The following is a 144,179-nucleotide window of genomic DNA, read 5'->3' on the forward strand; positions in this document are numbered from 1 at the left end:
TCTAATAGTGACCCCCCAATAAGGATCATAGGAAATATTCCTTAATGTTAATAAAGTAACGCCATCTGTTGTATCAAAAGAGAATGTAGTAGAGTTATGCAACCGCTACAATTTTAGATTATTTAAGCAGTACATTTTTCAGTCAGATAGTTTTCCTTTTTAAATTATATTTAAAAGGAAAAGAATCCAATTCATTTTTATTTTTGGCCAATGTCTTGAGAAAAAAATAACTTTTTTAAAAAAATACATATTTAAGCCTTTCTGAGCCTTAGTATATTTACAATATCGTTCATTTAGTACAATTTCAATTTGTTACAGGAGATGTTTGTTAAGAAGAAATAGGCACGTGCTTCTTCTTTTTGAATCATTTAAAAATTTCCTTTTATTTTGAACTACATATTGCGTAATTCATAATTGTCTTTGGTGCTTCTATGCTTAGACATCAAGAGTAGGATAAGACTAAGAAATAAAATTATCTTGAAGCTAAGATTAGATAAAATGGGAATCTAGCGAAATTTGAACAATTAGGGATATTTTAGCAATACTATTTTATACACAAAGGATAAAAAAATATCTAGTAATGCAATTACACTGCCCTGAAGGAAAAGGCATCTCTAATATATGTATATCATTTTATATATAAGGCCCATATAATTATTAACCTTATATATATCTATTAATAATAAAGATGAATGCACGTGTGTCTGTAATTCTGTTTATGTGTTGACGATATACAGGTTGGACTGATCGCCCCAGAACGATTAAAGTTGGCATATATATACCTTTTTGGATCGGAATATGCACCTAAAAACGATTTTCTTTTGAAATTTTAATTAAAAAATTTATTTATTGAAAATTGAGCTGAGTACTGATGTTTTTCCACTGCAATTTGCAAAGATATTATTGCTAAAAACTAAACTGCTTTTAAAACTAATTATATTTTCAATAATTCCAGTTTAGTTGTCGCCAGTTTTTCCTGAATTTTGGCAGTATTTTTAGAGATATTGTTTCCCTAATTTTTATATATAGATTACATTGTTGCCCTGAAATTTTACCCGTTTACATTGTTTTATTAAATATTTTATCAACCGGTTTTCCTCTATCGTTGAAAGTTTTTTTAAAAAACGTTACGAATAAAAGATGAAATTACAATATTGCGAAATTTAAAAGATCGATGATCGTTTTATGTTTTCTATAGCACTATGATATTATGGGACAGCTCTTCATTAGAAAGGTTTTCATATAAAATAAAAGGGCTTTAATACTTGGCAATTTGAGGGAATGATGGGCATGCAGTTATATATAAAACTGTAACTGAAATTAAGAATATCTATTGAATCAGTTGTATATAAATATCTCTCTATATATATATATATCCATATAAAGTCAATATTTAAGAAATAAAATTATGAATTCACATTAAGAAACAATGTTTGATAATTATTGATTAAGTGTACTTTCTATTAAAGTGTTGTAAAAAGAAAAAAAAACTTTTTTTGGAAGTGTACTTTTGTTGAATTTGCTTTTGGTATTTGGTAAATCCAAAAATGTCTAATTTGAATTAAATCTCTCATGTATATCTTGCTATTCTCGATTTTTCAATAAGTTTTAGGAATAAAATCAATAAAGTATTTTCAGGACTAATATTAGGAATTAGGTATTTGGATAAATATAATCCAGCACAAGTAATTTACAGTAATAACTAGCACGAATGTAACATTGCAGCTCCTGTTTTTTTCGAGAACACAAAAAATGTAATTATCAAATGAATGAATTATAAGAATGCAAACGATTTGACTAAAAATACAAAATTTTTTGAAGGATTCAACGAAATTTTATACTGACTAAACTTGTCAATATCTTGTAAATAATGATGGTTAGAAAATAATGAAAAAAACATTACAAAAGAAAGCTAAATGTTTTGTTAAATTCTATGTGAATTCACTTGGTCACAAAGGAAACCTCCTTCCTGCGATACATTTCGCCATTATAGCTTGAATGAAGCTTCGTATATGACGTATTACAACAAATTTTAGAATATTTATATTAAATGGGCATCAATGATTGCGAAAATCCTTCACATTGAGAGGAACAAGTGCTGCTCGTGTGACCAAGGTAAATCACATAATGAAAAAACATTACAAAAGAAAGCTAAATGTTTTGTTAAATTCTATGTGAATTCACTTGGTCACAAAGGAAACCTCCTTCCTGCGATACATTTCGCCATTATAGCTTGAATGAAGCTTCGTATATGACGTATTACAACAAATTTTAGAATATTTATATTAAATGGGCATCAATGATTGCGAAAATCCTTCACATTGAGAGGAACAAGTGCTGCTCGTGTGACCAAGGTAAATCACATAATGAAAAAACATTACAAAAGAAAGCTAAATGTTTTGTTAAATTCTATGTGAATTCACTTGGTCACAAAGGAAACCTCCTTCCTGCGATACATTTCGCCATTATAGCTTGAATGAAGCTTCGTATATGACGTATTACAACAAATTTTAGAATATTTATATTAAATGGGCATCAATGATTGCGAAAATCCTTCACATTGAGAGGAACAAGTGCTGCTCGTGTGACCAAGGTAAATCACATAATGAAAAAACATTACAAAAGAAAGCTAAATGTTTTGTTAAATTCTATGTGAATTCACTTGGTCACAAAGGAAACCTCCTTCCTGCGATACATTTCGCCATTATAGCTTGAATGAAGCTTCGTATATGACGTATTACAACAAATTTTAGAATATTTATATTAAATGGGCATCAATGATTGCGAAAATCCTTCACATTGAGAGGAACAAGTGCTGCTCGTGTGACCAAGGTAAATCACATAATGAAAAAACATTACAAAAGAAAGCTAAATGTTTTGTTAAATTCTATGTGAATTCACTTGGTCACAAAGGAAACCTCCTTCCTGCGATACATTTCGCCATTATAGCTTGAATGAAGCTTCGTATATGACGTATTACAACAAATTTTAGAATATTTATATTAAATGGGCATCAATGATTGCGAAAATCCTTCACATTGAGAGGAACAAGTGCTGCTCGTGTGACCAAGGTAAATCACATAATGAAAAAACATTACAAAAGAAAGCTAAATGTTTTGTTAAATTCTATGTGAATTCACTTGGTCACAAAGGAAACCTCCTTCCTGCGATACATTTCGCCATTATAGCTTGAATGAAGCTTCGTATATGACGTATTACAACAAATTTTAGAATATTTATATTAAATGGGCATCAATGATTGCGAAAATCCTTCACATTGAGAGGAACAAGTGCTGCTCGTGTGACCAAGGTAAATCACATAATGAAAAAACATTACAAAAGAAAGCTAAATGTTTTGTTAAATTCTATGTGAATTCACTTGGTCACAAAGGAAACCTCCTTCCTGCGATACATTTCGCCATTATAGCTTGAATGAAGCTTCGTATATGACGTATTACAACAAATTTTAGAATATTTATATTAAATGGGCATCAATGATTGCGAAAATCCTTCACATTGAGAGGAACAAGTGCTGCTCGTGTGACCAAGGTAAATCACATAATGAAAAAACATTACAAAAGAAAGCTAAATGTTTTGTTAAATTCTATGTGAATTCACTTGGTCACAAAGGAAACCTCCTTCCTGCGATACATTTCGCCATTATAGCTTGAATGAAGCTTCGTATATGACGTATTACAACAAATTTTAGAATATTTATATTAAATGGGCATCAATGATTGCGAAAATCCTTCACATTGAGAGGAACAAGTGCTGCTCGTGTGACCAAGGTAAATCACATAATGAAAAAACATTACAAAAGAAAGCTAAATGTTTTGTTAAATTCTATGTGAATTCACTTGGTCACAAAGGAAACCTCCTTCCTGCGATACATTTCGCCATTATAGCTTGAATGAAGCTTCGTATATGACGTATTACAACAAATTTTAGAATATTTATATTAAATGGGCATCAATGATTGCGAAAATCCTTCACATTGAGAGGAACAAGTGCTGCTCGTGTGACCAAGGTAAGTCACATAATGAAAAAACATTACAAAAGAAAGCTAAATGTTTTGTTAAATTCTATGTGAATTCACTTGGTCACAAAGGAAACCTCCTTCCTGCGATACATTTCGCCATTATAGCTTGAATGAAGCTTCGTATATGACGTATTACAACAAATTTTAGAATATTTATATTAAATGGGCATCAATGATTGCGAAAATCCTTCACATTGAGAGGAACAAGTGCTGCTCGTGTGACCAAGGTAAATCACATAATGAAAAAACATTACAAAAGAAAGCTAAATGTTTTGTTAAATTCTATGTGAATTCACTTGGTCACAAAGGAAACCTCCTTCCTGCGATACATTTCGCCATTATAGCTTGAATGAAGCTTCGTATATGACGTATTACAACAAATTTTAGAATATTTATATTAAATGGGCATCAATGATTGCGAAAATCCTTCACATTGAGAGGAACAAGTGCTGCTCGTGTGACCAAGGTAAGTCACATAATGAAAAAACATTACAAAAGAAAGCTAAATGTTTTGTTAAATTCTATGTGAATTCACTTGGTCACAAAGGAAACCTCCTTCCTGCGATACATTTCGCCATTATAGCTTGAATGAAGCTTCGTATATGACGTATTACAACAAATTTTAGAATATTTATATTAAATGCGCATCAATGATTGCGAAAATCCTTCACATTGAGAGGAACAAGTGCTGCTCGTGTGACCAAGGTAAGTCACATAAATAATGAAAAAACATTACAAAAGAAAGCTAAATGTTTTGTTAAATTCTATGTGAATTCACTTGGTCACAAAGGAAACCTCCTTCCTGCGATACATTTCGCCATTATAGCTTGAATGAAGCTTCGTATATGACGTATTACAACAAATTTTAGAATATTTATATTAAATGCGCATCAATGATTGCGAAAATCCTTCACATTGAGAGGAACAAGTGCTGCTCGTGTGACCAAGGTAAGTCACATAAATAATGAAAAAACATTACAAAAGAAAGCTAAATGTTTTGTTAAATTCTATGTGAATTCACTTGGTCACAAAGGAAACCTCCTTCCTGCGATACATTTCGCCATTATAGCTTGAATGAAGCTTCGTATATGACGTATTACAACAAATTTTAGAATATTTATATTAAATGCGCATCAATGATTGCGAAAATCCTTCACATTGAGAGGAACAAGTGCTGCTCGTGTGACCAAGGTAAGTCACATAAAGAGATTATTCCATATGTAAGTAAAGCCACAAATATTTTTATCTTCACATAAAGAGATTATTCCATATGTAAGTAAAGCCACAAATATTCTTATGTATTGTGTTGAAACGTTTACCTGATATTACTGTTTACAAGAAATTTATAAGTTAAAAGGTTTTAATTAAAAGGTTTTAAATTTCTCATTTCAAAAAATGTTTGCATCAAGAATTTTCAGTATCGAATTTAGTCTTTATAAAAGTCATAAAAAATAACTATTTAAAAATTACAAAAACATTTTTTTTCTCACGATAATAATATTATTATTTTTATTAAAAAACTTAATTTGCAAAAACTAAAGCACAAGATAATGTTTCTTGAAAACTTTGTTTTCATATTAATAGTGCATTAAAATGCATTATTCTCTTTTAAACTGTATTTTCTTGTTCATGAATAATTCATTAAAGGTTTCGGAAAATGTTTTCACAATTTTTTTTCTCACATTGATTGCCATGAGCTATTTTTCTTTGTTAAAATTCTCATTACTATGCAATTTCATTTTAAAAAAGATTAACATGTGTCGAATAGCAAATTCTTTTATATTTATAAGATAATACTGACCTCTATAAATAAGAATTAAAAATTATGTTAAAATTAAATTATCCTTTTTATCTAATTATTGGCTTGTCATTCAAACCACATACTCAAAGTTAAATGAATATTCACCTTTTCAGTTTTTCATTCGTTTCTTTATGTTTGTTTTTTCCTTTTATATTTTGATTTTTTAGCTGAACAAAGTTTTCCTTTTTATTTGATTAATTGTGTTACCTTAATCATCATCATATTTCGTAAATTTGTCATTTTAATTTTTATAGAATAAGATAAGAAGTCATTGCTTTATATTTGAATTTTGAATAGAGTAATTTGTAGTAGGAAATTAAGGAAAAAATATATTTTTCATGTTTAACTAATTTTTATTTTACACTTTGTATAACCCCCGTTTGGGCACCTAGAAAAGAGGATGAGATGCTTCCGGTATGGTTGTTGGATCTGACCACCCTGGAGGTGGGGGATCTGGCTCCACCCATCGATGACGGAACGTACTTCCTTCGGGAAGGGTGTATCGTGGCTGGTAATGGCCCTTAGGACTTAACCACAGTTCCCGCCGGTGTTGCTGTTACGGCGGTCCGGTCATTCAGTTTTCTTTATCCGTGTGCCTTCGGACGGGTTGGAGAATCAGTGATATGACTTACACTTTGTATAAAAGAAAGAAATCATGATATCAATATATTTGCGTTCCCCAAAAGTATTCCTTCCTTCCATAATAAACTATGTTATATTTTTCTAAATAATTCAGAAATAATTTTTTTACTGAAAATAAGCAAAATCTTACATAATAAAATATTTAAAAATTATATGCATTTAAAGAAAATAAATAAATCTTACATACTTTATGAAATTTGAGGATTTTGTGATGTTAAAAAACAAAAATCTCCTGTCAGTAATAAAAATAATAATAATAGAGCAAATATTTCTTAACTGCAGTTTGAAAACTCACTAAATTTGGATAAATTTAGTTAAGTGTCTTAATTTATGAGCGTAACTAACGCACACTTTTTCATTACATTTCATGTTGAGGTATTCTGTGTCTTTATTGCATAGTTTATGTATAAGAGCTAGTGAACTAATGCTTTGATACGCAGTTCAAATGATCTGACATATTTATAATCCATACAAACATTAAATCTGTAGATTATCAATGTTCCTTCGTTATCACATGATTGTGGGGTGTGAAGTATTGGAGAAAGTAAAGTGTCTTTTACTGTCGTCATAGATATGTAAGGAAAGTCTTTTAAATGTAAAATTAGTTCTTTTATTTTATCTTTTAACAAAGATACTCGAACTATAGCAGAATGTGAATTCGTACATGTCATCACGTCAGAATTTTACACTAATATTAGAATACTGAAAATGGCTAATAAAGGGTATCCTAAAATTAACGCGAGATTTGAATTTGCCACCATTCGAGAAAGAAAGGGTTGGCAACCCTATTAAAAACCCGATTTGCCAGCTGTTAGCTCAGGGTGAGTAAAAATGTAGTGTTACAAGATAGAACAATTTGTTTTCTTTGCTGAACAATTTTTCAAAAATAATGAAAGTCTGGCGGCCACAGTTCGAAAATTTGAAAATTGGCTCCCTAGTTCATATGATTTAACGCCATTGGATTTTTTATGGGGTTATTTGAAATCATATGTCTATCCCAACAAGCCAACAAGCAAGCGTGCATTGAAAGGGGAAATTCAACGCTGTATCAAGGAAATTCAACCACATTAATGCAAAATGGGCATGGGAATTTCAACAAAAGAGTGGGTGCCATTTGCCCTATGTGTTATTCCATACATAACTCTATCCTGTGTACTTTACGATTTAATAAAAGAATATAACGATTTAAAGAAAAAATCTGTGTTTTTTTATTTAATTCAATCCTGTTTTAACACGTTGTTCTATTATATAGCTCTCCGTTTTTACTAACCCTAAACTATCAACTGCTAAATGGGGTTTTTAATGAGGTTACCAACATTTACTGCATGATTGGTGGCAAATTCAAATCTTGCATTAATTCTGGGACAGCTTTTATTACTCCAAATGAATATGGAATGTTTCATGATATATTTGGCACAGCATTAGCTCTTGAGCATTCATTCCAAAGCAAAATTGTGTCGCTCTATTTCAACATCACTCTCTCAAAGTTGAAATTTCTGCATCAGGAAGAAAATGTTACAATTTTCTCAACTAATTACGAAAATTTTAACTATTTTTTTTGTTCTTATGGCAAGGAAGAAAGTCAGATGTATTCGCTATTTGTTATTAAAAATCAGTTTTTTTTCTCTGGAAATTTGAGATAGTTGGCAATGTCTGTTAAAGCATGTTTTTCAATATCGTTTTTATATAAGTATGATATCGTTTTTATATGAGTCGGAATCATTGCAGAAAAATATGATAATGTTTTAATTTGGTACAATTTTGGCAAAGTGATTGATATGAGCAGGTAGCCTAAAATATGACCATGCAAAGATGCTTTGAACCAATTATCTAACTTTTTATTGTTTCTTTCAGTTCAGGCACAACAATCCAATAAAGCAAATTTCTTTTTGAAAAGATACCAGCGAATTTTAAATATATTTCCAGAGTTCATCCTCAGTATCACTTCATCAATCCCGATCGTATTGTGAGAGGGAATTTAATTTGCTTCCTGACAGTAGTGACAAATGATCGTATTATTTATTTCCGGTGGCTTGGCGAAGGAGGAAGTCGTGAAAAATGGTGGCGAAATGTTGTCACCGACGACACATTGCTTATTCTCGACGGCTTTTTTCATGATGACGTGATGTTTCAAAACGTGATGGATGCCACTTGTTTGATTAGGATTCAAATGGAAGGGGCGGAGAATCATTGCATATCTTTAAGCTCTTGCAGTTACATCGGCATTTTCAAAAAGTTTTTAATTTCGAGACAAATGCACATTCACGTGTATATAGACTTACATATTGTTACGAATCTGTGATGCGGCTTCCCAGCGTAGTTGGTTCCATAGGAGGTCCCAGAGCTTGGCGACGAATTTGGCGACTTTGGCGCCAAAATAGATTATACCCGAAACATAGAGAATTTTCCTGTAATGCTGCTTCCCAGCATAGTTGGTTCCATCATCGGAAAGAATGTTTTACAGTCATCGGTATTGGACGGAGTCCGGTGTCGCGTCGGAGGGTCCCGGAGCTTGGCGACAAACTTGGCGACCATTTGGCGACTTTGGCGCCAAAATAGATTATACCCGAAACATCGATAATTTTCCCAATCCGTCCAGTAGGAACCGAGTTACGCTTCGAACGTTCCTGATTGTTTGAGAGGCTTCTAGCCCCGCCTCCGAAGACCTATAAAAGAAAGCAGCTGCAGCTGCCGCAGTCAGTCGTAGTTGGAAGCAACAGTAGAGTAGTCGGAATCGACGGTGAAGAACTGGTCTTCCAGGGATTAGCGGAGCAGCGACTGAGTCAAGCTAGTGCTGAACTAAGCTGTGCGCTACTGTCTGCAGTAGAGAGTCTTGTGTGCTGCTGTGTATGCTGCTGTTGTATGTTGCTGTGTATGCTGCACGTCTCGGCTGAAGATAATCGTCTTCTGTGCTGTATATAGTTGTCGTCTTTGTGCTATCCTGTGTGTCTTCGTGTAAATAAACGTCGTTGTTTTATTTTCTACTGCTGATTGAGCGTTCTCCACACCATATAACTTCCAATATCCAAGCGAACCCCGGGAAATTTCGAAACAATATATACATATATATACACACATAGTTTGTATATTATGTTATGATATACTTACTGAACTTTGAAATTATCCAAATAATTTTATTTAGTAAGTCATTGAAGTAAGTCTTTATATATTTAGAAAACAAAATGATTTTTATATTGATTGTTGTTTTAAAATATAAATAAGCATAATGATTACTATGGATGGCTTCTCTGAAAATGAAGTTCTCCGTTTATGGCATTAATGTCGATTTCCATATTTAATATATATAACCATAAATAAAATTAAAAAAAAAATAGGAAACAAAACTAAATAATTTCGGAATCGCAACTAAAAATTATTTCTTATTCAAACTAAAACCAAAAAATAAACAGAAAAAGCACCATAGTATTTAGAGAGCGCAAATGCAGCTACTACTAAAACACAGATGAATTTAGACAGCAGTAATAAAAACTAAGTTAAAAGAAAAAAAAAATCAAAATTAAATCAAATAAAAAAGAATCCGGCCTGAAGACTTTCTCAAGGATCACCAAACAGTCCAAAAGTATTTTGAATGTTTAGTCTGCATTCCTTCACAGAAAAAATCCCTCTTTTTGAATCCCTGCCTGAGTGTGACCCTTGAAAAAGTCTTCAGGCCAGATTCTTTTTTATTTGGTTTAATTTTTTGATTTTTTTCTCTTAACTTGGTTTTTATTACTATATATATATATATATATATATATATATATATATATATATATATATATATATATATATATATATATATATATATATACATTACAATACTCCATACTAGGGATTGCAATACCGGACCAAAATTTCAATACCGGTATTCGGTATTTTTTAGACATTAATACCGGGATACCGGTTTTAATACCGGTATTAGAAATTTTAGAAAAAGAAAGAAAACGCAGGTGTTTCTTTGTTTTATTTGAAAGTTTTATTAGAGAGGGTAAATATCAAAAAAAAATTTGTAACTTATAAATTATAACAGCATATAAAGAATCACAAAAAAGTAAAGGAACAACTTATTTATTTAAATCACAAAAAAAGTGTAAATATCACTATTCAGTCTGTGGTACTATTACAAATTTTTGAAATGCGATCTTAAAAAACATAATGTATCAATTGTACTGCCTTTAAGCCTGAAAAGTAATTTTGTGCGAAAATGACCAGCTGTCGAAAACGCTCTTTCGGCATCTACGCTAGTTGGTGATACTGTTAGCAATGCGCGATATACTTTTTCCAAGTATTTACCTCTAAATTCCTCATTTTCAAATAAATCAATTTCTTGTCGGATGGTTTTGGATATAGCTGATTTCTGTATTGTATTTTTTAGTTCGTTGATTTTTTTAAATTTATTTATCGCTAATTCTAATTTTTGTTCTAGAGACAATTCCTTTTCATTATCCACATTAGTGTCATCATAATCTTCGATAACTACCGAATTCTTCCGAATGTGGATAGATTTGTGAGTAAAAAATTTTAAGAAAATTTACTATAAAAATCAAATTTAAATTATTTTCTTTTCTTCTTTCTCATTTTTATTTTAAAAATCATTATAATTATGTAAATACCATAAGACATTTTCTATTTCGGTATGCCTTTCTTCTGTGCGATTTTTCAATGTAATACATAATTCTTCTGATAATGATGTGTGCTGTTATTTCATGACTGCAACATGAAATTTATTGTTGCATTAGCTGTTAATGAATTAAAATCTCTCCGACATAATGCCTCTATAGTCAGTTTTATTGGAAGTAGAGCTGATATAGTTCTGGATATTAAGTCGAATTCACTATCTGAAATTTAATTTACAGGTTTAAGTCGATTATTGCTTTTTGGATTGGGTTTCTAAATTTCAAAAATCGGGAATTCTAAATTTCAAAAATCATTAGGAGTAAACTGTTCCAACGTGTCTTAGAATCTATTATTAACATATATTCCGTTTTATTTTCAGTTAGTATATATTTTTGTAATATGTCATTTTTTGTAGGGGAAAGTTTAAATATCTTAACAATTTTTCGAACTTTATAAATTATAGGAAGCAATTTTTGATGGGTTAATATTTCATCCTCATTAGCAATATCGTCTTCAACAGTTATATTGTCATTATCTTCATTGTCAATATCACTCTCATTCTCTTCAAAGTCGGAATCCGAAGTTTCTATATCCACAGTATTTGGATTCTTCTGTTCTTTATTTTTTTTTGGACATCTATTACTCCTATTTGAATTCCATGAGAAAAGCACAATTGCTAATTTGCACCAATCAACTTTCCAACTTTTTTCATAACTGTTGCTCCATTAGTCGTTACGGATACAATATCTTCTTTCAGGGATAATCCATGTTTCGCTAATTTAGATTTAAGCAATTCATTAAGCCATTAATTAGCTAATTAATTTCGCCCTTTAGAGAGACATAAAAACAAAACGTATACTATTTTGCTATGTTGGCGATCCCTGAACATATAGTGGAGACAATTTAAAAAATTTCTAGTAAGTACCGAAAAACCGGTATTTCAACTTGTGAATACCGGTATTACGAAATTGTAAAATGGCTCAAAATACCGGTATTCGGTATCCCGGTATACCGGTATTGCAATCCCTACTCCATACATTCACTAATTTCAGTTTTTAGGTAACACTCTTACAGATGTATATCATAATTCTTCTAATTAATTCACCATAATTATTAATGTCTTTTTATTTTAATGCAATATTTGCTGCTTTTTAATTTACCTAGGATTTCACAACCATGTTTTGCATGCGTATTTCACTGTGAAATCAAGATCTTTTTTGTAGTATTTGCTGCCTGACAAGCAATAGATATGTGATAAAATTTCAATTTTTTGTTGTTGTTGACAACGCCATGTGATTTGCGAGGTTTCATTAAGTCTAGATATTGCCCCATCAAACCACATCACATCATAATCTGGATAGATTCAGTATATGACAAACGGTACAATTATGTTTTCTTACCTTTACAGTATTAACTTTAATCAATTTTGGTAAAGTGTTATGCACATAGAATTCAAATTTCTTATTAATTGAATTAGAGTTGCTCATTGAAAATTTGAATCTTCCAAAAGCAGTGAAAATTCAAAAAGAGCTTCTTATTAAAAAAAACAAAACACATTAATATTGCATCAGCTAATTTTCTTCTAAAGACAAAGATAAAAATTTTACGCCTTGCTTTGAAATAGACTGATATATTAAGATATTTTTAAAAATAAATTCGTATATTGAATTTTAAATAGAATAAATTAAAAGTTTTTTTAAAAAGAAAAGTCAAAGTCGTTGCTACATGTTGATTAAAAATAAAAATAATATAAAACTATAAATTAAAAATAGGAAATAAATTAAAACTTAGAATTATACTAATTTACGTTTGAGGCTGGAATAATATTTGGGAAATCAAAAAACCATGTTAGTAAAATTATAAAGATATTATGTTTGCAAATTTTTTCAAAATTTAGTGTCAAGCTCGCGTGTTTAATATGTAATTTTTAATTCTGATTTAAATAAAAGACAAAACCAAAAGATTTCATTTAAATTCATGTGAAGTTTAATCCTTCCGATAAGAAAGTGATATTTGTCCAATAATAAAATATTCTCTTGTATAATAAAATATTTATACAGATAGAAATTAGTTCTAAATGCAGAATTTAATTTTTACACATTATGAAATATTCTTGTATGATTTATTTTAGACGGATACTTTTGTTTGGATTTAAGTGACAAATACAGTTCTCAATAATAACAATAAAAGGAAAATCGTACCTGTAGTCCATTCATTGAAATACATTATTTTATTATTGATATGATCATTTTGATTTTGCACTGTTTGATTGCATCTGTAGTTATGTTCTTTTAGTCATTATGTTCTAATGTTAAACATTTTAAATCGGACAATTTACAGAAATTAATTATATAACAGAAAATGGCAGAGGAGTTAAAATTGCATTAATTCTTAAAAAAATATCTCTTATAGCATTATTTCGGTTACTTTTATTTTTTAGGATTATAAAAATCGAAGGTACAATGTGAATGAAAAATCTGATAAAAGCATAAATTAAGATACATTTTATTATAAGGATTAAAGAATTGTTAAAAATTATCTTTAAAATTAATTTCGGAAATGAAAATCTCTTCAATTTTGTAAATTAAACAAAATTCCGAATAGAAAATATTGATATTGATGAGAAGATAATTTATTTTGAATTTTAAAAATGGAACAACAATATTTTTGTACTAGTAAATTTTGCAAATTATCGTGGGAAAATACTATTATTTTTAACTAATTTTTAATTAATTCGAATTTCAAAAATTCCAAGCTTTGCATTGTCATTTTCAAAAATATATTTGGGACAGATTCCTAGCAGAAAGTCAAACATCTGCTCTGTTGGGTTGCAAAATGTGTTTACACTTTTTATATAAAGTGATTTACAAAAAAGCATGCCAATCTAAAAACATTCCCATTTTAAAATATTTAATCTTGAATAACACCTTCCAGATATAAAACATAAATTATTTTTGAATGAAATAATTAATAACATGTTTGTAGTAATTTACCATAAAAGTAAGGAAATGGATACATTTTCCCTTCAATTGAAATTTGGATTTTTTTTTATTACGCTGAAAGATTATTCGTAGTAGAAAATATATTCCGAAATAAATATTTACTCGTGTTCTTTTCTTCGAATCCAGTTCTAATAATCTATCAGTTTTCTAATAATTCAATGGATCTTCTGTGAAAGGGAAAGGTTCCTTGTATAAGAATCATATTTTTCTAGTCCACAAAAAGTCTGGTACTAGTCTAATTTTTTAGTTTATACGTCAGTCATGTAATGTTTTGATAAGTGAGGAGAAAGCATGCAATCTCCTTAGACTCTATGCGCATATGATATTCTAAAGATGTTCTAGACTTTAAACTAATTAAATTTTTCTTGCGCTAGGTTTCTGGAAATCCATTCATGAATGAATGGATTTCCAGAATGGAAATGAATTCATGTTCCATATTTTCAGTCTGCTCAGAACGAATTTTGGATTTCTTTAGGATTTCACTCTGAATTTCAATGATACGGAAAGAATTGAAAGGAAGTTTCATTTCGTATAACCCTCTGATTTAAAAAAACTTCAAAAAGTATTGGCAAAAATATAACTATTTTTTTTTTTGCTTTCCTGTATATAAAGAAAAAATATTATAATAATAATAAAAATACAAATTTAAGATTTTGATGATTCTTCAGGTTTCAGATCTCCCTGAAAATTGAAAAATGCGAACTTTTGTATTTATGTTCGTTTGTCTGTGAATACAATAATTTTTGATGTACATGTAATTTTTAAAATCAAAATTTGAACGAAATTAATTCAGAGAAGATCTGGCTGTCTGAGTACAAGGAAACACGATAATTACAAAACGTAAAGGTCTAGACAAATAAATTTTGGAGTGCATTTTTAACAAACGTTGAACCAAATCTGCCGAAGGGTTCTGTATCATTTATTAATTCTTTATTTAGTTAAAATTGTTACCAAAAAGACAAATTACAAGAATTATGGTAATAACTTTATTAATAATCTAGTATCGAAGATCATTAATTTATTTTCAACTTTCTGGTATACAAAGGGAAAATATTATAATAATCAAAAATATGAAATTAAGATTTTGATGACTCGCCAAGTTTCAGATTTCCCTGAATCTGAAAAACACAAACTTTTATATATATGTCTGTGAATACAATGATATTTATGTACATGTATTTATTTTAAAATCGAAATTTGAACGAAATTCATTTAAAGGTTTGTCTGTCTTTGTGCCTGAATGCTAGTAAACATGAAAATTACAAAACTTAAAGGTATAGATAAAAGAATTTTAGATCACATTTTTTTAACAATCTTTGTACCTAATCTGCCAAAGGGTTTTATAATTTGTACGCCGGCGTCCTGGCATAGGGGTAGCGCGTCTTCCCCGTGATCTGGGCGTCCCGGGCTCGAGTCCCGGTTTGGGCATGGTTGTTCTTCTGTTGTTCTATCTGTGAGATGTGTGAATGTGCCCTCCTGTAAAAAGGGGTTGCGCAAGCGAATGAATGATGCGTGAGTGGCAAAGTCGTACTCTTGGCCCTAGTTGGCGCTGCTATAAAAAATAAGAGACGTTCCCCCTCAGGCTTAAATCGCTGTCTTCGTAACAGCGGGCTTGTCAGTGGCAAGTGCCATAAGAAACAAACAAACAATAATTTGTATTCTTTTTTTATGTAGTTAAAATATTACAAAACCATCTGTCAATATATTTTTTCGCCAATATTTCACATCTTTAATGTTTTTCTATTTTTTTATCTTGTTCAATTTCAAATTTATGCCGATTGTGTATGATTATATCTGATTCATAGTGTATTTCCACTAATTTAAGTACTAATGGTTCTTTTTCAATGAAATAGTTTTATTAATCTGTAATTTTGTTTCCTTGAATGTGTTATTGACCTCCATTCTTGGCGACAGACTCTGGCAACTTATTGGAGAATTTTCACCCAAATAAATGTTCACCAAAATATAAGAATTATGGTGATATCTCTATTAGGAATCGAATTTCGAAAGATTCTTTTAGGAAATTCAAAATCTTACCAGAAAGCCTATATAAGAACGAGAACCTAAAGCTAGCATGTCAATGACCTACGTTCTTTACGACAAACATTGAAACGAATCTGGAGATCTGTCGACGGATTTTATACCAAGTTGAAGGTTCTACAAATTATAAGAATTACAGAAATAGCTTTATTAGTAATGGAGTATCGAAGATACAGAATTTATTTTTAACTATCTGGTATACGAAGGGAAAATATTATAATAATCAAAAATATGAATTTAAGATTTTGATGATTCTCCAAGTTTCAAATCTTCCTAAATCTGAAAAATACATACTTTTGTATATATACCTGTGAATATAATAATATTGGATGCACATGTATTTTTTTAAAAAAAATCAAAATTTGAAAAAAATTTATTCAGAGGAGGTCTAGATGTTTGAGTATAAACAAACACGATAGTTGCAAAACTTAAAGTTCTAGATAAATCAATTTTAGAGCACATTTTCTAACAAATTTTGAACCAAATCTGCCAAAGGCTTGACATTCTGTCTGTAAGTATATTACAGGTTTTAAAACGTTTCGAAGAACAGAAACTTATAATAATGTATAATTAACAAATCTGTTTTTAAATTTTAAGAGATAATTTCTATTGTAAGAAAAGAAAATTCAGTTTTCTTCTTTGCATTATATTCTTTCTTATGAACGATATGATAAATTTTTTAATTCTTGGTATACAGGGTTTTTAACTGAAAATTTTTGCTCGCTATATAACAATTTTATTCGACATGCAGAAACTGTTTTTATATTACATATCAAAAATTTATGGAAAAGTTCAATATAAAAAGATTTTTTTTGTATGGAAGTTTTATTTATGATTTTTGTTCCATGATAGCTTGATATAAGTTGATCCTCTATACTGATAGAGAAAAATTAGTTTTATATCTCTTTGTTGAGATGATAATGACTGGGTTATTTTATTTTTCATTTTGTGGGATTTTTATGCTAGAGTGTTGCCTTTTTTCTTCATTAATGTTGTTATCTCAAATAGAGGAAGTAAATGAATGTAACGAGAAAAATACTCTTAGAATAATAAATCACTAATTGAGGCCAAAATTCTGAAAAGACTCCCAGTTTCTAAAATGTATCAGGTAACGAATGTTGTAGGTTTATATTTTTAATATGGGACTAATATAAAATAAAATTAATATATTCATTGATATTTTAAGCTCATCATTGAGATGATCATTTCGAATTACACGAAGTAAAGAATAAATTAGTAACTACTTATGAATTATAGGACAAAATATTTGCTTACAGCTTAGCTGTTTGTTTGTTTGTTTGTTTACAGCATAGTTGTTTATTTGTTTGTTTACAGCATAGTTGTTTATTTGTTTGTTTACAGCATAATTGTTTATTTGTTTGTTTACAGCATAGTTGTTACAGCAATAGCAGTTTGTTAAGAGCATAGCCTACAATGATTTTCTTAGTCAGAACATCGTTGCCACAATTTTTAATTTGAATAACACGTTATTTGGGATAGCAAATCGGTTTAGAATGAAACTATTGTCATTTTTTAAAAACTATTTATCTAATTAATACCCACATGAGGATAAATTATGATAATAAAATTTTCCCTTTAGCTAATAAAATACTCAAATATTTTTTTACTAAACTTATATAACAGATACTTGCGTAACCATGCAATCTGTAACAAGAGGCCTTAATATGATGTTTGGTATTATATAAAACATAATAAATTATTCACCATGATATAAAAAAGTATATAATGAAAATTTAAACTTTTCGACCGAAACACCATTTATGATAATGATTTGGGTTTTATTCATTTGGCATTTTTAATAATTTTAAGAATTTACTTTTAATTATAGCAAGAATAATGCATAAAAGAAGGACATTTAATATCGCATTAATATACATTTTTATAAATAGAAAATGCAGTATTTTATTAATTAAAATTTCAAAAAAACATCGTTTCAAGTTGCACATTCCCACCTGCCAAAATCTGTATGTGCCATGTTTTGTAGATCCGAGTAAAAGAACCAAAGGCAGTAAAGCACCAACACATATACACACATATTCAACCTTATTGTTAATAGAGATTTTTTAATGATATCTGATTGTAAGCACTTGTTCCTTAATTGCAGCCACGTTGTGCATTAGCTAAAAAGTTATTTCATATACCACATGCAAATTATAATGTTCCTGGTCCATCCTGTGTGATATCGAAAATTCAACAATTTTAAATTATATAACACAATGGACGTAAAAAGTATTCTATATAAAAATAAGCTTTTTTTTCTGTCAGAAGATGTTTCCTTTTTATAAAAAATATCGTTTTTTATGAACTTTATTTATATTTAAAGTTTTCACCAACAAAGAACAACCAAAGAACTAATATGTTAACGGGCGCAGCAAAATTGCCCTGTCTGAAATACAAACTAATTCTTCTTCTTAGAGAGTTCTTGTTCTTGTTATGTAAAAAAATTTGTCTTGTTTGGAAAAAAGCAATTATCATGCATACCATTAAGAAAAACTTTTGTTGTACTTGAAATATTTAAATTTGTTTAATTACTTTTCGTTTGCAGTTTAGAATATAAAAACTGTTTAATTTTTTGTTAGATCTATTGTACAAAATTGAATGTAGTTAATATATGGAAGAAAGAGTTTTTAAACTAATAAAAGTGTAGATGAGCTCACAAAAAAAATAAGGAATATTAACACCCGCCTTTACAAAAAAAAAATATCATGAAATGAACTTTAGAAAAATACTCTCTAAATTTAGTCAAGAAAAAGGTGGTTTCCATACAACGATGTGTAATTTATGTTATTCTGAAATGGTTAACTGGTCAATAAAGTGAACAAATGAAGTGTCCTTGATTCTTGTGTTGATGGGAAGGCGAAGTCAAATGGAAAAGCTAAGAAGAGAGGTACAAAATAGAGAATTGCAATTCGTGAGCCTTTAATGTGAAGAGATATAATCATATTGCTATTGAATGAAATAGAATGGATGAAAAAATTCACATAAGAGTTTGGTCTGGATATCTTTTGAAATTAAAAAAATAGAATGAAAAATTCTTTGAATAAGTACAGAAAAATGGGTGGCATTTTTGATGACCCTCAAATGAGAAAAATAGTCCTCATTTCATCGTGGATTCCATGAATGAATTTGAGAGAAAAGGATTGGTATGATTCGTAGTTGTTGTCATGAAATATCCAAACAACTAAAAAGTTTACAATTATAAGCTAATTTATTTATCAGTATAATTACAGTTTCAAAGCTACAAGTTGTAATATTATCACAAAGATTCATTATTTGCACAGGTATTCCGAAAAACCGTCCTGAAAATTTTGGTAATGCAAATGAAGAATTAGGTGAAAAATTTCACATAGTTTCACACATCGTTTTGTGTTTTTTCCAATTAATGTTTTATAATATTTATATAAAAGAATGATTTTTTAAAATTAATGTTGGCATTTGGAAAAGATCCATACAGAAATTTATTGCGGATCCGAATTTTTATGATGTCCTTGGGTTTTTCCAATTCCGCGCCATGATCTCAAGTAAACAAACCGATTCGAATCCGACTTTTTTTTTGTTGCAAGTTTCCTGATTTGGGTTGGCAGCAACTACAATACAAATTTGGCTATTATTTAAACTCGCCTCGTGTAATCATTTTATCAGACGGAATGTGAGAAGTGGTATAAGCTCTTTGGTAGAGGCGGAAGGGAAGTTAGCTGTGTGCAACTGGTTTGGTGCTTCACCATTTTAAGATAGTTTCTTTCAGTTCTTTTAAATGTTAGACAGAAAGAATGAATGGTTCGAATCTGTTAACCAAGGTCTTGTAATGTTAATTTGAACTTTGATTTTAATATTTTGTGTATTATTTTGATCGCTCGGCCATAGTCCAAGGCAGCTCGTGATGCTTTTAAGAAGTCAAAACCCAAAATGATGTCATGGCTGCAATTCTGCATAACAATAAACTGGTAGGGCTATGTTCGGTCATTTATGGTAAGTTGAAAGACACAAGTTCCTAACGGCCTCGCATAATTGCCGTCGGAGACCTTCAGAATAATGTTTTCCGAGTCGCCGAATATGACTTTCCGCCGTTTCCACCTGTATGCTTCGGAGATGACAGAAAAAGATGCACTCGAGTCTACCAGCGCTTTGCCAGGATGGTCGTCAAGAAGAACGTCGATGCGATTCCCGTGCAATTTAGCGGCAAATGGACGATTTTGAGAAATCGCGGCCTCACCTCCAACACAGGTCGCGGAACTTAGTTTTCCTCATTTCGGCGATTCGGCGATCTTCGGTAGGGAGACAGCGATCTATAAAGGTGGGTAGGCGATCATCCTCGACTCGGACCTGGTGAAGGATTTCTGCCCGTTTCCCGATTGAGGTCATTGCATGTCCAGTAAGATGTAGCGTCACATCTGTCGTTTCTGAATTGGTCAACAAATGAAGATCTTTTATCTCTGCAATAGCGCACTACGTGACCTGGGCGGCCGCAATGGAAACAGACTGGCCGATTGTCGGTGATACGCCATACGTCGGTTTTCCTCGGCATCTGGTTCTGTTGAGGCCATGAAGTCTGGGCAGGCCTACTAGATATTGGTTGCATGCGGTGTTTAGGTACCTGAGCGACTCTTCCCAAGTTTTCACGAGATATAGGAGCTAACGATTGTTCCCTTTCCTCTCGTACGATCTTTCGATGGATTGTAGTTCGGAATATTGGCTTTCGACTTGTGGTGCAGTCATTCGTTGTATTTCTTCCCGAACAATTTTGCGTATCAGCGATGTTAACGGTTGCTCCTCGTCCACGGAAGCTATGGGAATAACATTGGGTAAACGAGAAAACTTCTGATGTCTAATTCTTTTTTGTTGCATTTTCTGGATGTACTGGCAACATTTAATGAAATCGACTGTCGTCTTTACCTCTTTAGATAACAGTGCCTGGTACACATCTTCTGCGACTCCCTTCATTAGGTGGGGCACCTATTCTTCGTCGGATCTGTTTGGTTGCAAAGTCCTAGTACGTCCTGAATGCAAGATTGTGTAGCTTCACCAGTATTTTGCGCTCGGCCTTTCAGACAATCTTTTGCTCGTCTTGTATACAGTTGGGTGTCACCAAAGGGTTTTATCAGTCCTTCTTGAAATTTGGCCCACGAGTTCAGTTTATCTTCGTTATTATCAAACAAAGTCGGGCGGTCCCATCCAGGGAAAAAATATAAATTAGCTAAGCAAAGTGTGTTATCCCATTGATTAAATTTCGATACTCTAAGGTATTCTTTCATCCATTTGATCGGATCTTGTCCAGGATCCCCTGTAAAAATTATTTGCATTTTAGGCTCCCTTATTAAGGCAGGATAAATCAGAATAGGTTGAGGGCGTCTTCTCCTTCCGGCATTTCCGTGCGATTGGGAAGTTTTCGTGGGGCAACAAAGAAAGGTCCAAATTCCGGAGGAAGATTTAAGAGTCTGCGGCTTCGCCGTATTTCTTCCGCTTCCAGACTGAGAAGTTACCCAGTGCCTTCACCAAACTTGTCACACTTATAGGCTTAAGGAAGAGAACACCCGTAGAAAAATATTAGTTTATTCAAAGTAAACCAAAGACCTCGGTTACTATAAAGCAAACTCTTATATACAGATATAGAATGTTCTAGAATATTCCTAGAACTAACTGAAGAGGCAATGACGTAAAAAGATTCTGAGGAAATTATAATAATGGAATATTCCAGAAACTTCTGGAAGAGCTGAAAGGAAAAGAAATAAATAACAAATTTACTTGGTGAGGATTGAACCAGCAATCTCTTTGCCCGCAGTCCCATGTCTTATCAACGAGCCACGGAGACATGTGGCTAGCTTCGTTGCAATATGCAGAGAAATGTGTAAGATTTACTCAAGAATATATCAAACAAAGGAAATTTTCGAACAAAAAGGCTTTTTTTTTGTCAGTATTTGGATCTTCCAATTTTAGATTTAAGTATTATAGATTTTGAGGGGGCAATTTTTATTGATTTTTTTTTCAATTCATTAAAATAACATTCATTACGGGAAAATATTCTTAATATAACATCTTAAATTTATGATAATGACAATGTTTAAGGCAAATATCAGTAGTGTTTAGTGTTTCTATCGTATCTTAGAAGCAAAGAATCGAGGTCAAAACTATCATATTTGTTTTTAGCATATCATATACATAAAATAGTTTTAAAAAAAGTTCGTATGTGTTATTACTCTTTCAAACAAAACGAATATATTGAAAATTTATAGCATCGTAAAATCTGAATCACGTGTAGCACAATATTGTACGATATTATATAATATTATACAATATTGCGAATATTGTTTTATATAATATTGTTCAATATATGCATGCTACTAGGGATATTAAGAAATTCTGAGAATGAAATATGTGTTCAAAGCTTTACACTTGTCAACACTGAAATTCATGATAGTTAATAAACTTATTACTGTTATTTTTCCAAAGAAATGAAGAAGCAGTTTGTTATATCGATTAAACGAGTCTGACGCATTAATCAATTCGTTTCGAAGACATAAACTGATGTTCTGTGTAACAAGACAAACTAAAATAAGTCTCATTACATGATGAAATGAAATTAAGAGATTGAAATGAATCATTCTATTTTTATCGATTTTGTAACTGCAATAAAATGTGAATAAGTTCTTGTACTTTCTTCTGCTAATCTATTTCATTTAAAGTTGACTTTCAACATTTCTCTAATTTAAATTTTTGCACAATTTTTCAACGAGTAGACGACAATTAATTTTGTAACATTTTTCATTTCTTTAAAAGAATTTTAAATGAACATTGGAATGAAATATTTTTTTTCAGAATTTCTTTTGATAGCATCGTTTTTAAATGTCACTCTTAGTAATGCAGTTTAAAATGTTTCAAACTATAATCGCCATTGAAAAGTATTAAACCCAATAGATAATATAAAATTAAACTATAATTCAGATTATTATCAAACACTGTGATTATGAGGACATATAACCGAATTATTGAATTAATTGCCATATTGTTCTTACTCATTGTGTCCTCCCACTTTTGTGACGTGGTGTGCAGGGGGGGGGGTGCCTGCTCAGGTGTCGTCCTCGCCATCTGACCGCGGTTCAAAATTACGATGTCCGTCCCAAAATATCCTTAGTGTTGCTTAAAACTGGACGTTAATATAACCAACTAACTTACTCACTCATCGGATCAATAAAAAAAGCAAAATTATATGAATTTTCTATTAATTGATGACACACTGAACCTCATATTACTGATCATCTTTATAATCGAATTTCGGCTCGGGATAGCCTGGTTGGTAGGACGTTGGATTCCCATTCCTTTGGTTGCGAGGGTGAACCCCGCCAGTCGAAGACTCTCTATGTGTGTGGTAGCTGGCGCATGTATAAATCGGTCGTGGTCGCAAAGTCCACTATGTCGAGAGAATATCGTCATATGCGGAATAAATCTGCCGACGATGTTTACTTATCAGGTGCTTATCACTACCTTCAGTTGTTGATGAGTATTTCGTGAGTGTTTTTAAATTTGAAATTGTAAATGGATCACATATACACATCAAAATATTTTATTCAAACAATTAAAAAAGGAAAATGTTGAAAAATTTTGGAGATAAAATTATGAAGCTATTTAATTTTCAAAAATTCTATTCAACTTCTAATTTATAATTTAACATATTAGTATTCTATACTTATATGAAGCTCAATGTGTGTGTGTGTTGGCGCTCTACAGGTCAGACCGTTTGACCTATAGCTACCAAATTTGACCATGCATACGTTGGAGGTCGGGAATGTGCACCAGGGGTCCCTTTGTTTGAATTTTTAATTAGCATTTTAATTATTAATTAAAAACTAACTTTCCCGCCTGAAAGATCTTTTCATTTTCCTCGCCGTCAAATGAGTAGTGCTTCAGTTTTTTCCCGCTAATGAGGCTAGGCTTAACATTTTTCAGCCGATTATTTCAAACGATTCTGTTTATTTTCTTAATGTTTGATGCATTTAAAATTAAACATTGCGAATTAATTGATCTTTCAGATTCATTCTGAAGTACTTTTGAATTAAAATAAAACAGAATAAAGGAAATTAAAATTTCTAATCTGCATAGCGTTACCCAATTGTAGTAGAAAAATTCACGCATTTGCGTTACCGTAACTGGCGATGAAAATTCACGCATGCGCATTTTGTTCTGCTTGTTGACAACTACTATCAACGGATGCGGAGTTAAATTATTTTTAGGTTAGTTATATGCTTTTGTAATTAAATTGTATTTATGTTAGTTATATATTTTTTGTATATGTTTATAGTTTTAAGTACATCGTTTTCAAGTATTTTTTTTAACCTGCTTTCAACCGATTATTTTAAACGATTCGTTTTATTTTCTTAGTGTTTTATGCCTTTAAAATTTAACATTGTTAATGAATCGATCTGCTCATGATGAATCTGAGAAAATTTTGTTGACAAATTCTTGAGATATTAAATAAATTAAGAAGGATATTCTTTAGTGCCCATAAAGTTGAAACGCCGAGTGACTCTGTTTTCAGTAATCATATTATAAAAAAATGTTTTGTTTCAGTAAAAGTATTATTATATTAATTGCAGATTCATCCTTTCCACTTTCATTTAAAGTATAAATTCTACGGGAGCTAACAGAAAATTAGAGATACATATGACGTTATGACTGAAGGCCTTTATAATATTATGAGTGAATTATATGACTATCAAAATTTGAAGTTTTAAAATATTTTGATGAAGAAGCTATTAAAGTAGGAATTGCATAAAATATTTAATTATTAAAATTTTAACGAATATTAAGATTGGCGAACTGGCTGGTCGCCAAAGGCGTCTAGTATTAAATTAAATGTTAAATTATTTTAAAAATTGAATTAAAATTGCCATTTATCTTCTGATCTTCATTGAAAAAGTTCATCTCGTGATTAAAAATATCGCAGATACTTTTTTGTGTTCCAGCTTTTATGTATGCTATATCGCTCTTACTCATTGGATTATTATTTAAAAGTGTCCATCTATTTTTAAAAAAAACATTATGTCGGTTGGAATACAATAATTTAAGTTGCGTTTTTTGAATATTTACCATTGTAATCAGCAATATGCGCAAATTTTTGAAATTTTCTGTTTTTTAGAATTTATAGGTTTCTTTTATTGCTCAATGTTTCCTCTTTTCTTTCTTAAAATTACTAATATGAATTTAAATATTGCGATTAAAAAATACTGGATTATACCTTTATGTTACTGAAGTTATTCGTAATATTTGAATAATTACAGCTAAATTATTAAAATAATAATCTAAAATGAACCAAAATTATCCATTTACAACAGGATACGAAATAATATTGACAAAACGGAGGAGCATATTGAGTAAAATATAGGAGATTAAATCAACCTTCTGTGTCTCTTGAGTATACAGAGTATCTAAATGCCAAGTTTTTTGCGAATGGTACCACGGTTACTACGGTCAGTTAGAAAATAATAAATTCTGACCTCTTAACAATCTTTACAATGATTTGTATGGATAATCCTAGAAAATGAGTATATAAACATTTCTGTGCTTCACCTAGAAACAATAATTTTCATTCTGAAGGTTTTCCATCCGTGTTGTTCTTTCTGGAGGGATGAAGAAATTAGAAATAGAAAGAAAATCGCGAAGAAGCACAATGTATCCGATTAAAAAAAAAAGTAACAATTAGTACAAAGACAATGAGCAAAAATGAATAAACACTAATTTACATTTACTTGAATTCCATAAAAATGACTCTTTTAAAATGCTAAGACGACTAAAAGGAACTCGCACCTGTTTCTAGAAAAATCGATATTCTTTTAATATCCATGTTTCATCGAAGAACGTACGGTATCAAATTTCATTGTATAGCTAAGATTAATTTGCCACTATGAGTCTTTCTATGGTAAACTTTAAATAAGATACATGTCACAAAATTTGCAGTATATGAAACTGTCGTAATTAGGGTTGTATATTTTATTGTGACTCCAATTATTGCAACTTTTTAGAAAAAATAATTTTATTTACGATTTAACTGAAGAAATTAAACATTTGACTTTTAGTAGGAGCTTCATCGAGGCAGTACGCGCTAGAGTTCCGAAGAGAAAAAGATAATAGCTTTTTAGCAATACCCGGATGAAGAGCGGCACAACAATTATGTCGCACACAACCTCGATGGAGCCTGTTGTTTATAGATATCTGATATGATTTATGCTAGATATATATGATTTATAATAGGTATACATGATAGGCATTCACTACAAAATATTACATTTTCGTTTTACCAAAAATCTATAGATTTGATTCAGAGGGCTGCTTTGTGTCCTTATGCTTTCATAAGAATTCTCTTTAACTTATGATGATGATGTCGTGTCCGCGTTATCACGGAAAGGGGGTGCAGTAGCTTCTGAGGGTAAAGACCCCTGAGCACCCGAGGGCAGAAGTCTGACTTCTAGCTCATGAAACTCACACACATTCGCTTGCACAACCCCTTTTTACAGGGGGGCACATTGGCACACCTCAAAGATAGAACACAGATGAAGAACATTCATGCCCGAACCGGGATTCGAACCCAGGACGCCCAGATGACGAGGAAGACGCGCTACCCCTACCCCAGGACGCCTCTTTAACTTATATTCATAGCATTTGCTTCTCTAAATGCTTGCACAATTTTTAATTTTTGCTTGCATCTTTACACTTGATATATTACTTCAATTTTTCGTTGTTAATTTGAATCATACTGACGAATTGATCGCTAAGCATAAGAAGTTTCTCAATATATACAGTACATATGATTTGTACAAATACATTTCTTTAAATATTTTAATATGTATGTTTTTATGAATTAGTGCTTATTCAGTTGTGTAATCTATCTAATAAATGCTTCATATCTTTCCAGGTCTAAACAATTCCCCGAAGAAATCTTCAGAAAAGATTTTCGAGTTAATACTTGAAAATGGCCGTGATGGCAGAAGACACAACTGTTTATCCCGTGTCCGAAGAAATAACATTTGATGAAATTTACTGCAACTTTTCTCACTTAAATTCAGCAAACATATTTAATGGTGAGTAACGTCAGTGACTGATGACTATAAAAAATTAAAATAAAGCTCCTAACTGATCCTTTCTTTTAAGTTTTGAAATATGTGCATTCCCAATGCAAAGTCCACATTTTTCGTTCATCTTGCAGTAGGAGTGTGCATTAAATTTAAAGATTTTTTTTCTGATAAAAAGGCAGCTTTATTGCGAAAAAAAGATTAACAATTCAGTATTGGAATAATGTCGTTACTATTCCCCCTTCCATTTTTCAGGTAATTAAAGCATTTAATGTTGGAATGTCCCGACATTTTAAAGATTATCCACAAATAGACATAATTTTGATTTACTCATAAGAATGGAAGACATTTTGAGATAAAGCAGGAGTCGCATATTGAAATAAGTGATAATCGAAAGGAGTAATAACTGGAGAATGCTGCTGGTATGGTATGAAAAATCAGTTATTCGCTTCTAAAGCTTATTTGATCCATTTGGAATGTGAGGTTTAACTTTTTCATGTTGTAAAAACCATTTTGTCGTGTCTTATCGGATAATTTAGTCGTTTTTGCTACAATATTGGCTCAGTTGCATTAACTATTAATGACAGAACTACTCATTTACGGTCCTTTTTTTGGCAGGCTAAAATATTCTTTATTTTCTGAATTATTATGTTTCATGTAAAAAAAAAAATCAATATTCACATCATGAAATCAATACAGTTTATTCACCGTAAGATTTCGACATCAGTCATTGACTTTCATCGGTACTTTTTATTGAATTTAGCTGTACTTTCAGTATTGGCTTCAGCAGTATTTTTATGATGGAAACAATAAAGTAAACCTTCAAGAAAATTATGTTTAATTGCGGGCCGGAATGGCTTAGCTGGTAAGGCGTTGGATTCACGTCCCTTGGGTTGCGACCTTGAACCCACCGGCCGAAGACTCCCCGCGTGTGTGGTGGCTGACGGGCGTATAAATCTGTCGTGGTCAAAAAGTCCTCCATGTCGAGAGTAATACCAGGAGTACTGGATCAGGGGCGATCGTTCTCTGATTCAGGTCAAAATTACTATCTGCTGTTGAATGAAGGAAATGCATGATTGAAGTCCGCCCAGTAAAAAGGGTTGTGACGTGTGTAGTGGTAAAGTCGTACTCTTGGCCCTAGTTGGCGCCACTAAAACAAGAGACGCACCATATCGGCTTAAATAGCTGTCTACGTAACAGCGGGTTGTCCATGACATGTGTCATAAGAAACAACAACCACACGTTTGATTGCCACAAAATTTACTTTATTCAATGTGGAAAAAAAAGTAATGTTCTTTTAAACTTCTTCAAAATAAAGTTTACTAGAAACTAAAGTCACGTAATAACACTTATAGCGTTAGCAATAATACGGTATAGTGCTAGTTGCGCCCTCTGTTGAAATCTCTTAAAATTAATGTGCACGACTAGTACAAAATGTAACTAACTTGCATTTCTTTCAGATTCTTTCTGCAATGCTACGTGGGATGGACTGTCCTGCTGGCCAGTAACTGTCGCTGGAAGCACAGCCACTATCTCCTGCTTCCCGGAGTTCAACGGTGTCAAGTATGATGTAAGTGGTAAGTCGCAACTTCAAGCACTCTGCATGCAACCTCGCACATTTCTTCTTCCTTTGGCCATTATCTCAATATCCTCTTCTTCACGATTAGTTCATATATATAGAATAGAAAAAGTAGTGTAATTGTCTAGAAATTCAAACTCGAGGTTTTGACGAATTTCCACGTTTTGGATAACAAACACAGTTTTAGAAAATGTCTATATTGGACAGTCTATATTGGTTTGTGTGATATATAATGTCTATATATATCACACAAAGATAATTCAAAAAGGCTTTCAGCTAGAGGTATGAAATTAGGTATACAGTCTTTACACCAAATTTGCAGATTTCTATCGAATTTTGAGTAACATCTGAGGAAGTCCATCTGTCTGGATGTTCGAATATAAGTTAACACGATAATAACAAAACGAAGATAGCCAGATAAATCAAATACTGTACACAGATTTATTATCCATGGTATGGACACCTGTCAAATTTTGAGCCATATGAACTACGGGTTGATTGTCTGTCGGTTTATATTTTTATAAATATCTAAATGCGTTAATTCAAAGACGCAATGACTTAAATATATCAAATTTGGTAGGGGATTTTGTGACTACAAGTGCATTTTGTGATAAATTTTTGTATAATCGGTTCAGAAAAACGTGTCTAAAACACAAATTCGATTTTCGGATATTATTAAGGAATGTCTCGGATTAATCGCCAAATAACTCGCCAAGGATGACTCGATAGATTCAGTAAAAATGCTTAATTCACGCCAAAAGTTAATATTTTGTGACTATTTCCTGTGCCATGCAAGGGTTCTCTGGCATGACAAGTTTATTAGAGAGTATAAGTGAAAGTTTTGAGGAAATTAAGCCTGCTATTTTGCCATCTTATTACGTCCTCCATTATTAAACCCTTAGCCCACTCGAACACTCAAACCTGTTAGATATTCATTTGAGTATTTTTTCTGAGGTTTAGCGTCAAATTTTGACTCGAAGTATAACGGGGATTATTGCAACTTTTTTTTAATATGCTTTTTAAAATTTTGGGGGTTTAATGCTTCAAATTTTAAATTTCTGGTGCTTATTTCTCTAATGTTTTATGATTCATTTTTTTCGACTTTTGAATTTCTGGAATTTTATTGCTTTTAAAAATGATTATGTTGTTTGTTGTTTTGTTGATTATGTATTAAGTGCGTTTTTCAACTTTTTGTTAAAAACTGTTTTTATTGAGCATTTGAATTTCTTTTTGGGGGTGTGATTATTTTTGAAACTAATTATATATATATATATATATATATATATATATATATATATATATATATATATATATATATATATATGTATTTGAATTCCCAATTAATTTTTGAAATTTCGAAATTAGATGATTTTACTTTTGAAGGTCTTAAAAATTTATAAATATTTTTTGGTATCAGACGATTTTGTAGTTCTTAATGTGAAGCTTTTAACTCCAAATGCATTTTAATGCATTTGAATTCCTTTTAAATTACTATTGCGTTGATCGTTATTGTTTTGATTATTATTGTTTTTTTTAGATGGCTTTGTTTTTTAAATTCATTCATTCATTTTTATGTTTCTGAGATTGAGCATATTTAGTTTTTCAACTTTTAGAATCATAAAGGGCGTCTCAAAATTAACGTAAGATTTCAATTTGCTACCATTCGTGCAGTAAAATGTTGGAAAAACTATTAAAAAACATCTGACAGCTGATAATTTAGAGTTAGTAAAAACGAAGCATTACAGGATAGTGTTCAATAAGGAAATCACGTTATTCTATTTCAAAAGTAATAAAAATCTGGTGGTCGCAGTTCGAAAATTTGGGAATTAGCCCCCTAGATCGCGTGCTTTAACACCATTTTTCTTTTTATGTATTATTTGAAGTCAAAAATCTACGTCAACGAGCTGATAAGCCAGCATGCATTGAAGGAGGAAATTCAACGGTGCATCAGCGAAATTCAGCCACATTTTTGCAAAATATTTATGGAAAATTTCGAAAAAAGTGGGCGTATATACCAGCAAAGCTGTTAAGGCCATTTGTCCTATGTGCTATTCCATACATAATCATATCCTGTGCATTTTATGATTTAATAAAAAGAATACAATAATTTAAAGGTAAATTGTTTTTTATTTCATTCAAATCTTGCGTTAACTTGTTGTTCTATCATGTAACGCTGCGTTTTTACTAACCCTAAACTACCAGCTGTTAAATGGTTTTTTTAAAGGGTTGTCAACACTTAATTGTATGAATGATGCCAAATTCAAATCTTGAGTTAATTTTGAGACATCTTTTATTTCATGACTTTTCAATTCTTACTGCGTTTTTAAAGTTCTTTGTGTTGATTGTATAATACATTAAATACCAAATATATTTTATAACATTCTTATTATGCACTATATATAGCTTTCATGTTTTGTGTGTTTGATGTTCATTTTGTAATTCGTTCAACAACTGGAGTATTTTCTGAAAATTCTTGGTTTTAATAAAATAAATCCTGTCTTTCCTTTTGTCGCCGTCTGAGAATCGCGTTATTTAATAAGTTTGCGTGCAAGGAATATGTTAGTGTTGTTAGTAGCCTAAAATACTTGACAGGTCCATTACGACTTCCGATATAAATAATAGGCGTGGTGATAATTTTCTATTACATTACAACTGATGTACTGAAAGTAAAAAATAAAAATATTATTCTTAAAAACGTGACTCTTATTAATAATAGATTTTTTTTGCTGTTGTTTTGACAACTTTTTTTCTTAATGAATCTCTGGTTGGATCTGTTTTATTATTGCGTGCCTTGGAATGATTTTTTGATGGATCATTTTGAAAAGTTAACTGACGTTACCATACATCATACGTCTATCGAATTATCGTTTTTCGAAATTTGTACTACTTACATGTGTTGTCTATCTTTTTCTTAATTTTGCGTGAGACAAGAAACGGGATCAATACTATGCAGACAGACAGGCGAACAGATGTGGAATTTTAAAGCCCATGAATTTTTTCTAATATATGGTTTTCATAATCAACCTAAACTCCAAGAAGGAAATCAAGTAATTTTTAGCAAAAATATTGATAATAATAAACCTGATAAAATAGATGATAAAAATGACAGTTCTTTGTTGATAACTAATGAATGAGATGAATTCCTATGATATGTTTTGTTCGGGATATTTGGATCGAACTGTTAAATAATTACAGTTCATGCTGCATTGCGACTGAGTTTTGAAATTCGACTGACATTTGAGATTTTGTCAGTAAATAAAATTATGGGAATCCAAGGAGTCTGCACCATTATGTGTACTTCCTTTTTTATGAAGGTAAATGGTGATTGCACCTGCATGGTGAAGGTGAGATGCATCAACTGAACAAGAAATAGAACAAAAATATTAAATCGTCATTGATTAATAAGGATTTTAAATACATTAATCAAACATTAAGGCATTCATTTGGGATATTTTCAGCATTTGCATGTTAATCTCCCTTTTTCTTATTTTTTTTCTGCTTATAACATAAATTCTTCTTTACATATAAAAAATATTGTTTATGAGTAAACAATTTCAAGGAAACAATTTCAGTTGGTTCCTTTCAGGCGGTTAAGTAATAATAATATTAATAATAATTACAGTAATGAAATGGAAAAAATTAAAATAATATCGCAAATTTAAATGGCATAAAAATCTCCCCATTTTAAACAGAAAATGAATTAGTAGCATGATTTTTCTCTCCAATTAGGGGAGACAAATTTTCAATGCCATGAAGCATTTTAAAAACAAACTATATTAAAAAAGTAGGAAAAATCAATCAAAACATGATTTATGGTCAGATAAATATACTATGGATTTGTGTGGAGTCAACAGAAAGCATGTTCTATTCTACATGAGTGCCAGTGCGTTTTAAAGAAAAGATAATTTGAGTACTAATAAAATTATATAAAGAAAATTTAATGTTAGTAAATATTATTTCATTAATGGAACAGCATTTCATTTTAGTAAAAATAAGATTAAAAAGAACTTTCAATAATTTTGAATTCATATAATAAAATCATATCCTTCTTTTATTGTTAACCCCTCATTTGACCATGCTCATTTTCAGGAATTCTAGACATAAAAACATCATAATTTATATCTTTTTATGCGGTTTTCAATCTCAGGAACGAACTCGGATCTTTCACCATATCGGCCAATTTAAGTTAAATAAAGAAAAAAGCATGTAATGTTTCTTTAAAAATATTCTTCCAAGTCGTCAGAATAGTTACCATCACAATTCTTTGATTAGAAAAAATTAATCCTGCTAGCGGGCTTAGAAATTGAAATGAATTATCATAACATTCGATCACTTTGTAATAATATACAAGCCACGCACTGCTCTTTCTACTCAAAGAAAGAGGTATTTAGTGAAACCATAATCCTAAAGTCTTATTAAGAAGGAGTTAACTCAATTATATTTTTAGTTTGATAAGTTAAGATATTGAGTTAAATTTTATGCCAATAGACCCATTAGTGTTCATTTAAACATCTCGCTTAGAAAGGACGATTTGAGAAAGATTAACCGAAAAAATTATCTTTAATCGAATTTAAAATTTTTTTTGAAATTATCCGAGCATTATAAAACTGAAGCTGGAACAAATATACATACACACGTTGAATTTTTATAAATAACAGCTAATTGATCTATTTTATGATTTCAATGCAAAAATTGAATGAGATACATAAACACCTGAAGGGGTGATGTACTTTTACCTAAATTAATTCAACAGTAGAAATTCAAAACAGGTAGTAAATAAAACAACACATTTAAGGAGTTAAGATAATTGGTTTGAGACAGAATTATAGCAGGTGTTTCCTTCGTGTAATCAATGGGTTTCAAAGATATTTTAATGTGATCAGGAAATAATACACTCTTTTAAAGCAATGGCAATTGAGCTTCAACTTTTTTTTAGACCTTGAGGATATTTCTTTATTATTTCTTCTTTATCTTGGTAAGACTATTAATGCGAGGCATGCAAAATAGTTCAAAAATAATAATTTATTTAGTTTTCATGTTTGATAGAACTCGGTTCTTACTTTTTTTTTTTGAAAATCTGGTAATTTTAGAAACGAAAAAAATAAAAAAATAAAATAAACTATAAAAACATGACGAGGGCACAGAAAATGAATCAATAAACAAGAAGTACGTAGGTCGGAGATCATGGTTCGACAGACCATGAATGCGCTCACTACTGATTGATTGATTTGATGTCAAAAAGTAACCATCCACCCCATTGTATTCAGAGATACTAGAGTAATACTTTGAATTTTAAAGTGGATTTAGAGTACACTAATGGATTTAAGAACAACTAATAGTCTAGAAGTAGCTACATGGCAGATTTGTTAGCTATAAGTTTAACGGTCCGACTATAGAGTCTTTTGAAAGACTTTTTCACCTGGTTCAATTTATAGTTTGTATATCAGAATATCAATATAATAGACAAAAAATTAATGGAATTAGCCTGTGTCTTTCCCTCTTTTGCATATAATGTAATCTCGAAATATTTACTTTAAAAATATTGGATGATTTGCAGCTTTATTTCTCATTTCTTGTTCTTCTAGGAAATATAAACAATAATATTCATTTTATTAATGAGAGAAATATTCTAGTTATACAAAACAAATGAGATTAAAAATATTATTTTTAAAGCCAAAATCTTTATGTATCTAAGGAATCACGCGAAGTTTAATTTTCTTGACTGTAAATACATAATTTAAAATCATTTATTTTAAATTAATCGGGTAATACATTTGATAACCTATATAGCAATGTAATAATTTTTCTCTTACTTTTTTGAATGCATTTTAGAATACATTAAAGATGGAATAAGCATCTTAAATACATATTTACCCTGTGTCAAAATCAAATAAATTGTGAGAAATTGTCTTGCAGATTTCCGGAAACTGAATTTAAATTCAATTCAACCGTGCTTAATGAGAAATTGTTCATATGCCAATTTGTTTTCTCACATATATTTATATTTTATTAAATTTTTGGATTCTTTCATTCATATTTCCTTTTTTTTATTCTTCTTCAAATTTTTATATTTTCTCTTTTTTCCCCCCTCGCTTTTCTAGAAGAAACAAGATATCCTTTCAATGGAAGTTGCTAACGTTTTTTTGTCAGGGACAAAATAACTATTTGATATATTTTTATTTCCCTAAAATTACAACCTGGCATTCTATTCTTAAATCTTATATATGTCTGAATGGATACAGTAAATAAAGGCAAGCAAGTAAATGAAATTATTAAAATAGCTACGAAGCGTAATGAAATTGAAAATACGTAATACTTTAGAGCTCTCGGAATCTTTCTGTTAGAGCTCCATTCTGATTCTGAATGTCAGTGTATTCGAAATTCAATTACTGTCACTGTCAACGGAACTATTACCTTTTCCTAGAGGCCTGGAGGGTAAAATCCAACAGTCGCATTTTGAAGATTCATTCTACCTAAAGATAGATACCCACAGATACTTTAATCACATCAAAAAGAAAATAGCTTTCTGACTTTGTTTATTTTCCGTGTATTTTGTTTATGAGTTTCCAGCGCATCATTTATTTGTTTAGTTGCTTAAAGAAGAGACTTATTCTAAAAATTGAAGTAAACAATGTAGATATACAATAAAAGTAGAACGAATATATTTTGAGGAAGAAGATATACAATTTTTGCTGAAATTAAACGTTATACGATTTTATTTATTATAGTCAATATAATTTTGATTCATTTAACTACTCTTTTAATCGAATTTTATTTATTTACAAAGAAGGAATTATTTCTATTTTATACCAAGTTAATCCTACAATAAAGAAAACATTTTTTTTAAATTCTGCAATGGGAGAATTAGATGCTGTTTTCTTTTAAAAGACAATCCTTCTATAGTTCAGGGATGAAACAATGAATAAATCATATTCCATGCACATCTCGATATATTTTATCAGTTTATCTTAATATGTTAAATATCTAGACAAAATATTTAGCAGTTTTTTTTCATATAAAATCCTCTTATTTCGGGGAAAATATTTAAATACAAAGCTTATACTGGAACTGGATCATATTAAAGTCAGTTTTGGATATCATTCTATTTAAACAGCATATTTCTTTCATAGATATATAGGTTAGAAATATCAAAAAAGTGATTAATTAAATTTAAAAAAAAACTTTTTCACTTATTGTAATATGATTTAATTATTAGATGGTTGCATGTATTTTAATCAGCGACATCTATTGGTAAATATGGGAAGTATCTATATAAACGACAATGGTTTTGGGTTTTACCAATCTGCAGTTACTTTATTGTTATCATTTTGAAAGTTTTCCATTTAGTATTGTTACGGATTTACTACTTCGGTTGGGATTCTTTTTAAGATTTGTTGGTCGATGTAGAAATAAACTCAGTCCTTTAGTAGAAAAGACGACGACTTTTATTATACAAAAAGAGACGAATACACAAAGACGATAAATATACATAGCCGAGGTGAACACAGGACAGCACACCACAGCAAACAGTAGCCCACAAGTAGTAATCTACCACAGCTTACAAAGCGGTCAGACTAAATTCATCAGGAGAGGGGATCTTCGGAGTTTCGCTCTACAATCTCTCCAAATGACCGAAACTCTCCACTGTCTCCTCGCTTTAGTTGTATCCAACTGCCGACGCATTTCTACATGACTGGCTACTCATCACAGGACTCGATGCTGCTTCCACAATAAACACAAAGACTTGGCACACAATTCAGTTTAGTACTCGCTTGAGCTCCACACAACGCTAAACTATTCCACCGTTGCTTGATTTCCTCTCGACGACTGGTTTCACGACTCCAACTCCAACTACGATTCATTGCAACTTGAGACTGCCGTCCTTTTATAGTTCTCGGGTGGCGGGTCTAGAATTTTCTGGGCCAATCAGACGTATCTCAGTTCCTATTGGATGGACCGTTAAAATTCTTGAAGTTTCCAGCGTTTTCTTTTTAGTCGCCAAAGTCGCCAAATTTGTCGTTAAATAGTCGCCAGGTTTGTCACCAAGCTCTGGGATTACTGGCTCGGCGCCTGCGCAGAAGCTAATACAGATGATTGTAAATCGGTCTTTCCGATGATAGAACTAACCGTGATCGGAAGCAACATTACAGGTTTGTAACAGTATTACTGATGTATTTAGTGTAGAAAGACCTCAATCATAAAACGTTCCAAATTTTATTTTCGACACGCTTTGTTTTTTTTTTGTTTGATTTGAAGAAATCTGCACCCTAAACCACCAGATACTTTTAGAAACTTATGATGATGATGCTGCTCCGTCATATCCCAATTTTTGGTTTTAGTTTCAAAGATTTAAGAGTGGTGATTTCGATGTCAATGACAAAAAAAAAAAAAAAAAAAAAAACCTGGCCTCGAGGATTAAAAAAATTTGAATCAATTACAAGACGTATTGGATTATTATTATTAAAATGATGGAAAATACTTTAATGGATATATATTGTACTAACTTTTCTCAATAAATGTCTTTTTAAAGTGAAAAATGATCAAAATACATGCAAGCACATAATATTATTACGGCAATTAGTTTTCCTAATAAATTTGAAATATTTTATTAAAAAATTATTTTTTTAGATTATGGATGTTATGAAAATAGGAGAAATGAAATTGTTCAAACAATTTCGTTCTTTTTTTAAGGATATTATGAAAATGGAAGAAATAAAATTGTTCAACCAATCTCGTGCTTTTTTTTTATGGATATTATGAAAATGGAGGAAATAAAATTGTTCAAATAATTTCGTGCTTTTTTATGGATATTATGAAAATGGAAGAAATAAAATTGTTCAAACAATATCGTGCTTTTTTTTTATGGATATTATGAAAATGGAGGAAATAAAATTGTTCAAACAATTTCGTGCTTTTTTTATGGATATTATGAAAATGGAAGAAATAAAATTGTTCAACCAATATCGTGCTTTTTTTTATGGATATTATGAAAATGGAGGAAATAAAATTGTTCAAACAATTTCGTGCTTTTTTTATGGATATTATGAAAATGGAAGAAATAAAATTGTTCAAACAATTTCTTCTTTTTCTTCCATAAAATGGAATTAAAAACACATTAGAGCTAAAATGTTAATGTTAAATATATAAAAAAATGATTTATTCTACATTAGGACGTGTATAATATGCAAATAAAGAGAAAAGAGAAAATCGTAATATTTCTTAGTATAAAATGTCTTTCATCAAATATAGAAAAAAAAATGGAAAGAGGATGCCATCAAGACCTTTATCTTTGTAGTTACTGAAAGATTTCATTATGTTTTTCTGCCGTAACTCAGAATCTAGTAAACATTTTATGCTAAAAAAAGCAATTTCCACAACTTAGTCTTTTTTCTAGATATCCATGCAGAAACATTTTATTTACTTCTCAGAAACTCTCTGCTTTAATCTCCCTCATTCTTTTTTAAGACTCAACAACCTTCTTACTTAAATGTCACGCAGGTAATTCATCTTGCTGTAATTTGATGTCAGTTGATCCGTTCTTTAACTGAGTTTAGAAAAAAAGCATGATTAACGCAATTTTTTTAGTGATCATTGCAGAGGTATTATTTTTTAAGTACGTAATTCAAAGAAAATAGTAATAGTTAAAAATATATTTGAAAGCGCTTGGTATAAAAGCGACTATAGTAAAATCCATCAGCCAGCGGGTGAATTCTAAGAATGCATATTAATTTATACCAAACTGCTACTTATATTGAAATTATCTTACCTTATTTCATATTAATTTTTATTTATATAATATTATCTTAATTGAAAATATATTTTTTATCTACACTTGATAGGAAATGCTTATAAGGTTTGTGGCAATAATAAATATAACTTTTTTTTTTTTTTTTTTTTTTTGCTTTCTTATATACGAAGCATTATAATAGTCAAAATTATGAACTCGAGATTTGGAAGAATTTCCACGTTACACACCTTTATGAGCTTTTTGTTTTTATGCCTGAATGTCGGTGAATGCGATAACTCAAAAACACTTTGAGCTAGATGGATGAAATTTGGTGTATGAATTTAAGACTAAATTTGGTGATTCCTCTCAAATTTTAAACGAAATTCACTGTCAGGAAATTTATCCGTTTAGTTGTTCGTTTACAAGTGAACTCAATAACTCCGAAACGTCAAGAGTTAAATATATAAAACTTGGTACACAGGTTTAGCATACTGATTCTTATCAAAATGTGATCAATTTTCCGGCGAAGTGTATTTTTTGGTATGCTATGGATTTAACAAATGATTAAAAGTCACTGCAGCATTATTGAACCTTATTGAACCATCTTGATTGTATAGAAGTCTATAATTACGAAAATATTGCCGGTGCGGAATTTTTGTAAGAACTGACTTCTCGATTATGTCCCGTAAATGTTCGATGAGATTCATGCAGGACGATTTATGCAGCTTGAATAATTCGTTGGAAATGTCCAGAATGTTCTTCAAACCAATCGTAAAAAGTCGTAAAAAGTAAAAATTCCATCATTGTTTCGGTATTTGAAGATCATGATTGGGTGCAAGTGGTTTTCAAGTAGCTGCACATAAACATTTTCAATCAATGATCAGTTCATTTGGATCAAAAGATTCAGTCCCCTTCCATGTAAAAACAGCTCACACCGTTATTGAGCCACCAGCAACATGCATAGTGCGCCAGGTTGTTCATAACTTCACTTCATGGTTACATGGGATCTGCGCCACACTCGAATTTTACCATCAGCTCTTTTCAATTAAAATCATAACTCTTCTGAAAAAAAAAACCACAATTTTACAGTTATCTAGAGTCCAACCGATATGATCGTGAGAGCAGAAAAGGCGTTTCATGTCGTGCTGTTAGTAAAGGTATTCATATTTGTTTTTTGCTGCAATAGCCTATTGAAACCAAATCTTGCCGAACCGTCCTAACGAACAAGTCCGTCGTACGTCCCACATTAATTCCTGCGATTATTCCACGCTTTTTTACTTGTTTATCAACATTGCCAATTCTACATACACGTCGGTGGTGTCTGTGATTAAAACAGGCATTGCATTGTCCATGGTGGGAAGTTATGTCTGAAATTAAATAGTTTCGGCATACTCTTACTGTGGACGGGGACATGTTGAGTTCCCTAACAATTTCCGAAATTGAAGGCCCCAAGCGTCTAGTTCCAACCACCATCCCACATTCAAATTCAGTTATTTCTCGTCATACGATCATAATCACGTCAGAAACTTTTCACATGAGTCACTTGAATGCAATTGAAAGCCCTACCAATGAATTTCCCCTTTGTACATTTTGTACGCGATATCATTACTGTCTATATGTTTGCATATTCCTATCCCATGAATTTTGTCACCTCTATGTAGGATATCCGAAGTTGTTTAAAGATATAACTTGAGTTTGATATTTGTATTGAATAGAGTATAAAACCACAGATAAAAATCTTCTAATTGAAATTTCATATCCTAATTGAAATGAAATTTAATGCGTAGCCGGTCAATATATACTGTGGTTCATTTATTGAAATATAGTTTCGAATATTTTATCCTCGAGCCTGTTGTCGAAGCCTTTCTTTTTAGACCAGAGGTTTTCTTGAGCATCGCCCAGTTTAATAAGGGAATTTCAAAGAAATAAAAAAGAGTTTCAACGCCTCCTCTTTCAAAAGAATCAATCACATTAAATATTAAAATATTGTTGCATTTTATATAGTTTTCTATCTACAGAACATCACAAAGTAGAAATAAAATCCCTCATGAAATACATTAAAAACTGTTTATTTATTACTGTTTGAAGGTTATGCCACAAAATTTCATATAATTCACTCCCAGATGCGAGCCCATATGAAGAAAACGAGAACGACGGCTGAGATGAATTTGGTAATATTAACGTCCTGATTTATAACAATATGAAAACCATCTTTAGACAGGTTTTTCAACTACTGTTCAGATGACGAAGACCTTAAACTTCTATATCACACCAACGAGAAAAAGTAGAAACATCTGCACCAGTTTAATCATATATCGAGTCCCATATATATATAATGCAATTTTTTGTTGAAATCGGACTTAGAGTTTGGTAAGTTCCATGCCGAAAGTGGGACTTTAATAACCTAGCATTGGAAAAGAGTAAATTATCCTTGCTTAATTCTTGGAGAGTTAGTAGAAAATGTGTAAACGTTACAAAATATTCGCATGTATATGAAATGAAATGATAATTCTCAAATAGTACACAAAAATATTTGAAAATTTTTGAAAAAAAAAAAAAACTCAATTTGCAAATTTTCACAGTAATTAGACAAGCTCATATATATATATATATATTTAATTCGAAACCAAATGGGCAAATGAACTGAATTTAACAAAAAATATAGAAAAACATATAGCATATTTTATCATCAAAATTGACTTTATTTTTGAGAAATTAAGTTGATTTTTTTTAATAAAAAGTAAAACGTACAAAATAAAATTTTATAAAGGCAATAGAAACGCCTTATTTAACAAAGTTTGGATTATTTCCTTTAAGTGCTATTTTATACACAATTATGCTATTGAATAGTTAAAATATTCATTAGATATTATTTGTTATTTTGTTAGTTATTAATTTTTTCTTAAAAATATGAAATTAAATAATATAAAATAATATAAGTAAATCGATAATAAAAAATGTAAATAATATGAAATTAATTTCATTGATTCTTACTTTTTAGATTAAGAATAATATTTATAAAAAAACTTGAAAATTAATAAACTAAAATTATTAATAAATAAAAAACTTATTATTGAATCCAGAAAAAAAAATATTTTCATTTAAACAACAATATATATATTTCATTCCCAGACAAATCGATTTGTGGTTACTCTTTTAATGATAACTAGTACGATTTTTTAACTAATGATTTGAACAAATTTGTTCTTATGAAATAAATTGAAATTTCTGGGATTATAGTTTTTTCTAGTAATTTAAAGTAAACTTTCATTTTGAATAAACTCCCATTTAAATCGTCTGAATTATGCTATTTTGATATTATTGCGGTAGTAACATTTTATGTCTACAGAATTTTGAATTCTTTTATAAACTAATTTTTAAATCTCATTTTTTCGAATCAACCAGTGCAATATTATGAAATTTAAATTTTCATAGCTGTTTCATTTTCGCAAGAAAATTATGTATTATATTATAAATTATAATAAATATCAAGTATTTAATAATGATTTCAATTCGATGTAAAGATAAACTCGTTGAAATGAAATCTGTAAATCTTCGATAAATTCCTCTGTCAGATGGAATTCCTCTGTCTGCAAAATGGAATCGTCTGAAAGATATTCAGATACATCAGTTTCATAGATAATCTATATGAAAATATCGTCTTCCGATATTTATTAAAAATAACAATATTTAAAATCTAGTATCTTTTCATTGATTGTCATTTGTTTGTTGCTATCAACTTCAATAATATTCTTTTGTGAAAATTAGATTTAAGACAAATATCCGTGAATTAAAGTTTGGACTTTATGCTTTAATGAAATAATATGTAAAAGAAGTATTTGGATGCGCATGTATTTTGACAATGTTTGTATTTTAATAATATTTTATTATATTTTGTGTATACTTTGTATTTTTATGTATATGTAATTTTATTACATTTTGTGTGACAATCCGTTTTGTTTCTGATGCCATCAAATTTGTGCTTTTTGTGAATGGCAACGTTGTATGTCAAAAATAAACTGTTTGTGTGCTCTAGAATGATCATAAGGCCAGGATAGCCTGGTTGGTATCCCTAGACCTGAATCAGAGACCCTTAGGTTGCGAGTTCGAACCCCGCCGGCCGAAGATTCCCCGCGTGCTTGGTGGCTGACGCGCGTTAAATCTGTCGTGGTCACAAAGTTCTCCATGTCGAGAGTAATACCACTGGCGGTACTGGATCAGGGGTGATCGTTCTCTGATTCAGGTCTAAATTACGATCTGTGTTTGAGTGAATGAAATGCGTGAATGAAGTCCGCCCCGTAAAGAGGGTTGTGACGTGTGTCTAGCTAAGTCGTTCTCTTGGCCCTTGGCCCTAGATGGCGCTACTATAGAAACAAGAGGCGCTCCCCCCCCCCAGGCTTAATCCGCTGTCTTCGAACAGCGGGCTTACCTATGGCAAGTGCCATAAGAAACAATAACAACAACAGAATAATCATAATTCATTTTAATTCTATAATGACAATTTGGATGTTTTTTGTGATTATATATTTGACATTTAACTGTAAGAAATCTGCGTCGTTATAAAGAGTTAAACTTCCTTTGTGCTACTATTGCATGCTAAATTTGATCTCTAAGATAATAAATTTACTGGTGCGGCAGTGACGTTGTAAATAATACTGGCTCAGATGTTGTAATCATCATCAGACCACAGTTCACAATATTAAGATCCGTCCAAAACAATATTAGTTTCGATTCAAAACAGGATGTTGATATAACCATACTAAATATAATTCGATGTAGAATGTACAATTTTAGATTGCATATTAGATTTCATTTAAAATTCTTATGTGTTTGAATTAACAGAGTTGCATACACATGGATAGTTATTAAATTTTTTTTGTGTTGTGACTTATGGCACTTTACAAGCCAGCTGAGAGTTATCTGTCAACGATTTAAGCCGAGTGAGCGTCTCTTGTTTTTTAGTAGCGCCAACTAGGGCCGAACGAGTACGACTTAGCTACTTCACGCGTCACAACCCTTTTTACGCGGCGAACTTCATTCATGCATTTCCTTCCCTCATCCAGAAATTGTAATTTAGACCTGAACCAGAAAACGATCACCTCTGAACCAGTAATTGGAGCTAAATTGGACAGTGATTTTCATTTTACACTTAGATCTTAAAGATTTTTATTCCTAAATTTTAATTTTTCTTTTTTAAATTCGAAATCCTTTTAAATAAAGCCATTTTTTGCCTGAATTTCTAGGAATATTAACTTTTATGATTTGTTAAAATAATTAATCGTAATATTTATAATATGATTTTATTTTTTATTTTTAAGGTAATGCCAGCAGAGAGTGTTTGAGTAATGCTACCTGGTCGAGCTGGTCGAATTATCGCTCCTGTAAGCCATTAAAGATACCTGAAGATGAATATCTGCAGGTAAACTATAAATATATATTTTATTTGGTTTCAAGTTGTAGTGTCATGTCATAAAACTCAAAATTTTTGATACTTTAATGCTATTTTAAAAATGGTATAAAATTGTCATTGTTATAAATTGTAATAGTAAATTATGAGTTGTAACAAATGTTTTTTTGTGAAAATAATTTACTTTATCAATGGTAATATTTTTAGTTTATGCTTTTTGTATTTATGTGAAAATGTTGACGCACACTTTTATAATTTGGGGTAAAAATATATTTTAATCGGACAATGAAAAGTATTTATTAATTTCAAGTACTTTACATTATTTTATTATATATTATTTACTTATACTGATAATGATTGCTTCCCCACTTAAGGTCATTACAATCTATGTATATATAATATTATTAAACCTGATATATAATAAAAATAGTAAGAGAAATTTTTAAAATATGTGGCAAACCAATTCGGTAGCGCTTACACAAATTTTTAACAGAAATATAAAAATTTAAAATACATTTTTATATAGTTTCTTCCCTATATTCTTTACACTAAATTATGCAAATATTAAAATATTGGAAAGTATGCCTCGAATGTCAAAGAAAAATTTGCAATTTAAGACAGCTGAAAATTTATATCTGATAGGAGAAAATATGAAAATTTCTGTTCCTAACATTACTGACGTTGTATCATATATTTTAATTAAAACATTTTCTCATATATATTTTGTATTTTATATAATTTTCAATAATTTCTCACATTGAAATTTTTTTCTTAAAGGTTTTATGGGATATGCGTGGAGCTGTCACAGTGTACTACGTAGGTTACGGGCTTTCTCTGATAGCTCTAACACTAGCATTGTGGATTTTCATCTATTTCAAGTAAGCAATGAATTCACTACTTGAGAATTTTAAAAGATATTTTTTTTCTTCATAATTTGTTTATTTTCATTAACAATTTTATTTTAAAGAAGAGCGAGATGTTTGTCTGTAAAAATTAGAATTGTTTTATTATTTCACTTTTTTTTAATCATTTCTAAACGGTTTTGGTTAGTACTTCTGAAAAAGTATTCATTTGCAACTAATGGAATGATTCAAATTATTATATTACTAAAATCTATTCACAACTTTACCATTTCTATTATATTAAATTGAGAGAAATACACAGGGTGATCGGTAAAGTAATTTTAAATTCATTAAATTCAAAAAAAACATTCCGTATACCCATGAAAGTAACTTGCACCTATAGTAAAGAGACTACGTTGAATGAGACAGGTTCTTAGAAAGGTGATTGAGACAGGGTATTTATGTACTGTCCGTTATTATGATTAAATTTTTTCTAGTTAATTATTATTCTATTAAAGTGGAATTTAAACAACAAAGAAGCTAAAAAAGAATAATAATTAAAAAACAACAACATGAAAAATGTTATTTTGAGGGGGTGGGGTGGGGGTGGGAATCTGAGGATAGATTATTTATTTTTAGGACGAACTGTTTTCAAGTCATGGAAGTTCATAGTTGTATCACAAATAACTCCAACAATTTTACAGAAAACATCATAAAATTTTTACAATGATTTTATTATTGTATAACGAACATTTTTCAAATTGAACATTATGATTTAACTCCTTTATTTATTTAATTATTCTTTTAACTTCGCGGCTAGGAGCCCCTTAACCTATCTCAACAAATTCAGCACAGTCACTTTACTATAGGTATATGTTACTTCCTTTGGATATAATTGCATTTTGGATCTAAAGAGCTTTAAAGGAATTCACCGATCACGTTGTATAGTATAGCAATCCAAATGAAGATACATTTTGAACAACTTATAGGACTTCCTCGATTTTTCTCCTTTGATATACTCGTATACTTTTCACACTTATATTTTTCGTTGCGAAAACATTCGAAATTTGATATACGCATCTACAAATTTAGCTATAAGAAGGCTTACCAAATTTTATAGAACAAAATTGTTGTGTTTTTGAGCTATAAGGTTCACTCCCCCCTCAAATGATAGACCAATAAATGACATTTGATAATAAAATTAACAAGCTGTCACATACAAGCATACAAACTTCCAGACAGGATAAAGAGACAGAATTTAAGATAGAACAATTTAAAAGAGTTCTTTTCCACGAAATTTGGCCAACTTTTGATGGAAATCAACGAATTTAATATTAAAATTTTATACAAAATTCTATTTCTCCAGTTAAAATCATTTTTGAAGTGTTAAAAGTGAATTCGCAGATAAACATAATTCCAAAGATATGTTTTTTTTTAGTCTGAAATTTATAAAAATCAAGAGAATTTTTTTTACCTTCATAATTCTTCCTTTCATACTTCGTATATGACAAAATAAAAAAAGCGCAAAACAAATTCCATTCCGCATTAAATTTAAACTGCTCTCCGCATGACAAAAATTATGGCTGATTTTTTTTTCTGGCTAAAAAGAATTTGCACGAATATCCAGCCAGAAAAATCTTAACGATAACTTGACGCAGTAGACATTGTTAGATGAGAATTTTACTTCTTTTATGTTCCATAGAAAATATACATGGACGAAAAAATGTTGTGAACATTATGAGATTGAAAAAGAAAATATGAAACTAGTTTTAAGGGTTTATTATGTACGAAAACCAGACGTGCATGCTGAAGATATATTTCAAGAAAATATTTTTACTATAAAGAGAAATTACTATATGTAGAAAAGTTTTCTTCAAAAGTTTCAAATAAAAAAAAATTGCTTTTAAATGAAGAATAAAGAAAGTAAAGATTTTAAAATGTCCTCTCGTCACGCAGTTTTACTTTTAAAAGTATCCTTCCATTGAAATATGTAAAAAATTTATAAAAAATGAATGTTGAAATTGCAATGTAAAATATTGCGCCATTTCTGTAGAACAGCTTAGATTTTCTGAAGTAAATTATTTGAAAATATTTTAAATTTCTTTTATGTGTTTAATTAAACAAGTAAATAGAATGAAAATTTGGAACAACGTAGATAGATGTATCTAAAAGCTTAAATTATGCATTTGATGTATGAAATTAAATCATTATCTTATGTCAAAAAATAAATAATGTCATAAATAAAAATTCTGAAAAAAAATCTAAAAAAAAAATATTATATTTTAAAATCATTATGAAGTAAGAAGTTGATTTACTCTATGTGATTCGTTTTGATGAACGTATCAAATCATCGGTCTGGAAATCGAAACTCTTGATTTTAGATGACCGATATTCTCATAAGAAAATTTAGGATTTCAGATGATTGCAATTCTTACAGATTGCAAGTTACAAGGAAATATATGGTTTCTAAATTGTTCTCAATATATGTATCATACAGGTAATCTTAGAATTTCACATGATGAAAATTCTTATCGAATGCAAATTAGAAGAAAATATTGGATTTCTAAAATGTTCCCAATGAAGGTCTTTTAATACAGACAAAATTTTCTACTAAGAATTTCAAACGATTGCAGTTCTTAACGATTGTAAGCTAGTAAAAAATAATTGGTTTCTAAAATATTCTCAGCATATGTATTCTAATAGAGGCAAAATTTTCGTTTATGGATTTCAGTTTTTATAGATTGTAAATCAGAAGAAAATACCTCTAAAGGAGTTTTAGAAGAACATCCTTTCGAAGAACATTTCTTACTAGAAATAAAGATTCTTTAGATTATTTAAAAAGGAAGGATTTCTAAAATGTTCTCAGTGTATGTTTTCTTATAAAGGCAAAATTTTCTCCTAGGGATTTCAAACGATTGCAGTTCTTATAGATGGTAAGTTAGAAGAAAGTATCGGGTTTCTAAAATGCTGTTGTTGTTACTCATAGCCCTTGCCATAGACAAGCCCGCTAACGAAGTCAGCGATTTAATCCGAGTTTGTTCAATTACTTTTGAGGGTAAAGGCCTCTGAGCAAAGGTCTGATTTCTAGCTCATATGAAGATGACACTCACACACTCGTTTGTACAACCTCTCTTTACAAGGGGCTCCACACACCTCACAGATAGAACACAGGGTAAGGAACAACCATGCCCGAACTATGACTCGAACCCGTGATGCCCAGATCACTAGGAAGACGAGCTACCCATAGGCCAGAACGCAGGCTTCCTAAAATGTTCTCTGCCTATGTGTTCTAATAGAGGGAAAATTTTTTCCTAAAGATTTCAGACGTTTTCAATTGTTATAGATGGATAGTTACCAGAAAATACTAGGTTTCAGAAATGCTATCAGCATATGTGTTCGAATAGAGCGAAATTTTCTCTTAAGGGTTCAGACGATTGAAATTCTTATAGATTGCAAGTTACAAGAAAATACTGAGTTTCTAAAATGTTCTCGGTGTATGTGTTCTAATAGAGGCATCATTTCTCCTAGGGATCTGAGATGTTTGAGAAATACCATACACGCCAATCTCATGTTCACATACCTGCTCTTGGATATCACGTGGATACTAACAGCTAAACTACAGACCAGCCAAAACTATGTTTCCAGTAGAGTAAGTACAATTTTGTTACTGCTTTTTAAATCTTCATGATGACCTTACATGAAATTATATCTTATTATGTGCTAAACTGATATATATTTTAACTAATCTCTATCAATAATAAGAGAGAATATGTGGGTGTTTTGTTACGCTATAGAGGAGTGCTACCAAAGGACACCTCAGATAAGAGATGAAAGGTTTTAGGCATGGTGTATGATTCTCGCCATGCGGGAGGGGGCAGAAATGGTCTGGGGTCGCGGGACGGAATTCTCATGGGAAGGGTTGTATCGTGGCTGGTGATATTTGCAACTCAACCTTAGTTCCAGTCAATGCAATAGTGGCTGTCTGGCCATTCAGAATCTGTGCATGGCGGGGAGAAATAGGACACCGATCTTAATTCTTACCACAAATCTTATCTTTTTTTCGTACTTGTGATCTAAATATTTGTACTTGAATAATTATGATGTTTCTGTACTTCCTTAATCCATCCATTTAAAACAACCAGAAGAATATATTATTTAATATTTTAAGTTATTTTGCATTCTAAATAATGTAAATGTAAAGCTTATATTTGTAAAAACTATCAATCTGTAAAGTGTATTTTAAATATTATGTCTTATTTATTAGTGTAACACTCTTACTTTAAAATTTTCCACAGATTGCTTGCTTCTTGACCTTATTCTTAACCTATTTAATGGGGACCAACTTCTTCTGGATGTTCGTGGAAGGCCTTTACCTTTTCATCCTTGTCGTCAAAACCTTTACAGTGGACAACATCAAACTCTATGTGTATACCACCATCGGATGGGGTAAGTTATTCTAGAAAATAGAATTTACTGAAAATGAAGCAATGCTATCGTAGAACAGTTCGAAAAGTATCATTGTTCAATTCAGTTACTATAACGTACCGTTTTAAAGCAACCCTAGGATTATTTTGGGATGGACGTTGTAGTTTTGAACCATGATCAGACGACGAGGACGACACCTGACCTATCACCCATCTCTAAATTGTCGCATCACACCAGTAGAATGATATTTAGCCCCTATGGATTTAATGTGAACCAGACACGCTTACACGATGGTTCCTCAGTGGAATCGGGGCTTGCACCTGAAACTCTGATGCTCTGAAACCGATGCCTCACCACCAAGCTACCGTGGTGAAAAAATCCTTAATTTTTATGACAAAAACTTCTTAATAATGAGAAATACGTAATAGGATGTAGTACCTTTGGATATAGGCTGTGTATGCGGGGTGATTGCGATGGTAGGGGTTTCTAAATATGGTTCAACCTTTCACCTTTCACATAGGTTCACAAAGGTGGTATCACCTTTCACATAGTATCTAGCCACCTCACTCCACTTACTAGATGGTACTGGCATGGTGGCGAAATGCAAACAAGACGGGAACAAAAATAAAAGTTTAAAGCAGCAACGTATTTAATAGAACAGCAATTAGGCTAAAAAGTAGAGATCATGTTAGGCATAGCAAATAACTACGCGCTCACTCGTGGTGCTAGACAAAAAAAATAAAAAAAAAAATGAGAAAAGGTCCAAGTGAAGTATCATCTTTAAATATCAAGGCATTTCTTCGTCACAGGACAAAAGGTGACATCAGTAAAAGGGGTGGATAAAAGCGCTTCGAATATAATTATTGCGAAGCTGCAACATACCTATTATTATTATATCAAAGACGACTAAATAATCATTGCTTGTTCAGTATATATGCGTCCCCGTCGAAGAGGAAACTTGGAGGAAGTTAATCTTCTCCGGTGAATGCCAATACATATCAAGTAGATCCATGAAAGTCCGAATATTTGATTACATTCTTGTACCATAGCCGGAATATGTCGGCAAGCACAGATAACACAGAGTGAAAAATGAAAGAAGAAGACGAGAAGATTCAGTAAAATAGGTGAATATAATAATGAATTGAAATAAAATGCTATATCCTTAATAAAATAATTTTAATAATCGCTAATAATGATTAATGGAGTTATTTTCTTTTTTCAATTCCTACTATTAGTTCACACTCTCCCTATAAATATATATATATATATAATATATATCTTGTTCAAATTTTCAATCGCTAATAAAATACCTTTGATTCATCCACTCAAGTTCAAATACATTTTTTTTTAACTTGTAGTGAATGACACTTGATGTTAATACAGCATTTTTTTCAAATATTAATTCATTAATTAAATTTGTCCAGTAATTTCTATTTGGTCGCCAAAGTCAGCAAATTCATCGCCAAGTCGCCAAATGATCGTCAAGTTTGTCACCATGCTCTGATATTTCTGACGCGACACCCGATCATATATAATACATAATATATATAAATATTATAAGAAAATAATTAAGAATTGATTTAATTTTTTTTATATATTGTTTCATTTATGCCCGTTTTAGGCTCGAATGCATGATTACATAGAGTGCTACTCAAGCCTTCTTCTAATTTTACAAGTCTGGGACATATTACAATATGTTTTCATAACTAACTAGCGTGGTCTTCCAAAACGTTCTCGCATGCTCTCTAATAAAAGTTTTATCATAGAGAACACATTGCAGGACATTGGGCAAAATAGTTATTATTGTTACAAACCTATCATTCTGCTTCCCAACACGGTTAGTTCTATCACCGGAAAGACTGATTTACAATCATCTGTATTGAACGCTGCTTGGGTGCCGAGACAGTAATCCCAGAGCTTGGCGACAAACTTGGTGAACATTTGGCGACGAATTTGGCGACTTTGTCGAAACAATAGATAATTGTGGAAACTTTGAGAATTTTAACGACCCATCCATTTGGAATAGAGATACACCTTATTGGCCCAGAAGGTTCTCGGCCCGCCTCCCGGGAACTAAAAAAGGCTGACAGTCTCAAGCCGAAAGTAGTGTTTTCAATTCAACTCTGGTTAATAGTTGAACGAGCTCTCTCCCTGAGTGCTTCGACCGGCTCATTGTCGTTGTGCTATTGCGTACTGCTGTGTGTTGCTTGTGTGCGTTTCCTGCTGTGAATCTGTCTGCTTATCAGTGACTTCGTGTTCCATAACGTCATCGTTTGTCACAGAGGCCTGTTGACTGTGCGCTTCCGCACAACCACTACATGAGCAAGTTAACTTTAGGGACTTAAAGTGAAAGTTCCGTAACAGTATTAAACTTTGGCATTATGTAGCATTTTTACTGAATGAAATTTCCTTGTGATTCTTGGCGAGTTTTTTTCTCTTTGCAATTAATCTCTGCAGTGCGATTGATAACATAAAAATAGTTAACAGTATCCGAAAATTAAATCAATCTGTATTTTAGATGTATTTTTCGCAACTGATTGAAAAAATTACACAAAACTACGATTATAGTCACAAAATTGCATACCAAACTTGATATAATTAAGTCAATGTGTTTACATGCTTCTAAACGTACAGACCATAAGGCATTCAACCTGTAGTAGGATTTGGCTCAAAATTTGGCAAGCGACTACACAATAGATGTTAAATCTGTGTACCGAATTTTATCCATCTAGCTCACTTCATTTTGTAATTATCATATTAACTTATATTCAAACAGCCTGACAGATAGACTTTCACTGAACAGATTTTGCTCAAAATTTGAAACAAATCTGAAAATTTAGCGTAAAGACTGCATAGCAAGTTTCGACCGTCTAACCTAAATCGTTTTTGAGTTATCTTTGTTACAGACCGACAGACAAATGGCCATTTCCCAAAAATGCATTTTTCGAATTCAGGCAGATCCAAATCGTGGAGATTTGTCAGAATTTGAGTTGAAAATTTTTGCTGATTACTATGCTTTCTTTTTCTATACAACGTATACGAGAAAGTAAAAAAAAAAAAAAAGTTTAATAATGCTGAATTTTTTAGTTAACACACAAAAATATTTTTATTTTATATTTACTATCAATGAATGTTGAATGACGACCCTTTACAGCATAAGGAAGAAATAGCAATACTTAATAAATATTTTGGACATAAAGCAAGCCATAAGGAGAGCACGAGCATTTGCGAGATATCGGTTCTTTTACAATTAAATGAATACTGTTACGGAGTATCCGTTCTATGTCTAAAAATGAAGCTTCATTTCACAATAAAATACGGATTACATGTAACAAAATACAGGTGAAAAAGCACTTGTAGAAATCCCTAATACACACGTCAAAATTGTCACTCATTAAGCAATAGCATTGCACCCAGAGCTTAGCATAAAACAACCAGAGAACTTTCTTCTTGTATTTATAGTAGAAAATTCATTCTACTGAATGCCTTCAATTCTCTCAGAAGAAGATTTGTTTATTCTTTGTGACACGCTACTGATTACTCAAAAATGATTTCGAATTTCATTTCTTAATAGAGATATGGTATTAATAGAGATATCATCAAAAGTTTTCAGCTACTAGCTCCCAAGAGCCTTCATTTTTATCGTGTAATGATTCAGCTTCTTCCCTGGGTGACCACTGTGACATTCCGTTTTCCCACACTCGATAATTTACATTCCGGGCCATTCTTCATCAACGAAACTCCCACAGTGTTAAGTGCCTCCAGATTGCCAAATGGAAGGCCCTCCTTTTAAGTACGGTCGTCTGGCCAATTAGTGCTAATCCAGATAAAGAACCACACGTGCGTTCCCAGGGAAATAAATCGTGTCTTCGAAAGGCGAGAGTGTCAAACAGTCCAGATGTCCAGATGTCCTTCATTTTTCCCATTGTGGAGAGTGGATCATCAATGGACATTTCCCACGGGCGACCAGAGACGATTCAGGTTGTTCTGAACGGTGATTGGGTAACAGGGAGTGGACAGGAAAGGTGGAGTCTGAGAGAAAGATAAAAGGTGAGATTTTTCGGAAGAAGAGGGTGAGAGGAGCTTGGTATGAAGTGGACTTCTGAGGAAAATTCAACCCGAAGGAAATTCGGTGGATTCCTAGAGCTAACCCGGCAGTAGCATGAGACGCCAACCGCCTGTTAGCTGTTCTTGTGAAGGCGTTTTCTCCAAATTTGTTCGAGGAACTATTCTTGTTTAAATTTCGTGCTATAAATAGCATCATTCATTTAACCTAGATGAGAAAGAGTTGTTTTTATGTAATAAAGCTGTAAATAAAGAATTTGATCATAACGCTACCTGTTATTGGATCGAGACTTTATAATCGCCAAGGATGCCAAATTTGCCTCAAAGTCACTTGATGGTTATGAAGATTGGGAATTATTATCATTAATTCTGATTTATTAGAAATATCTGTAAAACTCTTTTCCTTGCTATGAGATTTACTTCCGAGGAAAAGAATAATATTGCAGATTCCTAACACAGCGTTATTATTAGATTTCTGACATTAGAGTTTTTGTTCACATAAGTTCACGTTCATTTATCGCGGGAACATAAAGCCAGCATCTTTTATACTTTTCAGTATTTGTAAGAAACATTTAAGTACATTAAGTCAAAGTTTGAATAATTGTTTCAAATTCAATGACCTTTTAGTTTCTCGTATACGTAGCACACAAAGAAAAAAACCCAAGTAATTCAGGAAATTCATTCCAGTGATTTCAACGAATCTCCATCTTTTAAATTTCTCTGATTCCAAAAACGTATTCTCCGGTATTATCCTACAGTTTTCAATAGCTAAGTTACTTCACAGGAGTACATGGTTGGCTGATTACAAATGTACATTTGAAGATAATCAAATATTTTGTCTCCGATTTTCTTTTAAAAAACCAGCACATCCTTGATCCAATTACCAATTCCTCATATCCAAGAAATCAACCGTAACAATGTTATTCTTTCATCGGTATCGAAATCATGAAGAAATCTTTCTTCATAATATATTTTTATTTTGAGACAATTAAATGTATTCAATGAATGAATATTTATTTTAAATCTTAATCTATGAGAATCAAAAATGTTTCGTGTTCTCCTAGAATACTTGAATGAGTTTCTATTCACACCATTTATTTCCATTTCGAAATGTGCTTTTGAGCCTCATTGAACACGCGATCGCGCGCAACATTCCACCCGAAAAGTTGGAAAGTCTGGAATGCACGACTGATTAAGCAGTGGGGATAAATATTTTGCCAGAAATGTCAAAGGGTTTCGAATGGGAAAAATAATTGCTATGCTAAGTGTTAAATTAATAACTTGAGACTCATACTAAAATGTCTTTCAAAAAACATTCAACTAATTAATTAATTGGATCATTCATTAGTGAAGAAGTACAGAAAAAAACGCTATGAAAATACATTGAATGTAGTTTTATAGAATATGCAAACGATTTACATTGGTATTAAAAGGAAAAAGATTTTTTAATATTTTCCCAGAAGAAAATAATAATAAAAAAAAATGTCTGTTTATAAATTTATTTGAAATTCAAAATGTAGTTCACTTTTCTCGCCTATGATATAATATTCTTCTATAAGAACATTTTGCAGTTGTCACATTAAAGATCTATCTCAATACTTTTGTCCCAAGAATTTTAAATGATGGATAGTTCTGTATTTATTAGTTATTTTAAGTTATTTTTAACATTATTTCTGATATATAGTAATGTGTCATTAACGACAAAGTAAAATGAAATAATAGCGATTCTCATTGAGACTTACAAATTTTTATTATTTTCAGTTGCAAATATTTTAAGAAATTAAAAAAAAATACATCAGTGTTAACAAATACGCATTGCGTTAACATAAAATTAATTCCATATATTTAAATACTAGAATTAAGTCACAGATTTCACATTACATATATTAGCTTGCATATATTAGAGCTAAAAAAATTCATAAGGAAGTCAGAGTTGTGAATAAATTTTTATAACTACTATTATATGCTTAATATGAATCCTTAAATTGATTTCAAAAGTAAAGACCTGTTTTTTTTTTAAAATTGGCAAGTGTTTTGTCATATTTAAAAAATAAAGTGAAGTGTGCAAAAAAAATAAAATCTTTAATCTATATACAAAAAAATCCTTACGTCTTCTACAACTGCCCCGCAAGCCTGCGTCCTGGCCTAGGGGTAGCGTGTCTTCCCTGTGATCTAGGTGTTCCGGTTTCATTCAGCATGGTTGGGGCATGGTTGTTCTCTTCCTTGTGTTCTCTCTATGAAGTGCTTGAATCAGCCCCCCTGTAAAAAGGGGTTCTGCAAGCGTGTGTGTGTGCTATCTTCATTTGAGCTAGGAGTCAGACTTCTGCTCTCGGGTGCTCAGGGGTCTTTACCCTCAGAAGCTACTGCGCAAATTTTGACTTAAAATAATCACAAGACAAAAAAAAAAAAAAAAAAAAACGCTGACTTGCAAATTAATTTTCGAAATTTGAGTGTATGTAAGCATCATGAAGATACGATAGTAAAGGTTGTTTAACTTCAGTTTGCAGATGATCTTCTTAAAACAGCGATTCTTATTCATTTGCATAAAAAAAATGCGTCCAGATGCTTTTGTCACAAAATCGCCAACGACATGCCACACACGTCAGAATTGTCTCAGAAGTAAAAATGATGTTCGTGGCCCGCAGACTGAGATTGTTTGTTTAGAGCACAACTTACAGGAGCACAGTCTTGTGAAGAAAATTAATTCATTTAGAGCACATAATTCACCCCCCCCCCCGATTATTGTAAGGTATAGGATACTGTATGTGGCTTTGCTGCGTGCTACAGGTAGCTGTCTTGGCACTCGCACCTGTAAATTTCTTACCACCGCAAGCGGTTAAAGCCATTCCGGAGTTGATTAAAATATGACGGATTTTCCATGAAAAAAATTGGTGAAACCGTTAATTAACCGAAATATATAGTTAAATGTAATACTAAAAGGTATCGTGAGTGAAACGTTTAAGAAGGAAATCAATCCGGAACTAAGCCAATATTAATAATCAAAATAAAAAACACGAAGTGAAAAGCTAAAGACAATCTGTAATTAAGTGCATTTCGACTCATAGCTAACTTATAGACTGATTAAAACATCGAAGTGATGCTTTAAACGGTGATTTTATTAAAAAAGCTGGATGCAGTGAATGTGCGGACAGTAAGAAATCTTTTTAAAGTGTTTGTAATAGAAATAGGTGAGTCGTGGTGGCAAAGAAGCATGTATGTATCACCTATTATCTTTCGATAGACGTCCCATTTGAAAGCAGCTCTAGGGCTATTTTAGGACAGATTTCCTGTCTCCCGGTCCGATAACGAGACTGATATCTGAACTGACACACCGCCTTTTCTCCAAACATCTGCACCACTTCACTGGGAAGAAGTTTGGTGCATGACGACAAATTTGAAATGCATTAGAACCATATAAAAGACGAATTCTTAGTGGAATCGGTTTCGAATCTAGCGCTCTTTGGCGATGAGAGCCACTAAATAACCGCAACCATTTTTAATTTTCTGAGAAAACGTCTTCTTTAACACGTTCGTTGTCCGAGTCATGACTGTGATTTGAAACTCTATCTAATAAAAAAACTTACTTCTTTGTTATCTATTAATTGTAAATGAGAAGATAACATCTAATTAGAAAATAGTTGTGAATCATAAGCAATTCACTCGGTGAAGAACTTGTTGAAATCCTTCGATATCTCTTAATTGTATAAAAGAAGGAGTGCAATTCACACGGTGAACAACTTGATAAATCTATCTCTTAACTGTAGTAATAAAGAGAACATCTAATTCGATTGTAGGTTTGAATCACAAGTGATTCACACAGTGGACAATGTGTTAAAACAAGGAGATATAAACAATACATAGACCGTTTCTACTCTCATTAACACACTGAATTTTACACTAAATAAAAACTTTTGCTATCATCCGAATAATGGTGGCATGGCAGTCAATAAGTCAGGACGAAAATTAGATATCCGGGAGTCAGATGATCTAGTCATTGTTTAGGGAAAATCAATTGAACAGATCTAATTAAGAGCTTACATGGAATTGTTAAACATGGTGGTGGCGGTCTCGTGATGAGTAGCGTTCATAAAAGTTGCTGGAATTGGTAATTTATTTTTATAGAGGAAAATTTGAATAAATCGATTTATCCTAATATTTTAAAGAAAAATATTAGGATTAGGAAAAGAGCGTAGAGAACTGTCCTTTGGAGCTACAATTATTTCTCAGCCGAATAATGATCGTAAAATTTCTCCTAAGATTTGTCAAGAATGGTGCCTTTATCATTTTAAAGTGTAGCTTCACTGGCTTATCTTAGTCTTTCCACTTAAACTCTTCCAAACATTAATGGAAGAATTAGAATTAGTTGTGAACTCAAAACTATGACATTAAGAAGAAAGTTGAACTAAAATGTGCTATGTGGGATATTTGGAAGAACGTAGAACAAAAACACATGTGGAATCATTAATCAATATTTGAAAGATTAAGAAAGACGAAGGAAGACCAAATTAATATTAATTATCAATTTAATATTATGTAAATTTTTTCAGACACCATGTAAAAACGACACTGAAACCATTTCCAATTGTCATGAGCATCAATTTGTTTGTTAATTTCAATACATTATTTAAATTTCTTGATACTTATTCTTAATAATCTTAATATATATAAATTACGTGTCACGTTGTTTGTCCGCGATGGACTCCTAAACTATTTAACCGATTTTAATCAAATTTGAACACCGTGTGCAGTTTGATCTAACTTAAAAGATAGGATAGCCCTTTTTTTGAATTTTTAATTAGAATTTTAATTATTAATTAAAAACTAACTTTCCCGCCAAAAAAATCTTTTCATTTTCCCCACCGCCAAATAAGTACGGCTTCAGTTTTTTTTTCCCAATATTTTTCGGCTGATTATTTGAAACGATTCTATTTATTTTCTTAATGTTTGATGCATTTAAAATTAAACATTGTTAATTAATAGATCTTTCAGATTCATTCTTAAGTACTTTTGAATTAAAATAAAACAGAATAAAGAAAATTAAAAATTTCTAATCTGCATAGCGTTACCCCAACTGGCGTAGAAAAACTCACCCATTTGCGTTACCGTAACTGGCGTTGAAAATTCACGCATGCGCATTGTGTTCTGATTGTTGCCATGACAACCATTGTCAACAGACGATTTAAATTATTTTTAGGTTAGTTGCATGTTTTTGTAATTAAATTGTATTTTTGTTAGTTATATATATTTTTGTATACGCTTATAGTTTTAAGTACATCGTTTTTTTAGTTTTTTTTAACCTGTTTTCAACCGATTATTTTAAACGATTCGTTTTATTTTCTTAGTGTTTGATGCATTTAAAATGAAACATTGTTAATGAATCGTTCTGGTCATGATGAATCTGAGAATATTTTGTTGACAAATTCTTGAAATATTACATAAATTAGGAAAGATATTCTTTAGTGGCCATAAAGTTTAAACGCTCAGTGACTGTTTTCAGTAATCATATTACAAAAAATTACTTTGTTTCAGTAAAAATATTATTATATTAATTGCAGATTAATCCTTTCCACTTTAATTTATAGTATAAATTCTATGAAACTAACAGAAAATTACAGATATACATATTACGTTATGACTGAAGGCGTTTATAATATTATGAGAGAATTATATGACTATCAAAATTTGAAGTTTTAAAATATTTTGATGAAGAAGCTATTAAAATAGGAATTGCATAAAATATTTAATTATTAAAATTTAAACGAACATTAAGATTGGCGAACCGTCTGGTCGCCAAAGGCGGCTAGTATTTATAAATAATATATGCAACTATGTTGAGTTTAATGGTTTGTTTTATTATCTGCTTAAACTATTATTTGCCGTGTGTGTAAATTATTTTTCCCATTGTATATTGTATACTGATGATTGCTAATTTTCAGTGATCCCTGCCGTCATTGCTGCCACATGGGCTGGAGTAAAGGGGCATTTTGGTAGCACAATCCAGGACGTTTTGGAACCCGAAGGGTAAGTTAATTATCATTCTAATACAAATCAATTGTCTTTTTATGTCAATATTCTTTCCATCTGTAGAGTCTAATTGTTAATTCTACGATTTGGTAGCTCTTTTCATTTAAATCATGAAATTATTAGTTTAAATAAATCAATAAATTATTCGAGGCATTTAAATAAATACAGGATGCAAGATTTTGCTCCTAGTGCTTTTTTTAATTTTACCCTAAACTATTTCTTTATGCAATGATTATTTAAATAAAGTATTCAAAAATATTTTATATTATGGGGAACCACACACAGTTTCACAACCTGCCTCTAAGGAACACGGTAAAACATTGAATGACCAGATCTCCAAGACAGCATTAGTGAGAAGAAAAGTTGAGCCCTGAGGACTATCACTGGCCACAGTACAACCCCTTCCGTAGGCCGTATGCCGTTTCATCAGTTGGGGGTAGCGATATTATACCATTTGTGCACCTACCAGGGTGGCGAGAACCAACGACCATACCGGCAGCTTCTCATTCCCATGTCTAAGATACCTAAGGTTGTAAATGGCGGGAATCTCTTAAAATAAAAAATTTTTAATGATAATAATATAATTTACACATATCTTTAAAAAATTTAATAAACTTTTAAAAAGTTTTAATATATATTTTATAATAATACTTTTTTTTATTTATTCTTATGGCACTTGTATTCACTCACTATTAAAAACAATTTTAATGTGAATTTAATAATGGTTATTTAAGGGCCGCGGTGGCCGGGTGATAAGGTCTCGGCTTCAACGCCAGAGGGTTTCAGGTTCGAGATCCGATTCTACCGACGAACCGTCGTATAAGCGGGTCCGGTGCTCATTAAATCTGTTGGAGCCTACCGTCCTCTCACTGGTATGGTATGGAAGTTTGGAGAAGGGAGGTGCCAGCTCAGATATCGTCTTCGTCATCTGACCGCGGTTCAAGATTACGGGTCCGTTCCAAAATAGCTTTTGTGTTACTAATAAATAGTGTTACTTTAAAACAGGACGTTAATATAACTAAGCTATTAAATTCAATTTTAGAAGGCATTTTATGACAATTATATTATTAAGACCAAATTTAAAAAATAAGAGAAGCCTAATTAGTTTTAAGATATTATAGTGCTACGATATTTTCAAATAGAAATTAGATTTTCTTATAATTTTTTTTTATTATTCATGGTTGCTTTGAGAAGTACAAGTTTTCTCAATAAATTTTATTTTCCTTCCTTAAGAAGGCAGTTAAATAAGAAAAAAAAATCCGATTTATTTCCAAAATAAATCATCCACTCTATAGAAATACGATGAAGTGCAATCCGATTCTGTAAAGAGGTTTTAGAAGAGACCGCCAAAACATCTGTGACTGCCGAACAGTCTGGAATCGTCGTTTCTTTTGTGGAATCAGAAAAAGAAATTTTTGCCAATACTTAACAGAAAGATAACTTTTTAAAAACCTGGAAGTCATTAAGCTGCAAAGATTTATGATATATTGCTTTCGAAAAGTAAAGGTGACATTATCGAATGATAAATTACAGGGTAAAAAAACTATAAAGAAAACCTATTTCAACCAATTGTTACAAAAGGAGCCCTGCATGCTGAATTTGAGTTATAAAAATGCATGCAAAGTAAAGATAGAACAAAAGAAATATAATATGTATTTGATTAATATAATGGATGGTTTAATATATTTTCAGCACTGGCAGTTTTACTTTCTCGTATTTGTAGTATAGAGAAAGTATTGTAGTCTTAAAAAAATATGCATTTGTAGTCGAAAATTTGACGAATCTCCGCGTTTTATACCTCTTTGAGTTCGAAAAACACATTTTTGGAAAATGTCTGTCTGTTTGCCTATAACTCAAAAATGTTGTGAGCTAGAGGATTGAACTTTGGTATACTCAAAATGTGATAAAAATCTCCAAATTTGGTGTTTTTACACCAAATTTGCAGATTTCTATCAAATTTTGAGTGAAATCTGTTCAGAGTAAGTCCATCTGTCTATCTGTTCGAATATAAGTGAACACGATAACTGCAAAACGAAGAGAAATAAATAAATAAAATTCGGAACACAGATTTAACATTTACAGTGTTGACATCCTTCACATTTTGAGCCAAATTCAACAAAGGGTTGACTGTTTGTAGATCTATACTTTCAGAAGCATGTAAACGAGTTTACTTAAAAAACGCAATGCATTAAACATATCAATGTTTCTATTGGTTGAGAAAAACGTGTCTAAAACACGAATTTGATTTTCAGATATTATTAATGTATGCCAAAACACTCGCCAAGGATGACATGATAGATTCAACATGCTTGATTCACGCCAAAGATCAATTTTTGTAGATTGTACGCCATTGCTTTCGCCATTGTAAGGTGTTCTCTGACACAACAAGCTTGTTAAGGAATAAGCGAAAAAACTTTTGGGAAATCACTTCCGCTAGTTTAAAAAATATATATTTTGCACTTTGTAACCAATGAAGAAGTGAAATATAACTATACAAATATTTTCATTCGTCTGACATAGATTGCAGGATTTTTGTTGGGGATAATTTAAAATATTTTATAAACTCTTTAACTATCGATAATTATGTCGATCATAAGGAAGTGGTCTTCTTAAATTTTTCTTGCATACTTTTTAATGCTGAAAATCGTGGGCTTTCGTGAATACTTTGCATTGGCGGGCAATAGTTATGAAAAATTTATCTTTGGCGTGAAATTAGAATTTTTATTGAATCTATTGTATGATCCTTCTCGAATATTTTACCAATTAATCCTTGGAATGCGGTTAATAATACCTAACAATAAAATTTGAGTTCTAGGCCTGTTTTTGTTCTAACCGATTGGCGCGAAATTTTGGCACAGAATTACAATTTTAGTCACAAAATCACGTATCAAATTTCATTGATTTAAATAATTACATTTTTTAGTTATTGTATTTATATGGTTGAGAAAGTATAAGAAGAGAGATGATGAACTTCTTAATGGATTTGGTCCCAACTTTGAAAGGTATCTGCACGTTATATCTTAAATCTGTGAACCAAATCTTATTCCTCTAGCTCTCTTAGTTTTGTTGTTATTATGTTAGTTTGTATTCGGTCAGCGGAGCAGATATTCTTTGATTTCACTTCATACAAAATTTGATAAAATTCTTTAAATTAGTTGTAAAGACCACATACTCCCCCCCCAGGGGCACCTCGAAATGAGGATGAGAAGCTTCCGGCCTGGTGGTTGGATCTCCCCACCCTGGAGGGTACACTAATAGGTGGGGGATATGACTGCTCCCATCGATGACGGGACGTAATTCCTTCGGGGAGGGTTGTACCGTGGCCGGTGACGGCCTTTAGGACACAACCACAGTTCCCGCCAATGTTGCTGTTGCGGTGGTCCGGTCATTCAGTTTTTATGGTTTAAATCCGTGTGCCTTCGTGGCGGGTCGGAAGTTAGATGGTTGACCACATACCACATGGCGTCCGTACATCTGAAAGCCATTTTTTATTATAATGTTCACAGGTAGACAGAAATAATGGCAAAAATTTATTTTTTGTATTCAGAAAGATTTGGGACGTGGAGATTCGCCGAAATTACGAGTTTGAATTTTTTGACGATTGCTTTCTTTTCTCTAGTTTTCATTTAAGAAAGAATCATAAAAGTGTTTAGCAATGTTGCACATCACACAGATCGTCAAAGACAAATCTATAATCATAATACGACTTATTCAAAGGAAACATATTGAATTTATTTTATGAACTAAATAATGAAATAAGTACGACAAAGCAAATAGTAATAAAATCTTTTAATCAACGATGAATTGAGTCATTCACGGAAGACGTTGTTCGCCTGAGATCTGTCAAAAAGTTAGCTACACTCCTTCGTAAAAATATTCGGTGAAAGTATACTTTGATCAAACTTTTTGGCAATACAACAGATATTTAACTATATCGTGTGACGTTGTGTCTTCCATGTGGTGATTTTGATTTTTCTCATAATCAATTGTAAACATGTCTTGACAGCTCCAAGTTACGTACAAACTGGAAATGCATGCAGTGAGTCATTTTTTATTAGTGAAAACATATAGCTTCATTGAAATGTTTCTGCAGTTATCTCAAGAAGACTTGCAAAATGATTGAAAATGGACTTTCAGACATCGAAGACGGTGAGGGGGAGGGGCCGTATTATAAGAATTAAGCCAAAATCACGAAACTCCTGGTGATGACGACAGAATATGGCAACCATTTGGAGAAAGAAGTAGAGGTTCTAGAAAATACAGGAATTATGACGATATCTCTATTAGAATTCTAGAGCCTTATAAATAATTCTACACTTTGCTACGTAAGCTATATAAGTGGAGATGCATCCACGAGTTCCTTCTCTTCTCTCTTTGAACTTTAGATTGCCGAGCGAGGTCTTTAATCGCAATTTTGCCATTGATGGATAAGAATTTGCTGTTTGCATGTACGTTGTTCATTTCTGCGAATGCTGTCTTTGTTATTCTTTATCTGATCTCTGTTGCGTGTGTTTATATATTTTCTTGCAGAATAAAACTTCGTTATTCGTTATCGAGCTTATAAAAATTCTCACCATATACTAACCAGATGATTCTGTAATAAGATTTAACAATAATGTCATTTACTCTACAAAAGCCATTTTCTGCTGTGTTTTCTTGAGATTAAGGTTAAATACTTTTTTATCATTCAAAAGGTTGTTATTTTTCAGTGATACGGTCAAAAATAATCCCCAGAATGATTCTTAATATATTTCAAAAAATTAGCTATTTTAGGATCAACATTTTTAAACTATAAATAATTACCGTATTCTAATTATAAATATTTACTTCTAAATTTCTCTCAAGAAGCAGTATCAACACATAAATAATTTATAAATTAAAATGTACATAATTATTTGTATTTTTTTATAAATAAAACAAAGAATCGACGCATCATATTGCATTTATTTAATGATTGCTTTAATGAATTGAAACAATATGGTTAGAGTAAAATGTATTTCTTAGCAAACTTTGATTGATAAATCTATCCATAAAACTACCTCAAGTTTTAAAAAAAGTATTGGAGAAGGAAACTTAAAATAAGCATAATTAAATATTTATAACGAGTCGTCTTTGGGGACTAATTGGTTCGCTGCTTGTTTCGCATTGAAATAATCGTTATACTTGGATGATAAGTTAGAGGTGCTGAGAATAAATGTTTTGAGTAACTTGATCATAATGGTTTTTTCTTAGCAAAATATTTTTCAACTTCAAATTCTGAGAGTAGCTTATTTATCGAAATCTGCTCAACGTAAAAATCTATGCCGAAATTTGATATTGTTACGAAATTTCCGGGTTCGTTTGGATAGTGGGAGTTATATGGTGTGGAGAACGCTCAATCAGCAGGCGGCAGTAGAAAATAAAACAACGACGTTTATTTACACGAAGACACACAGCAGAGACGACAACTATATGCAGCACAAAAGACGATTATCTTCAGCCGAGACGTGCAGCATACAACCAGACTCTACTGCAGACAGTAGCGCACAGCTTAGTTCAGCACTAGCTTCACTCCGTCGCTGCTCCGCTTATCTCTGGAAGGCCAGTTCTTTAACGTCGATCCCGATTACTCTTGGCAGCCGCGGCCGCCTCCTTTTATAGGTCTTAGGGGGCGGGGCTAGAAGTCTCTTAACCAATGAGGAACGTTCGAGGCATATCTCGGTTCCTACTGGACGGTTCGGGAAAATTCTCGATGTTTCGGGTATAATCTATTTTGGCGCCAAAGTCACCAAATTCGTCGCCAAGTCGCCAAATGGTCGCCAAGCTCCGGGACCTCCGACGCGACACACGGACTCCGTCCAATACCGATGACTGTAAAACATTCTTTCCGATGGTGGAACCAACTATGCTGGGAAGCAGCATTACAGATTCGTAACAATATTTTGATCACCAACAAAGGGAAACCAGAGGGAGTGTTCACAGCAAAACTTTCTCGCATGCTCTCTAATAAAAGTATTATACCAAGAACACTTTGAATGGCATCAGCATACAATATTTACTAAATATTAGTCTTTAATTTTAATTTAGCATTTTTATTAAATCTATCGTGTTATGTTTGGGAGTCTTATTTTGATTAATCTCATGCATGGGGTTAAAAGTAACACAGAAATTTGATATGTTTAATTGGTCCCGTTTACATGTTTATGAAAGTGCACGCAGACAGACAATCAGTCCTTTTTTTGGATTTGGTTCGAAATTAAGCAGATGTCTAGATTATGGATGCTAATTCTGCATACCAAATTTTATCCGTCTAGCTCTCTTTGTTTTGTATTTATTGTGTTAACTTATATTCGAACAGCCGGGCAGAAAGACTTGCTCTGAACGGAAATTACTCAAAATTTGGTAGAAATCTAGAAATTTTGTATAAGAACAATATACTAAATTTCATTCGTCTAGCTCAAAGTGTGTTTGAATTATCTTTGTCATAGACGTACAGGTCTTTTCTAAAAATATGTTTTTCGAACTCAGGGCGGTCTAAAACGCGGAGAATCACCAAAATTTGAAGTTGGAATTGTGTGAAATTACAATATACATTGTATATTATATACATCTACATATACTATTGTAGATATTTTGGGGATATGTGATGCGCGAGGATAGAACCTGGGACCTTGTGGTTAGCAGTCCAGTAACATGACCACGATACAAAAGCATATGCTCGTGTAGAGTAGTTGTTAACTGGCTTATATGCTATTCACCACAGACTCTCCCTCCAGTGAGTCGGAGGTGAGACGAACGATATGACTGTTGAGTGGTGATGCATTTAGCTGTTGTCTAATGGGCCTGTAAACAGTTGAGTAGCTCCAAGCGTTATGGCGAGCGTGTGTGCGTCAAGTGAATCTGACGACTTTGGGTTGCTGCGTCAAGTGAGTCTGACGACTTTGGTTGCGGGTAGATGGCGCCACAACAGCTGTACGAAGGTCGAAGTCTCATCGCCCGAGGTCACCAATTTAGGGATATGTGTTGCGGGAGGATAGAGCCTGGGATCTTGCGGTTAGCAGTCCAGTAACATGACCACAATGCAAAAGCATATGCTCGTGTAGAGTAGTTGTTAACTGGCTTATATGCTATTCACCACAATATACATCTCGTATATCTACATATACGAGAAAGTAAAAAAGGCATATTAAATACAACAATGAAAAAGATTTGAATTCTATATCCATAATAAAATGCTTTGTTATAATATACGTTAAAAATATTTCTTTAAAATTAATTAACAACATAAAATTTATACGCCAAAAATTTAGTACAATTGAAAAAAATTCTTTGAAATTTTGATGTAAAAGTAGCAATACTTTTAGAAGTAGAATCGAAAAAAAAAATGCTAAAATTTAGCTTAATTTTTAATTTATTAAAATTCTAATCAAAAGTTTATAAAAATATCCCCGGATGGTATACATCATCATCTAAAGTATCCGGCACCATCTAAATATATATTTGAGAAGTTTGAAAGAACTAGGTTAAATGGCCTTGTCTGTAAAGAACTAATACACACACCATTTTTATTATTAGTAGATATATTTCTGGAGATTACCATCATAAAGGAAGGGCTTATTGTGAAGCATATTTGAAATAACTATTTTCTCATCTTAAGAATCATAAAATAAAGATTCCCAGACAGAATACGCCGATGATCTTACCAAAAAGTTTTTCCATCTAAAAGACAGCATCCGCGTAAAGTATCCACAAATGGCTACATGATCGTCGAAGATATCCTCCGCCATTAACAAACTTCTTATGTAATTGCAGTGTTGTGTTCCGGAAAGCCTTAATGAGTCTCCAACTCATCATTCCGCTGTTGCAGAAAGTAAGAGGAAAAAAATCAGGAGAAAAGGGTGATCATTATTTCTTGAAAGAAAAATGAAAGAGGAAAAATCAGGAAGAAATAAAAATCAGATATCTATCTGAGAATTAAAGCAAGTGAAATCAAAACTACGATAAGGAATATGTTTTGTTCAGTTTGTTTCAAAGGATGAAGTGGATGGGTAGTGGTCTGATAATTGCAAAGTAACGCGTCTCCTTACAATTGACAATACATGAAATACAATAGAATATAAGATATTGTTACGAAATTTTCCGGGGTTCGTTTGGATAGTGGGAGTTATATGGTGTGGAGAACGCTCTGCAGTAGAAAATAAAACAACGACATTTATTTACACGAAGATACACAGCAGAGACGACAACTATATTCAGCACAAAAGACGATTATCTTCAGCCAAGACGTGCAGCATACAACCAGACTCTACTGCAGACAGTAGCGCACAGCTTAGTTCAGCACTAGTTTCACTCCGTCGCTGCTCCGCTTTTCTCTGGAAGGCCAGTTCTTAACCGTCGATTCCGACTACTCTTCGACTCCACTGGTCTACGACGACTCGGCCGCTGCAGGCTACTCCTTTTATAGGTCTCAGGAGGCGGGGCTAGAAGCCTCTCAACCAATCAGGAACGTTCGAGGCGTAACTGGGTTCCTACTGGACGGATAGGGAAAATTCTCAATGTTTCATGTATAATCTATTTTGGCACCAAAATCGCCAAATTCGTCGCCAAGTCGCTAAATGGTCGCCAAGTTTGTCGCCAAGCTCTGGGAACTCCTATGGAACCAACTATGCTGGGAAGCCGCATCACAGATTCGTAACAATATGTTAATTGAAATCTACTTTAGTATTATTCTTGAGTTTATCTCCAATCTTGTAACCCAAACAAGTGAGCAGAGTAAATTTTAGCAAACTTATTGTTAAGTTGTTTAATACGTTTGGGCCTGTTGAGTTTACACCTGTTGTCACTTACTCGGTATTTTTGGCATTATTGGTGATGTAAAAGTGCCAATTAAATTGGATTTCAACTGAAAATTTTAATTCTGAGCGTATTTTCACATTTTAATTTTTATCATATTAAGTAAAATAATTTCTGCATATGAGTTTATTTCTTTGAATAATTATGTTTTGTAAGTAATTTTTGATTTCTTTTCTCGTTTTACAGTTACATTTGGCCAATCGATAGCAATTAAGAAAAAAATTAGTCCTAAAATTAAAATTCATTTCTGTCCAAATAATCCAGTGTTGTTAAATAATAGAATATTGTTTTATATATTAAATACAAACATTTTTTTGAACATTTTTATTATATAACCATGTTAAGACATGGTTAAGGGAAAAGAAGATTTAATAAATTCAGGTTAAATATGCGGTGTCTCTCAAAGCATTTTTAATGATATATAATTTGATTTTTATAATCTGTATTCTTTTTAAGGTTAGGTTAGTATTTTTATTACTTTTGATATCCTTTTATAAATAAAAAAATGGAAGAATAACAGATTAAATATTAGAAAAAATTATTTCTTAGGATATCTAAAAAATTTTCACTTGACCAATAGAATGAGCACACAACGCAATTGAACAAAGTATTTTATGTTAACCATTAAATGGGGACGTGCGGTCTGTGAGACCGCTAGCGATGGATTTTCTATCACCCCTATTCTATTTTTAGCTCAATTGAATGGATTGACCCTGTAGCTTCCTGTTTTGTGACCTTCAATACACGTGCACTTTTTCAACCGATTTCAGCAGCTGCTTCATAAAATAATTCAGTTATTTCTTCGAGTGCGGTCACTAAGACCGCATCTCCCTGTTAGTGTCCCAGTGATAAACAAGTCTTAGCAGATGGCGGTAAAATTTGGGGCCCGAAATATCATCCAGTTTCCTGATCCTATTATGAAGCAGTGCTCCAGACACTTTTAAATGAAGCACAAAGTGATTTTATTTATAAGGATAATTGCACAGAAGAGTTTTTCGATGAAAGTTCGAATTGAACTGATTTTGATATACATGTTCAAACATAATCAATTTTTCTAGCGATAATGTAATTTGAAAAAATTATAAAATGTATTAATATACCAAGAGATATATATACAGAATTTATTGGTTGATTTTTATACTAGTTCTTAACCTGTATGTTTAAAATGCCCTAGAAAACCGTGCTATGAAAATCACACAAGCCGATAAAAAAGGGCCAATTTTACCCATTGTCATTTTTTTTATTTTTGATATAATTGTTGAATTTTACATTATATTGTCTTCTTTATACCTTCATATAATGTAAAAATAAATATGATTTAAAAAGTAAAAAGTAATATGCTTTTTCAAGAATATTATTTATTGTAACATGTCATTTGAGAAAAAAAAAATATGTTTCAACGCATTTACTTTTTTCAATGACACTATATTTTGAGAAATTTCTAAAACATATCTATTTATCAAGGAAAATATCTGCAAAATATATTGGCCGTTTTTCATACTAATACATCCATCAGAAAATTTAATTTGAGTCTAAATGAAATGCGGTTTCGTAGACCGCACCTCCCCAATTAAGGGCTAATGCTTCGAATTATAGTATTCCAATTGTGAGAAACTGGTTCCTTGAGCGATTAATCGCAAAATAAGTAAGAGATATTTACAAATATGCTTAATAGATCCCAATTCAATGATCCTCGGATTTGGCTATGACTTGAGCAACAAAAGTGAATTTTTTGGAAAATACGTGGATTATGTTAAGATTTAAGATCCAAAATCCATATCGAAAATTCTATACTCTTATGGAGACTATAAAAGCCGAAGTGTACACACAAGCGAGAATTTACTCTCTGGAATATTGATTGAAAACCGAGTTCTCTAAATATACCAGGGATTCTGTTGTTCTGTTGTATTTTTTTAGTAAGGATTTTCTGGTTCTTATGTACATTACTGATTTCTGCAAGTGCTGTCTTTTGCTGTCTATGTTCCGTATTTTCTTGTGGAATGAATCATTGTTACCCATTATCGAGCTTGTTGAGCTTCTTGCACCGTGCACCCAAGAGGCGGAATTTCAGAAATAAAATTGTCATGCGCATAAAGACACTCGCTTTATGTAGCGTATTATTTTGTATCCATGTATTAAAGTTTGATAAAAGGTTATTTCTCAGTATTGATATGTTGGATCACTTATCTTAAAGTTTCAAAACCAAAGAACTCATGACCTGGACCGTAAGATGGATGGAGAAATATTATCTAGTTAAAGAAGTATAGAATGAGTTCTTGAGTGGCAACCGTTGAGAAGATTGGAAGGAAATATGTCAATCATCTTTTGCAACCCACAAGGAAAATAAATATTGCTTCTTCTTCTAATAATGATATATTTCACTTATAAATTGTTTGGATAATCATCAAACATGAATATTTTTTGGGTTGCACTGTATTGAAGAAGTAAATTGCTTTGTATATACTCTATTTCCCTAAATCTAAGTATTCCAAACATGAATTGAAATTTATTTAATGTACACTTTCAGATATCCAAGTATGCCAAAACTGCAACGTCACTAAAGTACTAAGTGTACAATTCGACAAAGCGTAACATTAGAAAATATATCAGCAATAGCGTTGCTAGATGAATTATTCTGAGACCTTATATGTTGACAACAAACTGAAAGGGCGGATTAAAATAGATTTGAACCGAAATATCAATTAAATTCCAAGAATTCCTCAAATTCTTTTAACAAATGCATTTGAGGCCATAAAAATTACAAATGCTTAATCAACCGAATCAATATAATTTTGTTACATTTATTTTTGTATTTTAGAAATCGAGTATTTTATTATCATAACAATTCAAAATCCATAAATTTTTAAGGAATATTAGAATACATATTGAGATAAAATTTGGTTGCTATCAATATTAATAAGATAAAACTCTTCTCAGTTCAATAAGCTGCCAATTCGATGATAAACTCTATTATTAAAGCTCATATAATTATATATTTTACTAATGATACTAATATGGTACCAAAATCTATCAATGTTGTTAAGATGATAACAAAGTTAATTAATAAAATTTAATTATAAAAAGTTCTGTTAATAATTCTTATATGGCTAAAATGTCTACATAATAATAACATGATAGCAAATTCTATGATTGATTGAATTCTATGATTGAAATTCTATGATAACAAATTCTCTTATTGATGTTAAGATGATACATTTTCCTACTAAAGATGACAATAAAGGCTACTAATTACAATGAGATGATAAAAAATTCTACTAATTACATTCAAACGATATTTTCTTGCATGGAAACCTGTGAAATTCTCCTAAATCTGTATATTACTATTTCGGGAATATAAATAGCATACTAATATACTATATATAAATGTACGTTAATTGATATTTTATGTTTTGTCCCATTAGAGATGATCAATATGTGAAATTTATCAGATGTTATAAACTGACTTTTGGACATGGGCCTTGTAATAAACTAGTTTTAAATCCTTTCAGTTTGCATCTCAGATACAAAGTTATCGTAAAATGAGTAGCATGGAATTCGTTGGAAATGAAATTGCATTATAAACTGGAATTTAATTATATACTGGGAACTCTTCTGCAGCTATTATCAAATTGGATCGAATGCTTTTAATCTGTCAACTTCGTACTGTTTTCAGTCGCTATTCATATGCAACTCTGGTTTAAATAATGAAGTGAATGTAGCATTATTTGGATGTTTAATAATAGTGCTGATTTTAATCAGTCTTTAATAACCAGTCTTCTAATAGCATGAATGGCGTGAGATGTGATTCTTTCGTTGCTATATGCAAGCATCATCCGTTTATTATTCTGAATATTTAGAAATGATCATAAGCTTCTGTTAGTAAAGATTATATTTCATGAATTAATATGTTTGTAATTATAAATTGGCGAGATATCCAAAGCAGTATGTCATTTGATAGGAATCTATTTTAATGAGCAATTTCACATTTCCAAGGATGCCATCCCAATGAGACAAAATATTAGTAATTAAATCAGTTTGTAAGAATAGCTACACCGTTTGCTTACCAAATTATCAACAATCTAAAATGGTGCATTAAAGGAGATTTTAACCCTTATTTTTCTGTCGTCACACACACACACACACACACACACACACACACACACACACACACACACACACACACACACACACACATATATATATATATATATATATATATATATATATATATATATATATATATATATATATATATAATTTAATTAATTTCTTAAAATTATTTATAAAAATTATGTACTTTCTAGTTTGTTTTCTGTTACGTATCGAAAGAGCAGAAATAATTTTAATCTAGAACTTTATAATAATTTGTTTCATAATTATATTGTCTGAGAAATATTTTATTCTTTTATTTACGTAATTTGACTTATTTTATATTTGGCCAGTACTGGATTTCTATTCAATGCTTCACGCCCTACTTGGTGTCAGATAGGTTTAGAATTTCATGTCGTTTTATATTACCGATGGAATCTATTAGTTTTGTTAATTTAGAATTTGATTAATTGTGAACTCAGAATTGATTATCACATTCCGAATTCACAAACAAATTCAGAATTTGATAAATTGTGAATTCAGAATTTGATTAATTGTGAACTTAGAATTGATTATCACATTCCGAATTCACAAACAAATTTTGAATTTGATAATATGCTTGATTATCAAATTCTGACTGATTGGTTATTAAAATTTTGATTTCATACGAATAACATTACGCAGAAATAAATTTGATAAAATGATTTCAAATGACCATATTATTTTTAATATATAATTATAAATTAACGAATAAAAAGTGAAAAAAAATTTAAATTAAAAACGTTTGCTTATTGTACTATGAAAATAGGCTTTTAAAATAATTTTATTAAATGCAATTGATATTTTCTATATTTTATTTTATGTTAAATATCCTAATCTCTTTAATGTTAATTTTTTTATCATTTAAAAGCAAAATTCATAAAATTGATGTCAACCCTTCATACTATTTATAACAAAAAATTTTAAAAATTAAAGGCGTTAAAAAATAATGAAATAAAAGTAATTTAATATTGTATTGTAAAAATTCTTTTTACAAATTGTTTTCCCTTAAATTTATAAAGCATTTTTTAAAATAAGCAAATTTTCTATGATTCTTTGGTCACCGAACTTCAGCAATTAAATTATTTGAACTCTTTTCAGAAAATATGGTGTGGGATTATTTATTTGGTACTTTTCCGTTAACTGGGAGCAATTGTTCGCCAATTGCGAACCAAACACGAATTTGATGGAATTCTACATTTGGCGATTTTTCGCTTGCGCCCGGCTAACAAAAAAGTACTATCTATTTTTTAAAATACGTGAAAATGTATGCAGCATTTCATCTCTCAAAAGATAACATTTAGGACAAAAGGGAATAGAAATTTCTATTTTTAATAAATCTATTTTATTTATGTTAAAAATTTGAAGAATTCTTCATATTCTACGACAGGTATTTTCTTTTCTTTGATTAAAGAAATGTGTTTTTTTTTTCAGATGTCCATGGCAAAAGAGAGATTACTATGACTACATATTTATTTGTCCAGTCATCTTAGTGCTCATGGTGAGTTATTGTTTAAATTATTATTTTATCATCTCAATTATTTTGTTTTATATCATTCGCCGCTTTTTAAAATTCTTCTAATCATTTGTATATAATTTTTGAACTTTCAAAGTTTAATACTGTTCGACTGGATTTTCAAAAAACAATGAAAATGGAAAAAGCGATTGTTGACACAATTTCGTAATCAATAGTAATTTAAGTGCAATTTTATTAAGGTTTATTGTCATGTGAGAACATTGTGTTGTTTTGATTAGAGCGTTTTGAAGCTCGAAATTGCGTAGGCAATGAATAAAGCATGAATGGCAATTTTCATCTTCATCTTTTAAACGCATATATTTTTTTACGTGCTTTTACCAGTATTGCCTTATCATTACTTATGCTTCTTGGACAGCAGATGCGTTTTTAAAAGGTTGATGTAGAACTATGACATCATAGCTGTTATTTCATCTTAAAATCGGCCGAGCTCCGAAACTTTGTTTGCCAGCGCTAGAAAAATTGAAAATGAAAGTTTAAAAAAATATCATTATATCTATACTTATAATAAAGCTCAATGTGTGTGTGTGTGTTTGTGTTGGCGCTCTACAGGTCAGGTCATTTGACATACAGCTATCAAATTTGGTACATGTATACCTTAGAGGTCGGGAATGTGCACCCGGGGTCCTTTTTTTTGAAATTTTAATTAGAATTTTAATTATTAATTAAAAACTAACTTTCCCGACAAAAAAATCTTCCATTTTCCCCATCGCCAACTTTTCCGCCAAAAAAATCTTCCATTTCCCCCATCGCCAAATGAGTAAGGCTTCAGTTTTTTTTTTCTCCCAACAGTAATGAGGCTAGGGTTAATATTTTTCGGTGGATTATTTCAAACGATTCTCTTTATTTTCTTAATGTTTTATGCCTTTAAAATTAAACATTGTTAATTAAGCCATGTTTTAGATTCATTCTGAAATACTTTTGAATTAAAATAACACAGAATAAAGGAAATTAAAAATGTATATTCTGCATAGCGTTACCCCAACTGGCGTAGAAAAATTCACGCATTTGCGTTAACGTAACTGGCGAAGAAAATTCGCGCTTGCGCATTTTGTTCTAATTGTTAGCATGACAACCAACGGATGATTTAAATTATTTTTAGGTTAGTTGCATGCTTTTGTAAGTAAATTGTATTTATGTTAGTTATATACTTTTTTGTATATTCTTATAGTTTTAAGTACATCGTTTTTTAAATAGTTTTTTTAAACCTGTTTTCGACCGATTATTTTAAACGATTCATTTTATTTTCTTAGTGTTTGATGCATTTAAAATGAAACATTGTTAATGAATCGATCTGTTCATGATGAATCTGAGAAATTTTTGTTGACAAATTCTTGAGATATTACATAAATTAAGAAAGATATTCTTTAATGACCATAAAGTTTAAACGCTCAGTGACTCTGTTATCAGTAATCATATTATAAAAAAATGCTTTGTTTCAGTAAAAAATATTATTATATTAATTGCAGATTAATCATTTACACTTTAATTTAAAGCATAATTTCTACAATTGATAACAGAAAATTAGAGAGATGCATATCACGCTATGACTGAAGGCCTTCATAATATTATGAGTGAATTATATGACTATCAAAATTTGAAGTTTTAAAATATTTTGCTGAAGAATCTGTTAAAGTTGGAATTGCGTAAAATATTAAAATTTAAACGAACATTAAGATTGGCGAACCAGCTGGTCGCTAGTATATAATATATATGGAGAGAGAGTGGGAGAGATAGAGACCGACAGAGAAATCTCGTGATTGTTTCAAACTGGTTTAAGCTGGTTAATGACTTAAATTAATTAAATCAAATAATGACTTAAAAATAATTATGTTCTCAGATGATAACTTGAAATTTACTATCGTAGATTTCATTTTATTTTATTTCATAATTGGGATTCATTTATAAAATACAAAATTGCTGAATTTTAGTCAATAAAAAATTAATTTAATGATCGATATGTTCTTCAAAATAAATTTCCTTACTGTTTTAATTTCAAGTAGGTGATTACGTTGAAAAGTCGATTTTTCTTTCTTTCTTTTTTTTTTTTGTGCGAACTCTGATTTTTTTAAATTTCATATTCTTAATACTTGAACAAGTGCCGTTATAAAACCGTTAGCATTTTCTTTCTAAGTCTATTTTTTGGAAAGTTTGCGGATTTTTATATTTGTATTTACATACTTTTTATTGTCGTTTCACATCTTTAGAGGCTAAAATCTAATGCAAGTTTTTGTTCAAATTTGCTATAATAATTTCTCAATTTGTCTTGCAATTCCAGAAACTGGAAAATAAGTAATCTATTCATTTAGAAATATTTTATAGTGGTTTTAGTGTTTCACATTGTGAGAAAACTTTAAAATTTCATGTTGTTTATCAGTAGAAAGCCAATATTTAAAGAATGCATAGCTTATTTTGTTAGCTCAGGAACTAGATAATATATTCCTTAAGCCGTCTACAAAAGTTTAAGCAAATCATTTGATAATCCTCTAAACTAGAAGATTTTTACTTTATGCCTCTTTTTTAGAAAAAAAAGCTATTTTTCCAAATTTCGAAGAAAAAAAAACTTTTGGAACATAAATGGTATATTTTGGTTTCATAGATATATTTTCAATTTTTTTTATGAAAATATTCAAAAATATAACAATTTTTGAAATTTTTCCAAAAAATTCATCCCGAACGTAGTCACATACTCTTAAAGAATATTGTTACAAACCTGTAATGCTGCTTCTCAGCCCGGTTAATTCTATCACCGGAAAGATCGATTTATAATCATCTGTATTGGATGCTGCTCGGGTGCCGAGCCAGTGATCTAAGAGCGTGGAGACAAACTTGGTGACCATTTGGCGACATAATAGATATTGTTGGTAACTTCGGGAATTTTATCGATCCATGCAATAGGAACAGGGATACTCCTGATTGGCCCAGAAAGATCTAGGCCAGTCTCCTGGGAACTATAAAAGGACGGTAGTCTCAAGCTGCAATGAACCAGATCGGAATCGTAAACAAGTAACGAATCTTCGAGAGAATAGTGAAGCAACGGCGGAGTGCCAGCGTTGTGTGGAGCCCAAGCTATTGCTGAACTGAGCTGTGTGCCAAGTCCTGTTGTCTATTGTGGAAGCAGCATCAAGTTCTGTGGGGAGTAGCCACTCGTGTGGTAGTGAGTCGGCAGTTGGATACAGCTGAATCAAGGTGATAGTCAGAACTTCAGCCGTTTGTAGAGACCGTAGAACGAAGCTCCGAAGGTCCCCTCTCCTGCTGGATTCTGTCTGGCCGCTTTATGTGCTGTGGTCGATTACTACTTGTGGGCTACTGATTGCTGTAGTGTGCAGTCCTGCGTGTACGTCTCGGCTGTATATATTCGTCATCTCTGTGTTAGTGTCTTCGTGTTAAATAAGCGTTGTCGTTGTTTTCTGCTAAAGGACTGTTCATTTCAAAGGACTGGCATTTCTACATCGAGCATCAAATCTAGAAAAAAAAAATGCCGCCAATTGAAGTAGTAAAATCCGTAACAATATAAAATAACTCAAAAATAATAATTTCTCTCAAATAATTTTCTCTCAAAGTTACAACTCAAAATAAGTTTGTAAAGTTTGCTATAACTTTAGAATCATTCATAAGATAACGAATATATACCCTTTGATTGGTATATCTTCGTTATCTTATCGCCATTCCATGCCTAATTGGCGACTTAGGCATGGAATGGCGATATTTGTTAACATGTTTATTTTATCTCTAAGTTTCTCGGCACTGAAACATTACCTTCCCATCTTTTTTTATATTTTTTCTTTTCTGCAGGGAATTTTTCACACCTTTTATTTTTCTCTTCCTACAAAAGAAAAAAAAAATTCCATTCAAGCGAGCAAATTAAAATTTTAAAAGAACAACTTTTTTTTCTTTCTTTTCATAAAAGCAGAAATATTTTATTTTATCATTAAAAATTATTACTCTTGTCTTTCGTACATGCCATCGTATTATTTTTTTAATTAATTATCCAAAATGTATCAAATATTATTTTCTTCAAAAATAAAAACTTTTTAATTAACCAAGCGTATCATATTTCAAAAATAAATATTAAAAAAGTTAGTTTATTCATCAAAATTAACATTAGAATCTAGCAGAAAAATTCGCATCTAAAAATGCGTCTACCACAGGTTTTTAATTCCATTATTTTTGATAGTACAATTTTTGCACAAAAATTTACTTGTTGCTGAAAATGAATCTAAAATGGTTTTAATATTTATTAATCAGTCGCATATATATATATATTCCTCTTTTGCCCTCTCCCGGGCTCCTCCCTTAAAATAACACCTAAGGTGAATAGGATATTGGCCCCATAATGATATAATAAATAAGATAATAACGTTTGAACTCATGAAAGCATATTAAGTAATATGAATCTCTTGAATGATTTTCAAAAAATCTATATAACTGTAAGAAGATATGCCAAAGTGAGAAAGTTTTTAAAGTCATTCAACAAAATAATATCTTTGCGAAATTATGTTTTCAAACATGGTATTAGTTGAAAATAAATGTAAGATTAATTAGGAATGTAAGATTAATTAGTACTTCAATTGAAATTTTCAAGTGCAGTTCGAGCATCGAATTACCATATTTTGAAGTAATAAACCGAAATAAATCATTCACCGACACTGTACTTCGATACCTAAACTATATAGAAAATGCAAATATTTCAAGTATTCCATGACTTGGCACTTCAATTGTAATATCCAAGTGCAGTTCGAGCTTCAAATTACCATATTTTGAAGCAATAAATCGAAATTAAATCATCTACAGACACTGCACTTCAATACCTAAACTATATGGAAAATGCAAATATTTCAAGTATTTCATGGTTTGGTACTTTAATTGTAATATCTAAGTGCAGTTCAAGCATCGAATTACCACATTTTGATGTAATAAACCGAAATGAAATCATTCACCGACACTGTACTTCAATACCTAAACTATATGGAAAATGCAAATATTTCAAGTATACCATGACTTGGCACTTCAATTGTAATATCCAAGTGAAGTTTGAGCATCGAATTACCATATTTCGAAGTAATAAACCGAAATTATAATCATTCACCGACACTGTACTTCGATACCTAAACTATATGGAATATGCAAATATTTCAAGTATTCCATGGCTTGGCTAAATCAATATAATAATATTTTTATGATTCTTTAATATTGTTTCAGTATGCAGTTAGTGTCATAATAACGAAGAGAGTTTTATAGTCAATGCCATTCGATCCTAACGACTTATTGGTCACAAAAATAAAGATTTTCATACATGGTATATTTTCGCGATATATTTATTAGGACTGTAATACTTTCAACTAAAGCCACCTCACCAACATCCTCGCCAATCAAAAGCACTGCACCAGTACGAGGCTTAGCGGCAAGAGTGTAAGCAGGTAAAACCTACCGACGGCGAGATTCATGTGTTGTTGTGTTGTGACTTATGGCACTTTAAAGCCATCTGACAGTTATCTGTCAGTGATTTAAGCCGAATGAGCGTCTCTTGTTTTTTCAGTAGCTCCAACTAGCGCCAAGAGAACGACTTAGCTACTCACACATCACAATCCTTTTTACGGGGCGGACTTCATTCATGCCTTTCATTCACTCATCCACAGATCGTAATTTAGACCTAAATCAGAGAACATTCACCCCTGAACCAGTGCCCACCGTGGTATTATTCTCAACATGGAGGACTTTGTGACCATGACAGGTTTATATGCCACCGTTTATACGATTTTACAAGCCACCATACACACGGAGAGTCTTCGGCGGGTTATCCCGGCCACAATAGTGATATTTTCTTATGTGAAGCTTGTAAACATAAATATTGACTAAATGAGTATAATTATAATTGCATGCGGTTTTATATTAAAATCGTTTTAAATTGTTAGAGCCCGTTTTTATTGCACTTCTCTTACAGGACTCAAAATTCATAGTCTAAGACTCGTCTCCCCCAAACATTTATTTAATATGGATATTAATTTTAACTAAACATACAAAACATAACCCAGTGATATTCTCAAATGAGTGTTAATGACCTATTTTGTACAAAGTTGTATATTGTAATGAAATACGTGAGTCTATTCTTTTTATTTCTGGTAGAATGCCATACTTTTAAAAATGAATTTGTGTGAAAAAATAAATTGAACATATATAAACAATTTAATAAGAAACCTAATCAAACATAGAAGCATTAAAATTTGATCATTTTTATTTTATAAATTTGTAAAAAATTGCGAATATATAAAAATGATAGGTGTAATGTGTGAAAAAGTTATGTTAATGTCATAATAATTCAAATCAAACATTGACATTAAATCAAACATGCAAATGCAACATTACAATATGACATGCAAATCAAACATTAATTATCTACCAATTAATATTTTGAATATAATCACTTTATTTCTACAAATGCAGATTTCAGTTTGAATTAATTTGTTAAATAATTTTTGAAAGATTTTGTTTTTAAAAAGAAATTGCATCATTATATGAATAAACATATACTAATTAAATTTTTACAATTAAAGAAGTTGATAAGTTGGTAGTGTGATTTTATTAATACTAAATAATAGACATTATAGATGCCATTATTTCGAATTTCTTCATAATTTGTTTTTATTTAGAATTAAATGACTATTTCGGAACAAAACGAGAATGAAATATCGTACATAAATTATGATATTTTGCAAAGATTAGTTTTTATTTTGGAAAAACTTTTCAAGGTCAAAAGTAGAGTTAATAAGTACAAGGTACAAGTACAAAAATATAAGGTACAAGGTACAAAAGTACAAGGTAGAGTAGAGTTTTCAAGGTCAAAAGTAGAGTGCACGAAGAGGAATTTTCTTTTTCAATGTTCTACATTTAATCCCAACATCCAAAGTGCCTTAAGAGGACAACACCCATGAGACCATTAAGAACAGGAAGAAACTTCGATGCATTCATTGAAACGATACATAAAGACAAACAAAGAAGTCAAGGAGACTTTCTTCTAAGAGGATAGCATTCTAAAGATCTGCAGAGAAAAATAAGGAAGCATTCAACCGGTTTTCTGAATAGAAACCATGAGAATACACTCTTAGTTTGTATTCGCACCCTGATCAATATAATGGATGCAGAACACAAAAGGAACGTTGTCATTATCTCTAATTGACTAGTTTACTTAAAGAAAAAGGGAAATGATGACGTTTTAGTGAACGTCGTCAGAAATAGATAGCAGCAACGGCAGTAGAATCATTATCTCTACTACTAATAAAGATGAATGTGTGTGTGTGTGTTGCCGTTTTACAGGCCAGACTGTTTGACCTACAGCTACAAAATTTGGCACATATGTATCTTGGGGGGGGATTATGTATCTTGGAGAGATTTGTTTTAAATTTAAATTATTGAAAAATTAAGCTGAATTATGGAGTTTTTCCACGATAAGTCAAGAAAATATTAAACACAAAAATTTATTTTACATAATTTTGAGATTCATTATTGAAAGCTAAGACGAAGAATTCTATTTAATACCTATGTAGTTTATAAGACAAATTTAAAAAATAAAATAAAAATTTAGCGCTGTGAAATTTAGAAGATAAATAAACTGAACATTTGAGTTTTTAATAATATGATTTCTTAGGACTAGTCTCCATTAAATAGATTCTCAAACACAGTGAATAGAGCATAATATAATCCGTAAATAGGACATAGTGTTACGAAATTTCCGGGGTTCGTTTGGATAGTGGGAGTTATATGGTGTGGAGAACACTCAATCAGCAGGCGGCAGTAGAAAATGAAACAACGGCGTTTATTTACACGAAGACACATGGGACAACAGACAACAACTATATACAGCACACAATTATCTTCAGCCGAGACGTGCAGACAACATCACACAACAGACTCTAATGCAGACCGTAGCGCACAACTTAATTCAGCACTCCCTTGACTCCGTCGCTGCTCCGCTAATCTTTGGAAGGCCAGTTATTTCTGTCGGTTCCGACTACTCTCTCCTAGCAGCTGCGGCCGCTTCCTTTTATAGGTCTCAGGAGGCGGGGCTAGACGCCTCTCAACTAGGGATTGCAATACCAGACCAAAATTTCAATACCGGTATTCAGTATTTTTCAGATCTTAATACCGGGATACCGGTTTTAATACCGGTATTAGAAATTTTAGAAAAATAAAGAAAACACAGGTGTTTTTTTGTTTTATTTGCCAGTTTCATTAGAGAGTGTAAATGTTACAAAAAATAATTTGTAACTTATAAAATATAACAGTATATAAAGAGTCTCAAAAAAGTAAGGGAACATCTTATTTATTTAAATCATAAAAAACGTGTAAATATCACTATTCAGTGTGTGGTACTATTAAAATTTTTTGAAATTTGATAATAAAAAAACATAATGCATCAATTGTACTATCATTAAGCCTGAAAAGTAATTTTGTGCAAAAATTACCAGCTGTCAAAAACGCTCTTTCGGCATCTACGCTAGTTGGTGGTACTGTTAGCAATGCGCGATATACTTTTTCCAAGTATTTACCTATATATCCCTCATCTTCAACTAAATCGATTTCTCGTCGGGTGGTTTTTGATATAGCTGATTTCTGTACTGTAGTTTGGTTCTTTGAATTTTTTTTTATCTATCGCTAATTCTAATTTTTGTTCAAGAGACAATTCATTTTCACTATCGACATCGATGCCATCATAATCTTCGATAAGTTAACCGCATTCTTCTGAATGTGTATAGGTTTGTGGGTAAAAACATTTAAGAAAATTTACTATAAACTTAATCAGATTTGAATTGGTTATTTTCTTTTCTTCTTTTTCATTTTCATTTTTAAAATCATAATAATGAAGTAAATACCATAAGACATTTTCTATTTCGGTATGCCTTTCAACTGTGTGATTTTTCAATGTAATATATAATTCTTCAGATAGTGATGTGTGCTGTTCTTTCAGTGACTGCAACATGAAATTTATTGTTGCATTAGCTGTTAATAAATTAGAATCTCTCTGACATAATGCCTCAACAGTCAGTTTTATTGGAAGTAGAGCTGATGCAGTTCTGGATATTGAGTCGAATTCCACTATCTGAAAAATTAATTTACGAGTTGAAGTCGATTATTGCTTTTTGAATTGGATTTCTCAGTTTCAAAAATCGTTCCATCATTAGGAGTAAACTGTTTCAAAGTGTTTCAGAATCTAATATTAACATATATTCTGTTTTATTTTCAGTTAGTATATATTTTAGCAATATGTCAGTTTTTATAGGGGAACGTTTAAATATCTTAACAATTTTTTGAACTTTATGAACTATAGGAAGCAATTCGTGATGGGTTAATATTTCATCCTCATTAGAAATATCTTCTTCAGCAACGAGATTGTCATTATTTTCATTGTCAATATCACTCACTCTCACTCTTACTCTCTTCAAAGTTGGAATCCGAAGTTTCTATATCCACAGTATTTGGATTCTTCTGTTCTTTATTTTTGATATCTATTACTCCTAATTGAATTCCATCAGCATAACACGATTGCTGATTTGCACCAATCAACTTTCTAACTTTGTTCATAACTGTTGCTCCATCAGTCGTTATGGATACAATATTTTCTTTCAGGGATAATCCATGTTTCGCTAATTTAGATTTAAGCAATTAATTAAGCCATTAATTTCGTCCATTAGGGAGATATAAAAGCAAAAACGTATACTATTTTGCTATGTTGGCGATTCCTGAACATTTAGTGGAGACAATTTTAAAAATTTCTAGTAAATACCGAAAAACCGGTATTTAAACTTGTGAATACCGGTATTACAAAATCGTACAAATAGCTCAAAATACCGGTATTCGGTATCCCGGTATACCGGTATTGCAATCCCTACTCTCAACCAATCAGGAACGTTCGAGGCGTAACTCCGGGGAAAATTCTCGATGGATCGGGAAATCGTCGAGAATCGGGAAACATCTCGATGTTTCGAGTATAATCTATTTTGGCGCCAAAGTCTCCAAATTCGTCGTCAAGTTGCCAAATAATCGCCAAGTTTGTCGCCAAGCTCCGGGACCCTCCGACGCGACACCGGACTCCGTCCAATACCGATGACTGTAAAACATTCTTTCCGATGGTGGAACCAACTATGCTGGGAAGCAGTATTACAGATTCGTAACAATAGTATAATCCGTATAAGTCCGTAAAGTCACCGGGTTCGATTGTAGTGGGTGTATGGAATGAAAACAATCAGCAGGCCTCAGTAGAATAATTACGTAGTATATTAAACATGAAGGCACTAACACAAAAACGCAGAATACACAGCCGACAAATATATACAGCCGAGACGAAAACAGAACAGCACACAGCAGCACACTACAACAAAGTCAAACAATTAAGAAATGTATAATTACTTCGAATTGTTTTTTTTTTGTGTTTATATTCAATCTTAGAGCAATATCAGAATCACTGAAGTGATTCTCATCATTCTGAACTGTGGTCAAATGACTAGGATGAAACATGTGGCAATCCTCTGTCTCGAAATCTCACATGAACAAGGTAACAATTAATCCTCAAAGGCAGATTCAACACGCTACAAATATGCGTTAAGATGAAAAGAAATTTTAGAGGAAGCAGAATTCAAAGTTGATCCTTCAAGGTCTTATCATCAAATCTGCTGTTTGAGGGTTAAAATGCCAGACATTCAAAATTAAATTAATACATACAAATACATTCTATTAATAAGAAATCAAAGTAAAAGATAGAATTTTACAAAGTGCCAATTTTTAGTATAGAATACTTGCATGTCGTTTTGCAGATTTTTCTTCGGGCTATTAGTATTTTTATCGTTTTTATTTCAGTTACTATAACCTCTAAACTAGAATATAGCCAAACCCGCTTAACGTATATCTTTAAAAGCGAGTAAAAATAAAATAAATAAATAAACAGATAAAATAATAATAATTATAAACAAACTCGTTTAACGAGCGATGTTTCGTAGAACGAGGCAAAGAAACACCATGGCGTCTTATGCTGAATACTTGTATCAGTCTATGTTAAATGCTTCTTTGAAGTGAATATTTATATTTACATGGAAGAAATTTTGGTTAGATAGTTTTTCGAATACGATTTCGAGGGATTTGAGTAAATACTAGTTTTGTCTCAATCGACGAGATTTGTATCTGGATTAGATTATGAGGCTAAAGGTGGAAAGCAACGATATCCATGAGCTGATGGGAAAAATATTCAAAATTATCGAAGAAGTTATTATTATTGGAACTTATTCTGTATCATACCAAAAAATTGCAGAGGAGATTTGGTCAAGAGAGGAATAAATAGACTCAACAGAACAAGAAACTTTCAATAAAATAAGGGAGATACTGATAGTATAGGAATTTATTACATTTTTTGTTGAGAAAAATTACCCTAATAAGACGATAACTACACGCTCTACAAATTCATTTGATGATGATGCTGCGGCTCATTTTCGCCAATTTTGAAGCCCATCCTAAAGCAATTTAGGCAAATTTTTTGTAAAAAAACCCATGTATTATAAATAATAAATTACATTATTATAAATATGTTTGATTAATGTTTTCGGAATGGAATACATTATCTTGTTCTACATGGATTCATAAGAAAAAAAAATGTTTTACTTAACGAGTGTTTCGTGTTAAGAGAAAGATTCGGAAACGGATTATGTTGGTTCAGCGAGGTTTCACTATATATAAATTTCTGTATAAGTGCATTAACCCATATATGAATTTATATTTAAAATAACTTCTTTAATTTTCTTTTATACAATATTCCTACTAGTTTAAAACTGAATGTAATATTTTTATAATCATTCTATTTCTAGGAAAAGATAATTAAATTCACCAAAAAGTAAAATGACGAACAAAATATTTCTTTCCCTGCATTATATATCTATCTATAAAGCATTCTCTTTCAACAATATTTTTATAAGCCATATCATCTAAAGCCTCAGAAGACAATAAAAAAACATCTTCCCAAATATGACATGAAATATTTTAGGAGATCTCTTTGGATCTCAATGTAATATAATGCTGACTTGTCCATGGTACCATATCTGAAATTGCCATTAAGGAAAAAGTGTTTCGCCTTCAAATTCGCGAGTCTTCTATTCTATCGGAGCTGTCAAGAGATATTTACGCCTTCTCTTACTGCAAAGGCCGTAGCAAAATGAATTTAGAAAGCTGGCATGTCCCATCTAAAGCCATGAACAGAATCATTTGAAGTTCTGTTTCTGATAAACTATCTAGGAATCCTAATAAATTAGGAAGGATTAAAAAGATGCAAATTGTGAAGAATAAAATAATGAAGAATCCTTTTACCATGATAAGTACTTTTTATGATGTTATAATAACTGAAATTCCATTCTTCAATGAAGATATTCAACAAAATATTTTTCTTGAAAACTGTAAAAACTGTCATCTCAGAGATATGTTATTGGTCTTGCTTAATAAAATACGATTTCTTTTGCATAATAATAGGTTAAATTGACTTTTATAGTCACTCAGAAAGATAAAGCACAAAACAAATTCTGAATATAAAATAGGTTGTTGTTTCTTATGGCAAATAGACAAGCCCGCTGTTACGAAGACAGCGATTTAAGCCAATAGGTGGGGCGTCTTTTGTTTTTCTAGCGCCAACTAAGGCCAAGAGTACGACTTTGCCACTCACGCGTCACTCATTCGCTTGCATAACCCTATTTTACAGGGGGGCACGTTCAAACAATTCACAGATAGAGCAGAGAAAGAACAACCATGTCCGAACCGGGACTTGATCCCAGGACGCGCAGATCATGGGGAAGACGCGCTACCCCTATTTCAGGACGCCGGCTAAAAATAAAATATTAAGAACGTTATTTAGTCAAGTATTAATTCTTCAAGTATTAAGTCAAGTCCGACCCGCCCGAAGGCACACGGATAAATATATTGAATAACCGGACAGCCTCAACATCAGCACTGGCGGGAACTGTGATTGAGTCCTAAGGGTCATCACCAGCCACTGTACAACCCTTCCCGAAGGAAGTATGTCCCATCATCAATGGGAGGAGGCAGATCCCCGACCTTTATGTGTACCCTCCAGAGTGGCGAGATCCAACCACCATACCGGAAGCATCTCATTCTCATTTCGAGGTGTCTCCCCGGGTTTTTTTTCAAGTATTAACATGAAGTACTAATTACTAATACTAATTAGTAATTAGAATTACTTCTAATTAGTAATTAGAAGTACTAATTACTTTGCACTTCTAATTGTATTATTTATGCATGATACTTCTTTCTATGCAGGTAAACATTATTTTCTTAACGAAGATCATGTGGGTGTTGATAACAAAGCTAAGAGCTACCAATACTGTTGAATCCGAACAATACAGGTTCGTATTAGTCTCTTTTTGCATAAAATTATTTTAGATATATAAATTGCATCATAACAATCAAAAACTTTCCTCCAATTTAATTTAAAATTATGATTGAATCAACAGAATAAGGAAGCGACAATGTAAAAGAGTTATTATTACAATAACATGTGTAATATGGAATAGTTCTTCCCTTATATAGATAACTGACCGAGGAGGGTACCTCTTTTTTTAACTCAATTTTTTTTGGCATTCCGTCACTTCATAATCTTCGTGGGGCTTACGACTTGATGTGTCGTTCTATTTTTTTCGGTTTTCGTATTTGTTAAATCACAAAAATCGACGAGAATGACAACTCCTCACCCCCCACCCCCACACACACAATATGTGGAAGTTTGAAGAAGGAAAATGTAATTGGCTTATTACACAATAAATCTTTGATAAGAATGATACTGTCACGTAGGTACTTTAGTACGGAACTCAATGACACACACAAGAAGTAAAGCTAAACCAATTTATTTACTCATCTCTGAACTGAGAACACAGTGACTGACAAATCTTCTGCTTTTATACTAGCAGGGAAAGTTCCAGAATACTTTTCTGGAGACAGTAAGAGAAGTCCAGAACATTTGTCTGGTAAACTCAAGAAATGCCTAGAATCTTCTGAAACATAAAATAAAGGGAAACATGAAATCAAGGGATTGAATATTTACACCGATTGTGAATCGCATTGTCTTTAGCGGGATTCGAACTTACGATCTCTTAATTAAGAGACCAGTGCTCTGACCATTCGGCCATGGAAAGTCGACTACCTCTTTTCAATGCGGCAATACTAACGGGCAGTGAACGTCTGATTTCAAAAAGAAGAAAAATTTGATTCAATTCCAAGTGAAGAGAAGACACCTCAGCCTAAGCCAGAGTCCTTATTGAGGTTATTAATACAGCATAAAATAGAATGGTCACCCCGACATTTTTTAACACTCCCGCCAATAAAGGCATTATGTCCCTCAACATTGATTATGATTAATGAGCAAGATCATGAACGGCATAAATGTTCAGATTTTTATATTCTAATTCGTGCATAGAGCATTTTGTCCTCGTAATATAATAGAGATAACAGAATCAGCCTTCTAGTCCTAGTTTTTCGACAAAATTAAAATTCATTTGCAAAATCGCATACCAAATATCATTTTACTAAGTTCTTGGATTTTTCGGTATAGCTTTTATAGCAAAGAAAATTTGCCTCTTGGTGGATTTGGTTCAAAATTTAATGCAAATATAAATTATGTGTGCTGTGTTGTGACTTATAACACTGCACAAGCCCGCTGACAGTTATCTGCCAGCGATTTAAGCCTAGTGAACGTCTCTTATTTTTTCAGTAGCGCCAACTAGGGCCAAGAGTACGACTTAGCTACTTCATGCGTCACATTTGCTTGCACAAACCCATTTTACAGGGGAGGGGGGGGGTATTCACACACCTCACAGATAGAGCACAGAAAAGAATAACCATGCAAGAACCGGGACTCGAACCCGGGACGTCCAGATCATGGGGAAGATGCGCTTCCCTATGCCAGGACGCCTTCAAATTTAAATTATAGATGCAGAAATTGCATGCTCGGTTTTAATATTTGATTTAAGGGCATTTTACATTTTGTAGTTATTAAGTTCAATTGTTCCCAAACAAACAGAAGGCAATTCCTGTGAATGAATTTCGCACAAAATTTGTTATAAATCTATAAAGTGAATGTAAAGATCACAAAATAGATTTTATTCATTCAAAGCATTTATGAATTATCGTGCTCAGGCAGACGGAACAACTAGCAGACAGTCGACCTCTCCGCCGCTACTAAACCATGTAATATAGGCAGGATAAGTGACCGGTGTATTAATTATCATTCAATTACGCCACTGGCCAAATTTTTGAAATCGTATCTCCTTAAGGGACTTCCAATCTCTCCGCGTTCTCCAGAGACTCATTATGCTGCAAAAGACAGATAGATGGCTCCAATTCCAAAAATGTGCTTTTCGGATTATGAGAGCACTGTATAGTAGATTTTCAAATATAGATTTTTCATTACAGTACTTTTTCTTTATATACTTGATATAAGAGAAATAAAATAATAAAAACGAGTTTATTGAAAGCTCTTTGATTGCTGATTCATAAAATTTTAAAATGGGCAACATTTAAGAAATCGTTTGTAATGAATTTTTCGCGTATCTAAACTAGAATCTTTTTGATATATATTGGAAATAATATTGGAAATTTTTGATAATATTGGAAATCTTTTTGATAATATTGGAAATCTTTTTGATAATATTGGAAATTGGACTGAATATTGGAAAACTTACATATGAAGATTGTACGATCATTTATAAATATAACAGTCTTTTATTCGAAACAGTAAATTACATTTTTCCTGTTGCCATTCGTGTCTTCTCATATTCTGGATCATTGGGGCACCTCCAGTATGTAGATGAAAAACATCCGAAACGATTGCGGAATAAATAAGAAGTTGATTGCATCTCCTGAGGGTATATTTGATGTAATTTACACTAGTGGTTCCGTTTTACTAGTACTTTGTAGTATCTAAATTTTCAGTACCCTTCGTGCTAAGATAGAAAGATAGGATTATTAGTTCTTTAATCCAATTATTCAAACTAGAATTGAAAATTGAATTTTATATCTTTTTGCATGGATTTTGGAGAACTCTCACCTATTTAGTGATCAAATACTTTCTGATTGCAGGAAAGCAGCCAAAGCCTTACTCGTTCTCATACCACTTCTGGGGGTGACGTATATTTTAGTCATCGCAACGCCAAGTCACAGAACAGGAGAAGTTGTTTTCACATTCATACAAGCTACTCTTCTGTCAATACAGGTAGGTGAGTGATAGCTTACCTATGCTCCCATCAAGAACTGGTTTCAAGGGCTAAATCAGTAAAAAAATATGTGAATGACAAAAGTATTCGCGACTGAATTAATTCTTGTAGAGGGATTGTGACAATGGAAGTTTTGAATTCCTCTTTCCCTTCCATGAAGCAAGGCTGTTTTCTTGGTTTTAATTCAACAGCAGCGTCAGTGTTTATGGCACTTGTCATAGACAAGCCCGCTGAAAAAGTTAGCGGTTTTAAGTCGAGTTTTAGCTTCTCTAGTCTCATCAGCGCCATCTAGGGCCAAGAGTACGATTTAGCTACTCATGAATCACATCCCTTTTTACGGAGTAGACTTTCATTCATATATTTAATTTACTTATCCACAAATCGTAATTTAGACATGAATCAAAGAGCGCTCACCTCTGATCCAATAAATACCCCATTGGTATTGCTTCGACTTGGAGGGCTTTTTGGCTACGGCAGATTTATACGTGCACCAGTCACAATATACGCTGAGAGTCTTCGGACGACGTGGTTAGAACTCACAACCGAAGGGATGCAAATCCAACGCCCTACCAACCAGGCTATCTTGGCTGGCAGTAATAGTTGAACAATTAAAATAAATTGAAATAGTGGAAATCATAAAATTGCGATAATCAAAAGAGAATTGATTTCGATATCATGTAAAAGGAGCTGCAAGATTTAAATTTAAAAGTATGACTGAGTGATTTAAGAATGCCAGACGCCGGCTAATTCAAATAAAATTATGTTTAATATCTAACGAACTACAGTCACAATTAATTAGATGCAACACAATTAACACATAAAAAATTAGACAAATCCTAACAACGCTACATTTCTGACAGCTGGAGGTTAATTACCTGTTTCTCGTTATAACCGCTAGTGGGATATCCTTCTATTTGTTACGATTAAGTAATTTAAAACGAGAATGTAAAAAAAGAAGTTTTAAAAATTATTTGCGACAAAATGTTATTAGGACTGTTCAGTTATTACCTAGTAAAAAATGAGCTATACTTCATGATATTTTCAAATCATGTGAGCGTATAAAAATTAAATTATATGTAAAATATACATAAAAATTTCTAGGCTTTCTAAAAATATTAGGAGTTTCTGGGCTATAGGCTAACATTGGAATTTAATAGTTTGGACTTGGTGTTATAGCATTTAAAATTCATTTTGAATAAAAATAACTTAAAATACAAATATTACCTAAATTCTTTTTGAATTTCATATCAGATAATTTGTTTTTGATAAAAATCAATGAGTCCTGATTGGTTCGATGGTTGTGAATTTTAATGGCGCAACAGCCATTTTCTAGCAGAAGTGGCTTCAAACTTATGGTTAAAATATCTAATATTGTAAAACTGAATTTATACTATATTTGATTCTAACAGTTGACAATAAGAAAGTTCTTTAGTAAAAATGAAGCTTGATGTTGTAAAAAAAAAAAAAAAAAAATCAGATAAAAAATTTCATAAGAAATTAAATATACTTTTAGAGTCCAATGTCACGACAAAAAGGATACATATTTTCAAGAGATGATCCCCAGATATATCTAGCAAGGTTAATGATAAAGATTTAAAAGAAAAACGAATGCCTTGATTTTTAAAATTTAGGTACTTAATTTAAAATATTCATAACGCTATAAACAATGTTTCATGTAGGGCACATAGGTGTTCTCTCCCCGAATAATACATACTTGTTCGTAGCACGCTTGTATCCAATGCGGAAACATATTAATTGGACATCAGTCCTTCACCACAAAACGGTGCAAATATTAATGGCATGAAATTTACTATTTATAAAGTTTATAATCAGTCCTGGAATAATCGGAAATTGTAATTTGACTTCATAAATTTTATAAGAAATTTCACCAAGTGATTTTAAGGTATTAAGCTAATTTCTTGAAAATTCTGTAAATTATGGTTTCTTCAATTAAATTCTGTACTTACTTATCAATTTTTTCAGCAATTCTATTTGCATGATATATTAAAGTTAGTATAGTTTTCATCGTTTCATAATGGTATTAGTTAAAGAATTTCTAGGCAATTTAGGAAATTATATTTGCATTGGTCTTACAATCTGTGAATCTTATTTTACAGGGTTTTATCGTAGCTGTCTTGTATTGCTTTTTAAATGGAGAGGTAAGTATAAACAAGATAGTAAAAATTTCGATTTTTAAGTAATATTCCTTTTTGACTTTCATTTCAATACTCTTTCATTTAAGAAACCATTGATTCCATTTCGAAAATATAAAATCGTGATATAAACCAAAAGTGGAAAATGAATTAAAATGTGTCAAAAATGTGTTTTTGAAAATGAAATGCTAAAACTTCTATACTCAGATAAGAAATTAGTAGGGTTAATACTGGAATATAATCATATTTTTTTAAAGATAATGTATTTTTATTTAACATTTGCCTTCTCATTTAAATGAAGCAGCATTTGAGGCATAGTAATATATTTCGTGTTTAGTAGTTATTTAATGGTTCTTGAAGATACCAACTTAATCAAGTCCTTTATATTTGTAACATCATCATCCTATCAATTAATATACATAAAGATATTAAGAAATAGTTAATTTAAGAAAAATATAAATCTAGGTTTTAGACGACAACCTGGGGAAGAAATTAAATTTTATTAATGAATATTTATTTTAATAGTTAACTGAAATTATTTCAATTGCTAATTAAATTATTACAATTACACAATAAAATATTTTAATTAATTAATTAATTGAAATATTTTTCTCTTTTCTGTCTTATCCTTAGAAAGTTTATACATCTGTTATAATAAAATGTAAAAATATCGACTAATTGAATTCGGGATATGAAATGTAAACTATTCATTTTTTTAATAATTCCGTCTATTATATGTACTATTAAAGAATAGAATATTTTATAGATGTTTAAAAACAATATAAAAATATTATTTTTCTTATAATTAATAATATAGTAGGTAATTTTTTTGATTATTTTCGAAATATTACTAAAGCTATTTATATTATTTTGGTATGTTTTAATAGTATATACATTAATTATATATTTTTAATTGTAATTTTTATAAATGTTCAATTAGTTTTCTAGACGTTTTGACATTTAATTTTGATTTTTAATGTTTGACATCGAATTTTAATACTTTATTAAAAAGGTCAAATTTAATGAAATTTAGTGGAATTTTCATAATTTGAAGGTATGTTTGTAGGTTTCACATATTGTTTAATAGTTCTGAGATTTAAAATATATGGAAATTAATTTCATGCTTATTCTAATGCACAATATTAGATGAATTTTTTTCATATAATTGAAAATCAGTTTTAATTTAATATCAATTTAACTTCATATAAAAATTTGATATTAAAATTTCAGTATCAACATATGGTTCCCCCAGAGTTATGGTTAGTTGCATTAGGGACCTTCATTTAACTTGCATAACCTTAAATGTTAACTGTTAAAAAAGTGCCTCTTTATTACTTAAGTATATGCAAGTACTGAATAATCGAATATGCAAGAACACGCAGAATGAATCCGCATCATTATGATCAGCTCATAAGAAAAACTCTCTAAAGAAGATACGCCTGGTCTCTAGAGATGTCTCATCCTCCTTTCTATGTCACTGGTGATACCAAGTACTCCCTCTTATTCGGTGACTTCTTATCCCGATAAACGAGATATCCACAAAATTCCTAAATATATATGTTTTTTTTTAATACATTATAGAAAGATTTTATTCGTGCAGTTTCTAAAAATTTTAACAGCTTTACATTTAATATCATGTTGTGCAATGTATAAGAATTATTTCTGCAAGATGAATCATAAATTTCCCTTCAAATAGTCAAAACATTGACTAATTTAATCTTTCATTTTCATGCAGTTGAATCAATTGCAAAGAGATATCATTTATGAAGGAAGAACGGAAACAGATTTTTCTATTAATTGGAAGGTTCCATTTGTTATATAGCATAAATTTTCAACATAATGCAAAAAATGTTGATAAAGCATTACAATGTAAAGAAACTCATTAAGAAATTCGAAAAGATTGGTTATATCACCGAGACAAGTGATCTATAGCTATCATTGTCTTTCAATAAAGTTTTGCTACAGTGTCACTGACTGCTTAAATTTTGTAATTTGTATTGAAAGTACACTCTATGTAATGGGTGAAACAAATACCATCCGACTGAATAATTTCGATTCATTCTTTACACATTAGTGGCATTTTTTTAATTTTTTAATATTCCAGAAAACAATAGAAAAAATGGATAATAAAATAACTTTTGACCATTATGTAGACCAATAACTAACCCTATATTTTTCGTATTAAATTCAACCAGAGTTTACGTTCAGTATCAGAATTCTACAAACCTAGGCAGACAAAACGTTGAACAGTATCCAACAACATTATTGTACAATATTGTGCAACATCGTACAATATCATAAATTATTGTAAATATTGTACAATATTGTAAATTATTGCAAATATTGTACAATATTATAAATTATTGCAAATTCAACCAGAGTTTAAATTCAGTATCAGAATTCTACAAACCTAGGCAGACAAAACGTTGAACAGTATCGAACAACATTATTGCACAATATTGTACAACATCGTACAATATCATAAATTATTGTAAATATTGTACAATATTGTAAATTATTGCAAATATTGTACAATATTATAAATTATTGCAAATTCAACCAGAGTTTACGTTCAGTATCAGAATTCTACAAACCTAGGCAGACAAAACGTTGAACAGTATCGAACAACATTATTGCACAATATTGTACAACATCGTACAATATCATAAATTATTGTAAATATTGTACAATATTGTAAATTATTGCAAATATCGTACAATATTATAAAATATTTCAAATATTGTAAAACATCTTTGAACTGTTCGGGATACGGAAGTCGATTCTCATTTACAGAGTCCTCTCATAGCGTCGGACTGAACCGTTTTCTTTCTTTATTAGGTCCAGAATTCGGTTCGAAGCCGCTTAGAACGATGGAAAATCCGCAGAGGCATCAACAGCCGTCAAAGCCAATCTTTCAGCTTCAGATGCTCACCCCAAGAAAACTTCTACCGGAATGTCCCTCGGGGCAGCTGCATCAGTTTCGCCACCTCCATGTCTTTTGTCAACCGATCTCCCTCCGTACCTGCCATCAACAATTACTTGCCCCCTCCGGATTCCCTCCCGATGAAAGATGACGTAGTTTAGAAGATTCCGAGTGTACGTGATGATCCTCTTGTTTGATGTTGGAACCACTTGTTATTGATCATTGTAGAACCATTGTTAAACATCATTTGTGCATGTGTTTTGTTAGAACTTTATGGGTTTTGAGATTCTTTTCATTGGAAGTCAAACATGGCTGCCCACAGAATGTGGACTGTCATGGGTTTTTAGTTCATTTATCAGTGTCCAAAGTGGATGCAATTTTATGAAATTGTGATGCTCATTTCGTCGGAATTTTACCACGTGTGTTCATATTTCATAAAACGAATCAGAGTACGATAATTTCTTGAAATAATGAGTCATAATTTTTTCCCTGAAGTGTTAAAATTTAAAGCATGCATCTATGCAACTAATAAAAAAATATATTTTATAACTGGTAGCAAATTTTTATTTTTTTAAATATATATCTGGTAAAGGACTTTCTGAATTTCTAGAATCTCTTCTTCAGTTGATTCATTAAATTCTTAATTTATTATTCCATTTACACTTTTACGAATTAAGATGAAATATCTATTATTAAGTAAATTATTTTATTAAAATTTATTTATTATTATTCGATTGCAGAATGACTTCATTATTAGTATTACTATTAATTTTCAATAAAATTGCTAAAAATATATATAAATATTTTTATAAATGACGTCTTTGTGTCCTTTAAAAATTTTTGAATTCACAAACTATTTATTCTATTCGTTCTCTTTTATGTATTTTAAAGAAATGGATAAATGGAAAAAAGAAGAAATAAATGAAAAAAATAAATAAAAACTTTCTATTATCAATTATAATGATGAAAAATTTTGATCCAAAGCATTACCATCTCGTATAGAATAATAATAATGGTAAAACGGCCGATTTACTGCCGGATATTGTGAAATATTGCATGTAGACATGAACACAAGATTCAATGCACAGTATAATATGCTTAGCAAACAGAATCTGGGAATGGAAAAGGATTAATCGATTGCTATAATAATAATAATAATAAAAATCTTCAAATTGGTGACTTCAAAATAGAATGGCACCAGAAATAAAATTTTATTTTTCCCCCAATCATATCAACTTATGTTGCTCGAAGCAATGAAAATCTTTTCGAAAGAAAAACACAATGAATCATGACAATAAAATTGCAATTTTTATTTATTTTTAAATAAAACCTCTTTGTCTGAAAAAAGAATAGTAGAGGAGTCTAATTTGCAGCATTTAAATATTCCTGGAATGTACTATAAATGCTTAACGAAATTTTTGAATAGAAGAATTCATAGGTGTCAGCCACATTTTTTTCACTTGCGAGTTGGTCTATTATTTACTGGCTAGTAATTTTTATTTCAATACACATACCGCAATTTATCGCCAGCCATTATTGTAAATGCCTAATCATAACCTCCTATCTTTCCCTTACATGTGAAGGCTTTCTAAATGGTATTGCTTAACATCACCCAAAGTATATATAAATTGTCTTTTGGTTGAAATACACTTTAGAAACCTCATCCTACTACCAGCGGATGTCGTATTATCAGTGCTAAACTACAACAAATAATATAATAAAAGGAAAGGAAAATAACATATTAAACAGAGCATATGTTCTAAAAAAAAAAAAAAAAAGATCTATGAATTTTATGGTACAAATAATTTTTTTTTGACTTTCTATTTCACTACAAACCCGGAAGTGATAGATATATACTAAAGTCTATTTTTAGGCCAGTTTTTGTTTCAAACCAGAAGTACAAGAAGGAAAGCAAGTTATCACTACAAATACCCTAGTTTAAACCTGAATTCCTATCTTGATAGAGAAAATGGATTTATAACGCCCATTAATATAGAACTTGCATGACCAGGTTGGGAGGGACAGATAAGTAGTTGACATAAAGCAGATAAGTTTTATTTTTGGCGGCTTCATTGCATTATTTGCCTTAGTAGCAAGCAATTTTCCTTTTCATCATGTTAGAACATGATGTTGTTTTGGTTTGAGGTCTTTGAAGCCTCAAAATGCGTAGGCAACAAATTGGCGATTTGTCGCTTTCGAGACATCAGGGTTCATCATTTTAGGGTTATTAGAAAATAATGCGGAAGGTTGTCACATTTGGCGATTTATCGCCAACTAAAGTTACAACTTGATTTCCAAATTATTCATTCTCTGAATTCTTCCGAATTGTCTTACTTAATTAATGTCATTAACCAGTTTAAACTGGTTTGAAACAATCACGAGACTATCAGATTACGCATGCGTCGATATTTAGAATTTTTTTTTGTTGTTTTTTTTTTTAGAGTGAGAGTCTCGTACCAGTTTAAAACCGGTTTAAACTGGTTAATGACTTAAATTAATTAAGACAAATAATGGCTTAAAAATAATGATGCTCTCACATGATAACTAAAAATTTGTGATCGTAGATTTCATTTTTAAAAATTTATTTTAAAGCTTTAATTTTTGGTGTCCTATATTTTCAGGACAGTTATATTTTATTTTGTATTGAAGTGCTTGTATGCGTTGGCGATAACAAGGGCTACAAGAATAAATAAATAAAAAACGGCCATCAAATAAAACATTTACATGCGATCTTTATTTTTGAAAGATCACTTGATTTATGATAATTGCAAATTTCTAAAGGAAATATTCAGCAAAATTTAAAAGAAAGGTTATAATCAAATAATTTTCAAATATAGATGGAAACAATAGTTTTTTGTAAATACTTCATGTAGGTATATAATTCCTTCAGTTATAATGTTGTTAATATTATAACGTTATTAGTCAGTTATTTTGTATGCAAACAACAAACTAGTAATATGTCATTTTTAATAATAACAATTGTTTCTTATATTTAACAATAATCAATAATATTATGCCTATAATAACTTATATGCTCAAACCTTTTTTTTTTATATAAAGTATCGCGCTGAACATATTTTTAATTCTAGCTATAGAAGTAGATAATACTCTAACATTGTGAAATATGATATAGAAATAGTTTTTTTTACGTTTTTTACTGCCAATTGCTCTTTATAAATTAAAATGTATCTAAAGTCCATAAAAGATTCGATGAAATTCTTCATGATGATGTCAAGGCTCCGATGACCATTATTTTAATGAACTATCGAGGATTATATGTCTATAGTGTTCAATTGCATGCTTTAAAAATCGAGTTAATCGCTAAAAATGATTTAATAACTGTAACTTCTTTTAAAATCCAAGACCAAGTGCATACGTCTCGTATTGGATCACGTAAGTGAGGGATATATTTGCAAAACATAATGATTAAGAAATTAGTATGGTACTTAATGGTTTTATCGGTAACCAAAAAGTGCAAAAAAAAATCGCCTAGTTTAAAAAATATTCTCAAGTGCATAAAAATATAGATAATAAATATGTGCTTAAATATAGATCAAATCACGTGCGAATCACACGCTGCCAATCGAAATCGCCATATTGGAGACCTTTTTTCTTGGCGCTTTTTGATTGCTGTCACAACGGACAAGTACCATTAGTACATCTCGCCCAATCACTTAGTTACTCATTTTGAACTGAAGTTGGAACCATATATCTTGGCGATTAATAATTGGATTCTGCACAAAAATCAGTGAACCAGAGTTCACATGAATTAGTGTAAATTGTTATTATCCCAATCTTTATAATTGGTTTATTTACTTTTTAAAGAATATGCGTGCATAATATGAATTACATTTAAAACTGCTGGTGCGTCTTTACTCGAACAAAACATCAATATGAAAACAAGCATTAAATCATCAGGTAACAAAAAATAATCTTAAGCATGTATGATAATCAAAGATATACTAAATTAAAATCTATCTTAAGGTAGCAGATGTTGTATATCTTCTGAAAATGTTTTGCGAAGATTTGAATATTATTTTTTATGAATCATCCTACCATTCTGAAACTATGAAGAATAATAAAAGATGTCTTTTTTTCTTGCTCAGTGTTTTATTTATCATTGTACAGCGGTTTTGTTTTTGAACTATATGTGAATATTGATGTTCATTGTATTTTTATGTGTGATGTACGTAACGTTGTTATTGTGTAATGATATGCCAATAATTATAAATGTGAAAACAAACTCAGATTGGAATCCAAGACCTATCTCTAAATATTTGCAAATGAATGGGTCTTAGAACTCATTAATATGTATGATGCTCCCTATATTTTGTGAAACCGTCAGTTTTACCTAATATTTCCCAACGTGACCAAATGCTCAGATTAAGTGTAAACCCTTTCTAAATATGAATATGTGTAAAAATAAATATTTTACCTTTCAATGTATTATTAATCTTTTAAAGGCTCAATGTGCTGTGTATGGAATTCAGATAATTCCATTTTTATATTGTACATGAATTCTTAAAAATGTATAAAAATTCATGCAATAAAATATTCATGTTAGTGTACTTATGTGATCATTTATTTATTTATTGCTTACTCATTTCTTTAATTTAGCACTTCACTTTGAAATTTCATATTGATTTCTTGTCTCCTAAATAGCACAATCTGTTTCATAATATTGTACAAAATTGTGAGATATTACATTACAAATAATCAACAATATCATTCAACAATGCGAATATTGTACAATATAGTACAATATTGTATAGTACATGTAATTGACTACGATTATAAGTTTTTCAAACCTGATATCTACTCACAGAATATACTTTGTATACTGTAATTTTTGTTCCTAAAATAAGCAAATTTATGAATATGCAAGTGAATATTAAAAAAAAAAAATAGAAATAAAGCGGATAAATTAAATTTAAGCTATACTAGTGTACCTTTGTGCTCATTTATTTATTTATTACATACTAGCTTATTTAGTTCTTCACTTCCTCTTGAAATTTTATATTGATTTCTTGGCTCTTATATAGCACAGTTTGTTGCATAATATTGTGAGATATTATATTTACGATATTCAGTAATATCGGGAATACATTGTGAATATCGTACGATATTGTACATTCAACATTGTGAATATCGTACAATATTGTACAATATATGAGTGTGGCTAGGGTTATAATTTTTTTGAGCCTGATTTGTACTCAACTGAAAATAATTTTTATACCGTCTTTTTTGCTCCTAAAATAAGCAAATTTATGAACATGTAAGAGAACATTTAAAAACCAAATTAAAACGAAGTGGATTAATTAAATTTAAGCGATAAATTAAGAAATTAGGATTTTTTTCATTCACATCTGTATTTGTAGTGACCTGAATAATTTCGAATGGGCATTGAGAATACAATAATGTATCGGTAGATTTTTCTTACAATAAACGAAATGCTCTTGGGAACTATTGTACAGATTTATCAAAATACACACGTTTGAAAATTCAGAAAACGCTTTCGAATCAAAAATTGAGAGAAAAATCTATTTTTAATGGGCGTTGAGAATAAATATAATGTATCAGTAGATTTTTCTTACAATGAAATGAAATGCGCTTGGAAACAATAGTACAGATTCATCAAAACACACATGTTTGAAAAATTCAGAAAACGCTTGGAAACAATAGTACATATTCATCAAAATACACATGTTTGAAAATTCAGAAAACGCTTTCGAATCAAAAATTGAGAGAAAAATCTATTTCGAATGGGCATTGAGAATACATATAATGTGTCAGTAGATATTTCTTACAATGGAATGAAATGAGCTTGGAAATTATAGTACAGATTCATCAGGATACACATATTTGAATATGTAGAAAACGCCATTGCATCAAAAAATAGGAGAAAAATCTATTAGGATATTTAAAAATATGAACGAAGATGAACTAAAATATGAAGTGTATTAAAAGAAATATTTTATCAGCTTTTAGTATAACCCTGTGGCAAATGCCAAATTCCTTTACTTTAATCCAATAAATACGGCAAGAAAGCATCTATTTTCGTACTTAAATCGTAGAAATCGAATTAAATGACCAGTTTTAGCCTTTGATAATCAATTTATACAAAAAAATAAAAAATAAAAAAGCGGTGTAGAAAATTCTTTAAATATGCATTTCCAAAATAATGCCTTTTTACTTGCATATAAATTAAAATTTAAATCCTATTATTTGATATTAACATTTATGGTTAAGGAAAAAATACCATCTCTCATAAAATATTTATGGCTGCAGTGTGATTTAAAATTCCTAATTACAGCCTTGTGAAAAGGCATCCAATAAAGGCCTATAACCGAGTCTCATATTTCAAAATTTGTCGTTAATGGTTCCATTTTTCTTGGATTATGGGTATAATCATTGTACTTGCGCGTCATTTTTATAGCATCAATTATTCTTTTCTATCAAAAAATAATTTCCCGATTTTTATTTGCGCAATTTCGCGGTTTTCGAATATGGCAATGGAACGATTAAAATATTGATTCGATTGCAATCTGTTAAATGGTTCATAAAATTTATAGATCAATTATTTTTGCGTGATTATTAACGTTTCAAATAAGAAATGTTTTTAATAATAACAATGCCAGGTGTTAGAAATTGAAAACGATTTTTCTCTTATTTAGCTTAGAATATTTTCCATTACTTACTGTATTCCTTACTTTTAGAATTATAGATTTCTACAAAGTATAAAAGTCTTTATATATAAATCTAAAGATTTGCTTGCCTATTTTTATAACAAATTTACATTTTGTCATATCATGATGAAATCTAGAGCATGTATTGTCGAAACAAGGGTTTATTTTATATTTATTTTAATATTTTAAATTCTACCACCTTTATGTACTTGAGTATGTGAGTGCTTGGTTTAGTAGGGACTGAGCTTTACTGAAGAGCGTTTTGAAACAATATTTGCATCATGCATAACGTAATTTTAAAAAATATCAATCCTTTAAAATATTGCTTGTTAATACAGATGAAATAATTTTTTTCCCCTCATACATTGAGTAAAAAGCGAAAATACAACCGGTAGAAAATTCAAACTCAAGATTTTTACGAATGTCCTCATTTCAGATCTTCCTGAATCTAAAAAATAAATTTTTACTATCTTGTATAAGATATATAAAGAAAATATTGTAATCGTCAAAAAACCGAACTCGTGATCTTAACGATTATCCAAGTTCCAGACCTTGAAATCTAAAAATACATTATTGACATTATATTTGTTTATCTATAAATACGATGATTGAAAAAGCCTTTAATTGGAGAGATTAAATTTGATGTAAGAACTTTTGACCAAAATTGTAGACTTTAAAATTTTGATCGAAATTCAATATGAGGATGTCTATCTGTCTGTAAAATGCTTTAGTTGGACAGATAAAATTTGATGTAAGAACTTTAGACCAAAATTGTAGACTTTAAAATGTTGAACGAAATTCAATTTGAGGATGTCTATCTGTCTGTAAAAGGCTTTAGTTGGACAGATAAAATTTGATGTAAGAACTTTAGACCTAAATTGTAGACTTTAAAATTTTGAACGAAATTCAATTTGAGGATGTCTATCTGTCTGTAAAATGCTTTAGTTGGACAGATAAAATTTGATGTAAGAACTTTAGACCAAAATTGTAGACTTTAAAATGTTGAACGAAATTCAATTTGAGGATGTCTATCTGTCTGTAAAATGCTTTAGTTGGACAGATAAAATTTGATGTAAGAACTTTAGACCTAAATTGTAGACTTTAAAATTTTGAACGAAATTCAATTTTAGGATGTCTATCTGTCTGTAAAATGCTTTAGTTGGACAGATAAAATTTGATGTAAGAACTTTAGACCAAAATTGTAGACTTTAAAATGTTGAACGAAATTCAATTTGAGGATGTCTATCTGTCTGTAAAATGCTTTAGTTGGACAGATAAAATTTGATGTAAGAACTTTAGACCTAAATTGTAGACTTTAAAATTTTGAACGAAATTCAATTTGAGGATGTCTATCTGTCTGTAAAAGGCTTTAGTTGGACAGATAAAATTTGATGTAAGAACTTTAGACCAAAATTGTAGACTTTAAAATGTTGAACGAAATTCAATTTGAGGATGTCTATCTATCTGTAAAATGCTTTAGTTGGACAGATAAAATTTGATGTAAGAACTTTAGACCTAAATTGTAGACTTTAAAATTTTGAACGAAATTCAATTTGAGGATGTCTATCTGTCTGTAAAATGCTTTAGTTGGACAGATAAAATTTGATGTAAGAACTTTAGACCAAAATTGTAGACTTTAAAATGTTGAACGAAATTCAATTTGAGGATGTCTATCTGTCTGTAAAATGCTTTAGTTCGACAGATAAAATTTGATGTAAGAACTTGAGACCTAAATTGTAGACTTTAAAATTCTGAATGAAATTCAATTTGAGGATGTCTATCTGTCTGTAAAATGCTTTAGTTGGACAGATAAAATTTGATGTTAGAACTTTAGACCAAAATTGTAGACTTTAAAATTTTGATCGAAATCCAATTTGAGGATGTCTATCTGTCTGACTGTTTGTGAGCAAGTGAACTCAATAACTATAAAACCTAAAGAACCAGGATAGAACTTGGTACATAGATTTAGCATATAAAATGTAGACTATTATACAATTTTGAATCAAATCTATCTAAGGTGTGACTGTCTATCAACCTGTACTTTCGCAGACATGTACAAACGAAAACTCAAAAACGAAATGACTTAATTACATGAACATTGATATGTCAGTTTGTAAATACAATTGTAGCTGAGTTCAAAATTTGGTTTTAATAGGTCCGAAAAAAGATGTCCAAATACATATTCGGTGTTCTGAAGTTTTGTTAATGATTGGATACTAACGTTTTACCTAAAGAAAGTCGCCAAATGTGGCACGCTAATAGGCTTCTTCGTAATTATTGCTCGCCAATGACATCCGGTTAATAATACACAGTTATATTTGTTATAAAGTATACAAGAAATTTTGGGGTGAAAACTTACGTTGATTTAATGTAGAAAGGTATGAAAGTATGAAAAAAAAATATGAAGGGGGAAAAAATCTGTAAAAGACAAAGAAGCTGATAGAAACCTACTCATAAAAGCGTGAGGCGGATGTAGAAATAGCCAAATTAATTCTAATTCTTTTTAATTCTCAATGAATATTTTGAAGTTTTCTTTCGCTCTAGATTTATTATAGTGTAATATTGTTTTCAACTTCTCTCACTTTGTTTTCTCTCAACATTATCTTTTGTGTTTGATATAAAAATGCTTTTATCATTTAATACAGTATAAAGCATAATTTTAAATTTTTTTATTATTTTTTTCTTAATTTAAAATATACAGAGTGGTTATAATTAAAGTTCCACTTTGAAATCGCCATAAAAGGAAAACTACTGGATTAAATGTTATCAAACTTGGTGGTAATTTAAAAGACGTTATGCAAATTTCTTTTAAGCACAAAAAAAGTTCAAATACTCACCACCGGGGGAGAAATGTCGATGCATGCAATATTGTTAAACAAAATAGGACTTAAAGGCATCGGTTTAGAATGTGTTTAATCGTTTCTGACACGAAACTGTTTGTGGGGTTATGCAAAACCGCAATGTCTTGCAATTGTAGTACGGCAGGAGGAAACAAAAGATGTATGCAGATGTGCTTTACACGTCATTTGGTTTTTATATAAAAGTGAGCCGGTTTCTCAGAGTATAAATTGCTACCAATCGACAATATCTCTAACCATGCAAGACCATTTTTTTCTCGTTAATTGTTATTATGAATGTCATATCATTGTATGGCGTGTTTTGCAAAGGTATTGTTACGAAATTTCAGGGGGTTCGTTTGGATAGTGGGGGTTATATGGTGTGAAGAACGCTCAATCACCAGGCGGCAGTAGAAAATAAAACAACGACGTTTATTTACACGAAGACACACAGGACAGCACCAAGACGACAACTATATACAGCACAGAAGACGATTATCTTCAGCCTAGACGTGCAGCATACACAGCAGCATACAACAATATACACATCAGCATACAACAGTATACACAGCAGCTCTACTCCGTCGCTGCTCCGCCAGTCCCTGGAAGACGAGTTCTTCGACGTCGCTTCCGACTACTCTTTGACTCCACTGGTCCACGACCACTCTTCTATGTCGCTTCCGACTACTCAATTCACCACTCGACTCACCACTGCCCGGCAGCTGCGGGTGCTTTCTTTTATAGGTCTCAGGAGGCGGGGCTAGAAGCCTCTCAACCAATCAGGAACGTTCGAGGCGTATCTCCGTTCCTACTGGACGGATCAGGAAAATTCTCGATGTTTCGGGTATAATCCATTTTGGCGCGAAAGTCGCCAAATTCGTCGCCAAGTTCTGGAACTTCCTATGGAACCGACTCTGCTGGGAAGCCGACTCACAGATTCGTAACAGTATCCTTTAGTAAGAGGAATACGCCGAGGGATATGCTACGAGCTGTTGTTAAGAATACAATTTAACTTGCTTTCAAAAAATGATGGATGCCACATTGAAAATGTTTTGTAACATATTTCAGAAACGATTAAACACATTTTAAAACAATGTCTTTTGCCCTATTTTGTTTAACAATATTGCGTATGATGCCATTTCCCCCCTAGTGGAAGTTTTTTTTCACTGTGCTTAGAAGAAATTTCCATGACCTCCATTAAACTATTACCAAGTTTAATAACATTTGGTCCAGTAGTTTTCATTTGATGACCATTACAAAGTGGAACTTTAATTATAATTACCCTGTGTATTAAAAACAATTTTTTTTATTATTATTATTATGGCTATGGTAATTTTCAAACATTCATTTTATAAAATATACTTCCTCACGAAGCTTTAAAATTTTGAAGAATGATTTCTGAACATAATTGTAAACTCAATTTAATTACATTTTGGATTCCATGCGCGTGGCTCCATCTCGTTGCAAATTTCTGAAATGAATTAGCTTCATGGTTCTGCCATACTTATAATTAAGAATCATAAATGAAAAAATAAATATAAAAGAATACAGTCAACTTTTAAATATAGTGCTAAATTGATTTCGAAAATGTATTACCTGTATTTGTAAAAATCTATTTTCCAAGTATTTTCCATTAGGGATGATAATATTCCCATTAGAATACGTCTATTACAAGACGCTAGCGCACTTAAACATTCTGCAATACATTTTTGCCTTGTTTTTTTAAAAATCCAATTATAATGTCAACTACATTACAGGCACTTTAGTTACTTCCAGAGTCCCATATTTTTTGTATAGATTACGTATAATTTAATTTGATTGATAAATTATAATAAAATAATAATTCAATACACTTATCTGATTTAATTAAAACTTTGAAAGACTTCAAGTGACTCCAAAACCACTTTCATCGGATCAAGTGCTTCTAAATTGTTATCAAAAGTCATTTAATAACAGAATAACGAATTAAATATCAATCCGTACAGAAAAAGTAATTCTCAATGTTGCTCAGTAATGTCAATCGATTACATTTCCTTTTATAACTAATTTGTCTTTGTCGGTTAATTAGTTGGAGATTTTGGTTATATTAAATGTCAATAAAATAGTTTAGGCAATGTTAGTTAGATAAAATTCGAGTCTATGATTCTGTCAAATTGTCAGATATTAAAGCAACGTTATTTTAATAGTTTTGCATTGTATTAAAGTAATGGCATGTTCATTGAATACATGGATTTTTTTGGATGTTAGCCCCTATAGACCTCAGCCCTATTATGTCTGATTCATAACTAAATTCATTTATTTTGCTTTATCGTACCTCCAATTAGTTTTGTCTTGTAAACTACACAGGTATTAAGAAATCCTTCTTTAATTTACAACAATGGAAGAAAATCACGTGATCAAACATTTCACGAAACAATGAAGACGCTTTCGGTTTTATTCAAAGAAATGAAAATATTGTTGTTAAATATGTTTAAAAACATGTTTAAAAGTTATTAAATCTTGATTAAATAATTTAGCTGCAATTAAATTGGCCTCATTGAAAAGATAGTGTTATGAATAGAGTATTTTGTGTGAGAATATTTTCGAAAGTTATAGCGAGAAAAGATCCAAATCTAGTTTATTTTCTAGTTAATTAAAATTCTAATTAAAGTTTATAATAAAAGCACTGCAAGGTGTTCATTCCTACCATTCAAAGTATATTCGGGTGAAATTTGGAAGCTCTAGAACAAATGGTCTGGCCTGTAGAGTGCCAATGTGTATTTACACGCATTCATCTTTATTATTGTTTCACAACATATAATCACAATCCAGTGATTGTTGGTATTAAAATATTTTCTGAACACATGCCATGAGATAAAAGAAATATTCATCTGACATTTTTTCCTTTCATATGTGAGCTAAACATTATTGAAGATTTGAGACGTAAATATCGTATTCGTTAGAACTCTTAGTTTTATATCACATCTAATTTAAGGAGCATAGCCTATAGTATTAATAATACATATCTAAGGGGAACAAACTTGTTAAACAGGGTTGTCAAGAAATAACAGGTGTTCGGAGCCTTGTAGCGTGTTATGCACTGGACGAAATATAACAAAATTTGGCCACCATACACATTAAAATATGCAATTTCGATTTTATATATATAAAAAAATAGTACTAAAAAACGACGATAGGGGGAAATCCTGGCGCTGCAAGCTCATAATGTGTAAAAAAATGGTACATAACTGCCAATAGAAACAGTATATAGCAGCACACCAAATACCAATGAAAAAATTTATTATAGCAACTTACAAATTTGGCTCAAGGTGACCACCAGCTTAATATGACAATAATCGCATGAGGTACACGTGGTTTTCGACGATGGCTCGCAGCATATCGGCCTTTATTCGTCTGATATGTAAAGTCATTTGAGATTCTAAAGTAGGAATGTCAGGAATACATTCTTGATACACAACGCCTTTCAAGTAACCCCACAACCAGAAATCGCCAAGATTCAGATCAGTGTTATCAGAGAAAAGGTGTAATCTTAAACGGATAAATTTCAGGATATTACGTAATATTTTCTGCATCGTAGAGAACGGGATATCTGTTGGTCGTGTTATTGAACGTGAAGTGCTGATAACCTGCTTATTAGCTATCGTCTGATCCATAACGGCTGTTGCAACTTCTTCAACATGTTCCTGTTTGATACCTTTACGTCTTCGGCCTACTTGCACACCAAGAATTCCTGTAGTTTCAAATCTTTCAGCAATTCTTCATAAGTTAGTGATGGTCATCGATCCTCTACGTAATTGTTTTAACCGCCGGTATTCACGAAAAGAAGCACTGGCATTTTCATTCCACTGATAAAACAGCTTGGCTAATAAGGCACTTTCACGTAGTGACAACGCCATCTACCTGCGAATTCTTGCAGAATGACTTAAATTCCCGCAATACTTCCTTTTATTCTCCATATCGTGTCATAAAGTACCCATATAGGCGAATTACATAATAAAGTTTTCGATCTCAGCGCCATAATTTCCCCTATCGTCGTTTTTTGTCACTAATTTTTTTTCTGGATAAATCGAAACCGCATACTTTAATATGTATGGTGGCCAAATTTTGTTATAATTCGTCCAGTACATAACACACTACAGGGCTCGGAACACCTCCTGTTATTTCATGATCACCCTGTAGATATTCGTTGACTCTCTGGTTAGTCTCAATATTCATTTGTCTTCAGTTTTAATGTTTAGTATTAAATAATCTGATAAAACCATTTATTAGTACAATAGGTATATTATTAAGAATAATATACAATATGCTCAGATAACTGACATTCAAAATAATCGCAACAGATCATATGAGATGTTTTTGCTTCCCTTTTAAAATATTCAAAATTCCCGTTGTTCATCATAACTAACCGTTAAAATGATCAAACCAATTAGAAACTGAGTGATACCCAAAGCAACGAACTCAATACCTATTCGCATTCTCATGGCCATGGGCCTTAGAGCTGTGGGGGCTCCACTAATGAAGCGATCTAATCCTCTTACAGGTTCCAGATTCGAATTCCAAATAAGGGAGACAAGCTTATGCACTATTTGTCATGTGCGTCTGTCGATATCGATTGCTTATGCTCTTCAATAAACTGTTCTGAAGCTTCAGATGAGGCATGGTAAATGAATAGGAATTTTAGAATAATAGGCCAGTGGTCATTAGTTGAACTCAGTGTCTTCGAATTTATGTACCAACAAGAATCAGATTAAGCCTTGTGCGGATCTTTAGTTAATGCAGATCTCGAATTTGTTTCATCCGTCTGAATTTTTAAAAATGAAATATTATTATTGGTTTTAATCTAATTTTCGTATAAGTTATTTCAAATAACAAATTTTGACAAATTGAAATTGCAAAATGCTTAATTGCATGTTGCTTTTTTTTTAAAAAAAAAAGTTGATAAATGTTGCTTATGAAATTTTTAAAAAAAATTTAAACTAAGATCTAAAAATAATTTTAAACATAATGGAAAAAAAACAACATAAACATTTTATAAACATCATCTAAATAAAATTTAATAATAGGATCGGAGAACTTTTTTAAATTATGAAATATCACATTTATTATAGTTATAAAATAATGTAATATATATTATATCGCAAATGGTAATTAATTATGAAAGTTAAGGTATAATATTCTAAAATTAATTTAAAAAATATTTTATTTCAATATGAATAATTTCGATTGATGAATTTTTCAATTAAACGAAAGAACGAAATTAAATAATTTTCAAACTCCCTAAAAAATCTTGAAGATCAATGATAGATATTAAAAATATGCGGCTCGCAGCCAATTGCTTATTTTGCCTTTTTAATAATCCACCCTCCCTGGTAACAAGAAATATAAAGAACTTTTAGTTTAAAAAGAAAGTCTGTAAAAATTCTTTAGTCTGTAAAAAGAAAGTTTCATACTGTTATCTGGATATAAGAATATCAAAATTAGAACAGTTGAATTTCGCCAATAAGACGGTGAAAAGGCCATAATAAGAAAAATTGGTTTTAATCTATTTTACTCTTCCTTAACTTCTTTTGAACATTTTAAACCAGTCAAAAACATAACAATTATTCATCTGAATACATATAGAAATGAGAAAAAAATAACAAAGAAAAATTATTTTTATCATTTACAATTCAATAAATAAGATGTGATTACTAAATGAACTATAAATAATTTCAAAATTCAAAAGCAAAATGAGTCTACTTAATGATTTATAATAATTTCAAAAGCCAAGTAATTCATTATATTAAAAAAATAGTTTATAAACCAAATATAATCGTAAAAGTAAAAAAATAAATAGAAATCTGCCATATCAATTATGAGATGATCTGAAGTTTTTCTATAACTAAGAAATTTTTTTATTATATTTTTTGAATGCATTTGTTATGCAATGAAAGAATGACTTAAAATTCATAAGAAAAGATTCACTTGTGGCCACTGAGGGCAATAAGTGTGCTCTTAGAATTCTATAATATTGATTTCTTGAGCATCTGGATGTCATTGAGGCCTTTTGATCAACCTCATTGTAAGACAAATTTCACATTTTTTTAATAGATTTTTGAATGGATTCCAGGTCAATGATCCCCGCTCTTGTTGACAAACTTAACAAGCATTTGGAGATTTAATGACAATTGGGTGATAAAAAGGAAATTTTAAAAAATGGTAAGAGAGGATGTCCCTATTAGGATTCAAGATACAGAGTTTCGTCTAGAAATATCCATGCTCTTCTGAAATTTTGTATATAAACGCACGAAAATTAAAGCAAGTTAGTCAAGTGAATATTCTGTTTATTCATTTCCGAAAGAGGTCTTAAGCTGTACTCTGAGCGATATTTTTTTTTTATCTGCTTACTTTTTATTCTTACAAGTGTTGCTTTTCTTGTACTGTTTGGCTTTAGCTGTACTTTTCTTATCTACAGTCCGCATTCCCTTTTAGAATAAAGCGTCAGTTTCCGTTTTTAAATGTGTTCGACTTCTTTCACCTGGCATTCATCGAACGATTTCCTCAACCATCTGGTATTAATCCCCGAATAAAAACGATTCTGAAATAAAAAAAAGTTTTTTTGGAATATCTATTTTAACTTACCAAAATTTCTGTATTTAAAAAAAGATTTTAAAGAAATTGACGAATGGAATTTGTGTTAATAATAAAGGAAATTGTGTGTATGTGTGTTTGTTCTTATATATGTTGGCAGTCTACACCTAGATCGTTTGGCCATGAGCTTTTGAATATTGTGCAAATGCTTTTTAGAGGTTAAAAATCTGTTTTTTTTTCTCGTAATAATAATACATTGTACCAAATATTAGATTTTTTTTCCCGAAGATAAAGTATTATTGTACAAAAATTATTTTTATGCAATTTTAAAATTCAAAAAAAAAAAAAATGGCTATTTCTTTTCAGCCATATATCGAGGGACAGAGAGAGTAATTTTCTTATTGATTTTGATAATTTGGAACTTTTTATTTGCATAACTTACAACAATACATTTCATTGTTGTAATGAAATTCAAATTACTCTCATTGATTCGTCAAATATTTAAGTTCGTGACTTTTTTATATTGCGGGAAACTGAAGAAATATTCTTTAGCATTACATGAGGTGTTTTTACGAGGGAGAAAAAAGCGAAATTCGAGAAATGTTCAGTTAAAGAATGCCGGGTAGTTAGTTACGTTTTAATGGCACTATCAAATCATGAGACATAACTTCATTAGGAATATTACTTAACAATGGAAAGAACATGAGCAAATCTTTATAAACATCACTTTTTTAAAGTCTACCACGATTTCATCCCGATGTTGCTGGGGGGTAAATTCCTTTCATGTATAATATTTTTAATGTATAAATTTCTTTTATTTGCTGCAACATTATGATATGCAAAACTTTTTAATATATATGTATTGGAACAAAAAAATTAAAATATGGTGATATAGTAGTTCAAATTTTGAATGTTGTTGTAATGACTTGATCTTGACGGATCAAATAAGAGGGTAGCATTTAAAGAAAATTTCTTTATTTACAGCCTTATATGTACAATAGAACAAATCGTTCTCATCTAGGCAACTATGATTTATAAATTTACAACACAGTTGAAAGTTAAAAATGAATAGTTTTCTCGATTAATTCGGAGAAAGCAACATCACAAGAAAAGTTAACAGGCTGTTAGCGCATCCGGCTATTCTAGGGGTAGATCTAGGAATCCAGCGATCTTCATAGGGTGGATCTTGACTCAGAAACCCGAATCACACGAAGCTTCTCTGACTTCTCCTCAAAACGACTCTCTCTCATCTCCTCATTCTCTTCCAAAAAACTCGCATTTTATTTTCAAATCTCCGCCTCTCATTTTCACATTGGTGCACTTGAGATCCCTGTCACCAAATTGCTGTTCGGAAAAATCCTCAATGCCCTCCAGTCGATAGTGGGAATGTCCGTTCATGATCCATACTCGTATCTGACTCTTCACAATGAAAAAATAAAGATTTACATCCGAAGAGCTTGGCACTCTAACCCTTTGGAGATACGATTTACTTACCTGGAAAGACGAAAAACGCATGTGTGGTTCTTTATCTGGACACAGCTAAGGACCAAATGACACTATAAAGAGAGAAGATCTGCAATCTGGCAGTCTGGAGGCACTTAAAAATGTGGGGGTATTGCACAGTTTTTGACACAGCTGTCTGAAAATGCACATTATCAAGTGTGGGAAAAAGGGAACATTACAGTGGTTAACAGGTGTCTCACGGCAAAGGAACTGAATCTTTACAGTGCCTAGCCAAGAAGTATATAAAAATTTACTTTTTTAAAATCCATTTTAGCACAAATTCTTAAAGAATTAACAACTATTGATGGAAAAAATGAAATCTGTAATCTTGAACCATTATATATTTTTAAATTTTAAAATGTATTAGATTTTTTTCGGAATAATCTTCTCTGAAGTTTCTTTGGAATATTCAAAACAGTGATTATTTTCTCATAAGCTGAAACCATTACTAGCCTCGAATGTGTGTTTTATTTTCTCGTCTTCATTTCAACGATTCGATTATGCCTGCTTTTCAAAATCGTTTAATTACAACCGAAATAACTCTAATATCTAGTAAAAATAAAAATAATTATCGTTTTTGTTCAAAGTTAACATTTATTTTATTGCGTTTGACTTTTTTAAAGTAATCACAACTGAATGAAATATTGTGCAGAAATGAAATTAATGCATCACTGAAATGGTAATACTTTCCAAATGGTTTAAAAATAATTTTCTCGGAATAATATCTCCTGAAGTTATTGCAAGAAAAGGCGGAATTTGAATTTTCTAATTAATTGAATATTTAATTAATGTTTGAACTTTAAAAAACTTTATGCATTCTATCTCCTGTTTTATATAATAAGTGTGCAAAATTCGGTTGAATTCGGATCACAAATATCCGATATTTCCAAGGATTTATTTGAATAATCCGAACATACATACATGTAAAAAACACGGTGAGTTTGTTGATATAAAGATTAATCAATATTTTCAATGAACCAACTAGCTGTAGATGATATCGGTATTGAATACAGATTGCTGTACAAGAAATGAACAGTCAGCAATATAAATTATTACAACTATAAGGGAACAAAAAGCTGTTCCTGTCTGTATTTAATCAAGGAAAAAAACCTTGAGAAATGAAAGATATTGGAATTTTAGAACACAATTCTTATTATTTTTAAATAAAATTTCACCTTAATTTCCAAATTTCCCTTTTGCTTCTTCAATTTCAAGCTCTTGAAAATTTACTTATATTTTATCATATGCCTTTAAATAAAAACTGTATTGGATGAGTTTGTTGCTTCTACTGTTTGAAAATATAGGATTTTTAAGGAAAAAGAAAAAAAATTATATCTGTTCATTTTTATTTTTTATTTAGCAAATAACCACAAAAAATGAACGAAAGTGGTTGAGAAAGAAAGAAATTCTTATAGTAAAGTAACATAATTACGTTAAATTACAACTTTAAGGGAACAAAAAGCTATTTCTGTCTGTATTTTATCAAGGAAAAAAAACCTGAGTAATAAAAGATATTGAAATTTTAGAAAACAGTTCGTAATGTTTCCTGAATTTTAATATTATTTCAGGCTTCCCAAAGAAAGTTAACGATATTTTGAGAACATTAATGAAAGAGAAATTTCCTCAAATACTTTCCTTTCACATAAACACATTTCTAAAGTTACATGAGTTTGTAAGTGGCTGAGTTTATATTTTACACCAAATCGGGATTCTTGTGTAAACTCTTATTAACTGAATATTAAATTACATCGTAATATTTTTAAGATTGAATTTGAAGAAATATTTACTTTCTTTTAAAATTCTTTTGTAAAATCTGCAAATGTTTAATTTAATTAAACTCCTAAAACTTTTTTACAGCTGGGGAATCATTGTTTCATTTATTAATTTCTTTTCAATTTTTATATACATATTATATATTATTTATTTTCCTTCTTATATAATTAAAATTTGATTTATAAATGCAATCCTGAAAAACAATTATATGCCTCACACAAAATCTTGATGCAATTTTTTTATTTTTCAAGCTGATAAATATATTCTGCTTCAAAATTTGAATCGAAATGAAATAATTTATGTAATATTATAATAAAAAATCTATCTGAGTAATGAAAGCTTCGTTTGACACTGAATAAATATTTTCTATAAAGCTCTAAGTAAGTTTGTTGTTATCTCTTGTATATAATAAAAAAAAGCTATCTGATTATTGTAAGCTTAATACAAAGCTAAATTAATATTTTATGTAATGCTCTAAGTAAATTTATTGTTATTTCATGAAAACAATAAAAAAACTGTCTGATTAATGTAAGCTTTGTATGACGCTAAATGAATATTTTGCATAAGGTTCTTAGTCAATTTGTTGTTCTTTCATGAATATTATAAACAAAAGCTGTCTGATTATTTTAAGCTTTATATGACGCTAAATTAATATTTTCAATAAGCACATTTGCTGTTATTTCATGAATATAATTAAAAAAATTACCTGGTGAATATAAGCTTTGTATGACACTAAATTATTATTGCTCATAAGGCTTTAAGCCCATTTGCTATTATTTCATGAATATGAATACATTTTTTTAAATTATAGCATATTTATTTTATTATCTGCGTTTGTTAAAAAGTGATAGAAGCAATCTAAGGTACAACTCGATTTCAGAAGCTAACTTAATTTTTGAAATGGAACTTCTTTAAACTATTAGAATTAGTTTTCAACTAACAGTTTGTTATACGTTATCCATATCTCCAAGGTACAAAGGTGGAAATAGAAGCTGATAATACTAAATTGTTTAATTTAATATCACCCAGTTCCATAATTTACCAGATTTTAATTAGAAATGCACAACATCCAAATAATAATTCATGTTCTTGTTCACTAATGCACTCACCAGGAAACGACTTCTGCTCAAAAGTCGAGTCACCGTCATTTGTCATTTTACAAAATTAAAAGTCATATGTCACTGACAGTCTTTCAAAATCATATTTGTGTTCATCGCCTTTATGAAAATTCCTCTCACCCTCCCTTTCTCTTAATTTGCTTCCAATTTTCCTGTCTTTTCCAGAGTTCTAGCTATTTCGCTTATTTATTCACGCTTTAAAAGTTCAATGAGATAAGACTTGAGCTTTAAAGGAGTACGAGAAATAGAAATATGATAGTTCCGGTTTTCGATCATTTGTAGCATGGCCTTTTAACAGGACAGCGGACTCTATTACGAACTTTTGAGAATTATTCACTTATGAAGTATTTATGCATATATATTAAAACATAAATACGTCACATTTCTTAAAAAACTCTTTTAATGTAATATATTATTTTTTAAAAATTAAAAGGTATATAATTTTAAAAAATTTCAAAATATTGCAATCGATTTAATTTTTATTTTTTTCTATTATTTTTTCCCTTATTATCCAATATAAGTTTATTTGCAACAAAACTGTGTATGATTTTGTAATTTCAATTAAATGTCATTTTTTTAGAAATATTTTTATGTACACTTATTGAATTTTCGTAACAATTTTCTGTTTTTCTGTAATAAAATAGAATTTTAACTGTCTAAAAAAACTCAAAATAAAAGAAATGCATTTCTTATTTTTTTTAATGTTTAACTGAAATTTTTAATGTCAATTTTACTCAATTTCTTCAAAATTTAAGACACCTTAAACATTTCAAAGATATTTCAATCTAATTACAATATCATTTAGAGAAAAAAAGTATTAAAAGGTATATTTTTTCTCCAGGTCTTTCAAATATTTATTTTATTGAACAACACATTTTATAACCTATTTTAGTTGAATATATACATATACAGGGTGTTTATAAAGTCCCGGACCCATTTTGATGTTTAATAACTCATAAAATAATGAAGATATAAACAAACTTATGGTATTTATTGATGGAATAACTCATATATTTTCCTTTTCAGGTTTGAATATTTTTTACTTTTGTAAATATCGTCTGCACGGGTGGTTAATTTCAGATAATTTCATTTTCCAGTCTAAATATCTGCACTTTTCTAAATACCGTCTGCTTATTAATTGCAGTTTTCTCTCTTTTGTTTTTGGCAACTATTGCAATGTTATGTTTACTTTTGATGTGTTTGTTCTATGTAGTACTTTTGTATGTGATGTTTTATTCGAGCGGATATTAAGGAGAATGCATACACCACAAGAGAAAGCACAGATTTTATGGTGGTTCATAGAAACGAAATCGATAGTGCAAGCACAGAGAAATTTCAGAAGAATTTCCCAAAAAGATCCTCCATCCAAAAACAGCATCTTGCGGTGGAAAAAGAATTTTCTAGAAATTGGAAGTATCGCAGATAAGAAACGTTCCGGACGTCCTTGCACAAGTGATTTTGATGTTGAGCGTGTCAGAGAGACATTGCCGTTGAACTTTTTTTGAACTGAGAGAAACGCCGTTGGACTTTTTCCTTTGGGGGTTTGTAAAAGACAACGTTTTCAGGAGGAGAGTGTCTAACATTGATGACCTAAAAGCCAGAATTACAACCGCAATAGTCTCTGTGGATGCCGACATGCTTGCCGCTACCTGGCGTGAAATGGACTATCGACTTGATATTGTCCGTGCGACGAAGGGGGCACACGTGGAAGTTCATTGACAAGGGTCATGAAACTTTTTGAGTCTATTTAACCATTTATGTTATTAATTTTAATCTATCTTTATTATTTTATGAGTTATTAAACATCAAAATGGGTCCGGGACTTTATAAACACCCTGTAGTTTGGTGATGAAATCATAATAAAATTTCATGTTTTCATCCATTTTTGCTTATTTCAAAGTCAGCTTTGAAAAGTGATCTCTTGTTTTGTTGATACGGAAGAATTTTTATTGCTAGCTGAATATGTATGGATAAAAGGAAAATTGTTTAATAGCTTTCATAATATTTGAAAAATTATATGAATATTAAACATAGTTATATTATTCCTATAATTCAATTTACAGTTACACTTTTCATGTCCCTGCAACTGGCCAGTATATCATGTTAATCCCTGTTAAGGGAAAATTCTTGAGCTCTCAAACACTTATATTTATTGTTCGAGGTTTTTACAGAAGTAGACAATGTACAAAAAAAAGTATATGATATATGGGAATGAAAGTGAATACTCATAGCGCCACCTACTTCTTAGACAGTGTAATCTGTAGCAATTCATGATATTGAATAGTTGTACTATTCATAACACGAAAAAACGCAGGAAAAATGTTAAATCGGCACATTATAATGTATGGCTAGGAGATGACTGAATAAATCTCTTGAAACTTTTACTTCCAATTTTTTTATTACTTTTGATATTATCGTTTTGAATTCAGTCCTTTAATTTATTCACGTACAGTTATAAAAGAATTTCCCACAGCTCAAAACATTACATAAAATCTTCTCCAATTCAGATTTTTTTCTTGTACAGTTATAAAAGAATTTTCACGGCTCAAAACATTACTTTAATTATTCTTAGGTTCAGATTTTTTTCATGTACAGTTATAAAAGAATTTTCACGGCTCAAAACATTACTTTAATTATTCTCAGGTTCAGATTTTTTTCATGTACAGTTATAAAAGAATTTCCCACAGCTCAAAACATTACTTTAATTATTCTCAGGTTCAGATTTTTTTCATGTACAGTTATAAAAGAATTTTCACGGCTCAAAACATTACTTTAATTATTCTCAGGTTCAGATTTTTTTCATGTACAGTTATAAAAGAATTTTCACGGCTCAAAACATTACTTTAATTATTCTCAGGTTCAGATTTTTTTCATGTACAGTTATAAAAGAATTTTCACGGCTCAAAACATTACTTTAATTATTCTCAGGTTCAGATTTTATTCATGTACAGTTATAAAAGAATTTTCACGGCTCAAAACATTACTTTAATTATTCTCAGGTTCAGATTTTATTCATGTACAGTTATAAAAGAATTTTCACGGCTCAAAACATTACTTTAATTATTCTCAGGTTCAGATTTTATTCATGTACAGTTATAAAAGAATTTTCACGGCTCAAAACATTACTTTAATTATTCTCAGGTTCAGATTTCTTTCATGTTCAGTTATAAAAGAATTTTCACGGCTCAAAACATTACTTTAATTATTCTCAGGTTCAGATTTTTTTCATGTACAGTTATAAAAGAATTTTCCACGGGTAAAAACATTACTTTAAATCTTCTCAGATTTTTTTTGGATTATAGAATATAAAGTATACAAGAAGAATGCATTGTAATTGTCAAAAGATTTTAACTATAGAGATTTAAAAAAATAAAAAGTTTTAGACCTTCCGCCCGAAAAACAGTTTAATTTGATTTGGTGAGAAAAAACTTCCAAAATACATATTTGGTTTTCATTACTATACTACGAAGCACATGACTATCATGTGAGAGACTCTGAAAATAAATCTTAGATATTAGAAAGCATGACATCAAGTCTCAATTTATTAGCACAAAAAGAGAGGGATTACATATTTATTAGAGAGTATATGATACAGCGTTGAGGGGATCACCCCCCTTGGTTTCTCACAGAACTTTTGGCCTATATCTGATGGTATATAAATGAACTATTTTCCCCGATTAATATCGATATCAAATATATTCAATGTGACTCAGATATATTCAGTAATGTATAGTTTTATATCAGATATTTAAACAAGAATTCAATTTAAAATTCTTCTTTATATGGTTAGATTTTATTATAAGGTTCGATGATTAAAAGTCCATCTATTAATTGCATTTCCTTCAATATTTAGAAATATTTGACATTCATTTGACCCACACATGACATATCTTTTGCATAATCTATACTTATAATAAAGCTCAATGTGTGTGTGTGTGTGTGTGTGTGTGTGTTGGCGCTCTACAGGCCAGACCGTTTGACATACAGCTACCAAATTTGGTACATGTATACCTTGGAGGTTGGGAATGTGCACCTGGGGTTTCTTTTTTCGAATTTTTAATTAGAATTTTAATTATTAATTAAAAACTAACTTTCCCGCCAAAAAAATCTTCCTTTATCCCCAGAGCCAAACGAGAAAAGCTTCAGTTTTTTTTTTCTCCCAACAGTAATGAGGCTAGGGTTAAAATTTTTCGGCGGATTATTTCAATCGGTTCTGTTTATTTTCTTAATGTTTGATGCATTTAAAATTAAACATTGTTAATGAATCAATCTTTCAGATTCATTTTGAAGTACTTTTGAATTAAAATAAAACAGAATAAAGGAAATTAAAAATTTCTAATCCGCATAGCGTTACCCCAACTGGAGTAGAAAAAATCACGTATTTGCGTTACGTAACCTACGAAGAAAATTCACGCATGCGCATTCTGTTCTGATTGTTGCCATGACAACGTTATCAATGGATGATTTAAATTATTTTTGGGTTAGTTGCATGCTTTTGTAAGTAAATTGTATTTATGTTAGTTATATATTTTTTGTATATGCTTATAGTTTTAAGTACATCGTTTTTTAAGTAGTTTTTTTAAAACCTGTTTTCAACCGTTTATTTTAAACGATTCGTTTTATTTTCTTAGTGTTTGATGCATTTAAATTTAAACATTGTTAATGAATCGATCTGCTCATAATGAATATAAGAAAAATTTGTTGACCAACTCTTGAGATATTACATAAATTTAAAAAGATATTCTTTAGTGCCCATAAAGTTTAAACGCTGAGTGACTCTATTTTCAGTAATCAGATTATAAAAAAATGCTTTGTTTCAGTAAAAAATATTATTATATTAATTGAAGATAAATTCTTTCCACTTTAATTTAAAGCATAAATTCTACCGTTTTCAACCGTTTATTTTAAACGATTCGTTTTATTTTCTTAGTGTTTGATGCATTTAAATTTAAACATTGTTAATTAATCGATCTGCTCATAATGAATCTAAGAAAAATTTGTTGACCAACTCTTGAGATATTACATAAATTTAAAAAGATATTCTTTAGTGCCCATAAAGTTTAAACGCTGAGTGACTCTATTTTCAGTAATCAGATTATAAAAAAATGCTTTGTTTCAGTAAAAAATATTATTATATTAATTGAAGATAAATTCTTTTAACTTTAATTTAAAGCATAAATTCTACGGGTGCTAACAGAAAATGAGAGAGATACATATTACGTTATGACTGAAGGCCTTTATAATATTATGAATGAATTATATGATAATCAAAATTTGAAGTTTTAAAATATTTTGATGAAGAAGCTATTAAAGTAGAAATTGCATAAAATATTTAATTATTAAAATTTTAACGAACATTAAGATTGGCGAACCGGCTGGTCGCCAAAGGCGGCTAGTACAAAATAAATAAAATGTGTGTAATCCATTTATTCAGATTCTTATTCTCGAGAACGTTTCCATCCACTTTATACATCCTAATGGACAATGAATGGATATTACCATTCTCCACAACAGTCCCTACAAAACAATACATCACGGCTTTGACAGATATTGATTGCGAGCACTTTCAGTTAAAGAACTCCTTTTGACAGTCAGGCGTTCTAAATATTTGTCAAGCTGTCGCGCAAACTCCCCGAGGTATACCAGTAGCTGAAGAATGATGACCAGATGTTCGAAATGGACAACGTGTCTTTTGCTGAGGAGGATTAATCGTTTGTCTCTCCTTTGTTGAAAATAAAACAGATAAATAGGAAAGGATATATTGATGAAGAAGGAGATTTATGGCTCTGTTTTAAAATGACAGACAGAGGAGGACATATTGTCGAAGCGAAAATAAGTCGTATAAGCAGAATAGCGCTGTCTTATTAAAACATATAAAAATCAGCTTTAAAGATATTATTTACCTTTGTATTCTTTCGATAATATCGTATTTAAAATACCATTCTGATACTTTAAATACTACGTAATTTATTATATCTAATCAAATTCGAAAATGAAGAACTTTACCAGATGGCAGAGTTTGCTATTTCAAGTTTTAGCAAAGCGATCTGGAATGCACATTAGCACCGATATAGAAGATTTACTTAGCTCGAGCATATGCGCCGAACAGTTGAAGTATATTTTCAGGAGAACTGGTCCCTCATTTGTGTTTCATTTGGTTGGAAAATAGGAATCCTTCCTGCAAACAATCCTACTTTATAGAATAATTCAATCTTTAAATCCTCATTATTGGACAAGAACATTCTTTGGTTATACGATATACAATATATATAGTAATCGTGAAAATATTTGAGCGAATCTTCACGATTTAGACCTCTATGAGTTCAGAAAACACATTTCTGGAAAATGTTCTGTTTGTCAATCTGTCTGTGACAAAGATAATTCAAAAATGCTTTCCGCTGGTAGATTGAAATTTGGTATAAATCTTTACACCAAACCTTCAAACCAAACTTTAAAATTTGTAATTTACAAATATCCATCAAAATTTGATTAAAATCTTTTAAGAGGAAATCCGTCTGTCCAGTGGTTCGATTATATACGATAACTGCAAAATGAAGGGAACTATATAGATAAGATTCAGGTACACAGATTTAACATCTATAGTGTCGACATATATCGAATTTTGAGCCAAACCCAGCTTTAGGTTGAACTTCTATTGGTCCATAATTTCAGATGGCATGTAAACGCGATAATTCAAAAACGCAGTGGCATAAATATATCAAATTAGGTATAGGATTTTATAACTGCAAGTTGTGGATCAAATCTTAGTTTCAGTCGATTGAGAAAAACGTGTCTAAAACATAAATTAGGTTTTCGAATACTATTAACCGCTTGATAAGGATTAATTGCCAAAATATTTGTCAAAATAAATAATATAAAAAGTATTATGCGATATATTTTGTAAAATTGCTAGGCCAAAAGTCAATATTTCATAACAATTGTACGCCAGTGCCATGCAAGGCGCTTTCTGCATGACAATTTTATTAGAATGTATACGAGAATGTTTTGGGGAGACAATTTTGGCTGTTTGTTTGCAATGTTGAATGTCCAAAAATTAATACAAAAATATGATTAATAGAAATGAGAGACTGCATAGAAATTTAGATTTTGTAAATTTTTCAATAGCGCTTTATTGATTGAAAAGACATAAAAATAATTTTTTCGTTATCTACTGGTTAAAGAATTTGCTTTTCTGTCACCATTAGAATAGACATCGTATCTTTTTTTTTTTTCGTTTTTGTGTAAACAAACATCATTATAGAACCGTATCGAAGCGAAATCAAATCACCCACTAGTCAAAGCAGTTGAACCTCGTTACTTCCAGAATTTTGTTGAAGACAGATGAATGGGTATCCATCTCTCGCAGGGGATTGACTGTCAGTGGTAAGAACTTCTTACAAGCTGATAGAAGAAAAACTAATATTGGCCCAAATAAACTCAGTTCATTATATTTTTTTAACTTTTAATAATAATATGAGATAAGATCGATTGCCACATGAATCAACCACTAACAATTATTAAGATGATAAAATTCTTATGATTAGATACATTATTGTGATTAAAATAATGTTTTTGTTTCCTTATCATAGACAAATAAATAGATATAATGGAATTTTTGGTATTTCCTTCGAAGTAATTACTTTGGGAAATTATACAGTTTTGCAGTCGTTCATGCGAAATTGCACTTTTCTGGAACTTGAGAATCGTTGCCTTGAAGAAAATTCTTCATCCGAGGTAAATATCACATGATGCAGGATCTGGATTATAAAGTGGCTGTTGAAGCAACGGAATGATATATACCGATAATCATTTTGAGCCTGGAAGAAATGATGAATCGAGCTTTGCAATGTTAGGAATCATATTTTATTATGATAGAGAGTCCGTAACTTGCTTTTTCCCACTTGGAAGTTTTTTAAGCCTGCAGGTGCGTGTTATGCACGTGTGTAATAGATATTAGCAATTACTTGATTTTTTTCAAGTTGATCACATGATACTCCTCGTTTTATCTGCTGAAAGATCGTAATTTATTTACGGATAAAAAATCTTTTTTTTTTTTTAAATTCAATTTTGGTTTTGATGAAATATTATAAAATTTGTCTTGCTATAATGTGAAATTTGACTTATTTCAACATATATTATTCAAAATCCACGATAATGGTTTTTAGATTCCTTGGATTTTTGATTAATAAAATATTAATTGTCATTCACAGTTTGAATGTTACTTTGTTTATATGAAGTAAAAATTAAAAATTTACAAAAAGAAATGTTTTCATTTCTGAATCAGTTTAGTTTGTTATAAACGGACACCCGTTGTTCTCTAAATGATCTAGCCACCATGATATTTAATTCCAACACCCTGATTAAAACAAAGTAGTTCCTTTATATTGCAGCCTATTTATCTCCCCCTAGTAAAAGCTGTGATCCGTCATTGGAATGCAGGCAATTCAACTCAACGCCATGGTTACACCAATTAAAGAGCGGAAACTTGCTAAGTAATATCGTCACTTCACATCTCCGCATTTCAGGTGTCCTCACATTGGCTTAAAGTTAATAAATCCGCTAAGAAAATCTAGAATAAAGAAAAAATGAAAAGCAAATATTTTTGTTAACATATTCTAAAATAAAAAGCAGGAAAAAATTTCCGACGCTAAATAATTTGTTCGTGAGATGTAAGAGCAAAATATATTTAATACATTAAACAAATGTATATTTGAGCTGAATGGATCATATTAATTGTAATAAATTGCCTGGATGAAAAATCTGATTAATTTCATTATATTTCGAAAGTATTTCGCTAAATGAAAATTTGTTTTTTACTTTTTTTTTGTGAAACTAAAGATCATGAAAATTAATTTTTCTTCTGTTAATAAAATAACTTATCTAATTTATAGAATTAAATAATTTTCTTTTTTATTCTGAATATTTATAGAGGATAAAGCTTAATGGAATAAGTAATTCTTATAAGTTAATTAAACAACTAGAAATAATAAAGGGCCTTACTTTCATTCTTATAAAAATATTTCCATTTTATTCAACAAATTCTATAGAATAAAATAAATTTTCTAATGTTCTTTATTAAATGCTAAAGTAATTTAATAACATTCTGGGTATTAGGAGGTGATATTCTCTTCTTTGATTTGTTGGCTGTAAATTGTCACATTAAACATTTCTAATATAATGAAAGGAAGCAGACATTTGCAAATGTAATATTTATTCAATTTTCAGAACTAAGTGGAGAATGTCTAACGAAGTATGACTAATGGACAAAATCGTTATTAATTTTCGGAACTTTAAGAAAAGATGACGCAAGGTTATGAATAAGAAAAATTAGTTTGATAAGTAAATGCAACATCAATGCACTTTTAAAAACTAAGCGAGATTTCTGAGTTTTTCCTCTATAACTTTTGAAAGTTTTATAGCATAAAAATTAATCTTACATCATTTTGAAATTTAAAAAAAAATTAGTATTAGTATCTCTTTAATAATGCTACTTTTTTGTTGCATCATTTTTTCTATATATATATATATACATATTTAATATACTGTTTATATTTAAACCTTTCCGATTCAACTTAACATGATATTTCATTGATGAAGTGAAACTTTAAAACTTTTCAAAGTTGTTACCAATATTTTATATTTTGTTTCTCTATTTTTTGATGATCAAGAGAAAAAGACTTTATTTACTTCTCGATACTGTGTAGGTTTCAGTTTAAGAAGAGATTTTATCAAAATATTTGAATTATTACATTTTTCAACTGCAGATCAAGTAATGATGTAATATTTTAAATGTTCCCATTTTTACGCACTTATGCCTTTTTGGGAATTTAATTAATTTTCAAAAATAGAGATATAAATTTTGACAAAAGCATAACACGATGAACAGATTGATGTGAGGTTTCTAAATATGTATAATTTATTCTTCAGTATATAGATGAAGTTAAAAAAATTTTGCTGTAGATGTGTTAAAACCAAGTTACACAAAAATGTAATTGAAATTTTTTCCAAGTATTTATTTGGTGAACGAATTGATCAGCTTGTTTATGATACATTCCGTGGACTAAATCGTGGCAGGAAAATTAAAGTATTTAACTTAATTTATACTCTGTTAGAAAAATGAATAATTCTTTGAATATGGACAAAGTTTATGCATTTTAAATTCTGTATGAAAACAGCAAATCTTATCAGATGAGACTTGTATTGAAAATGTAATATCAAACTGTTTTAGTGCAGAAATATTAAAACTTCATATTTTACAATGTAAATATAAGTTCATGTTTACTAATGCTTTTATGCGAATTTATGATGAAAACTTCAGTAAATTGTATGATACATTTTTTATCTGTATGTTGTGAACAAAATCATTCAAGATTTTCTAAAAGGCAAGCTGTTGAGCCTGCGACTACAGCATTTAACAAGTTAATATTTCTTAAATAGTATTTATTCCAAATTAAATAATTTTTGAAATTTCAACGAGATTTTTTAATTCAAAATTAATTGGAAATTTAACATTTTCTCTCAATAAATATAAAGTATATTTTTTTTCACAAAACGGATTTTTATGTCAAATTAATATTTAAGAAAATTTTTCTTATAGCGCTGAAATTGATAATTCCATTTAATTTGTGTACACAGCTTCAGAAACTTTGAAAAGAAATTTCCAGCAAAATGTACTTTTGTTTATATTTATAATATGTTTCATATTTTTTTAGTTTTTTTTTCTTGTAGATACGTGAGTGTTTTTAAAATTTTAAGTTTCTATGCGCTCTTCGTCGTAGCTTTAATTAAGAATGAAATGTTTAAATAATAGGAAAACAGTTGACAAAGGCCTAAAATAATATCATGCTACTGAATTTTGGATTAGATGCTTGCATCTAATTTAGGTTATTTTTAAGGAATCAATTTTTTAGCTATATATTTAAATAAGATAGATTTTAGCGGGCAATCTAGAATTCTAATGATACGTATAACATGTGATTTATCTTTTGCGTATCACCTAACCCTTATGGATCAATATTTTTTAAACAGTGTCGTGGCTTTCAACGAATTTTTTCGAAATAAAATTCATGGCTATTAATAACTTTCAAAAATGTTCAGAAGTTTTTTTCCATTGGAATGGAAAGAATTTGGAAGCTATAAAAATTTATATAGTTTCTTCTTTTTTTCATCCTTTCATAAACATGAATAGAAAAATTTTTATGTGTGAGCATTCACGTGCGAAAAAATTTGTAATCTTGTATTCAAAAGAGAAACGATGTGTAGAAAATAAACCAAAGAGTTACAAAAGCATGGCTTTTATTTTCATTGTAAATCAAGTACATGATGAGAAAATATTGTAACCGTCTTAGAATTGGGAACTCAAGATATTAATGAGTCCAGAACTTTCAAAATTTCCTGAATTAAAAAGGAAAATCTTTCAACTTTTAAAAATTTTATCTGTCTGTTTTTTTGAACATGGTATTTCAAATTCTTAAATCTAGTGACATGAATTTTGTTATTTGTATCATATTTGTTGATTTCTGCCAAATTTTGGGCGAATTCTATTCACAGAAAGCTTGTTTATTTTTAAGAATGCTAGAACATATCTAAAAAGCGTACAGAGTAGATGAAAAAATGGTGCATAGATTTAGTGTCTAAAGTGAAATCGGAATCCATTTTTGAGCTAAATCTATCAAAAGATTGTTTACCTGTTGATCAGGCTGCAGTTGGTTAAATAATTTACACATTTACTTTAAAATTTGCTACGTATCGACACTTTAGATTCAAAATCTGATTATGAAATCTTATTTAGATATCTCTTAGAGTGTTGCTGGTATCGTGTTTACGTATATTTGGATAACCAGGCTATCTTTAAATCTATATTTAAATTTTGATAGAAATCTACAAAAAAAAATAGTTTTAATAACCTTTTACCGAATTTTAAGCGTCCACCTCAATGAAGTTTGGAATTTGATTTTCTTTCCAAATACAATACTTTCTATCAGCATATTTTGTGCAGGATAAAGTAAAAATTGTGCTAAGTGGGCAAATTTATTGCTCATTATTTTTTGTCAAATTCATTATATTAATTTATACAGCCTATCTCTGTTAATGCAATTAGCAAAACCCAAATTAATTTCCTTTCTTTAGGTTAAAAGAACTATTCCAAATTCCTGTGAAAAAAGTATTGTTCGCAAAATCTCTTCTTGTCAAATATTCACTCGGCTTTTTTTTTCAAGTTGCTCTTCTAAAATTTATATCTGGCATTTCATCTGGTATTCTGGTATCCAGCTGAAATGATAATTATTTGTTTTTTAAAAAAAGGCGATGAAACGTAAAAACAGTAAAAGAAAAATACCAAAAACATTTTTTTAAACAATTCGTTTAGTTCATAAATTTTAGAATCGTCTGAAAAAAGTACGAATGTTTTTATAATTCTCTAATTTTAATGGAACATAATTCCTTTTGTTTTCACTTACATTGTGAAGAAAAAAAATTGCGAGTTAAATTTTTAAACATCTTTCTGCTTTTCGCAACTAGCAGAAATATCATTCTTTTTTTAGAATTCTCCTTTTTTGCTTGCTGTAAAAGAACACCTTTCTTTTTCAGCCTTTAAAAAGCTGCGCTTGGCATTTTTATAAACAGCTGTTGATTCTCAATTTAAACAGAAACAAAGTTGGTTTTCCTTTCGTTATTTGCAAAAAGATAGCTTCATTTTGGTGTCATATTTGTTTCACTAGAGTTTTTATGCATAATTTTTTTCAAATAAATTTCCAATCTTTTTAACATTTCTTTTAAAAAAAAGATGCTAAATTTGTTTTTTGAAAAATTCTTATTTGTGAAAAAAGTAAATATTTTCACTATATACAAATTTATAAAATCGTTTTCTATCAATTTTATTTACAGTTATGAATATTTTTAGTTATTTTATTTATGCAAACAGTGACAAATGAATAAATGAAGAATGATATAAACTTCCAGTACCATAATTTAAATGGTAGTTTGAAAGCAAACATTCAACACAATTTAGCAATATTTTTTATAGAATGTCAAAGACACAGCAAAACATTAGTATATTAATTTATAAAGAATAATATTCTATTAGATTGGAGAAAAAGAAATCTATTAATTTTTAGATACATGATTGTAGTGATCGATATTTTCTAAATTATCGATGAAAGTATTTCAGATTTAGACTCGTTGGAAAGATGACATTTCACACTTAAAAAGTTCTTTTGTATTTGTTGTTCGGTCCATAAAGTTATGAGTTACAGGGTGTTAAAAATGGAAGTCAACAAAGAAAAAATTCACTGCATTTTACAGTTTTTCTTTGATAACGGCAAAAATACAAGCCAGGGGGCTGAAATTGTGAATGGTTTTTATGAACTTGATAGTGTAACAGCTAATTATGCTCAATTTTGATTTTGTCGATTCCGTTCAGGTTTTTTGAAGTTAAAGATGATGATGAATATGATGGATCGAATTTCCATCTGCGACGCCTTAGGCAAACGGAATGAAATCGACCCATTTCTTAAACGGATGGTGACTGGGGATTAGGAATGGGTCATTTACGACAACATTGTTCGAAAACAATCGTACTAAAAGAGTTGTGAACCAGTTTAAATAAAGGCCAAACCAGGACTAACGGCCAGAAAGGTTCTTTTGTGCATTTAGGAATAATTGGAAAGCATTCTTGGCATTGGAAAGGAATAATTTATTATGAGTTGTTTCCATATGACCAAACACTAAAATTCAAATCTCTACTGTCAACAAATGGAACTCAGAGATTGACCAGAAAGGACCAGAATTGGCTGGAGAGGTATTGCGTTCCATAAGCAGAACGCCAACAGGACGCAAACGTCTTTAGTGACTCGCCAGAAACCTCTGGAGATTGCTCGAGAAGTTTTGATGCATTCATCATATAGTCCGTACCCGGCACCATGTTTTTCTTGTATTGTAAAACTTCCTTAGTGATAAGAAATTGGCATCAAGAGAAGAATATGAAAATTGATTACTGGAGGTTTTTGCCAATAGGGACCAAGACTTTTATAATAGAGACATTCTGAAGCTATCTGTAAAATGACAACAAATTATAGAACAAAATGGTGCATATTTGACCAAAATTAATAACCTGAAAAATATTAAATAAAGTCTTGAAGTTCACATAAAAATAAAGGATTTCTTTTTCCCCAACCTAATATATAGAATCTGAACGTAATATAGTATGCATTCATACATTTCGAAATGAATAATTAGTGGATTCTTCGAAATTTTTTAAAAAGGGCATTTAATTTTAGACAAGAACCAGCAAAAGAGGTCTCCTGGGTATTTTCTCGCATACTTCTTAATAAAGGTGTTTGTCTCCTTCTCACTTCATGGAAAGTGTGGATCTTGAGAAAACTACTGTAAGTCACGAGTGTTCAGATTCGAGCATGAGCCTTTTGGGCTTCCTATAATAACTAAGAAAGAAATAATGCATTTTAGACGCCGATTGAAATCAAAATTTGTGACAAAATTAGAATTTCAATGTAAATAACTCATGCCAAGTTTCATTTATGTAAATGCGTCCTTTCTCATTTATTATACTTACAGACAAACGAATGCAAATGATTAACCTGTTTGGTGGCTTTCATAAAAAAATGTGATACTAATCAAAAATGCAGATGATAATACTATTCACCAAATTTAAATCATCCAGCTCATTACGTTTTGTAGTTATCCTGGTACATTTGCATTAGGGGAAAAAGACAAACAATCTTTCTCAGAATGGAATACTTTCAAAATTTAATATAAATATATCTATTATTAAGCCTTTATATGAAATTTCATCTGTTTAAATCAAAGCATTTTGGAAGCATTTGTTTTCAGAGAAACACATAATGCAAAAAATATTTATCGCAAAATATATTTCTTATAAAAGAAACTTAATGCATAAATATTAGATAATTAAATTATTTGAAAACAGTAGCATTTAAATTTATCATCAAGTACTTTTCAGGGTGAATTGTTAAAACAATTCTGAAGTTAACGAAAATTGAATGAAACAAAAGAAGGTCCAGAAAATCTTTCTAAGTGAAGCAAACGATCTAAAAAGAGAATTAATTGAAATTCAATGGGAATATTTTTCATATTTAACATTTTAGTAATTTGCTTAGTAACAGATGCTTAGAAAGATGTATATTAATATATGTTTTCATAGTTATCCATCTATGTCTTTTAAATTAATATGACTATTTCATTCTAATTCTGTTAGAATAACATTGATATTTAAAATAACTAATTATTGCACAATTTTTATGATTAATGTTTACAATTAAACCATTATGATAATTTAATTTATAAACTGTCAATCGTTTTGACGGATTTAATACAAATTTTGATAAATATCTATATTTTAACTGCTAAATCTAACTCCAAGTTCTACCTACATTTTTCTTTCTATTTTTTGGATGACTAATTCTCTTATCCTCGAAAATAAACCATAAAAATTCCCTTGTAGTAATTGAAATTTAGTTTTTAATATATATACAAAATTCCAGCTGCCCAATTCAAATTGGTTTTGAGTTAACCTCGAATGTTCACGAAAGGGCAATGTCCGTCTGCCTGTCTATCTGTGACAAAGATAGCTCAAGAACAACATGAGTTAGAAGGCTGAAATTTGGCATACGGTCTTGATACAAAATTTGCAGCTTTCTATCAAATTTTCAGTAAAATATATTCTGAGGAAATCCGGTGATAATATAGAACGAAATAATAATACATAAACGAATAATACATAGCGAAATAATAATACACAAAATTCAGTACACAGATTTAAAATCTTTAGCGTAGATATCTACCAAATTTTGAGCTAACTCTGACTATGGATTGACTGTCTGTCGATCTGTACTTCCAGAAACATGCAAAAGTGGTAGCTCAACAATCCAGCAACTTAAATATATAAAATTTTGTGACTACAAGTGCAGTTTTGTATCAAATATTTTGTTCCAATCGTTTGAATTTAGTTTAGTTTAGTTTAGTTTAGTTATATTAACGTCATGTTGTAAAGCAACACTAGGGCTATTTTAGGACGGACCTAGTAATTTTGAACCGAGGTCAGATGAACAGGACGACACCTGAGCTGGCACCCCTACCTCTCCACACTACACCACACTAGGCTTGATGGACCTGGAACTGGCCCTGACGGATTTAACGTACAACAGAACCCCTTACACGAAGATCCGTCCGTGGAATTGGGTCTCGAACCTGAAACCCTACGCCTCACGAGCTGAAACCTTACCGCCAGGCCACTGCGGCCCTCAAGCGGTTGAGAAAAACATATCTTAACGACAAATTCGATTTTTGGATACTATTAACTTCATGCCAGGGATTAATCGTCAAATAAAATGCCCGAGACGATAGATAAAATGCTGAATTCACATCAAAAATTAATATTTCGTAACTGTTTTACGCTGGGGCCATGTAAGATGTTCTTCAGCATGACAAGCTTATTACAGAGTATGCGAGAAAGTTTGTGGGAAACCACTCTCACTCGTTAATTTTGCATTCCAGAATGACGTTGATTATTGATATAAAATAATGAAATTATTTAATAATTACTGTATTTAATAATTATTATGATAGTTTACTATATTAATAAGAACCATCGAAGATCCATAAATTATCTGTTATATCTTTATTTTTCTCATGACAACAAAAATACATTTTTTTTTTCAGAAATCAGAACTCTCAGTTAAACAATCGCTTCGTTTGCCTTTCTGCAATTGCTGTCATATATTTCTTAACATCATCTATTTTATCACAGACACGTATTTATTATTTATAGTTCATAAAATGTGTGATAAGAACTACTGACTCCGGAAATGTGTAGCTGTCATATTCCGACTGTCAATAAACTATCAAAAGGCTCGGCACTCACAATTCAAGAGCTTGAAATATTTTGGAAAAATCTATTTGAATTACTATATGTCGAGAAGAAAGTTTTCGGTCACGAACATTGAAAACAACTTCCAAGCAGTTTGACAGTTCTTTTTGACGGAAACTCAATGCAACTCCGCCTTTTCTATTTTCTGGACATTTCAAACCGATTTCTGATGATTTTGCATTAATGGCATTTCATGTAATTTCGAATGCAAAACTAGAAAATTGCTTTTGCTAAATTAAATTGCTATTACTTTCATTTCACGAACATAATTTAATTCTAAACATTGTTGAGAATACTGTTATAACTAATTGTTATAAATTTAAATGGTTTTTTTTTTTAATATTTTCAAGTTTTGATATATCTGGTACTCCATAACAGTCGTTTTCTTAGAATTGATGAAGAAACTTCTATATTATTTCTGACAGCCCCGTGGGCCTGTTGGCGAGATATCGGTACCGAGTTTGGATATTTCCCGGTTCGACACCCGATTCTGCCGAGGAATCACTGTGTAAGCGTGTCTGGGTCACCTCTGTCCTCCAGGTGGCGTGGCACGAGAGTTTGGAGTGGTATCGTTTTCGTCATCTGATGGCAGATCAAAATTAATTTTATCAAAAATTAACCCTAGTATAGCTTTAGAAACGGGAAGTTAATATAACTAAAGTGAACAAACATTACTTCTTTCATTTCTTTCGGCAGTGACAAGGGCCAAACTAATTAAACACCTCTGAAATTATCCACTTGAAATCATATAAAAATAAGTGTAAAAAGCTGTGGAATAAAGTCCATGTAGGTTATTTTTTTATATTTCATTATATTGTTGTCTTTTGGTGAAAAAAAATATTTAGACACCAATGCTTTGATAATATAATTTATTTTGAATGTCATAGTACCAATACTTCTGATATTCAAAATAAATTCTGAAATGATACACGAGTGGTTTAATCTCCTGTGGCAAGTTCTGTAATTTAAGGCAGTTGGGAGTTAGACCCTTTTCTGAGGTACCTTGAGAAATATGCAGGTTGATTAATTTACTTCTTAATACTTTCGTGTTGAATCTCACTTTAATGTTTTACAGTTTCAAATAAATAGCAGTTAGAGTTGAAAGTATCTAGAATTGTTTCCAAGAGATTCATCTAAACAAAGGAATGGAAGTTGTGTTCCTGAAATTTTTCCACATACTTCAAAAGCGAGACACTGATTTATACTTCAAATACTGGCACTGAATGCTACAAAATATATTCCCCTAGCGTTTTGTAAAAATTTCTTAATGGATAAATTTGAAACTATATATTACAGAATTTCCAATCAATGACTCGCATTTTGAAATTTTCTATTTAATAATATTTGCTACAGATCCTAGGCTTTGAATAACATTTTAATGTTTTAATTTCCATGTTATAAAGTATAATTTTCATGTAACGAAAATTTTTCCTTCATTATTTCAACGCTTCGAAACTTTCATCGAGTTTAATTTGAACAAAATCAACCAAATTTGCTTTCTTGACATCACGGGTTCCCTCTCTGTTGAGAAAGATTATACTGAAAGGCAAAGCCATGAATACTTTTATTTAACTTTTTTGGAAAACTTTTTTAATTTATTGGAAACTAAAATCTTTTTAACTTTTATGGAATGGAATTTTTCTACTACATAGAATGGGGTAAAATTCGTTTCTGCTCAATGCAAAATTTGTTCTCAATATTGCATCAATGTAATTCCAAAGGTGCCCCAAGTCCATATTAATAATGATTCTTGTATTCGTTGGTGTTGTTACCATTATTTTGTTAACTATCTTTATTTTCTTTGTTGTCGACCACGCTTGTAAATAAAGAGCCAGGGTTTCTTAAAAACACGAATTTATTATTCTGTGACATAAAACATAACTCAATTTTAGAGTATTTATAAAAGATAAAGTAAAAGTTTTCACAAACAAAAAAAGAAACCCGAACGGTGCATGTATTGTCAGCGCACTCGCTTCTCCCGAAGTCAACTAGTCAAGTTCTAGATAAAAATAGAACAACTGTGATTTTTGTTTTTGACACGTTTTCCTTTCACTCAGTGTTGCCAATGAATATTTACCAAACATGCACAGATCGCATGCAAATTAGTGAGATCATGGCATGGGTTATTGAAAAAAAGTAACTAATAACTTCAAAATATCTAACAATCATAAGATATAAATATTTCTAAGAAGAGACTTTCAAAACTGAAATGAAATATTTCCAAAGACACTTTTTTCCAAAATTTATTTATCTGTGCTCTAAACATGCAATCTCTTCTGACATTGATACAAGCAGAAAGAAATGCTTCATGTTACTACTGACACTTTTCTTGAATAAGGTTAATTTTGTTTTGCTTATTTGGGTTGATGCACTGTTTCGAAAGGAAGAGAGAACATCATGGTTCTATAAAGTAGTTTTGAACTACAGAAAAATCCACAGATGCTGTTTCAATATTTCACCATCATATTATTCCACATATAGCTGAAAGAAAGGGAAAAATATCTTTAAACTGGAAAAAAATATACAAATTCAATGAAGAGAATAGTTTGAATATTGAAATAAAAACCTTTGTATTTCCTTTTTTTTTTATTTGTCTAATTTATTTTTTCCAGTATTTCCAGGTTATTCTATTGTATTCGTTATATTAAGCCGACATTTGACCAATATTAAACTCTCAATGAATAAATTATTTCAATTTCCTTCCACGAAACATGGATTCAAATACATGTTCTTCTTATTCATAATATTGTTACAAATCTGTAATTTTGCTACCCGGCATGTAAAGTGTCATCGTGAGAAAAACCCTTTGTAAGATCTGTCCTGTGCGTCAATGACCTGAGAACTTGGCGACCATTTGGCGACTTGGCGATGAATTTGGCGAGTTTGGCGACTAAATGGATAATACCGGAAAGTTCTAGAAGCTTCACGATCCATCCAGTAGGAACTAAGATACACCTAGGTACTCCCTGATTGGTCTGAAGAGTCTAGCCCCGCCTCCCGGAACTATAAAAGACGGGAAATCTGAAGCTGCGAAGAAGTGTGTGTATCGGCCGAAATTGTGTGTGAGAGTCGGAATCGCCGACACGTAGAGATTTTTGGAGAAGATTAGACAGCAATCAAGCAGGCTGCTGAACTAATGACTAGTGATTAAATGTGCTACGATTAATTGACGGTATTTGTAATAGAAGAAATATTTTGTAACAATATTCTTCAATTCAGATAACAAGTTGTGTTATTTTTGCTTCAAAATACACTTGTGTATTTAGCGTATTTATACAATGAAATGTTGTGAAGCAAACTCAATAATAGGTTTTATTTGCAAACATTTGTATAAAATTGTAAAAAAAAAAAAAAAAAAAAAAATTAAAAAATGAAGATTTGTTTTTGTTTAAACAAAAGTAAAAATTAGAACATCTTTAATAGCCTACTTTATGCATTTTTAAGGAAATAAAATATAATTGAATGATATGAAAGTGTATATTTTTAAATTTAGAAAGAATGTATAATCTAATAATATATAATCTAAATAATCAAAGTATCACGTACGTATAGAATGTATAATCTAAAGAATAATCTAAACATTGGCCGGTAATGGTAAATGATTCAATGAAATGAGATATTTTATCTAAATGACTCTATTTAACCCCTTAACTGTTTTATTTTCTTTACTATCTAATAAGCTAACACCTTCTATTTTAGGAGTATTTTCTTATTTTGATTGAAATGGAAATCCATTGAATACTTGACTTATCTATGTATTCCAAGTCATTTTAATATTGAATTATAATCGTTATGAATGGTTTATTTTTTGCTTAAAAATATTAAAATTCGATAAATCGACGCACGTATGACATTCGGGCAAAACAGTTAAGAGGTTAATTATACTTAAATATGAGATATTTTATAAAAACAACTTTAAGAAATTAAAGACTTCCTCTTTAAACAGGTACACCCAATTAGAGAAAGTACAACTCATTTCGAAGCAACATTAAAGAGTTGAATATAATAAACACGCTTCAACTTGTATTTCAATTTGAAACAGTCACGAATATCTATTTCAATACATTAAATTAGTTCGATAATTTTCTTTTTCGATGAAAGATTATGCTCGGAAAAAAGTAGTGAAGAAATTACTATGATTACTTTTTGATTTTTTAAAACGAAAATAAATAAATAAATAAATAAAATTAAATATAAGATCGCAAATTTCAAGTTATCATGTGAGAACATTATTATTTTTTAAGTCATTATTTGTCTTAATTACTTTAAGTCATGAACCCGTTTAAACCGTATCGAAACAATCACGAAACTTCTCTATCGGTCTCTCTCTCTCTCTGTATATATATATATATATATATATATAATTTTTTTAAGCTTTCATTTTCAATTTTTCTAGCTGAGACCGATTTTGGGATGAAATAACAGCTATGATGTCATTGTTCTATGTCAACCTTTTAAAAACGCATCTGCTGTCAAAGAAGCATGCGTAATATCAAGGAAATACTGGTAAAAGCATGTAAAATATATACGTGATTAAAAGATGATGATGAAAATTGCCATTTATGCTTTATTCATTGCCTAGCGATTTCGAGCTTCAAGACCCCCTAACCAAAACAACATCATGTACTCACAAGATAATAACCAAAACAACATCATGTTCTCACATGATAAAAAAAGCAACCTCTGTAGAAATAAACCAGCTTCTTGTGATTTTCTTAAAGACAAATACATTGCATCGCATTTTATACCTTTAATAAATTGCAAAATATCTGGAAATGAACCAGCTCTAGTTGTTTTCTTGCGACTTTCTTATAGGCAAACACATTATAGCGCATTTTGGGCTTTATATCAAAGTAAGGAAAAGTGAGTGTGGATATTGGATGCTTTAATTTCCAACTAATTCCAAATTTGTTATCATAAAGTCGTTGACCAACTGCATATTTGACTCCATAAATCAAAATTACTGATTTGAGTTGTTGTGATTACAGATTCGCGAATATATAAACTAGGAACCAATAATCCCTCGGGCAGATGAAATTCAATCTTTTAAAGAGACAGACATTTCTTGAGCAAGTGCATTTGAGATTTTATAAAAATATGCTTATTAGTGGAAACGACACATTGAAGGATATTTTATGAGTAAAATTAAAACTTAATCAGAAAAAATAAAATTTCCATTTCAAAACTTTTCTTTCTTATTAAAGAAGACAAAAAATTCCCTGATACCGTCAAATCTCAAGGAAAAATAACAATAGATGCTAATAAATTTTCACATATTCTTTTATGAAAAGATAATTTTAAACAAGCATTCCTATTATAGTGTAAATCTTAAGTCGTAACAGTGATAATATTTGCAATAAAATTCAACTTCAGAAACAGAAAGCAAATAATTATAACCTTCGTAATATTTTTACATTCTATTTATTATCACATTAATTTTAACCAGGAAGCGCGATTAAAAATATAGATTTCTCCATCTAAGAATTTTGAACGATTATTAAAAACATCACGCACAAAAATAATAAAACGCACACACACACAAAAAAAAAATCTGAATAAATACGAATCTACTTGGAAAACATAATTGTTCAATTTTATGGCATTACTTTTTTTTTAAAATTTTATATTCCGAAATAAGATTAATATAAAAATAATAATCTGTTCTTAAAAGCTACTTACACAATTTAGGGTGTTATTATTTTTGAGATATTTTTAGAATTATTTAAATGCTGTGCATCTATTATATTCAAATTCAGTTTATTAAATCCATAACTGCTCTGATTTTCTAATGCTTATATTATTTCTCATGAAAATAAAAAATTATTTTTTTAAACATCTACATTGCATAACTCATAAGCCTTTCCCGAATCGGTGCCATGACATCTTTCGTTTTACCACAGCCTACCTATTTGTTAACCATCACATACAAAGCATGCGGAAAGAATACACCATCACGGGAAATGTCTAGCTGTCGTATTAGAACTGTCAATAAACTGTCACAAGGTTTCGCCATTTTGTTTGCATAATTTAAAAACTTGAAATCTGTCCTCCAGTCAGTGGTATTTCTGTGCGGAAGTTCTCAACCAAGAACTTCCATGTGAACATCCGAGAAGTTTCGACAGCTCGTATTGACAGAAATTCAGTCTATCTCCGCCTTTTCCATTTAGTGGTGATTTCGAAACGATTTCATATGATTTGATGTTATGGTGTTTCGTGTAATTTCGATTGTATATCCAGAAAAAATGTTTTTGCTATATTAACTTGCTGTTAGTTTGTGTGAACTAAATAAATACGAGAAATTTGTGAAAATATTTTAATAACTATTTATTTTAATTTTAATGAACTTTAGAATCAATTTTCTGTACACCGACTTTCCAACAAATATGATGATACTCTGTAATATGTATTTCCATAGAATAACACATCAAGTTCGGCCTCACTAACAATTCCCTGTTAAAACATCAATCTGGAGTTCACTTTAGTATTTAAAATTCCTCTCGACAAGCTGGAAAGCAAAGGTAGATTCCTTTACATCTTACTATCTAGCAACATAAATAGTTGATGCTAGAAATAGTCAAAATTAAGGCATAAAATTCACGTTCAGCAATTCTAATATAATGCCGTTATCGAAAAAATTTAAATGCAAAATTTGTTCCTCTTAATGATGCACTAATTAGATTTATTTTTTCATCTTTAATACTAAGAAAGTTATAGCGAAATGAAAATTCCAACCTCCCACCATTTCCAACCCCTTTGAGCTAGATGGCCCATTTACGACACGAGGTATCAGAAATTTTAATAACATATTCCAAGCCGTTTGAAATTACAAACCAGTTAAAATTCAAACAAAATTACTCTAGTTATCCTTCTCAAAGATAACATGGACAAAGAGTTATACGCATCTATCTATTTATCTATATATGTAATGATATTTTAAAATCTAATTTAAATCCAAATTAATTTCCAAACATTTATCTTAATTTAGTCAACATTAATTTCACTCTAAAATGTTCTCCTATTTCCTGATTTTATTCCGTCTCTTTTTTATTTAATTAATGCAACAGACGCTGTGTAAAAATGCTTAAGTCAGCGGTTCCAATGCTCCGAGTGAAGGGATTAAAAATTGCTAACCTATACAAATTAGTCTAAAAAAATACCTAAATTCCTCCTACTTAAGCCGACACGTGTAATGAAATCCCTATCAGAGTCTCGCAATATATAAACTCTGGAAAAAATATTTTCCCTCTCATACCTTTCTGTCGTTCTCTTCTGCTTTTGTGTCGCGCTGTTAGCGGACGTGTTTTGTCCGCGCTTTTTGCACATAAATCATGCTTCTCGGGATATTATTTAATCAGCCTTTCACAGACGGATAACCATAATTATAAGAACGGAAATCTGCGACAAACATATAAATAAAACCACAAATAGATAACCGTAGTAATAGTGTATTCTTTCAGTATCAGGAAAAACATGAAAGCTCGTCAAAATCCACATGTTGATTTTTTTTTTTTACTATTACAATACATTATGTATACCTCGCGTAAGGCACAATAAAAAGAAAACTACTGGTTCAGATTGTTTAGTAAAATAAATTCAAGCAATGTTCTAAGAACTATTATATTTAATTCAAAAACATTCTATTAAAACTAATCTTTGATATTTTATTTGCCAAGTTAAAGACTAAGATTTTACATTAAATTAATTTTGAAAAAAATACATGAAATTAAATTCTTGATCTCAGCATATACAATTAATATTTTATTATACAAACTAGCCGCCTTTGGCGACCAGCCGGTTCGCCAATCTTAATGTTCGTTAAAATTTTAATAATTAAATATTTTATGCAATTTCTACTTTAATAGCTTCTTCATCAAAATATTTTAAAACTTCAAATTTTGATTATCATATAATTCATTCATAATATTATAAAGGCCTTCAGTCATGACGTAATATGTATCTCTCTCATTTTCTGTTAGCACCCGTAGAATTTATGCTTTAAATTAAAGTGGAAAGAATTTATCTTCAATTAATATAATAATATTTTTTACTGAAACAAAGCATTTTTTTATAATCTGATTACTGAAAATAGAGTCACTCAGCGTTTAAACTTTATGGGCACTAAAGAATATCTTTTTAAATTTATGTAATATCTCAAGAGTTGGTCAACAAAATTTTCTTAGATTCATTATGAGCAGATCGATTCATTAACAATGTTTAAATTTAAATGCATCAAACACTAAGAAAATAAAACGAATCGTTTAAAATTAGCGGTTGAAAACGGTAGAATTTATGCTTTAAATTAAAGTGGAAAGAATTTATCTTCAATTAATATAATAATATTTTTTACTGAAACAAAGCATTTTTTTATAATCTGATTACTGAAAATAGAGTCACTCAGCGTTTAAACTTTATGGGCACTAAAGAATATCTTTTTTAATTTATGTAATATCTCAAGAGTTGGTCAACAAAATTTTCTTAGATTCATTATGAGCAGATCGATTCATTAACAATGTTTAAATTTAAATGCATCAAACACTAAGAAAATAAAACGAATCGTTTAAAATAAACGGTTGAAAACAGGTTTTAAAAAAACTACTTAAAAAACGATGTACTTAAAACTATAAGCATATACAAAAAATATATAACTAACATAAATACAATTTACTTACAAAAGCATGGAACTAACCCAAAAATAATTTAAATCATCCATTGATAACGTTGTCATGGCAACAATCAGAACAGAATGCGCATGCGTGAATTTTCTTCGTCGGTTACGTAACGCAAATACGTGATTTTTTCTACGCCAGTTGGGGTAACGCTATGCGGATTAGAAATTTTTAATTTCCTTTATTCTGTTTTATTTTAATTCAAAAGTACTTCAGAATGAATCTGAAAGATTGATTCATTAACAATGTTTAATTTTAAATGCATCAAACATTAAGAAAATAAACAGAACCGATTGAAATAATCCGCCGAAAAATTTTAACCCTAGCCTCATTACTGTTGGGAGAAAAAAAAACTGAAGCCTTTCTCGTTTGGCGCTGGATATAATGGAAGATGTTTTTGGCGGAAAAGTTGGCGGTGGGGAAAATGGAAGATTTTTTTGGCGGGAAAGTTAGAATTTTAATTATTAATTAAAAACTAATTAAAAATTCGAAAAAAGAAACCCCAGGTGCACATTCCCAACCTCCAAGGTATACATGTACCAAATTTGGTAGCTGTATGTCAAACGGTCTGGCCTGTAGAGCGCCAACACACACACACACACACACATTGAGCTTTATTATAAGTATAGATGACAGGAAAGAAATAATATCGTGCAATAGTCTTATTAAAAATTTATACAAAATCCATTTTATTTCAGGTTAGGTAAAGAGCATTAGCAAGAGCGTTAGAAAATATCACAATTGTCTTTTTTCAAACACTTTTACAAGTAGTGCTAAAATATATATTCCAAGACATTTAAAACATATTTTTTATGAAACCTTTTTTTTTTTTTTTTTGTAGTCAGTTACTGATAAAATACAAACCAAAGTTTATAAAAAAACATGAATTGTATTTTATTTATTTCTTCTCACAGTTAATATTTTGGTTGTTTTCAAAAAAGGAAAAATTAAACATCTCAGAAAAACAAAGTGAAGATTAAGGGAATGTGTTTTATCAAATTTTCACAAAAATTCAAAATTATTCAAAAATGCATCAACTTCCTTTAACTGAAGTCCATTCATTTTCAAGAATAATTCATTTTAGGCTTAGAAAAATGTGTTCATTTTTTCAACTTATATGATTTATTTTTATTATTATGAACAACTTCTATTGCATCTTCAATTTTGTATTATAGAAGATTAAATCCAAAAAAAAAAAAATATTTCGAAATATACCACATTTTTACAAAAATTAGAGTTGTTATAATATTGAAATCCGATTAGTTTAATTTTATTTTTTAATTATTGGTTTACTTGATGAAATATTCTTTTATTACATATTCGAAATTAATTAAGAGTTCTTAATTCTAATTTCCTATACTTATAATTAAGTTTTTTAAGATCCTGCTTTAAATTGAATTCATTTTTTTTTATGAAAGCATGTTCTAAAAGAATTTTTTTAAAACTCTTAAATCTTATGAAACAACAGAAAATTTTAAACTAAATAATATTTATGTAATAACATTTTAATTATTTTGGTTGTAAAATAAATGAAATAAAAAGTACTAAAAATGCATAGTACAAGTAAATAATTATGAAGAATTTTTGAAACTGAAAATTAAATTCAGGATGTTTGAATTATTTCAACTCACTAGAATTTAAAGCGAACACATTTTTAATAACAAAAATATGGAACAATGTAGTTAAAGATAAAATAATTTAATTCCACATAATCAAGATGAAACATTTTTTTGTATTTTACTTTCAATATTTAATTCACCTTTCTTATCAATTTATTAAAAAAATTTCATAAAAATTATTATATTTACATTTATTAAATCTGCTTTTCTATTTCCCCTCCCGTAATAGAATAAGACTCTTTTATATACATTTTTTCTGTTTATAACCAGTGCAAAATGTCACTACGAAAGGAAAATTATAAAAATTGTCAATTATTTACAACAAATTAACAGAAAATTCTATAATCAGCATTGTTTTGCTCTTTTTGAATAGTGTAAAGTTTTCAATGGAAAAATGTGAAACGTTGAATAGCAAAATCTCTGTAGTGAATAGCTTATAAGTCAGTTAACAACTACGCTACCCGAGCAATTACTTTTGTGTCATTGTCATGTGACTGGACTGCGACCCACAAGGTCCCAGGTTCTATCCTCACGTATCACAATCCGCCACATTGGTGACCCGGACGTGATACTTCAACCTTCATACAGCTGTTGGGGCGCCATCTACCAGGAGCAAACCAAAGTCGTCAGACTCACTTGACGCAGCAACAGCATCAGCAAACACTCACCCACACACGTTCGCCATAACGCTTGGCGCTACTCAAATGGGTAAAGGCGCATTTGACTCAACAGTTAATAAATAATGCATCAACAGTCATATCGTTCGTCTCATCTCCGACTCACAGGAGGGAGAGTCTGTAGTGCATAGCTTATAAGCCAGTTAACAACTAAGCTACTCGAGCAATTGCTTTTGTATCATGGTCATGTTACTGGACTGCGAACCACAAGGTCCCAGGTTCTATCCTCACGCATCACAATTTACCACATCTCCATTGAATAGATTTCACCTTAGTGACGCTTTCTATGTAACAATGTTTGTTACAAAACTTGACCTTGAACGACATTCACTTATTTGCTTTCCATATTACGAAAAAAGATTTCTATATAACGAAATTTTTCTGAAAAAAATTAATTTTTTTCCGATCTCTTCCAGTTATACAATATTTTAGGCAGACTGTAATACACGGTAAAGCGATGGAAACTGTATTTAATAGGAAAAAACTGTGGGTCCATCAGTGTATAGTAGCAGAATAGAATGTAATCAACCAACTATATTCCGCTGTCGGTTCTTTTACATGGAAACTAAAATGATATTTCTAAAGATAATAATGAATACTATAAGATTATATGACAAAAATGTTCTTAAAGGATTGCTTATAAATTTAAAATTGTACAAAATTCAAAATTTCCTATAGAAAAATAATTTTTGATAAATAAATTCCTTATGGAA

At 30.7% G+C, this 144,179-nt stretch overlaps 1 protein-coding gene across 1 annotated transcript; it reads left to right on the plus strand.

Moving 5' to 3' along the window:
• Positions 1–27,158: 27,158 nt before the first annotated feature.
• LOC129968211 (diuretic hormone receptor-like) lies at positions 27,159–95,444 on the plus strand (the record flags this gene model as incomplete). Its single annotated transcript, XM_056082064.1, has 12 exons — positions 27,159–27,231; positions 28,683–28,799; positions 43,847–43,947; positions 44,713–44,813; positions 48,306–48,426; positions 49,073–49,223; positions 59,204–59,288; positions 73,686–73,752; positions 87,091–87,176; positions 89,905–90,037; positions 92,156–92,197; positions 95,030–95,444. Coding segments are annotated over 12 exons (1,323 nt in total), but the record flags the coding sequence as incomplete, so codon positions are not given.
• Between the last annotated feature and the right edge of the window lie 48,735 nt (positions 95,445–144,179).

This window comes from Argiope bruennichi, chromosome 5 (assembly GCF_947563725.1).
Source record: "Argiope bruennichi chromosome 5, qqArgBrue1.1, whole genome shotgun sequence".
Taxonomy (NCBI): Eukaryota; Metazoa; Arthropoda; class Arachnida; order Araneae; family Araneidae; genus Argiope; species Argiope bruennichi.